The 141,689-nt window shown below is 35.9% G+C and overlaps 17 protein-coding genes, 4 non-coding genes and 2 pseudogenes across 22 annotated transcripts in view; 7 read left to right on the top strand and 16 right to left on the bottom strand.

Moving 5' to 3' along the window:
• LOC149381881 (ubiquitin fusion degradation protein 1 B-like) overlaps positions 1–326 on the bottom strand; it is a 2,426-nt gene extending 2,100 nt beyond the window's left edge. The window contains exon 1 of the mRNA XM_089630393.1: positions 158–326. The gene's annotated coding sequence lies outside the window, so the exon portion shown is untranslated. The remainder of the gene's footprint in view (positions 1–157) is intronic.
• Positions 327–4,564: 4,238 nt separating this feature from the next.
• On the top strand, positions 4,565–6,806 carry LOC149381882 (scarecrow-like transcription factor 11 (SCL11)). Its single transcript, XM_089630336.1, has 5 exons — positions 4,565–4,814; positions 5,015–5,115; positions 6,005–6,086; positions 6,181–6,245; positions 6,367–6,806. The coding sequence occupies exons 1-5, from the start codon at positions 4,773–4,775 to the stop codon at positions 6,605–6,607; spliced, it is 531 nt and encodes a 176-aa protein (XP_089486462.1). The 5' UTR covers positions 4,565–4,772; the 3' UTR covers positions 6,608–6,806.
• On the bottom strand, positions 6,757–8,765 carry LOC149381883 (scarecrow-like protein 11 pseudogene; annotated as a pseudogene).
• A 9,774-nt stretch (positions 8,766–18,539) lies between these two features.
• LOC149381884 (scarecrow-like protein 30) lies at positions 18,540–21,012 on the bottom strand. The gene has a single exon (XM_089600707.1). It carries the CDS (start codon positions 20,914–20,916, stop codon positions 19,021–19,023), a length of 1,896 nt encoding a protein of 631 aa, XP_089456833.1. The 5' UTR covers positions 20,917–21,012; the 3' UTR covers positions 18,540–19,020.
• A 2,927-nt stretch (positions 21,013–23,939) lies between these two features.
• On the bottom strand, positions 23,940–26,261 carry LOC149381885 (scarecrow-like protein 14). Its single transcript, XM_089630753.1, has one exon. The coding sequence runs from the start codon at positions 26,073–26,075 to the stop codon at positions 24,294–24,296; it is 1,782 nt and encodes a 593-aa protein (XP_089486879.1). The 5' UTR covers positions 26,076–26,261; the 3' UTR covers positions 23,940–24,293.
• A 5,533-nt stretch (positions 26,262–31,794) lies between these two features.
• LOC149381886 (scarecrow-like protein 31) lies at positions 31,795–34,761 on the bottom strand. Its single transcript, XM_089600820.1, has 2 exons — positions 33,090–34,761; positions 31,795–32,681 (listed from the first exon to the last, which is right to left on the bottom strand). The coding sequence occupies exons 1-2, from the start codon at positions 34,627–34,629 to the stop codon at positions 32,206–32,208; spliced, it is 2,016 nt and encodes a 671-aa protein (XP_089456946.1). The 5' UTR covers positions 34,630–34,761; the 3' UTR covers positions 31,795–32,205.
• Positions 34,762–36,033: 1,272 nt separating this feature from the next.
• Positions 36,034–37,639, bottom strand: LOC149381887 (uncharacterized). The gene is made up of 5 exons (XM_089601905.1): positions 37,535–37,639; positions 37,302–37,345; positions 37,080–37,202; positions 36,777–36,997; positions 36,034–36,140 (listed from the first exon to the last, which is right to left on the bottom strand). The coding sequence occupies exons 1-5, from the start codon at positions 37,617–37,619 to the stop codon at positions 36,098–36,100; spliced, it is 516 nt and encodes a 171-aa protein (XP_089458031.1). The 5' UTR covers positions 37,620–37,639; the 3' UTR covers positions 36,034–36,097.
• A 4,472-nt stretch (positions 37,640–42,111) lies between these two features.
• On the bottom strand, positions 42,112–45,139 carry LOC149381888 (scarecrow-like protein 31). Its single transcript, XM_089601583.1, has 2 exons — positions 43,389–45,139; positions 42,112–42,991 (listed from the first exon to the last, which is right to left on the bottom strand). Exons 1-2 carry the CDS (start codon positions 44,950–44,952, stop codon positions 42,516–42,518), a joined length of 2,040 nt encoding a protein of 679 aa, XP_089457709.1. The 5' UTR covers positions 44,953–45,139; the 3' UTR covers positions 42,112–42,515.
• A 4,885-nt stretch (positions 45,140–50,024) lies between these two features.
• Positions 50,025–52,665, bottom strand: LOC149381889 (scarecrow-like protein 14). Its single transcript, XM_089630600.1, has one exon. The coding sequence runs from the start codon at positions 52,414–52,416 to the stop codon at positions 50,257–50,259; it is 2,160 nt and encodes a 719-aa protein (XP_089486726.1). The 5' UTR covers positions 52,417–52,665; the 3' UTR covers positions 50,025–50,256.
• A 7,282-nt stretch (positions 52,666–59,947) lies between these two features.
• On the bottom strand, positions 59,948–64,838 carry LOC149381890 (telomeric repeat binding protein 1). The gene is made up of 10 exons (XM_089630608.1): positions 64,527–64,838; positions 63,340–63,520; positions 62,466–63,240; positions 62,237–62,362; positions 62,051–62,113; positions 61,882–61,961; positions 61,516–61,787; positions 61,115–61,432; positions 60,964–61,027; positions 59,948–60,523 (listed from the first exon to the last, which is right to left on the bottom strand). The coding sequence occupies exons 2-10, from the start codon at positions 63,418–63,420 to the stop codon at positions 60,353–60,355; spliced, it is 1,950 nt and encodes a 649-aa protein (XP_089486734.1). The 5' UTR covers positions 63,421–63,520; positions 64,527–64,838; the 3' UTR covers positions 59,948–60,352.
• A 10,441-nt stretch (positions 64,839–75,279) lies between these two features.
• ORP3C (OSBP(oxysterol binding protein)-related protein 3C) lies at positions 75,280–79,671 on the bottom strand. The gene is made up of 10 exons (XM_089630730.1): positions 79,385–79,671; positions 78,929–79,022; positions 78,667–78,783; positions 78,517–78,589; positions 78,317–78,435; positions 77,985–78,106; positions 77,193–77,369; positions 76,835–76,979; positions 76,134–76,312; positions 75,280–76,007 (listed from the first exon to the last, which is right to left on the bottom strand). Exons 1-10 carry the CDS (start codon positions 79,486–79,488, stop codon positions 75,761–75,763), a joined length of 1,377 nt encoding a protein of 458 aa, XP_089486856.1. The 5' UTR covers positions 79,489–79,671; the 3' UTR covers positions 75,280–75,760.
• Positions 79,672–82,440: 2,769 nt separating this feature from the next.
• LOC149381892 (uncharacterized) lies at positions 82,441–84,339 on the top strand. The gene is made up of 4 exons (XM_089601535.1): positions 82,441–82,762; positions 83,109–83,212; positions 83,927–84,056; positions 84,177–84,339. The coding sequence occupies exons 1-4, from the start codon at positions 82,652–82,654 to the stop codon at positions 84,213–84,215; spliced, it is 384 nt and encodes a 127-aa protein (XP_089457661.1). The 5' UTR covers positions 82,441–82,651; the 3' UTR covers positions 84,216–84,339.
• A 358-nt stretch (positions 84,340–84,697) lies between these two features.
• LOC149381893 (PGR5-like A protein) lies at positions 84,698–86,347 on the bottom strand. Of its 2 annotated transcripts, none has more exons than XM_089601534.1 (7): positions 86,034–86,347; positions 85,875–85,937; positions 85,711–85,797; positions 85,374–85,584; positions 85,224–85,297; positions 85,035–85,133; positions 84,698–84,912 (listed from the first exon to the last, which is right to left on the bottom strand). In XM_089601534.1, the coding sequence occupies exons 1-7, from the start codon at positions 86,247–86,249 to the stop codon at positions 84,826–84,828; spliced, it is 837 nt and encodes a 278-aa protein (XP_089457660.1). In that variant the 5' UTR covers positions 86,250–86,347; the 3' UTR covers positions 84,698–84,825. The 2 variants fall into 2 exon arrangements, with proteins under 2 accessions (XP_089457660.1, XP_089457659.1); XM_089601533.1 differs by having other exon boundaries at positions 85,020–85,133.
• A 147-nt stretch (positions 86,348–86,494) lies between these two features.
• TRNAG-UCC (transfer RNA glycine (anticodon UCC)) lies at positions 86,495–86,566 on the bottom strand. The gene has a single exon. It is a non-coding gene; the product is annotated as a tRNA-Gly (tRNA).
• A 1,335-nt stretch (positions 86,567–87,901) lies between these two features.
• On the top strand, positions 87,902–90,891 carry RBL1 (RHOMBOID-like 1). Its single transcript, XM_089601170.1, has 6 exons — positions 87,902–88,512; positions 89,207–89,370; positions 89,458–89,621; positions 89,714–89,967; positions 90,310–90,436; positions 90,518–90,891. Exons 1-6 carry the CDS (start codon positions 88,223–88,225, stop codon positions 90,653–90,655), a joined length of 1,137 nt encoding a protein of 378 aa, XP_089457296.1. The 5' UTR covers positions 87,902–88,222; the 3' UTR covers positions 90,656–90,891.
• Positions 90,892–106,250: 15,359 nt separating this feature from the next.
• Positions 106,251–108,004, top strand: EXPA6 (expansin A6). Its single transcript, XM_089630261.1, has 3 exons — positions 106,251–106,487; positions 106,587–106,905; positions 107,281–108,004. Exons 1-3 carry the CDS (start codon positions 106,337–106,339, stop codon positions 107,588–107,590), a joined length of 780 nt encoding a protein of 259 aa, XP_089486387.1. The 5' UTR covers positions 106,251–106,336; the 3' UTR covers positions 107,591–108,004.
• Positions 108,005–109,139: 1,135 nt separating this feature from the next.
• On the bottom strand, positions 109,140–109,212 carry TRNAK-UUU (transfer RNA lysine (anticodon UUU)). The gene has a single exon. It is a non-coding gene; the product is annotated as a tRNA-Lys (tRNA).
• A 97-nt stretch (positions 109,213–109,309) lies between these two features.
• TRNAK-UUU (transfer RNA lysine (anticodon UUU)) lies at positions 109,310–109,382 on the bottom strand. The gene has a single exon. It is a non-coding gene; the product is annotated as a tRNA-Lys (tRNA).
• Positions 109,383–112,554: 3,172 nt separating this feature from the next.
• LOC149381899 (UDP-glucose iridoid glucosyltransferase-like) lies at positions 112,555–114,302 on the top strand. The gene is made up of 2 exons (XM_089630259.1): positions 112,555–113,038; positions 113,259–114,302. The coding sequence occupies exons 1-2, from the start codon at positions 112,597–112,599 to the stop codon at positions 114,125–114,127; spliced, it is 1,311 nt and encodes a 436-aa protein (XP_089486385.1). The 5' UTR covers positions 112,555–112,596; the 3' UTR covers positions 114,128–114,302.
• A 3,563-nt stretch (positions 114,303–117,865) lies between these two features.
• On the top strand, positions 117,866–119,947 carry LOC149381900 (flowering-promoting factor 1-like protein 1 pseudogene; annotated as a pseudogene).
• A 10,381-nt stretch (positions 119,948–130,328) lies between these two features.
• On the top strand, positions 130,329–133,038 carry LOC149381901 (Protein kinase superfamily protein). The gene is made up of 4 exons (XM_089630132.1): positions 130,329–130,844; positions 131,293–131,553; positions 131,751–131,873; positions 132,006–133,038. Exons 1-4 carry the CDS (start codon positions 130,401–130,403, stop codon positions 132,576–132,578), a joined length of 1,401 nt encoding a protein of 466 aa, XP_089486258.1. The 5' UTR covers positions 130,329–130,400; the 3' UTR covers positions 132,579–133,038.
• A 542-nt stretch (positions 133,039–133,580) lies between these two features.
• On the bottom strand, positions 133,581–136,972 carry PK1B (protein kinase 1B). Its single transcript, XM_089630133.1, has 7 exons — positions 136,674–136,972; positions 136,290–136,386; positions 135,637–135,944; positions 135,419–135,554; positions 135,182–135,324; positions 134,952–135,075; positions 133,581–134,274 (listed from the first exon to the last, which is right to left on the bottom strand). Exons 2-7 carry the CDS (start codon positions 136,339–136,341, stop codon positions 133,817–133,819), a joined length of 1,221 nt encoding a protein of 406 aa, XP_089486259.1. The 5' UTR covers positions 136,342–136,386; positions 136,674–136,972; the 3' UTR covers positions 133,581–133,816.
• A 304-nt stretch (positions 136,973–137,276) lies between these two features.
• LOC149381903 (5S ribosomal RNA) lies at positions 137,277–137,395 on the bottom strand. The gene has a single exon (XR_016293980.1). It is a non-coding gene; the product is annotated as a 5S ribosomal RNA (ribosomal RNA).
• Positions 137,396–141,689: the final 4,294 nt, after the last annotated feature.

The following is a 141,689-nucleotide window of genomic DNA, read 5'->3' on the forward strand; positions in this document are numbered from 1 at the left end:
TATAAAATCGGAAAAGAACATCCCGCATCTAAATGAGAATACCCAAAAGGAGATTGAAAAATATTCAGGACAGAATTTTGGTTGTCTGTACTAATTTACACCCAAATAAATCAGACGATATATTCAGCTATACCGATCTGAAAAATAAAGCGATAACCTTTGGGTCTTTGATTATTGATCGTGTATTTGATTATGAGCTTTTAGACATTAGAGACTGCTGCGAAAGCGTATCGTTTGTGGACATGGATTCTTCTCTGATGCTTGCACACAAGCACAAAATAAAGATTCTTTACTAACAGATACCCCTTCCACAAGAAACTACATTTTAATATTAAACACTTCAAAAATAACAATTAAAAATTATGAAATATTTAGAATAGTATATGATATGTGCAAGCCGCCATAAACTATAACCATTCTCCATTAAAAATTTGTTATAATCAGCGATCCTATACTTAGAAAAATGTCCACCTTCTATATTGATTGTTGACACGCTTAATTTCGCAGCAAGACATTAACCTTTTACACACCAAAAATAAATATTAAACTTGGGTAAATTTATACTGCATATTCCTAAATCTGTGCCTTTGGAATTCCATGAAATTCCATTCCCAATTTCCGGTTTTAAATTGCTCAAAATATATCGGCTAGAATGGTATCTGTTTTCTGATTATTACTTGTTAGAGGTTCGAAAAGTACCATTTTCGTAACTACGAGATACTTTCCTTTATTTAAATAACAAATAAAAAGATCCTATAGGTGATTCTTTATCCGAAGTAATCTTACATTACACATTCGAAATCTCAAAGATCCGATCCGATATCACATAATCGTTAAAAACTTAACTCTTAACTTCATACAAGTGTATCATTTTACTCGAAAATTAGGTTATCTCTTTGAATCAATATCATGAGATCTCTTGTCAACGTGGTTGAGTTTCTTAGTGGAAATAGTCAGAAATTACCGTTTTTCATAACTTTTTCAATATTAATCACTAAACTTTCAAATTTTCATAAATAACCATCTTCAATAACAGTTAACCAGATTTCAATAGTTGTTTACCATATTTCAATAACAATTAATCATATTTCAATAGTTGTTGACCATCTTTCAATAACCTATCGACCAAATTTTAACAACTTTTAACTAGATATTTCAATAACAATTAACGAGATTTAAATAACAGTTAATCAGATTTCAATAGTTGTTGACCGGATTTCAATAATTGGTAATCAGATTTCAATAATTGTTGACTAACCTGAAACATGAAGGTCTTTTTGTCTAAAATAAATGGCTACTAATGAAATATTTTTAAAATATGAGTGAAATATAAAAAGTGACACATGTTTTACATTAGTCATAAAATTTTCCCAGTTTATTTTGTCTTGATTTTATTTGTCCATTGGTTCAAGCCCCGTTCCTTTACATGTCTTGTCTACTTGATCCTTATATAACCATTTGATTAGCTGATCTATATTATTCTGGTTGAACCTATATTGTCAATAATAATAAATCATAAGAGAGAAATTGATTAATGGTATTTATGTGGTCCACGTATATCACACTTTGTGCTCTATCAATAGTCAATTAGTTATAACAGTATGTGTGATGTAAAATAAAATATAAAATATAAAAAATAATATTTTATTTTTACCAAAAATATTGAATCTAAACTCCCCCCCTAGTCATAATAGTATGTGTGATGTAAAATAAAACACAATTCAATAATATTGTTTTACATTAGTCATTCATATATGGGATTTAGACGCAACTATTAGTAACTATGATAATTTATACAAAAACCAACCAAACCCATTTTCCAAAGAAACACAAAAACCATGGCCTTTGAACTTTGGAGAAGATGAAGTAGATCTATTTTCATCCATTAGTTACTTGTTCCATTTTAAATTTAATTCGATTAAAAATAAGTACCAAACATTTGAATAACTTTTCATTGTCATTCCATTGTCATTATTATTCTCATTCTGATTCTACTTTTCTTTTTCCATCAAATATGTCATAATATTCATGTCCAAATCCTTTCATATATGTCCTAAGGCTTAAATACTCTCAGGGTCGTTTTTGTACAAAAATAAGTGAAGAATACAATTTCAGATATTTTTGTTCAGTCTTGATATTTTGTTATATATTAGGTCTACAGTTCAACCTGGCTATTGGAAGGAAATGGAAATTCCATTTCCAATAAGCTACCTTCCATTGCTTATTGGAAATGGTATTTCCATTAGGCATTTTGGTGCCTTCCATTGTTTATTGGAAATGGAATTTCCGTTAAAGTGAATGGAAATCCATATTTCCATTAACTTCCAATAAAGAATTAAAAAAAATAAAAAAACGTAACTTTACCCACTCAAACTCACACACATGCACAGCAGCCCATTATGTACAACAATAGTCAAAGCATTCATCTCTCCAACGGCACAAATAGCCTGACACGCCAACCGCTTGCCTTGTCCCGTTTCCGCCACGTGTCGGAACAGAAATTTCCGCCCCATCATCACACGGTAATCGGCACACCCGTGAGGCACACGTAGGATACGGAAGTCGTTCCTTCCGTGTTTCTTCCAACCGAGAAGCCAGCATGAGGTCTACTACATCAAATTTCTCTAATATTTTTTTTATCCTTAATGGTATTTATGTGGTCCACGTATATCACACTTTGTGCTCTATCAGTAGTCAATTAGTTATAACAGTATGTGTGATGTAAAATAAAACATAAAAAATAATATTTTATTTTTACCAAAAATATTGAATCTAAACTCCCCCTAGTTATAATAGTATGTGTGATGTAAAATAAAACACAATTCAATGTCTATAATATTGTTTTACATTAGTCATTCATATATGGGATTTAGACGCAACTAGTAACTATGATAATTTATACAAAAACCAACCAAACCCATTTTCCAAAGAAACAAAAAAACCATGGCCTTTGAACTTTGGAGAAGACGAAGTAGAGCTATTTTCATTCATTAGTTACTTGTTCCATTTTAAATTTAATTCGATTAAAAATAAGTACCGAACATTTGAATAACTTTTCATTGTCATTCCATTGTCATTATTATTCTCATTCTGATTCTACTTTTCCTTTTCTATCAAATATGTCATAATATTCATGTCCAAATCCTTTCATATACGTCCTAAGGCTTAAATACTCTCAGGGGCGTTTTTGTACAAAAATAAGTGAAGAATACAATTTCAGATATTTTTCAAATAACAAGTTCAGTCTTGATATTTTGTTATATATTAGGTCTACTACATCAAATTTCTCTAATATTTTTTTTTATCCTTAATGGTTCCCCTATTTGCTTGTGAATAAAAGGAAAATCGGTTAGAACAAAAAATCATCCGCTGACTCCGGTCAATTCAAATATGTGGCAGATGGAATGGACGTCGCTTTCACCGATGATGGACACTGTTGTGGGTGTTGACGCTTTTGACGACGAATGTTAATTCAGATGAGCTTGGAAAACCCCAACCAATAATCAGACGTGTTTGTTATCTGCTTGATATTCTGACAGCTAAATTAATGACTATTTGGAAGTTCACGATTGTCGGCGACTCAAAAAGCGATGACGAGTTTAGCATCGTCTTCAAAATGCCCCGATTAGAGTTGCAAGATGCTTTACAAAAACATTTATTTTAATGTCAATTTGTTATATGTTGTGGAATTTAGATGGAGACCAATTGATTTGAATGTCGCCGTTCATGAAATGTGTCGACGGGCTGCGAAGTTTTGGGGCCCGTTTGGTAGTTAACTCAAAAAGTTTTTGTTTTCTATTTTCTAATTTTTGTAGTTGTACTGAAAAATTATTTTGCAATTGTTTTCAAAAAACTGTTTGGTACAGTTTTCATTTTTGTTTTTGAAAAATTGAAAAAACTGAAAAAACTGTTCGGTACAATTTTCATTTTTATTTTTGAAAAAATGAAAAAAATGAAAACTATTTGGTACACCTTTTGAAAAAATTTTAAAAATGAAAACTATTTGGCGCGATGGTGAGGCTCGGTGGTGATTGAACAAGATGGCCGGATTTTATTTTTATTTTTTCAAGTCTTGCGCGCGGGTGAGGAGAAGGAGGAGAGAAGAGAAGAAATTTTTTTCCTAAAACACATTTTATTTGTTTTCAGTTTTCTTTACTCTTTTACAAAACAACTTCATAATTTTTTAAAAAAATTTCCGGAAAATTTTACCAAACACAATTTTCACTTTTTGTTTCTAATTTTTTTATAGAAAAAACTCAAAAACAGTTTTGAGATGCGTACCAAACACACCTTGATGTTTTGGTTTTTTCGCAAGTTAAGGGAATTGTTGATCCTTATTCGGAACATCATTATGGTAGTTTCGGGAAATAATAATGAAGTTTCGGGTAGGTTTTAACCAGCCCCTTCAATATATTTTATTTTCATTTTTTAGGAAAGGGAATGGGATCCCAGTGTAGTCTTTGGGCCCCCAAAAGACTCTTGCTCACCACCAATTCCCGAATAAAAGCCCACGCTCAAGCCCAACAAAATAAATAAGGGATAAAAATGTCAATGTAATAGCGCGTTCCAAATAGAATGCGACAAAGGTACTTCGAGCGCAAACCCTTGGCTTTAACTCGGATTCGTCTCACAATCTCGAGCGGAAAAGAACGCCAAAATCCTTACTTGCGCCGTGAGAAACACCGAGACTCAATAAATAGAGATCTTTTGGTCCCAAATTTCCAAGCTTCAGATTCCTCTTTCCGATTCCTTCGATCGTTAAAAACGCCAACATGGCCAAACCAGTATTTTCAAGCACCCTGAAAAGCCTTAAGGTACTTTATTTTCTGAGGCATTCAATTTCAAAACACCCACTTGAAATTCCAACTGGGTTTTGTCAAAGTTTCACGCGGGAATTCTTTGATATTTTTGTTCGAACTTGTAGAATTGGGAAGTTTGTGAGCTTATGAACTTGGCAAAAATTTCCCCTCTTTGTCTGATAATTTATTTATTTTTTGGGTTAAAATCATTATAGTTCATGCAAAGAGCAGCGCAGAGAGAAGAGATGATGTCAAAAAAAGAAGAGATCATACCTGAAGCTAATGTTGGTTCTGTTGGTAGCGTTGCTAGGAAGTGGTAGCTTTCTTTATCCTCTAATTTTTTTTTACAATAAATAAACAAATGATTAGTTGACTATTTAGGGTTAGAGATAAGATATAGTGTTACTAAGAGTTCTTAGTCTATGATCCCAGCTTATAAATAATCATCCAGGAAAGGAATGAGAAGTACTTTATATGTGAGGCCTGGCTCTCTGGGAGCGTTTGGGTCTCTCGAATACCTGTGAATCCTATATTTCCTATTGTTCTGTGATTTATCAATGAGTTTCGAGATTATTTTTAATCAGAATTTCTTATGGAACCTCCCTCCGAATCAGTTAAGCGACTATGAAGAATTTGTACTTTTGGTCTTGCTAAAGCAAACCAATGTATGAAGCTATAGCTCAGAAACCTACCTTGTTTGATCAATTGATCTCAGTTGAAATTTTGATGCTTTGTAGTAGCAAAAGTTGTAAAGAGAAGAAGAAGAGATATGGGAAGCTGTACGGTCACATTTAATTACGGAACCTGAGCGCACACACACACACACATATATATATATATATATATAAATATGCAGATATATAAATACGTATATATGCATATGTGTATGTATACGTATATATGCATATGTATATGTATACGCGTATATGCATATGTATATGTATACGTGTATATGCATATGTATATGTATACGTATATATGCATATGTATATGTATATATGCATACATACAGACTCATTAAGCTGTGGCACAAGAACTGTTAGTAATGCAGGAGCATACTGATTTCTTTGTTAAGAATCTAGAAGACTTCGGTTTTTTCAAATGTGATTTAGAACTTAGGAATTCGGTCTAATGAAATCATGTACGCTTTTATAACTTTGTTTATGGGAATCGATTGATGAATTTCTGTGTTTGTGTGTGTGCAGTGTTGTGATAATGGATAACGATCCACACCCTGGAGCTGCAAAAGGCCGTATGTCGTTTCAGAATTTCAATCCATCTATTGATGTAAGTAAAGGGAAGTCATACCCATATATATGTGCTATGATATTTCCAAACATCTTCAAAATATATAGAATTGTGGAGTATCATTATTTTGCAGAAACTGAATGAAGAAGGATCGCAATCTCAACAGTCGTCGGTCCCAGACACTTCTGGGTCATCAAGGTGGGCAATCGATATTTTTTTTTTCTTTTTCGTTTCATGATCTGTTTATCTTGGGTCTTAAATTGCACGTAGACTTGTTTTAAAGGCTCTTTTCCTCGGACTCGATTTTCTTGTACTACAGAGAAAACGGGCATTCGTCTGATCAAGGACAATGCTCAAACGCGGACGAGCCCAAGCGCGAGACTAACGGAGACCACAAACGAAAGAACTCCGAGGCGGTACCCAAATCGCAATACCCGAGAAAGTCGCCCAAGGGCGATCTCGACAATCACCCGTCGCCGGCGAGCAGAAGAAAGGAGGGATTCAAGAAACCAGAGGCCAAAAACCTGGACTGGAATCTTCTCAGACGATCCAAGAACTGAACGAAAGAGATCATTCTTCAGCCGAAAAGCGAACTTCTCCACTGTTTCTTTGTTACAGAAATCTAGTCATGATATAATTCTTTTTTCACCCCAAGCCTTACGTAGAGATCAGTGTGTGTTTTTTTGTCCTTTATTTAGAGGAAGCATCCTATGTATTCACACAGCTTTATAATGAAGTCTTTTTTTATATGAAACAAAAGTTGGGTCCTTAAAAAACAAACTAGACAACAAATGAAATATTGCAAAAAAAAAAAAAAAAAAAAAAAAAGGGTTTGAATTCAACTTCAAGCAGCTCTCCAGCAAGAGATGGCATGGAAGATCCTTCCTTTCCATCCCTGAAGAAGCCAATCCCCGTCTCGGTCGACCACAAAGTCCCGATGGTAATGCCTTCTGACCAACCCTTTGACCCGTTTCGCGAGGTCCCCGTCGAGCCGGACCTGCCTGAGCCCGGCTCGGCCGTTGCGCGCCTGCCACTGGCGGTACGTCTCGGGGCGCTCCACCCTCTGCGGGCCCTCGCAGGCCACCACGTTCATCACGTCGCGCCCGAAGACCTCCCTCTCGAACATCGCCCGGTGCGGGTCCCCTCTCCCGAGGCTCGCCTCGAACATGTCGAACAGCGCCGAGAAGTGGAACATGGCCTCGCGGAACCGCGTCAGGAAGAACGGGGCGCTGTGGGTCCCGCTCGACACCCCCTGGATGAACAGGTCCGGGTTGATCCGCCGCACCAGCCTCAGCACCGCGTCCCTCGGGCAGTCCTCCTCCACCACCGTGTCGTCCAGCAGATTCTCCATCCGGTAGAGGCAGTTCACCACCGTGACCTCGCCGGGGCTCCGGTCGACCCTGAGCTCCTCCGCACGAACCTCCTCCCACTTCTTCGCGATCCCGCGGCACTCGAACTCCACGTTGAACCGCCGGCAGTAGTTCTCGAGCCTCCGGGCCGTCTGCTCGACCCGCTCGGCGGGCCTGAACCCCGGCTGGGGGAGCTCGATCCCGGTGATCCGGACCCGGGGCGGCCCGCCGGGCAGCTCCGACAGCTTCTGTATCAGGCACGGCCACTGGTAGCCGTAGAGGATCCCGAAGTCGATGATGTGGACCGTGGTTGCTTGCTCCGCAAGCTTCAGGATGGTTCGGTTCGCGTAGAAGTTGGACATCCTCTTGAAAGGGCAGGCCTTGATGAAGACCTGGTAGGCTTTGAGGATGTCGTAGGCGGACGCGCCGTTGCTCCCCAGGGGGCGGTACTGCGGGGTTCCCGCGGAGAATCGGGCCTCGAGCCCGTTGGCGAAATAGTGGGCCACCCTCTCGGTGCTGTCGCCGTCGGGCGAGGAGTGGCGGCGAATCTGGGCCAAGAGCTGGGCCGTGGAGGCTTGATCGTAGCCCGCCACGGCCTGAGCGCATTGGCTCAGTAGCGACCAGAGATCCACCACCTCTCGGCCTCTCTCTCCTCTGCCGGAACCGTTTCTCTTCTTGTTCCGGGTCTTCTTCTTCTGGGCCTTCCTCGGCTTCTCTCGGCCCAATAGCTTTTCCTCTTCTTCCTCTTCTTCTTCTTCTTCTTCTTTTCCCGGGTTCTGGCAGAGCAAGACCTCGTCGAAAATCTGGGTCAGCTCGGAGGAGTCCGATGAGAAAACCGCGGCTTGCTTGCTCGCCCTGCCTTCCTCGCCAAGGTACTCTCTCTGGTGAGCGCTCTTCTTCGCCGTCGAACAGGGGAGGGTAGTTTGGTCCGGGTAGTTTTGGCCGATGACGTCATAGAAGGACTTCTCTGCGGCTTGGAGAGCCAAACAGTCCGTCAACATACACGGCTGGGCCGTCAAATCCTCTCCCTCGTCCATCAACATCTCGGCGATGAACTTGAGCAACGGGGTGTTGGAGAAATCGCCGTTGTAGTCCTTCGGTGAGGACTCTCCGTCGGAGCTCGAGCCAGAAGCCGGCGATGGCTCGGATGTAATTAGGTCGGAGTCGGGGGTTGAGAAGTTACCGCCAGTGCTCTCAACGGCGTTGACATGGTCGAATCTGAAGCTTTGATAATCTTCGACCCAGGTTTCCATGTGCGAGAGATCTTTATGAAAAAGTGGGAAATTATTGGAAGAGAAACTAATGGTTCAGAAAGAGAAATGTAGTGTCAGTGATAATACTAATAGTAGAGACTTGGTCGTAGTATAGCTGGTTAGATAGATATATATTATGACTTTTGGGGGAACAAATACAAATATAAAGAAATTAAATTTTGAGTTGTTGAAGCTTCGGGGAACCTCCGTAGCCGCCACCTAATCTGCTGATTGTGTTGGCAGTCCCTTTGGACTTGTTAATTGGGGCCGTTTGGTTATGTTTTCTGTTCCCGTTTTTTGTTTTTTGATTTTAAATTCTAGAAAACAGTTTTAGAAAAACTATTTGGTTATGAATTTAGAAAACAGATTTAGAATCATGTTTCTGTTTTCTTTGAAATTTGTTTAGAAAACAGAAAACAATGAAAAATTGTTTTCTATTTTATCTCTATACAATTGAATGGAAAACATAACCAAACAACATTTAAAATATTCTGAAACGTAATTCTAAATCTGTTTTTTAAATTTAAAAATTAGAATCAGAAAACAGAGTTTAAAAACAGAAAACGAGTTTAAAAAACTAAATCAAACGGCCCCTTAGTTGTCTCAAGCTCAACTCCTCTATGTTCCCCTTTTGGGTCTATTTATATCTCTCTGATATTCTATTTTAGCAATTACTAATTCTTTCTTTTCATTTACAATGAATCAAGTCAAATGTTGAAATGGCCAGAGACAAAAAAACATATATAGAATATACATTAGTCAAATATTATGTAGTTAACTAGTGATTTGCACAACGCACTCATACATCAAAATATAAATATCATAAATTTTGTGATTGGAATTTGGAAGCTGTACCTGGATTTGTACAATAAAAAATATATATATATTAGGTGGAAATATGTATGGTCTGGGATATTTTTGTATAAATCATTATAATCATTCGTCGTATAAAGCTTCATTTTTTTTATACAAGAATGTCCATAAATTTCTATCCTCTAATTTCAATTGAAGATAATTATCAAGCTAATTCAAATAGTTTTTTATTTTTCACGTGTGACAAATTAAGTAGTTTTATGAAAATGCTAACCACGAGAAGAATTTAAAAAATTCATATTGACCACATTGTAGATAAAAATTTCCAGGGACAATAAGAATGTAGGATAACTAAGATTCTAAAAATTAAATCACTTAAAATTAATCATTTTATTAATTACAATATATAACTTTTTAATTTTCAATTATTTTCACATATAATTGAAACCTTCGTGTTTGTAGATCACGTTATTAATCACAAGTTCCGTCTCGTTATAGGTTTTTGATGTGTTAGACTTGAGAGCCAGTTAAACCCCGAATCATTTGGGCTAAGATTTAAGCGTGTTTCCATGTGATATATTTGAAATCATTCGTTCTAGGTCATTATAATATGTTGTAATTTTTATTTAATGGATATTTCAGTGGTCATTATCAATATATGTATTTTAAAAACAGTTATTTGTGCGTGGTTAATGGTTATAATTAGTTAATTTGGGTACAATTCATTCGTGTCTAAAAGTGAATATTATTATTGTTATGTAATTCATTTGAATTCCGGCTAATATTTTTTGTGCTCTTTCAAACGGCATTTAAAGAAAAGGAAAAAAAAAACAAAAAAACAAAAAAAACAAAAAAGAGGCAGAGAATACTAAATTTCATTTGGGAGTATTTCATGAAAAGTTAAAAACTTAAAAGTTATAATAATTTGATTTATTAATATATAATTTTCTTTTTTTATATAAAAAAATAGTGGGCCATGGCCCATGAACGATGCAATAAATAATTTTTGGACAACAAAGCTATAACTCTAGAATATTGAAATAAAGTGGAATCTTGGGCTTCAAGGCTTTGACGGTCAAAGACTTCAGAAGCAACCGAGAAGCTTGCATAATGCAGAGTAACTCGGATCGTATATTTGGATAAGGCAATATCTGACACCCGAATATGTTATTTTAATATCATCACATGCTAAAGTCATAACTGTAATATATCATTCTTACAAGGTTAATGGTGACATAAATACTTAATGTTTGAACAAAATCATACTCATGTACTTAATCTTTTTTTTCGACGGCAATAATACCGAACGTTAAGGTTTTGTGATTCCGTCACTACTTCCACCGTTAACTTTCAACATGAACGGCCACGATTTGATTTTTGATATATTAACGTGGATTGTTATTATTTTTGTTATTATTTGTTTGTATTATTAATTCCAAATAAAAGGAAATACAAAATGTATTAACAATAACCTTAAACCTCAAACAAAATACCCAAAAAAATCGTATATTCTCTCAAAACCAGGTTCGAAGAGAAATCTTCAATACCCAAAATGTATTCATCCAACCAACAGAATCCATAAACAAAAAATAAATCAACGAAATTACGAAACCCCGGTTGGTTAAACTAACTACCGAGTGGAATCCGCGGCAATCACAGGAGCTGGGTATAGCCCTTTAGCAGCGCCGAGTCGGCCATGATCGATCCCAGACTCTCTCTTCTTCGCTCCGGCGCCGCACAGCCTGTCGTCCTCTCTCGATCTCGAAGTCCAACAATTCGTGGAATCAGCGGAGTTGGGCTCCCACGAGGAAGGTGAGAGACCTTAGTTCCCGCCGCTGAGCTGTCCGTTGCTCCCGCCGGCGACAAAGCTGTTGCTGCCGGACGATTCTTGGTCCTCTCCGACGGCATCCACAGTCGTTCCTCCTCCCCTTCTGACGGTGACGTACTCGTGGAAGCTCGGCTTGGTTAGGTCATCGCAGCCGATCTCCGACACCAAGAACGGGTCTTTGGGTCCTCCCAAGTTGTTGTAGGTCTTGCTGTACTGTTCCTCCGAGAAAGTAAAGGAAGAACCGCTGTTGCTGTTGTTGTTAAGGTCTGCCACGGCCTCGAGGATCGAGCAGGCTTTCAGATGAAATTGGGCATTTTACTTCTTTTCTTTTGCTTTTACAAAATTATAACGTATTTTTTTTTCTAAAGTTTATACATTTTACTCTCTTTTTTAATGCAAAATATGCAAACTAAACATGATGATGCCACGTGGACATCATTTTGAAAGTTAACGGTGGAGGTAGTGACGGAATCACAAAACCTTAACGTTCGGTATTATTGCCGTCGAAAAAAAAGATTAGGTACATAAGTATGGTTATGTTCAAACATTAAGTATTTATGCCACCATTAACCCTTCTTACAACTATATTTTTATAGAGTAAATAACGGCATAAATATAAAATCTATTGTTATTGAATAATTTTGAGTATCCTGATAATTATTGTTTACGTTAAAAATTAGTGATTGTTTCTGTATTCTTTTATTTCACACTAGTAAACATATTATAACGATTAAGAGATTGGTTACCTAATAAGAAGTATTGAAACGATGGTTCATGTTTAATACATGAGAACCGAAACTAACCTTAAGAAAGTAATTTACCCATCAAATGAAAATTGAGTGGATACACTTAAATACTCAATTTTTTCGGCAACTTTCAGTTGTACCATTACTACTTGCGTTGTTATTGTCTGTTATTTTTGGACGAAATGCCAAATATTAAGATATGATGTTGAGAATGCAATTTATCTAAAAATAAAATTATTTATTATTTATTTCAAAATAAATCAAATAAATAAAGAGTAAATGAAACCTAATAAAGAAATTAAAATATTTGCTTCTTTTTCCTATAGTCCGGCAACGACAAAGGCTTTCCTCCTCCACCGATCTTCTCCGGCACCGGCGATTTCGGGATGTTTATCTCGGATGGAGATTCCTTTGCCATAGACTGGATTCAACGACAAGTCTAAATCCTCTCTATTGTTCTCAAGCTCAAACGGCGACGACCTCCACATCCCCCTCTGCTCCTTTCCTCCCCCTCCTCTGTTCACACTTCACACGCTATCCGAGAAATCCAATTTCGTTTTCGATAATCATATTCCAATCTCTTAGAATATCTCTCATTTTGCATTTTTTTTCACTTCCAAATGTCCAATAATCATATTCAAAATCTATATTTTTTTTACGTATGTTGGATATTATCCAAGAACACAGTGAAACTTAATATAATATATAAAAATTTAAATATGTGTGTGATTTCGTAGGATGAACGTCACAAAAGGAAAATATATTTAGTATGTTCTTCAATAATTCAATATACATCAAAGATTTTCAATTAAAAAAAAACCATAAATCACATTTTTATTTCGAATATAGAACTTAATGTGATTATATATTAAAATAAGATAAACAAAAGATGTAGAGAGTGAGAAAAAAAATATTAAAATTTAATGATAGTTTTTTTTCTAAACTAAAAAGATAGATAAAGTATATTTGATATTTTTATACATGATCTACAAACTGAGACTTCTCTTCCATGCAGGTGCTTCCATGTATAGTATACTCATTACAATTGATAAAATAGAAAACACATTTATCAAAAAAATAATGTGCATACTTGCATATATGCATGTATATTCTGATGCCTTATTATATTTCAGGTATTCAATAGCCCTTGTATTTTTCTCTGCTCACATTAGATGCTCTTGCCAATAAGAAGATATGTCAGTTGGAGAAAAGGGAATCTAAAACATCAACAAAATAGTTTGAAAGTCCACTATCGAGGAGGCTCTCTTTTTGTATTAGATTATAGATATGATTAACAACTTTTTTTTATACTTTATTTATCTTATTGGTAATGGTATACTTCTTTATTATTATCGCACAATTATTGATCATGTCATCAAGTTTTATATGTAATAAAAACAAAAGTTATTGCTCCATTGACCAAATCCACCAACAAAATTTTATGAAAGTATTTTATTGTATTGAATCTTGGACCAATTGACAGTTTTGGTGCATCTAAACGGTGCAAGACAAATAAATAGAAAATAACGATAAATAAATTAAAAAAATCCCACCAAAGGCCGCGGCGAATCGTGAACGATTAAGCTCAACAACTTGAGCAAGTTGTAATTAAGAACAAGAATAATCAGAATATTTTGAGAAGTAAACAGAATGCAACAAATCTGCTCCTTACGATGTTATTGATGAAGAGTACTGAAGAATATTATTTTGTATCTGCAATTACATGTATAAAATTAAATGCCTTTTCCCAATAAAAATGGATCTTTAAAGCTATATAACCATTTGACTTATAGTGTTTTATATAATAACTAACATTTTATTAATTTTGTGTAAATAGTCACTTCAGCTTATTTATTACTCAAAAAGACCAAAAAAAAGAAACTCAAACAAGCGAGAATATTTTTGAGTATTTTTGTCTTTTTTAGTGTCGTAAATAAATTGAGTTGGCTATTTACAAAAAAATTACAAATTGGTTGGCTATTTAGCAATTCTTAGACTTTCGGTGGCTTATTTGGCCTTTTTTTTTTTTTTTTTTTTTTTTTATAAAAGAATATGAATTAAGATTAGTTAATTAGTCTTTAATAAGAAATAACTCAAGTGGTGAATTTTTCGACAGCTAAAATATATTGCCAAAAACCTTTGTAGTCTTGAATTTGTCTCTCCTTCTCTCTAGGGACATGTGTGCGGCGGAGATGTCACGCCCATGACTCATTGGTCTAGCGAAGAGAAATGTGAGTTGAAATTAGCTTCTTTAAGGACGAATGAGATCAAGATATATATATATATATATATATAAAAAAAAAAAGCAGCATAGGCGGACGATTAATCCTTGCACGGTTGCACCGACACAATAACGACACTAGAGAAAGTGGCTTGGAGAGGCTCGCTTGTATGCGTTGTTAGATCAATAATGATTTTTTTTTCTTCTATGCAATAGATAATGTTATTGCCTACAGATTTTATTCTATGATGGTTCTCGAGTTGTGTTCAACACAAATTCCCCTTGGAACCCAATATTCAAAACATTAATGGGGATGGGGCTCACAACCTAGCCGTGTTCGTCGCGTGAATAGTAGGTTGGTTCAGAGAAGAGGTGTCTATTAAATTTTTTTTTTCTAGGTATAGTTAGATATTAGTCTCATTTCTATTTCTACGAGTGTCAATTAACAGCCTCTTCATTAGATACAATTTATGATATTAGTATGCATTTATATTCGTCATTATTAATGTGTTTTAAGAGTGGAGATTGATTTATTTTATGTAAGTCTCTTATCAAAATTAGTTGTCGTAATCACTGGTTACAGATGAATTTTCCATTTAAATAATATAAACATGGATGGAAATTAAATAGATAAAGGACGTAATAATTTTTTAATATACATGCGTATACAGTGATGTAACGTGTATGTTATACAAATCGTGTTGTAGTACAAAACAAACATAGTCGACAATCCACGGTGCTTCTAGAACATTCGATTTAATTAGCGAAACAGCGGAAAATGTCAGACAATCTGTATCTCTTTGGTAGATATAGCTGATTATTTATTTATTTATTTATATATACTGCTGATTTAAAATAAAAGATTGGGTATCAAAATTTCACAATTTTGATTTTAGATGAATTATACAAGAAATTATAGGAAATAGTCAAACGGCTACTTTCAGATAAAATTATAACCAAATTAATTATATAATTAAAAAATTATAATTAATACATTATTCTACTATATACATGCGTCATGTTTAACTTTAAGTTATTTTTTTAATTTTTTAAATAATTAGACTAAAATTTAACGTAATTAGTTTAAATAAACTAGTTTACTATAATTTTTTTTTACTACTTTATCTTACAATTTATCGGTAATTTTTTTTTTCTTCACATGTTGCATCAATTCGGCCAAGGGTCGCGTGTACTTAATTTTGTCAACTAGATGCTATAATAGCGATTGACAAACATGTCATAACCAAAACTGCTTTATTCTTGTTATTTTAATCAAGAATAATATAATAAACTAACTATGTTCAATGAATTTAGAAGAAAGCCGCGTAGTGATTTGAAAATGTTACAATCACCAGTTCAACTTTCAAAATAACTTTATAAACTTCGTTATGTATCTTTAATTTTTTTCTGATACAATATCTTTACTCTATCTCATTAAGAAATTTGTTTTAGCATTCAACGCCCAAATCCGATCTCAAATCAGAAAACGAAGTTCGCAAAGAACAAAAAATAGCACACACATAATTATCGTGATTCACTTTCTATGCGAAAACTACGTCTATTTTACAACTGCAAATTCTCACTAAAAGTCAAATCGGGAGAAAATGTGTTTACAACTCTATTGCGCTCTACAAAGAACACCAACGCAAGGGTTATCATCAGCGTAAGGTCTTCAGTCGTCAGCTTCGTCACCTCGGCGCCGATTAAGCTTCACACATTTAACAATTAGAACCAATCAATCTAAGGCCCCAATTTCATTTTTCTTCTTTTTTAAAATTGCACGCAGCTTTATTAAAATAAAGTTAAAATATATAGTGATGCAAGTGAATAGCATTTTAAACACAATATAGACCTAAGTCGAAATGAATCTAACACTAAGTACAAGTCTTCATCATGTGCAAAGCCTATAAAGAGAATGATATAAATCACAATAATATTCAAGCACTCTTTCGCCTCTTTCGAAAAACTTACAACGATTGATGGAAAGATCCAAACAATTGTTGTCCAATGAATGTGAAGTAGATGATTCTTCAGCTTGTATAGACAAAAATCTAATAAAAAACCTAAATTAAAAAAAATAGAAGGCGATTCCAATCCAAAATATAAGATGCACAACACACACAACATAAAGTACCAAAAACTAAAATCAGCTTTAAAACAAAAGAGATAACCATAACATCATTATTCGAAGACTGGGTTAGTCTCCTCGAGCACTTGAGGACTCGGATATGCACAGAGGAGGAGATCGCGGGCTCGCTAAAGCTATCAAAAGTTGGGAAATATATTGAATTTTGATAAAATTAAGTGTCACGATGTTTCATCTTAAAATCATTTCAATCCAGCACTTAGATGAAAAGTTAGTATATGAGATTTATTCTATCTTCATTAGACTTCAACACACATACCACAAAAAAGTAACAACGAAGAAAAATATAAATCCTTTTAAAAATTAGGCATCCAAAATATGAAAGTACTTAATTTTGTTAATTTATGAATTAAGAAATTTAAATGGTTTCCATACAAATCATTATTTATATGCAAAACACTATATAACTATATTTCATAAAAATTGATTTGTATGAAAACCATTGAAATTTCTTAATTCATAAATTAACAAAATTAAGTACTTTCATATTTTGGATGCCTAATTATTAATTGATAAATCTTATACATTTTTTTATTATATCTTCGCACGCACGCACTATCATGAAAGATTGTTCCCACGCACTATCTTTGACTTGGAATTATCTTCACTATCAACGCATTATCTTAAATTCTTAATGAGCTTTCACACCATGACCAAACCAAAGTACCTTGACCTTGACTTTATTTTTCTCAAATTTTGTATGCCTTTCTATGCAGGTAAAAGCTGGTATTGGCAACGTTTCTGGTTGTAAATTATCAGTTTGTTTGATTTTTTCAATGTCATTATTGTCAACGACCACCAAATAATAACGAAGCATCCAAAAGATCAATCTATTTTGTATCAGATAACTAGATGTGAAAAAGCAAAAGCCAAACAGAAGTAGTTGCAGTCCTTTTTTTCCTTCTATTTTAATGCACTATTCATGGTCGTTCTTTGACTGCTCTTAGGTCTTTTCTTTCACTTTATTTTTCCTGTTAGAGACTAGAGAGCATTGAAAACATTGTATTTGGCACAAAAGGACATAGAGCACACAAGAAAACAAGCATCTAAAGTAGACGTGATCTTCAAAAACCAGCACTTTAAAAAGAAAAGTGACAAAAATGCCTTCCACGTAGTGGTTACGAATAAACACAAACTGACTCTTTCAATCGTGCCTTCCCGTAAGAGACAACAATTATTTCTCTGAGCCCACAGATTAGACTAGAACCAAGTTGCCCAACTCCAATAATGTCCTCGATATCTCTCTTACCTCGTAAAACACAATAAAAATAAATATTACATTCATGTAAGTATTAAAGAAAGACTTAACAAATCACTCTAGTAATAGCAGATAGACAATCAATTAATCATTGTAGCTTAGACCACAAGTAATCGACATGAAATGTTATATCTTGGAAGTTTTTACAGTCTTTAATGGTTACAACGGTAAACCACCACTGGCTTCCTGGAACGGAAGTGGATCAACACTTTAATTGGCTATTAAACAAGATACGTAACTCTCCGAACAAGCCAACAACTTAATTGTTATATTACAGATGTCCATCACTACGGTTATCTCAGAGATTAAACTGCTGAATCTGTTTTAACAGATACCAATGAGCCTTTGCTCTATTTACAGACAACCGAAGTTCCAAACAGTTGTGACTGTTGATGACATAAACAAATGAGATTGCTGACGAAGCAGTATCTGGGTGCACGCTTCTAAATGGTGAATACAAACGTAAATAGAAACTAAAATGACAATGTGAACGAAGTTGATATATGAGATTACTTCTTATGAAGTTGTTTATATGGCTATCACGTGTTTAGTACACCAGTGAATATACCGATAGAGCAAAGCAGAGAAATGTATCAGTGGTCACATTTGACAGATATACTGCAAGTATACGGGCGATATATCACAGCATGCACGAAGCTAAGTATGAATGAGTTAGGGCTTAAGCTCTTTCTCAACTTGATTTTCAAAAAAGAATTTCATAGAATATGTGATATTTGTATATATCAACGTGTATCTTTAAAGGAGAAGACAAATTACCCTCGGTAAAAAAAATAATAGTTATTACAAAAATTAAGTAACTAGCCAATTAAGATATTTGGGATTGTTATATAACAAACGTTTCGTAAATTTTAGATAAATAACTATAAAGATATCGTGTCATTCCTGTTTTGCCCTTTCATTGAAATAAAAAGGGTGGTTTATTTATGTCAATTTACATGTGCAAATATATGGACGTGTTTATTTACGTCAATTTACATGTGCAAATAAAAAGGGTGGTTTATTTACGTCAATTTACATGTGAACTAAATTCGATATATAACACGAGTATTTTAATTTATATTAATTACCAACCCCATTTCTATCTTCTATCTTCGTCTCTGTACCACCAGAGTATCTCAAGCCCTGCCCAAAACGGCTCAAAACTAGGACATGCATTGTAAGTTTACAACTAATAACAAAAAAAAAAAAGTATATTCACAAAACAAGGTTTTTTTTATTTATTTATTTATTATGTAAGACCTATTAATATCAGAATAATAATAACTCTTTTTTTTACACTATACCCTAAAAGCTTTCACCTTGACCTTGATCTTGACCTATTAAAACCCCGTTAAAAGACTAAGCAGGTTTCCAACAGGAAATAGCATAAATACGCCTTCCTTTCCAACCCTGGACCAACCAATGACCGTGCTGCTCCACAACAAAGTCCTTGTGGTAACTCGACTTCACCGTTCGTCTCACCGACTCGAAGAGCTCGGGATCCAGCGGAGCCTGCCTGAACCCGGCCCTCTCGTTCCTAACCTGCCACTGCCTATACGTCTCGGGCCGCTCGACCCTCCCCGAGCCTTCGCACGCTATCACGTTCACTATGTCGCGGCCGTAGATCGCCTTCTCGAACTTCATCCGGTGAGGATTGTCCCGCGCCACCGTAGCGTCGAACATGTCGAAAAGCCCCGAGTAGTGGAAGAGCGCCTCTCTGAACCGGCTCCCGAAGAACGGGGCGTTGTAAGTCCCGTTGCAGACCCCGTGCACGAACAGGCTCGGGTTCATCGCCCTGATCAGCCCCAGCACCGTGTCCCTGGGGTTTCCCGCGACCACGGTCTCGTCGGGGATGTGCTTCATCCGGTGCATACAGTTGACCGCCAAGACCTCGCCGGGCCTCAACCCGAGCTCGTCGAGCCGGATCGTCTCCCACTTCTTGGAGATCACGTTGATCTCGCACGGGACGGAGAATCTCTCGCAGTAGCCGGCGAGGCGGCGCATCGTGTCCTCGACCCGGTCGCGGGGTCGGAAACCCGGCTGGGGAAACTCGATCCCGGTTATCCTCAGCCGCGGCGGACCGCCCGGCATCCTCGAGAGCCGTTGGATCAGGCCCGGCCACTGGAAGCCGTAGAGGATCCCGAAATCGACGACGTGGATCGATTCGGCCTCCGAGGCGAGCTTCGCGATCGCCCGGTTGGCGAAGCGGTACGACATCCGGAGGAAAGGGGAGGCGGTGAGGTAGACCTGGTGGCCGCGGAGGAGGTCTCCGGTGGAGTAAGACTCGCTGCCCACGACCGGCGTGTACGAGGCCGTTGCAGAGCCGGTGAGGCGAGCCTCGAGGCCGTTGGTGAAGTAATGGGCGAGCCTCTGAGTCGAATCCCCGGCCGGGGATGAGTGTTGCCTTATCTGCCTGATCAAGTCTGAGGCCGTCCTCTGCTCGTAGCCGGCCACGGCTTGTGCGCATTGGGTCATCAGAGTCCACAGATCGACCATCTTCTCGCCGTGGTTGTTGATCGCCGAAACGGCGTTGTTCTGTTTCTTGGCTCTTCTTCCACCGGGCTTCTTTTCGGGCTTTTCCCCGATCAGCAACCTCTGGGCGGATTTACGAATAGATTTCACCTCGTCGCCGTCGGTTTCGTCGAGCAAAACGTTGTCGAACATCTCGATCGGAGCCGAGTCGTCTGAGAATACCGCGGATTGCTTGCGGCTCTGATTCTCTTCGCGATCGTCGAAACCGTTCTCTCTGAGGTTGATTCTCTTTCCTCTAGCTTCGCCACCGAAACGAAACCCTAGTTTGTCTGAGTGAACCGTCGGTGGCTTGGCCTGCGAGAAGCTTGAACTCGATTCCTCTCCTGAACTAGCCCTAAACCGCGAAAGAGACTCTACTTCGGAAACAGAATCTCTAACAACGCTAACAGTACTGAGAGAAGAAGAGGATCGGAATTGACCTGTGGAGGAAGACGAGGACGACGAGGAAGGGCGATTATGACTAATCACTTCGAAGAACGATCTCTCGGCGGCCTGGAGAGCCAGAGAGTCCTTCAGACCCGAGGAAGCTCGCTCTAGGTCTTCCTCTTCCATCAACATCTCGCTGATGAACTTGAGCGTCACGCTGAACGAACCATTGTAGCTCCGTGAATCGCCGCCGGAGGGCGAACCGGACGAATGGCTCGAGTCGCTCGAGCTGACGGGGCTCTGGTTGAAGGTGAAGTTTTCCATGGAATCAGGGATTCCTCGGTACAGAGCTCCCATGGAGAGTAAATTACAGATTTTCACGACGAAATTGGAAAGGGGGAAAAATAGAAGCTTTGTGGAGAAGTAATAGTATGGTATAAGAAAAAAATAATATTAAACGTAATATATATATATGGAAATATTATGCACTTCTGTTAAATTACTTTTGTTTCATAGAATTTTCTAGGAAGTTCAGCTTCGGTTGGTGAAAAGGAAAATGTGGGTTTAAAATTTAAATAATAAATGACTACTAAGAAAGAAGGAGTGTGATAACTGAATAGTATCGTTGCCGGGTTGGAAGCCATTAAGCACAAATGGCAAATGAAAAATAAGCCAAAATCTTAAAATATATTTGTCCAGTTGCTTTTATAAATTGCATGTCTGTGAATTGTGGATTGGATGCTTAAGCAACGTCGTTTTAGTTGCGTGTGTGTGTGTGTTTTTTTTAACATTATCATGAGTTTTATAAGATTGTCATGTAATCGCACGTAAACTTGGGATTTTGAAACGAAAAACGTTTAAAAGTTTAAACAAATTAGAGTTTATATGTTTGGAACTAAATTTGAATTTTGTGTGTTTAAAAAGTTTATTAATTTTCTTAGACATCACAATTTTGATGAGGAAACGGCTAGAGAGAGAAAAAAGACATCACAATTATTACTCTGTTGTTTTGTGTTTTTTGTTATTGTGCATTTTGTTTCAAGGAGGATAAGAAATCTTATTTGGTATCTATGCATTATTGTAGATCATTACGGGAGCGTGGGGAAAAAAAATGAAAACAAGCTAAAGAGTTAATGGCTGCGTTTATTCGAAATAAAAAACTCTGTTTTTGTTTTTAGAAAAAATTAAATTATTTTTTTGGTGTTTGGCAAAACTGTTTTTACAAAAAAAACTTCAAAAACGATTTTAAATTTAGTACGAAAAGCTGGATTTTTAATAACAAATTACCAAACGGGACCATTATCTACATAATTAATTCACGGTTGTTGGATATTTTAAAAGAATACTATCTTTGCTCAAATTTTAATATGCTCCATGTCATTCATTCTAATGCCATCATTTGAACTTAGTATTATTCTCTTATATTTATGAGTGTTTTACCTGAATTCTAATTAAAAGCTCTGTACCATTTAAAAAAAAATCTCGTTAAACAAATCGATGGTCTTGTTTAAATGTTTTTTTTATGGTTTAATTTATAAATTGATTTTGAATGGTCTGATCCGATCTAATTTTAAATATTTAAACTGTGATTTAGAATTAATTAGATCAATTAATTTTATTGAATTTTTTACTGGAACTTTTATTACATTTAAACTTTATAGTTTGAGTTAAATATATTAATTGTTAATATGTTTGTATAAAGATTTGTGATATTTTTAGATATTTTTAATTCAAATTTGTTAAATAAAAAATCATTTTGAATGGTTAAAATCGGACCAAATTAGATTGGACGGTCAAGAACAGTTTGTTCCTATGTTTTTTCTTCTTTACTTGGTTTGAATCACCCCTAGATTTCGATCAAAAAAAAAAAAAAAATCACCCCTAGATTCTTGGATATATTATATTATAGCATTTCCAAAAGATATTTCTGTAAATCAGTGTATTGACAAAAATAGTATGTAACTCATGCATATTTGAAATTCAATGCACTAAAAAATTATTTAAAAAATCTAGAAACAATAAAGAGATTTATAAATAATTAGACTACTTTAAACATGTGATTTTGGATTTAGCATATGTTTGACAATTTTTAAGGATATAGCAAAATAACTTATGTGGCAATAATTAAGGTCTGATTTGCCCTTATTTATAACAAATTCGTCACTTTATCTCTCCTATTTTTTTCAAATAATTTTTTTTGCATTAAAACTTCAAAAATTCGTATCTTTCTCATACAAACTCGAAATTGACTGATTTCAGATCCTACAAATTCGTGGCGTCGAGATGTTAAAAAATAGACACTGTGTTTGATGAAAAAAAATATGTTTAATGCATCATATTTACGTTTCTATTCATTTTTTTGATAATTTCAAAAAAATTTAGTTATTTTCATATTTAAGGTATAAACGTGATTTTTCTACATCTATGGTATTAAACATGATTTTCATCAACAATGGATCTATTTTTGAAGATCTCGGCGTCACGAATCCGTAGGATTTGGAATCACTCAATTTCGAGTTCATATGAGATAGATATGATTTTTTGAAGTTTTTTATGTAAAAAAAGTGTATGAAAAAGTAGAGGAGAGATAAAATAACGAATTTGTTAATAAATAAAGATAAATCAGACTTTAATTATTGTCACATAAACCTATGGGTTATTTCTCTAAAAATTGTGAAACGTAGTTTAAAACAAATTTCATAGTTTCATTTTGGCTATTTTGTTACACTGCCCAACAATAAATCTAAACTATTTTATTTTATCAAACATTAAATTTTACTAATTATTAGTTTGAAAAATGTTTATAAAATGAATCACTAATCAAATTTACTGATAAGTAGGTCATAGGTGGTTGGCTTCTCTTCACGTGTCCAGCCCAAAATATATTTCGAGAATATTGACGTAAATGAAGAGCAAAATGAAATCAGTTCAATGAAACAAGCCATGAATATTTAGAAAACGACTCACATCAATCCTTAAGACATTGCCAAATCAACGACCATTTGAGATTGATCTCGATTTATCATTTACATCTCTTTCGATCCTTCTCGTGAATAGTTCTGTCTCACGCCCGCCAATTTTGAAACATTGCCACCACTGCCTTAGAACTTTCCACTCGTGACTCCAAAGTAAATTAAAGTTCAAAATATAGTCGAGTTAAAATCCATTTTTTGGTATAGTAAATAACTTTTTTAATTTCAATTTCTAGAAGTCATAAACATTTTTTCTAATTATATATTTAAACATAAGCTCCACAAATTTCTATTAACATCTTGTCAAAGATATATATGTATTATTTTATAGAATACTCTAACTTATGTTTTAATAAATTCTGATCCATGGACCATAGTTATACTAAAATCAAAATACATGCATCTCAATTATCCCCAAATATATTATATTTTAATCCAAACCAAACCTTCCAACCACAAGTATGATTAGATAATAGACCACACTTTATGACTTTATTACAACGCTATTGCGTGTCAGAGAAATTAACGAGACTACTCGTGGGCTATATAATAACATGGGAGATGCTTTAATTCGTCCACTTTACTTTCACAGCAGTAGCTTATCGAATATCTAAGGGCCTACCCAAATTACAAATCAATCAACCAATAATTAGTCCTACTTAGTAAAACGCGACTCGAAAGAAATACATGTACACTTGCGAAATGCAAATAAGTTATGGTCCAAGGTAAATAAAGAAACCAAGCAAAAAACTACAAACTTTGTTAATTATAAATAGGCTTCCAACAAGAGAGAGCATACAAACGCTTTCCTTTCCATCCCTGCACCAGCCATTTCCCGTCGCGCTCCACCGTGAATCCAGCGTTGTACGACGACCTCACCGTGTTCCTCACGGCCTCGAAAATGTGAGGGTCCAGCGGAAGCTGCGCGAACCCGGCGCGCACGATCCGCCCCTCCCACTGCCGGTACGTCTCGGGCCGCTCCACCCTCGCGGGGCCCTCGCAGGAAATCGCGTTCTCGATGTACCGTCCGTAGACGGCCCTCTCGAACATCTCGCGGTGGCGGTCCCCGCCGCACTCCTCCGTGGCCTCGAAGAGCGGCCCGAAGTGCCCCGCGGCCCCCGCGGCCCGCTCCGCCAGCCCCGGGGCGTTGTAGTCCCCGCTCACCACCCCGTGCACGAACACCGTCGGCCTCGCCCGCCGGATCATCCCCAGGACCGCGTCCCGGGGGCTCGGCCCGGGGGCGGGCCCGGGGGCGGCGTCGCTGACGTGGCGCAGTCGGTTCATGCAGTTGGCGACGACGAGGTCGCCCCCGCGCACGTCGAGGTCCTCGAACTTGATGTCCTCCCACCTCCGGGAGATGACGTGGAGCTCGGCGGGGACGTTGAACCTCGCGCAGTAGTCGAGGAGGCGGCGGCGGGTCTCCTCGGACTTTTCCGGCGGCTGGGGGAGCTCGATTCCGGTGATCCTCAGGGCGGGCGGGCCGCCGGGCCGCTGGGAGAGGCGCTGGATGAGCCCCGGCCATTGGAAGCCGAAGAGGATCCCGAAGTCGATGATGTGGATCCGCGGGGCGGCGGAGGCGAGGCGGCGGATCGTGCTGTTGGCGTAGCAGAAGGACATCCGGAAGAACGGGCAGGTGGTGACGTGGAGCTGGTAGGCTTTGAGGATGTCGGAGGGTGACATGTCGGCGGTGCCGATCGGGAGAAACTCGGCCGCGGTGGTGGGTCCGCCGGCGGCGAGGCGGGTTTCGAGGGCGTTGGCGAAGTAGTGGGCTAGTCGCTGCGTCGGGTCTCCGGTCGGGGAGGATCGCCGCCGGAGCTGCCCGAGGAGCCTGCCCGAGGCGGATCTGTCGTTGGATTCAACTGCCCCGGCGCACTTGGTCACGAGGGTCAGGAAGTCAACGGGGGTTTCTTCCTCTTCGTCGTCGCTGATGTTGATGTTGTTGTTTTGGTCTATGCTCTGCAGGGTTTGGACGAAGGAGGTGAGATCGTCGCTGTCGCTGTCCCAGTGGAGCTCTCTGTCGAAAAGCTCCACCGGAGCGCAATCGTCGGCGTAGAGAGCCATGTGTTTGTTTCCCCTCCTAAACCCTTCTCCTTCTTCTTCCTCCTCGTCTTCTCTGATTCCATAACCGAACTGCGAAATCCGATTTCTTTTTCCCCTTTTCTGTCCGACTGTGTACGCGTTCGATTTGTTTGCGCTAAATTGGAAAACAGGCTGTTTTTCTACTTCACGAATCGAATCTGACTCACCTGGATGGTGGTGGTGATAAAATGGGTTCTTCTGATCGGGTTTATCTTCTTCTTCCAGGAGAACCTCGCCGATGAACTTGAGGGTGGCGGAGAAAGAGTCGTTGATCCCCGGTGAATCGCCCTCGAATCCCAGGGTCGGAGATCCGCCCAAAAGGTGGTCGAAAGGGCTTTGACGACATTGATTCGGCGATCGTTCTTTGTACGAATCGAGGGAAATGGGAGAAGATGAAGAGGATGAAGGGTTGGGGATAGAGCTGTTCACGGTGAAGGAACAGAACTCTTTAGAAAAAGCATCCATGGATGAATGAAAGCAGGTTTTTTAGAGCACCCTGAATCGGAAACTAAATTCGGCGTTGCAAGAGGGGACTCAATTCATTGAGCATAGAATTTTTTTCAATTTTCTTTTTCGGGGATCAGAATAGAATAGTTGAAGATGAATGAAGTGGGTATATAGAAAAAGTCACGGGCTTTTGTCTTTACTTCGCTTTAATTTTTTTTCTATAAAAATATAACAGTCCATTTCCTTTTCCTTTTCCTTTTATATTTTATTTTTGACGTATGAACTATGAACCACTTGGTATGACATGAGTACATGACCTAGGAAGCCATCTCAGGAAGAACCTTATCAGGTCATTTGGCACGTATGGACACGTTAGCTTATTATTTTCTAATATTTTGATTATTTTTTATAATGAAATTGAATGTCAAAAAAATTTAAGACACATATTTATAAAGTTAGATATTGTTTTTGTCGTCGTAATTTTTAGATAATTACGTTAAAAATTGATTAATTTTTATATATTGTTTTAGGACAAATTTTTTATATGATTTTTTTCGTAAAATTAATGCATCATTTAAGTTGTTTTTTATATGACAACCTCATTAAAAGAAAGTTAGTACGGAGTACCTATGTAAAAGTAACTAGGTTGTTACAATATCAATCATTTTAAGATCTTTTTCCTGGAATGTTTAGCTCGATGCCAAAATGCCACTCCTATGATAATTTAGATTACGTTTTTGGGCTAGAAATAAATTGAAAAACTAGATAAAATAATTCTTCCCAGGTAATTAATTAATCAAATAACTACTGTAGAGAGGTTATTGGTTTTATTCGTCTACTAACGTCCTATAAACTATGGTATATTGTACTTCAAATAAACCATAGAATACTATTATAGATGGTCTCTAAATTCCAATACGTTACGTAAGTCAATAACTAATCTCATATTGAAAATAATTGTTGCGGTTCGATAATGGCCACTCTCATATATATAATGTCACTTTATTATATGTATTTTAAATCTTCCACACCTAGTTGAACTTGAATAAGTCTTTTTATTTCGTAGTATGGACAATTTAAGAAAAGTAAATGGGTTCATGTACATACGAAACATCATTGTCGTTAGATTATAATTCTACAAGAGCTGTACCCAATTTTTGAGTCAAACTAAATTGCATGTTTTCTTTTTTATCAATAATTTATAATTTCATCCAGATTCAAAGAAAGAAAGAAGTGATAAGGATCAATTTATAATATCTTAATAATTTTTACATAAGCAATACGTTTCTTTTTTCACGTATACTAATACTAGTACATTACATAACACAACTTTAAATCTAATTCTTGATCGACTGATCTTTTCAACTTATTTTGGACTCTTCGGCGGAATAACTATATGCAGGAGGATTGTCAAATTCTTGATAATTCAAGGGTTTATAACACAAACTATAGAAATGACGAGAGAATTTGAAATGAAAGAGAGTTACTTGTTTTTTGAATAATGATCCAGAATTTAGAGCTACAATTCGAACACGGAATGAAGTCATTTCTTAGGAGGTATGAGTTTTATTATTTAATTTCAATTTAAGGCTATTTTTATTTCAAAATTGAGAATTTGGAAGTTAGGGCACTGATTTAGATTTGATTTGGTTTTTCTTATATAAGAGTTAATATCAATGAAAGAGAGATTTGTGACGCTGTTATTAATTTCAGGGTATAATTTCGTCATTTTAGTTAAACAGAGGGTATGAACTCGACATTTTTGAAAACCGAGGGTTAAACTCATCATTTCACTAAAACACAGGGTATAAATGTGATATTTTCCCAAAAAAATTTCTATAACATAAAACATCATATAATAAAAAAAACACAGAAAATATTAAATTTCATACAATATTAAATAATGTCTAATAGTATATCATTTAATAGTGTTAACGTCGCTTTTGGATCAACACTTAGAACCGTCCGTGGTTCGGTCTAGGGTCGGACCCTGTGACCGCACGTAGGTTGGGTTGGTGAAATCTTCTCTTCTCGTCGTCTTTGCCTCGCCAGAAAGAGGTTTCCGGTTTCCCGTCACTCCGTGATTAGTTCACCTTCGTGTTCGTCGAGTTCTTCACGATCTTCAGATCCGTCGAGTCCTTCTAGTTAGTCGTGTTCTTCGGGTTCTTCATGATCTTCGGGTTCTTCGCGTTCTTCGTGTTCGTCGTGTTCTTCACCTGAAAAGACAAGAAACGTGAACTAGATGGACGTGGAGGGGTTTCCCCTAGCGCGCGCTCCGACGCTCAACATAAGTCGAGGTGGGGGGCTTATCTCTCGTCTCAAGTGTCGAGAGAGAAAAATATAATGAGTCGGGAGTGAAACATAGATTTTCTAAGTCGAGAAAGACTTACCTTGAGAGTGGATGGAGAGGCCTGTATTTATAGTTTTTCATCTTGGAGTTTGAGTGGGTTTTGGAGGCAATTGAGCCTTGGAGGTCGTTTTTCGTCGATGGTGTGCCTTGGATGCCGATAGTTCTATGCCGATAATTCCATGCCGATAGTCTCGGCCATGTAGCTCGCCGATAGTTTTATGCCGGTAGTCTCGGCCATGAAGTTCGCCGATGGTCTAACGCCGATTGTTTTGTGCCGATAGTCTTGTCCGCCGATAGTTCAAAGATTCTTGTCTTTGTCGATAGTCTTGCTTTGCCAAAGGCTTTAGGATGCTGATAGTTTGGTCTTGAACTTTGCCGATGGTTTGCATGACGATGGTTTAAACACGTCAATAGTTAGGTCTTGAACATTGCCAATTCTTGTCGTTTTTTGCTCTTGGAGTATCATTTTTATCTTGTGAAAATGACGGCATAACAAATAGGAACGTATTCCATATTACATAAATAATCTATAAATACGATTGTGCTAAATTAACCATGTTTCAATAGTTTCTTTCTCAAAATTCATGAACAAAGCAATCTAACAAGAAATAATATTTAATCCAATAACTAATTGATCCCAACACTAAAACAATTTCTTTTTTACTATTTCTGTTTTTTTAGTATATATATATATATATATATATATATATATATATATATATATATATATATATATATATAAAAGTCTATTATTTCATTTCAGGTATATATGGTACAAATGATTACCTTGAACATTTATATTCTTAATATATAATAATAATAAAAAATAGCGTAGATTATATTATGATAAATTTCCTAGTAAAAAAATAGCACTCACTATATACGTTGGAACAATATTGGAAATATTGTTGGTATAATATCTTGCAAAATTATAAAAACTCTACCGTTTAGGTAAGAGTTATCAAAAACTAATTTTATATGTTGTTTTTATATATATACAATCTCTAACGTAACAACTAGTAAAATGTGGTGACTAATAAAAAAAATTAAAAAATAAAATGTGAAGTGGAAAATTCTATTACTCGTGGTATATTACTTATATTAATGATCCCTGGTATAAGAATATATTAAAAAAATATATTTTAAAATTAGAAAAGGTGGGAGTGGCCTGGGCCACCCCAAGGTGCTAGTGGGTCCGTCCTTGCCCAACGCTAGTGGTGATTCCGAGGTTGCAGTAGTTTGGACTGACGAGCTGTGAAGACGAGCCGAAGAAGAATAGAGCTGGGAAGACGAGCTGAATCTCAACACTCCACCTCAAGGTTGATTGTAAATGTTGAGAAGATCAATCTTACTACATAACCCAGAAAAGCTAGCTTGATGAAGAGATTTAGTGAGAATGTCTGCCACTTGATGTCAGGATGGAGTGTACTCCATTTCGATAATCTTTGACTCTATCTTCTCACTGATGAAGTGACGATCAATGTCGATGTGTTTAGTTTGATCATGATGAATCGGATTCTTTGCAATATTTAGAGAAGCTTGGTTATCACATAGGAGCTTAACCGGTCATTCCAGCTTGACATTGAGGTCATCCATTAGCCGTTTCAATCACAAACCTTCTCACACTCCATTTGGAAACGATTTGATCTCGGCTTTGGCTCTACTTTGGGCAACCATGGTTTGTTTCTTTCTCTGTCAGGTACCGAGATTACCCCAAATATTCTATTACAGAGATAAAATAACATTGGAAGTGTTGATCATAGGTGAAAATTCTACGGTTTATTTTATTTTTATTTCTATGAGTCGGACTGTATCACTCTTCATCTTTTGGTTTTCATTAAATGATACTAAACGGAAATACAACAATCAGGATACAATGCTTCATAATATGATTTTTTTTTTTTTTTTTTTCCGTTTTCCGTATGACACCAAGCAGAAAATAGGGTACGGACAGTTTTCACACCGAGTATTATCTTTAAGCTGAAATTGTTCGTCAGGAGGGGTAAGAAGAAACGGGGTCTAACGCCTTTTAGGCACGTATGATGTATATTAATCCGAACTAGATCAAGAATATCAGTTCACCGACACATCGTCACTTTGCGAACCACATATCTTCTCAATAAAGAGCAGAGTTTATGTGGTATGGTTTCCCATATTTGAAGCCAGGCCATCAAACTTGAATTAAAATTCCAGCGCTATATCGCTAAGCTAAAAAAACACCCAATATTCAGTGGAGCGTTAAAATCCAAGGTGTTCGATTTACAAATCTTCATTATTTGGTACATGGGATGCTTTGTTAATTCCCAATGCCAAATTTGGATGATTATTTTGTCAATTCCCAAATTTTAGAGTCGCTTAAATTTGGGACACCACAAAATTAAGTTGTAATTTTTCTTTCTCTGCAAACATTCACTTACATCAAGAAGGATTTTTCTAGTCGATAAAGTTATAAGAAAAAGGTGGTTAGTGATCATTGATTACCACAAACTGGTATGGATAATATTTTTCACAATGTGTTGTCATTTTAGTACTGAATACTGATATTAACCGGTACTGATCACGTTTGAATTAGAATATAACGGCCAAAGGACGAGATTGATTTGTCATGAATGTCTTGTAGTAGTAAATTTTTACATGTTAGTGTAAAAGAGGTTTGATTCTACATTGTTATATCTTAGGAATCGTTTGTTAAACTACTTTGAGGGTAACATCGCTTTTTTTTTTCTTTTTTTTTTCAATCTTATTAAAAAAAATTATAAATAAAAAGCTTACCTAGATAATTTTCCTAAAAATTGTCGTGTTCGGTGAAAAGGGTGTTTATGGTCCAAATTCAGGATACTTGTAGCATTCACTTTTCATATGGAAGAAAGCTGAGATAGTGTTTTGTTATCACAGAAAATACGAAGAAAAGCCTGTCGTTTTCTCAGCTGGATATCGTAGAAAAAGGCTGACCTTTCTGTTCACATTTGTGACCAGTTTATTAAAGTGTTCGGTTCTAGAACATCAAAATGCTAGCACAAAAAAGGACATAATTAAACTCAAGAGATCCGAAAGCGAGAGAAAGCGCACACATAAGAATACCGAAGAAGCAGAGCCTAGCACGTGAGGTCTCATCTATCACGTGCAATATAATCCATACTCCATAGCAGATAGATAAATTTCTAGTCTCTAAACAGTCTTACCTCAACAAAACCTGCTTAAATTAGAAACACCTCATTGAATTTCACATTATTGGAATCTCAAATCCCAACTCCTCGTCTCGTTTTTTTTTTTTTTCCGTGGGGGTAAAATGTCAAGCCTGTTCGCATAATTGCATAGGCGGCTGTAACAGCCGTTGTTGCGTCCAAAAGTCTCATATGATTAGGAAAAGAATTATTCAGAATGAAATTGAACAATGAATGATCTTCTTTTGTCGTGTTTTTATTGCAATCTAATGCAACAAAATTCAAAGGGGAATAATTACATTCGAGAGTTTCAACACCGTACCATTGACCAGACAAGAAACTCGGAGCCCTGATTTCATCAAAACTAAATCAAATAGGGACATGGACACACTCTTTTGTCTTCCAACAACGTCATGACTCTATGAAAACAAAAAAGCATATGTCCACTCCAATGTTCGCACTACCGTTCATGTGAACGCAAAGAACTCTCATCTTCGATTAGACATTAACAGAAACAAAACAAAAGGAACACAATTAAATCATAGCTAGTGGAATCTCACCGCTTTACTACTACTAAAATAAAAAAATATCTACACTAGACTACACTACACTAAACTAAACTACAGTAGTAGTGTTAATTGGGAACCCAACATGAAGAGGCGTAAACGATCCTCCCTTTCCAGCCCTGAAGCATCCAATGATTGTCTTGGTCAATGACAAAGTCCTTGTGGTACCACGCCCTGAGTTTCTCCCTGAAGAGCTCCATAAGGTGGCGGTCGAGCGGGAGCGGCCTGAAGCCGGCTCGAGTGTTGCGAACGTGCCACTGCTTGTAGGTCTCGGGTCGCTCCACTCGCTCGGGTCCCTCGCAGGCCACCACGTTGATGGCCTCGCGGCCGTAGAACTCACTCTCGTACATCACCCGCTCTTGGTTCCCCCTCGGGATCGTGCACTCCAGCGCGTCGAACAGAGCCGAGTAATGGAACACTGCTTCTCTGAACCGCGTCACGAAGAACGGGGCGTTGTATCCCCCGCTCACTATCGACTGCACAAACAACGCCGGCCTCAGCTCCCGAATCAGCCCCAGCACCGTGTCACGGGGACACTTTTGTCCTGATGACAAGTCGACAAAAATCAGATCTTTAACTATTTCGAGCGGTTAATCGATTAATCTTTGCTTTCAATATCTTTTAGGTATGAAAAATTTCACGAACTAAATCACTTGAAACGTTAAATTTGTAATTTAAACAACGTCATAATTTTAACTACATTTGGTGACGTGAACTCATTAATCATATTGCACTTAGCATGATTATCTTTAGTATTTTTATTTGTTAATTTTGATGAACAGCTAATTTATTAAAATAAACAAAAAATTGACTAATTCGTTACAATTAAGTTTGAAATAGACTATGTAGCTACGGCGCCTACTACATTGATATTACATTAAATAAGAAGTTAAAAATAGATGTTCTAACTTCTGACAAAGTTAAAATGTAAGTTTTTGGTCAAAGTGCTGACCTTTATGTTCTGATGATGATGATGATGTGGCGGAGGAGGATTCGTCTGGGAGGTTCTTGAAGCGCATGAGAGTGTTGACAACGAGGACTTCCCCGGAGCGGACGGAGATGTCGGCGGCGCGGATGGTGTGCCAGTGGTCGGAGGAGATGGCAGAGTATTCGAAAGGGACGCCGAAGCGGCGGCAGTACTTTTCGAGGCGGCGGCCTGTCTCCTCGAGGCGGTCGGCGGGTCGGAACCCTTTCTGCCGATACTCGATGGCGGTGATCCGTAGGCGGGGCGGGCCGCCCTCGCGCCCCGCCAGGTGTTTGATCAGGATTGGCCACTGGAATCCGTAGAGAATTCCGAAGTCGACGATGTGGAGGGCCGGGGAGCCCTCGGCGGCTTTTATAATGGTCTTGTTGGCGAAGAACATCGACATTTTTTTGAACGGCGTGGTGGCGAGGCTGAGCTGGTACGCCTTGAGGATGTCCGAGGCGCGGGATTTCGAGAGCAGGTTCGCGTAGCTGGGCTTGGTTCCGGCGCCGGTGCCGGCGAGTCGAGCCTCGAGTGCGTTAGCGAAGTAGTGGGAGAGTCGTTGGGATGCGTCGCCGAGGTGGGACGAGTGTTGCCTGATTTGTTTCAGGAGCTCGGTGGCGGTTCTGGCGTCGCTGGCGGAGACGGCCTGAGCGCAGAGCATTAGGAGCGTTCGGAGATCGATCGTTTCTTTCTTCTTCCTCTGTTGCCGCCTTGTGATCTTGTTCTCCGGCGGATCTTTGCAGGAGCTGTGATCGGCGTTGAGGAGGACTCTGTCGAACATCTCGGCGATCTCTTCCTTTTCTTCTTCCTCTGCCTCGCCGGAGTACACGGCGGATTGCTTGTTGCTTCTTCCTTTGTTCTCTCCGTCGGAATCGTCGTCGTTTTCCTCCCTCTCGCGGTGGCTCTTCCTCGGCTTCGGATCGGTCTCGACGGAGAGTTGTGCGGTCTTCGGAAGGAACTTGCTGGCCTCTTCCACGCCTCGCCGGAACTGCGACACCGAGTCGGTGTCGCCGAAGATGTTGTGAGCGAGAAGCTCGTCGACGCTGGGCAGGCCGTCGCCGCCGCTGCCGAGGCGGTTCGTCCGGAAGGGAAGCGAATTGGAGTCGCCGGAATCGCTGGTGCTGGGACACGGTGACGAATTGCTGTCGGCGGCGGCGGAGGAGGAGGAGGAGGAGGAAGTGTGAGGGTAGGTTTCGCCGAGAGCGTCGTAGAAGGACTTCTCGGTGACTTGGAGGCCAAGAGGATCGTAGAACATGCTCGGCTTCTCTTCTATGGTCTCTTCCATCAAGATCTGGCTGATGTACTTCGCGGTCTCCGAGAACTCGCCGTCGGGGCTCAGATTCGCCGACGCCGGCGACTCCCAATCGGAGTTCAAAGGCGGGGAAGGGCTGAAGATGTTGTCGTCAATGGCGAGGCCGAAATCGGGAGAGAGTGGATAGACCTGAGTCGGAACCCAAAACGAATCATTATCGATCGTTGAGTAGCCATTTGTGTAGTCTGTGAAATCGCTGAAGCTTGGATCCATAAAGAGGATTGACAGTGAAGATATTTGTGAATGGGTTTAACCTGATTCATTCAGATTCTATAGGGCTCAAACTTTATATATATGTATATAGACAGAGATAAGATATGATAAAAAGTTGGGAAAATGCTTTTGCGTTGGCGGTGGTGAAAGTGAAACGCGAAGCTTCAACGAAAGGTGGTTTTACACTAAATGTTAGTGAAACATAAAGGTTGACTTTTTACTAGACCGGGAAATGGTTGAACCGGAAAGGTAGACCCCACGTTTCTCTTTTCATAGGTACAGAGGAACAGCTTACGTCTTTTTATTGGTTACTAATAAATAATGTAATATGTGTCATTTTCCTATTGTTGTATTATGGAAGAGAATATCATAAAAATAAGACGTAATTCAACCAACCAAACCAACAATTGTGTGGTCCTTTCTAAACAAATGAAAATCTGAACTTACATTTTTTTTTTCTTTCTAAAAATGGATGATATTTCACTTGATGGATCCCACATATTCCTCGTGTGTGTGGGGGAACAACGAGCGGAGAGAGAATACACCATGCCATTAACTTATTATATTTTCTGTTCCATTCAAATGGAATTGGTCAAACTTTCATGAGATTAAGACGGCGTTACTTGAGAAACAAGCCCTCTAGCCATACCATGGACTTTACTTGACGTACAAGCCTTGAGATCATTTCAAATGAAATTGCTCTTTTTTTTTATCGGACATTCCAAATGAAATAATACTTCACTGCACCGTTTTCTTCATTCGATATTAACCTTTCAGTAGATAAATATATGTTACTTTTTGAAATTTATGACGTTGTGAAAACAAATGTTACGAGAATTATCTGGTGACGAGAAATATGAATATTCAAGCGGGATTGACTCCTAATACAAGCTAATCTAATATAAAAAAAAAAATATATATATATATATATATATATATAAAAATGAAAGTGTTTGTTACAATATTCACTTAATAAGTTGGAATTTCATCGTTGTAAATTCCATAAATTTAAAGTTTGAAAGATTATATATATGATGTTCTTATTCGTATTGAGCAATTTATATAATTATATGGTGCTTAATATCTTGATTCATGTTAAATGGATAAATATTTTCAAATTTAAGTCACATAATTATGGCGATGCCAAAGCAATTGATATAGTTATTTGTGCTTTGTTCACCTATATATTTATGAATATATTTAATTTATCATTATAAAAAATGCATCAATCATCTCCGCGGCAACGCACAGATTGCTGGTATGAATATTCAAGCGGGATTGTCTCCTAATACAAGCTAGTTTAATAAATAAATCCCAGCATGATCGTGAACTCGCCGATTACTTAACTTCCAAGACATCGACATAATTATCCCAAGGTGACAAGCTCTTTGGTTTGCACTGCAACTCCTTTGGCTTTGTCAGCAGACCAAACCGTACCTTGACTGAGACCTTGAATTCCTTGGCCACTTCAAACGCAGCCCGGGCGAGGTGATAAGATTTCTCTGTGGGTGCTACAATGAGAAGAAACTTCACTATTTCTATGGATATAAGATCCAGCATTGAGATGGTCTGCTGTGAGATTATGTTGAATATAGTAACGACTACAAGGAATATACCAAAGACTAGATGAGATTTCAGGAAATATCATGGCTTAGTAATATGAATATATATATTTTTTTGAAATAAGTAATATGAATATTTAAGTTCTAAAAATTGGATAAAATGGCTGCAAGAAATATAGTAGTTATTTTCCCAAATACACTGAAGTATTCGGATATGGCAAGGAACGATCCCGAATATGTCACCCCGCGAGACAGTTTTATTTTAAGAAAATTCCCATGATCTCTTGCTTCTGCTTTTACCTTCCAAGGAGAGACACATCAGACTCGTGCTTTATTTTAATTTCTAGGATCTAACTTAGTGTTGACATGGTTATGACACTTCTATGATGCTGCTTTAGATTATGTTTTAAACCTCGTAATTGGAGGGTTTATTTTATGGTTGTATGCCACTTATATGCAAGAATCAGTGCTGCTGTAAATAGCAAAATGTTGATGTAACATGATATACACAGGAACGATATTTGATAGATAGTATTCAGCATAAGAAAAACTATATCATTCAAGAACATAACATGATCATATTACCACAACTGGGAAAGACAAGGAATACAAGTATTGGACGACTCGGAATAGTGTCGGGCGAGCCTGAATTCCTTGAGTTCTGTGGTGCCAGCTGGGCCGGCGCGCACCCAAACTTTCATTTCATAGAACTTCATGTCCGACGCTTGGAGAGTTATATAATACATAGATCCATTTACGGCTCCCCTATTGGCTCTCACGATTTGTTGAATCTCCAGATTAACACCCTGAAACAATAACACCACATTTATAACTATAACTATTACTATTACTATAACTATTATACCCGTTCAGATTAAGAAATCAGACCCGTTGTTCCAAAACATGGCCAAGTCCGGACTGAGCTGCTTTTAAAACTTTAGGCGAGTCAGGGGAAGTGGGACTAATTCCGCCACAAGTCGGAATAACATATTCGCTATCAATGCGATATCCCTGAGAGAGAAACACACACACACACACACAAAACAAATTCATCACTCTCACCATAACATTACAGCCAGATTAAACACAAACTAAACGAGGGATTAATACCTCATATCGATTGAGGGTACTAGTGTACCGTTTAATCGCGCCCGCTGAAAAATCAGTTCAGAATATTATTGATTATATACATACACATACATTTACATAGACATGTTGTTGTGTAATTCGGTAACCAACGGGAGGCCACAAATTGGATTAGAATAACCTCAATTCAGTCCCTGATACATAATTCTCAATTGTTCAAACCATAAAGAAAATATACAGTTTCCGAAAATACGTACATGTAGGGTAAGGGCCCAAGCCAGGGCCAGGAAGGAGACGTAAACGGCCATCTACATAGCAAGCGGCACGGCCTCTATTGCTCATCGTAGAGAGAGAGAGAGAGAGAGAGAAGGGTCTGAATCTTAATGTTATAGCTATTAAGATTTATAGAGAGAGAGAGAGAGAGAGTGAATTCAAATTCGTGATCAGGGGTTGCACGATTTATACACATGCAATGGGTAACACCGCCATGAAAATCTAACCCTAAACTAAAAAGACAAATTGAAAAAACAAAGATGAACCCAAACAAAGATGACGAACTGAAAAACGAAAATAGAGAGCGGAAGAGAGGTGAACCCAAAACGAAAAGAAAGTCAAATAATTAAATAAGAAAGAAAATCAAATATTATTAAAGTAAGGGTATTTTTGTATTTAGTGAAAATAGGTAGTCATAGTTTATGATTTATTTGGGTTTAGTAGATTTTGGTCCAAAATCTTGATACAAGTCATAGAATAGGAATAATCCCCTACCTTTAATCCTTTAAAATTTCCACAATGCTCTGTACCATTTATTTTTTTACAAAATGAAACACTACTTCTCCAATTATTTATTAAAAAAAAAAACACTAATTCTCCCATCTTTACTACTTCTCCCACCTTTATAATTGCTTTTATGATTTTCATCTATGATTTCTCTTGGTTGTCTTTCTTTTTTTTTTTCACTTTATTAGTTTACCCCTTACATGTCGTATTTGAATTAGTATTGTGTGTGTGTTAAATCGTTGTGCATTGCCAATTTTATTTATTTATTTGATTTGAATATAAGCAAGGGCTAATTATGTCAAGTAAAAAAAAATATAAAATGAGATAATAATACGATTAGAAGAAATAAAATGAAGATAATAAAATTTAATTCCCTCTCATAAGGAGATCTCCTAGCAGAAAGGCTGGTTCACAGTTAAGGTCCGCGAGTATTAACCTAAAAGTGTCAATTGACCTAATGAAACTCTAGAGGAGTTTTATGGGGGTCAATAAAAGAATCTTCACGAATTAGAACGATCTGAAAACCAAATCCAACTTTATTTCTATGATTTTCGGAACTAAAAACGTATTATTTTTAGTTCAATTCGCGTTGGAGAAAATTGACAAGTATCTCGGATCTTGAACTTGGTTGAACAACTTCTTATATCTTCAACTTGAACAAATGTTACCATTTGGTTTGCCAAACTAAAACCTATACTACAACAGAGGATCTAACATATTGTATAATACCAATGAAGGCACACGAGCTTTACTAAAGTTGTGCATTTATTAGGACAAAATTTCAGAGGGGAGTATATTTGAAAATTTGGGTTAAATATATATAAAAAAAAATACTAAACTTTTTAATGTAAAACTTGTAATTTCTAAAAATTCAAAGAGAGTATTTGCTCCATCTGGACGTAAGGTGGCTCCGCACTCCTGAGTGTGAACTATTATAATTCTTTTCTCTTCTTCCGGTTGTACAAAATCAACTTTCTCTTTTAAGTGTTCTTAGAGATTGTGATGTGATTATCTGAATCGTGCTTGAGAGATAAGTCTCTATCTAAAAAGTTCTCGCTTTTGAATCTTTAAAAGAAGTAACTTGGTTCGAAAGAAGAGATATGATGTTTGCATTGCTGTAATAGACTAAGGAATATGATCTTAAGAGTGTTATTGAACTTTGGATACCGTGTAGAGATTTTTTTTTTAATTTGGAAAATAATATTATTAACCTTTTGGAATGTTTAACATTTAGGAATGAACCTAAACGCCACTTCATTACCTTCAGTTGAAAAATCTAAAAAAAAAATCCCAATTAGAGAAAAAAAAAATAGTCATACAATAAGACTATTAATTCCAAAATACCAACAACAAAACCAAATAAATAATCTTCTTATTCACACACTTTTGTAATTCCATACACGAAAAAAAAAAAAAAAAAAAAAAAAACCCCTTGTTGAGGGCAACGGTGATGATCTTGGACCCGGACTGCATGGAAGGGTCAAGAGCCGAAATCTGGTTCAGATTTTAACATATTAGAATGATTTTTAACCTTTGTGGCGTGTACAAAAAAAATGAAACAATAAATTTGGGTTTTGGTTATGGTAATACTTACAAACATGTCAAAGATACAATAAAAATAGAAAACATTACACTACTGATTACACGAGAGGCTCTTTTCAACCAGTCCCTTTGTCTTTCTTTGGTATTATAAATTTTTTTAACTCTTGATTTATGGATGTCGAGATCTATCATTTGAATCTCAATTGAAGAACGAGATCTGTATATTACCACGTAGAGGGAGAGAGATCCAAGGAAATAAGTTACTTAGAGATATAAGCAAGGACATCGGAGCCAAATAAACGTAATTGCTATTTTAAAACTTATTTCCAATTTATTTTTAATTAAATACACATTCAAAGTTATAATAGGGATTATAATTTTAGTTGGATTGCCACAAAAACAAAATTGGCTATTTTATTATAAAAATTAACACGTTGACTGTTTTACAATCTCAACTTTTCATGTGATCTAGTTTGTATAATTTTTCTAAAACAAACTAGTCTATTACAGAGATAAAATAAAATTGGAGGTATTGATCATCGGTGTAAATTCTAAATAGTTTTGTAATTTTGGACACCACAAAATAATGCTTGTAATTTTTCCTTCTCTGCAAACAATCACTCTTACATGAAGATGGATATTTCTCTTTGCTAGAGCTATAAGAAACAGTTGGTTAATGATCATTAATTAACACAAACTAGTATGAATAATATTTTTCACAATCTGCTGCCATTTTAGTACTAGTATTAACTAATAAGTATTAACCGGTACTGATCAAGTTTGAATTAGAATAGAACGGCCAAAGGACGTGGTTGATATGTCATGAATGTCTTGTAGTAGCAATATTTTTTACATGTTAGGGCAAAAGGTTTGATTGTACGTGTTATATCTTAGGAGGTTTTTGTTCACAACTGTTTGAGGGTAATATCGCTTTAAAAAAAAAAAAAAAAAAAAAAAAAAGACCAAAAAATTGTCATGTTCTGGATAAAGAGGGTTCATGGTCCAAAAAGATTTCGGCATTAACTACTCGCGCGGATTTCGAGGGATATTCATTTAAACCAAATTAAAATCACCACAAGTAACCGAACGAAACACAATCCAAAAGGAAAAAAAAAAAGAAATAATTGGCTGCGATCACTCTCTCCACAACCCACCCTCCCCTCCGAAGCCACCAAACCACTCCATCAACACCCTCCTCCTTCTCTCTCCGCCTCCTCGCCGACGACGATGACGAAGACGACGGAGAAGAACAAATCTCTGGCGGAGGAGAGAGTTGCGCGTACTCGCAGCCGATCATGGTCCTGGACGTGATCTGGAACCTCGCTTTCGTCCTCGTCTCGTTCTTCGTGCTCTTCTCGACGTTCCACGAGAAGAATGGACGCCGGCTTGGAACTTCGCGCGGGCCCGCCCGTCGTCCACGCTGAGAGGCAGATCTACCACGAAGAAGAATCTCATCTTGTTATATAAAAGTAGCATTAACTTATCATATGGATGAAAGTTGAGACAATGTTTTGGTATCAAAGAAAAAACAAAAAGAAAGGCATGTCGTTTTCTCAGCTGGACCTGGTAGAAAAAGGCTGGTCTTACTGTTCACATTTGTTACCAGTTTATTAAAGTGTTCGGTTCTAGAACCCCGTCGTCGTCGCAATTCCAGTCGTATTAGGCGGCGCCGCGTAATTAAACGTCCTCGGTGGATTTCCAGGAAAATCATCGGTGAAAACCCCAGACATGTTAAAGAAATGAGCCTGAAGAAGCGCGGTGGTCGGCATAACAAACGTGACATTGTTGATGGATGCGACGACTCGACTCCCGTTGATGCAGCTCCGGCAAGGGTTAACACCGAGCCCGACTGTGAAGAGGATACTTCGGTCAGGCTTTCCGGTGGGAACCCTAGCTGGGTAGGTTTTTGAGTTGAGGCTGGGTAGGGAGGTGGAGAATGCAGCGGCGAGTGACGTGGCGTTTTGCGGCGGAGGGGTGACGAGGATCGTCCGGGAGGACAAAAAAGGACGTAATCAAACTAATGAGATCCGAAAGCGAGAGAAAGCGCACACGTAAGAACACCGAAGAAGTAGAGCTGAGCACGTGAGGTCTCATCTATCACGTGCTATATAATCCATAGCAGATAGATCAATTTGTAGTCTCTAAACAGTATACCTCAACAAAACCTGCTTAAATTATAAACATCTCATTGGATTTCACATTATTGGTGTCTCAAATTCCAACTCCTCGTGTCGCGTATGTATGGTTTCCACACTCACCCGTTAATTACTACTGCTTGAAGACTTTCTAAGAGAAATGTTCATAGAATAGAAGTATTAGTATACACGTACTTTTTTTTCATATGTACTTATTTTTTCATTTCCGTGGGGCTAAAATATCAAGGCTGTTTGCATAATTTGCATTATTAGAGGCGGCTGTAACAGTCGTTAATTGTAGAGTCCAAAAGTCTCAGACGATTAGGAAAAAAAAATTTCAGAATGAATTGAACAACGAATGATCTTCTTTTGTCGTGTTCCTATTGCAATCCAATGCAACAAAATTCAAAGGGGAATAATTACATTCGAGAGTTTCAATACCGTACCATTGACCAGACAAGAAATTCGTAGCCCTGATTTCATCAAAACTAAAACAAAAAGAGACACGGACTCACCCATTTGTCTTTACAACAACAACGTGTTGGATAGAAAGAAAATATATATAAATAAAAAATAAAAAATAAAAAAAGGTGGACTACATTACTCCCTCTATCGAACAAAAAGTATACGGTCCAATTAATCCAATGTTCTCAGTGCCGTTCACGTGATCGCAAAAATCTCACATCTTCCATTGGACATTAAAAGAAACACAATTAAACCATAGCTAGTGGTATCTCACTCACTTTACATATATACACTACACTAAACTATAATAATAGTGTTAATTGGGAACCCAACATGAAGAGGCGTAAACGATCCTGCCTTTCCAGCCCTGAAGCATCCAATGATTGTCTTGGTCCATGACAAAGTCCTTGTGGTACCACGCCTTGAGTTTCTCCCTGAAGAGCCCCATGAGGTGGCGGTCGAGTGGGAGCGGCCTGAAGCCGGCTCGCGTGTTGCGAACGTGCCACTGCTTGTACGTCTCGGGTCGCTCAACTCGCTCGGGTCCCTCGCAGGCCACCACGTTGATGGCCTCTCGGCCGTAGAACTCACTCTCGTACATCACCCGCTCTTGGTTCCCCCTCGGGATCGTGCACTCCAGCGCGTCGAACAGAGCCGAGAAGTGGAACACCGCCTCTCTGAACCGCGTCACGAAGAACGGGGCGTTGTATCCCCCGCTCACTATTGACTGCACAAACACCGCCGGCCTCAGCTCCCGAATCAGCCCCAGCACCGCGTCACGGGGACACTTTTGTTCTGATGACAAGTCGACAAAACGATTAATCATAATTCGTTAGTTTCAATATCTTTTATTTATGAAAAATTTCACGGACTAAATAATTTGAAACGTTAAATTTGCAATTTAAACTCAACGTCATAATTCTAGTTACATTTTGTGACGTGAACTCATTAATCATATTGCGATAAGCATATGATCATTTCTAGTATTTATATTCGTTAATTTTGATAAATAATTAATTTATCAAAATAAACCAAAAATAAGCACATTCGTTACAGTCAAGTTTGAAATTGACTATATAACTACGGCGTTGTTTCTATATAATTGATTAATCACGGTAAGCAGTTAAAATTAGATGTTCGAACAAAGTTAAAATGTAAATTAATCGATCAGTTATTTGGTCAAAGTGCTGACCTTTATGTTCCGATGATGATGACGACATGGCGGAGGAGGATTCGTCGGGGAGGTTCTTGAAGCGCATGAGAGTGTTGACAACGAGGACTTCCCCAGAGCGGACGGAGATGTCGGCGGCGCGGATGGTGTGCCAGTGGTCGGAGGAGATGGCGGAGTATTCGAAGGGGACGCCGAAGCGGCGGCAGTACTTTTCGAGGCGGCGGCCTGTCTCCTCGAGGCGGTCGGCAGGTCGGAACCCTTTCTGCGGATACTCGATGGCGGTGATTCGGAGGTGGGGCGGGCCGCCCTCGCGCCCCGCCAGGTGTTTGATCAGGATTGGCCACTGGAATCCGTAGAGAATTCCGAAGTCGACGATGTGGAGGGCCGGGGAGCCCTCGGCGGCTTTTATAATGGCCTTGTTGGCGAAGAACATCGACATTTTTTTGAACGGCGTGGTGGCGAAGCTGAGCTGGTACGCCTTGAGGATGTCAGAGGCGCGGGATTTGGAGAGCACGCTTGCGTAGCTGAGCTTCCTTCCGGCGCCGGTGCCGGCGAGCCGAGCCTCGAGGGCGTTCGCGAAGTAGTGGGAGAGTCGTTGGGATGCGTCGCCAAGGTGGGACGAGTGTTGCCGGATCTGGTTCAGGAGCTCGGTGGCGGTTCTGGCGTCGCTGGCAGAGACGGCCTGAGCGCAGAGCATTAGGAGCGTTCGGAGATCGATCGTTTCTTTCTTCTTCCTCTGCTGCCGCCTCGCGATCTTGCCTTCTCCGCCGCCGCTGTTGTTCTGCGGCGGATCTTTGCAGGAGCTGTGGTCGGCGTTGAGGAGGACCTTGTCGAACATCTCCGAGAGCTCTTCCTCCTCTTCCTCTTCCTCGCCGGCGTACACGGCGGACTGTTTGTTGCTTCTTCTTCCATTGTTCTCTCCGTCGGAATCCTCTTCGTTTTCCTCCCTCTCGCGGTGGTTCTTCCTCGGCTGCGGATCGGTCTCGACGGAGAGCTGTGCGGTCTTCGGAAGGAACTTGCTGGCCTCTTCCACGCCTCGCCGGAACTGCGACACCGAGTCGGTGTCGCCGAAGATGTTGTGAGCGAGAAGCTCGTCGACGCTGGGCAGGCCGTCGCCGCCGCTGCCGAGGCGGTTCGTCGGGAAGGGGAACGAATTGGAGTCGCCGGAATCGCTGGTGCTGGGACACGGTGACGAATTGCTGTCGGCGGCGGAGGAGGAGGAAGTGTGAGGGTAGGTTTCGCCGAGAGCGTCGTAGAAGGACTTCTCGGTGACTTGGAGGCCGAGAGGATCGTAGAACATGCTCGGCTTCTCTTCTATGGTCTCTTCCATCAAGATCTGGCTGATGTATTTTGCCGTCTCCGAGAACTCGCCGTCGGGACTCCGATTCACGGACGGCGGCGAATCCCAATCGGAGTTCAAAGGCGGGGAAGGGCTGAAGATGTTCTCGTCAACGGCGAAGCCGAAATCGGGAGAGAGAGGATCGTCCGGATTCGGAATCCGGTACGCGATATTATCGATGTAGTAGTCGTCGATCGTTGAGTAGCCATTTGTGTAGTCTGTGAAATCGCTGAAGCTTGGATCCATAAGGCGAGTCTCTCGCGTTCACACAGAAGAGGATTGGCAGTGAAGATATTTGTAAATGTGTTTATCTGATTCATTCAGGTTCTCTACGGCTCAAACTTTCTATATATAGACACCACTAGACTGGGAGTGGAACACAGAGGTTGACTTTTTACTAGACCGGGAAATGGTTGAACCGAAGAGGTGGACCCCACGTTGCTACTTTCATTGGGTACCAGGTCCAGCTTATGTCTTTTTATTGGCTACTAATACGCAATTAATGTAATAGCGATTGTTGCATTATGGGAGAGAATACCAAAACCGGCATAAAAATAACAAGTAATTCAACCAACCAACAGTGTGATCCTTTCTAAACAAATGAAAATGTGAACTTACATTTTTTTTTCTAAAAATGGATGATATTTCACTTGATGGGTCCCACAGATCCCTCGTGTCCGTGTGTGTGGGGGGACAACGAGCGGAGAGAGAATACACCATGCCATTAACTTATTATATTGAATGGTATCTGTTTCTGTTCCGTTGGAATGGAATTGGTCAAACTTTCATGAGATTTAAGGTTCCACGGCGTTACTTGAGAAACAAGCCCTTCTTTCTCTAGCCATACTGTGCACTTTACTTGACGTACAAGCCTTGAGATCGTTTCAAATGAAATTGTTTTTTTTATCGGACATTTCAGATGAAATAATACTTCACTGCACCGTTTTTCCTCATTCAATATTTATCTCTTCGTAGACGTTGTGAAAACAAATTTTACGAGAATTATCTCGCAACGAGAAATATGAATATTTAAGCCGGATTTTGGTCGAAACTCGAAACGTCCAGATTATTTTGCTGAGTAACATATTACATCAGCAGTTAAATTTTAGATTTCACAATTGTTTTCTTATATGATATATTTTTAATGGGGATGCAATTATTTTAAGTTTCAACCAACACTGGTATAAAACTTTTTTGATTTTTTATTGTGATTGCGCATATGCTCCTTATAATTTTCTCTCGCTTTTAAGCTGATAATTAAAAGCAAAATCAATTAAATTCAGCCATGTAACAAGGGATTCGACTGCTTGGGCGTTTATTACATATAAAGAATACAGCGAGATACATAATCATATGATTCATATCCAACATATTCCTGCTAGTAATAAATGTAAATAAATCTTTATCTTGATTTTTCTTTAATTTTCAAGTAGTCTACTTTCCATTGGTCAAAGGTCAAATGTATTCGGTTTTTGTATTACATTCCATTAACTTTAGACTTTTCAACTTTAAAGCAAATATATAATAGTGCTAAACACCATAAAACAATGAACCAAAACGTAATGAAAGCAAACCTCCTTAAGTTTATAGTTATTTCTTGTCATTCATCAATAATATAACTTACCAAATTATATTCCTTCAATGTCCTTTTAGATATATAATAAAATTATCTGTCTGCATAAACCAACCACACATGAATAATACAGAAAATTCGAAAAATAATCAATGTTTGGCATATAAATATGAATGTGATTATCTACTTAAAATTTAAGTTTAAAATTAGTTATTTATCTAAGATTTATCATATAGCAATGTCAAACGTTTAAATTGACTATTTTTTTTAATAAACCTTCAATAATATGATTTAGGAGACGACTAATCTGAACCTGTTTTAGTTGGTTGCATCAGATTTTAGTGTAATTAATTGGTGACAATCATCATTGCTTAAATTGGATCAGATGGTATCTACATGCACGAAAAGTTTACGATGTGAACTTCACAGGGGTAAGAGAAGATTCAACGAATCAAAAATCAATCAAGTCTCTCTCAATTGGTCTTAATTGAACTCCAGACTAAAGTTAGTAGAATTTAAGTTCTACAAATTTTTGGACCCAATTACTTGAGAAACTCAAATTTCATTTGATCTACAAAACCAAACTACCCTATATCTATATCTATATAATATCATAACTGAAAATGCAAAATTACTGTTCATAACTATTTATATTCAATCCTATTGCGACACGTCGCATTATTTTATGAAATCGATTTCGGAAGTAATAATCACGATCCTGAATAGCGCAGCGACACTGGGTTTTTTGGCTTTTTTTTTTTTGCTGAGGTCTGGGCAGTGAAATTGATTGGGCCCAAGAATTTGTCGCTTCCTCTATTTCGTTCCGAACGATCGTATGTAATCATAAATGGGAAATAAAAAAAACTCGGAGTAACTCTTCATCGGAAACATGAAAAAATTAGTAGATATTATTTCTCCAGATCAAAAGAAAGTCATATTCTCATATGTATGCGTGCCTGTGTCACTGTATGTAGTTTTGCAGTCGATCCTCTCTACCCGCCGCTCACCTCTCGTCGCCGGTCCCCTTTCATCACTGCTCACCTTTTTCGACGATTTCTGGACTCCGACGAACGAAGCACCGACGCAACTCTCATTTTGTTACTTCTTTTCTTCTTAACTATTTTTTTTATTTGAAATATTTGTTGTTAATTTAGAAATACTGATGCTATATGCCTCTGTCAATTATCGACCATATGTTTGTTGAATTAACTCTTAGAGTTTGGAATGTCATTAAGATAGTATTTGTTAACTTAGGTATAATAGTATGATATTGATTGATATCACAACCACCACTTGTCATCAATGGTGCAGGTGCGGAGCAATGGAGGGTATTCTCTCTTCCGCCGATCAGCAGACATTCACAACCACTTTCTTCTTGATTTCTTTTCACTCGCATCGCTTCCATTGTTGTTTCAGAGTTTAAATACTTCATCTGGGTTTGAACAAGCTAAGAAGTCAGCAAAATTATTTTCCGCATATATGTCATTCTCGATTTTTTTAAATTTATGACGTTGTAAAAAAATGTTACAAGAATTATCTCGTAATGAGCATTATGAATATTCAAGCGGCATTTTCTCTTAATACAAGCTAGTCTAATAAAAATATATAAAAATGATAAATTTATGAGGGTGATCTGCGATTTAAAAAAAGTATATAGATGATTTTATGTATGGAGTGCGAATGTCCCCCTTTCATTTGCGAGTTTGCCTTTTTTATAATCCTAGTTTTCCTTAGACTTACCAATTGGTGATTGTTCTACAGTTATCTCAGTTTAACCGCCATATTCGTAGCTTCATATGTCTATTAAGCACAATAACTCTTGAATGCGTATCTTTGGTCAGATCTTTATTGTCAAATCGCATGACTGACGGTTATTTTTATGAGTTGGTACTTGGTACCACGCTATTATTTTACTAGTCATTTTGACCTTCAATCTTCTCTTTCATAAGAAGTTATGCTAGTAAATCACGTCTTTACGTTCATCCCGGCTATTGGAAGGAAGTGTCACTTCCATTTCCAATAAAGTATCTTACAAATGTTTATTGGAAGTGACACTTCCGTTAGGAAAATTGGTGTCTTTCATTACTTAGCGGAAGTGTAATTTTCGTTTGGCTTAATGGAAATATGGATTTCCGTTAATTTCCATTAAGTAATTAAAAATAAATAAAAAAATCAAATTAAATGGTAAATAAAAAGGACTAAACTGTTAATTTTTTTAAAAAAATGTACTAATATGTAAACTGAATTTCATCTTGATCAATAACTTTTTTTAAAGTAATAACATTACAACAATATTATGAGTAAAACATTATAATAAGATTACATTTAATTAATAGTCATGTTATGAAATTTTATATCAAAGTTATCAACAAGATCAATGTTCATAAATATTTCTTGATAGCGTTGTTCGTGTGGTCAATCTTTGTAAATGATGAGTGTCTTGTTGTTCCTGCCGTTTCCGAGCTTCTCGGCAGCTGGCACTTCCGTGAGGCACGTGGAAGACATGGAAGGCCTTCCTTTCGAATTCCTACCGACCGTTAGCCCACCATGACTTTACCTAATGGATTGATCTTTCGTATGCTTACTTTGAGTTTTTAAGTCTAAATTAGCTCAGACTTTTTATAGTTATTTTGGTCGAACCGTTTAAGTTATTTGTTGAGTAACATATTACATTAGCAGTTACATTTAGATTTCATAAATGTTTTTTTATATAATATTTTTTAACGGGGATCCAATTATATTTAAGTTTCAACCAATAATAATATCAAACATTTCTTATGTTTTGATCGCGCATACGCCTCCTTTATAAATTTCTCTCGTTTTTAAGCAGATATATTGCAAAATCAATTAATTTCACCCATGCCAGAAGGAATTTAACTTAGGCGTACGTTAGTTACAAATAAAGCGAACAGAGGTACATAATCATATCCCACTTATTCCTACTAGTTTTAAATTAGGTAATCTTTATCTTATTTTTTCCTTAATTTTCAAACAGTGTACTTTCCATTAGGCAAAGGTCAAATGTATTAGGTTTTGTATTACATTCCATTAACTGTAGGCTTTTCAACTTTAAAGCAAATAAATAATAGTGTTAAACAACATAAACAAATAACCAAAACATAATGAAAGCAACCTCCTTGAATATATAGTTATTTCTTGTCATTCAACAAAATAACTTGCCAAATTATAATCCTTCAATGTCCTTTTTACATATATAATGAAACTATATGTCTACATAAACCAACCACACATTAATTATATGATTTAGGAGACGACTAATGTGAAGCTGTCTTATTTGGTCGCAGTAGATTTTAGTGCAATAAATTGGTGGCAATCATCATTGCTTAAATTGGATCAGATTTGGGTATCTATGTATCTTTCTATATGCATGAAAAGTACATGGTAAAATATATATATATATATATATATATATATATATATATATATATATATATATATATATTCAACGAAACAAAAATCAACCAAGTCTCTCTCAATTGGGCCTTAATTGAACTCTAGAGTCCAGAGTTATTAGAATTTAAGTTCTGCAAATATTAGGACCCCATAACTTGAGAAACTCAAATTTTATGTGATCTACAAACTACCCCTACAAATAATAAAGATATCAATTCAATTTGGCTACTAGTAGTACCTTATAATTCAAAAACTAAAAATAAAACAGCTGTTCCTCCTTTGACCAGTTTAAGATATATTTCGGAGGATTCATACATTTCCTTTAACCATCTAATACATAAATAAATAAGGCCCAAATTTGGGATTAAACATACATTATGGGCACAATTACAACCATCACTTGCAACAAAAGGCATGGTTTTTTGTTCGTGTTACAGATATAATAATAGACTAAGGTGTTCACTTCACATCACTGAACAGAGTCACATAATTCCAATATCACACAACGTGATGCATATTTGTAAAAGCAAAAAAAAAAAAAAAAGGTTTTCTGGCGTGTGATTTTAAGCCGGAACCCAACAGGAAGAACCGAAAAGAACCCTCCCTTTCCAACCCTGAAGCATCCAATTCGCGTCTTCTTCGAGAACGAACTCGCTATGATACCCTTTTTCCACCTTCCCTTTGAGCTTCTTTATGGCGTCCGAGGCCAAAGGAAGCGGCTTGAACCCGGCTCTCAACGTCCTCACTTGCCACTGCTTGTAAGTTTCGGGTCTCTCCACTCTCTCCGGCCCTTCACAGGCTACCACGTTTACGATCTCCCGGCCCAGAAACTCCTTCTCGAACATCAGCCTCATCGCGTCCTCGCGGCCGAACGTCACGTCCGCAAGATCGAAGAACGCCGAGAAGTTGAACAGAGCCTCTCGGAACCGCGGCACGAAGAACGGCGCGGTGTGGGACCCGTTGTTGATCCCGTGCACGAAGATGTCGGGTTTCAGGCTTCTGATCAGCCTCAGGACCGCGTCTCTCGGGCTGTTCGCGTCCACCGTCTCGTCGAGGAGGTTCTTGAAGCGGAGCATCGAGCTCACGGCGAGCACCTCGTTCTCTTCGATCCTGATGTCCTCGATTCGGACGTCTTCGAACTTCTTCGCTATGCCTTCGTACTCGAACTGGACTCCGAACCGCTCGCAGTACCTCGCAAGACGATGCCCCGTCTCTTGGACTCTCTCTTCCGGTCGGAAACCGCGCTGAGGAAGCTCGATTCCCGTCATGCGTAGCTTCGGTGGCCCGCCCTCTCTCTTCGAGAGGTAGTAGATGAAAGCGGGCCATTGGAATCCGTAAAGGATCCCGAAATCGACGATGTGCAATGTTTTTTCGGCTTTCTCGGCTGTTTTCAAGATCATGATGTTGGCGAAGATGATCGCCATCTTCTTGAAAGGGCAAGCCGAGATGTAAGCTTGGTAAGCTTTCAGCATATCGGTAGCTGACGTTTTCTTAGAAGCTAGAGCGGCGTATATCTCGCTTCCCGTGCCAGCCAACCGCGCTTCGAGCCCGTTGGCAAAATAATGAGCCAATCTCTGAGACCCGTCACCGAGCGGGGACGAGTATTCCCTAATCTTCTTCACCAGTTCATCAGCAGCCCTTAAATCACAAGAAGAGACTGCTTGAGCGCAGGATATCAAAAGAGCCCTCAAATCCACCACTTCCTCGGTGCTGTTCAGTGTCCTCGCACGACTCTTGTTACTAACAGTCCTGTTGGGCCGAGCGGACTTGTTAACTTCATTGTTCTCACTGAGTTCGGGTTTCTTACTATGACGCTCCTCTCTTCCTCTGTCACAGAGGAGAACCTTATCGAACAACTCCGATAACTCTGTCTCCTCGCTCTCCTCTATGCTAACCGCTAATTGCTTGTGACTCCTTTCGCCTTCATAATCATCGGATTCATCCCTCTCGTGATTCTTCATCTCTCTAGATTCCGCAGCAGAATTCTCTCTCTCGTCCTTGACGGGCCTGACAACATTTTTCTTCGCCTCTGGAATTCCGTCCTCGAGATTAATAAACAGCTGAGTGGGTTTAGGGAGGAAACTATTACCCTCCTCTATACCCCTCTTGAACTGCAACATGAAATCGTTCTGGCTAATCGAACTCGGAACCTGAGCCTCGCTAGCATTCGACCCAGTAGTCATCAAGCCATTCCGATTGCTACCGAAGCTATTGAAAACTTTGGTTGAGGACCATGAACTGGTTTGGACACCTAGTCCATCGAAAATCGAGGTCTTCGACATAGAAGTTTCAGAACACGCTCGATCACCAACATAGCTAGCATTCCCAGCCGAATCGGAGACACCGGAAATAAAACTATCATCGGGGCTCTCTGCACTATGATCGGTGTACCACAGAGGATGTTGATCCGGGGACCTCTGGGACTCCTCGGCTAGAACCTCGTACAGCGAGTTCTCGGCGGCTTGAAGAGCCAGAGGGTCGTGAAACATGCAAGGCTTGGCGTCCATATCCTCTTCCATGAGCATCTGGTTTATGTAATTAAGCACGGTCTCCGAAAAGTCACCGTCATCGGTTGGAGACTCGAGCTCAGGACTAACTTCCGAGCCAAAATTTACGTCCAGAGACCGATCGCTAGGACTCATTTCGCTGGAACCGTTTCCGTATTCATAGTCTAGAATGGGATTGAATCCGAAATTTGGCACTAAAGGAAAATCCTCATCCATGGCTTAAAACCCCCAATTTAAGAACGCAATAAAAAACTAAACACAGGCACGGTGAATTGATGAGGAACGAACAGAGAAGAATTCCGTACCCGTGGTGCGATATCACAGAGCTCGCGGGAGGTCAGAGAGCGTTTCCATTGGAGACGAATACATTTCAATTTTTAGGGTTGACGGATTTATGTCTGAACCGAATATAATTAGTAAAGACGAGAAAGAGAGAGAGAGAATTTGGAATATTATAATTAAGGCGTGATTTTGGCCTTGTCGAGGTTCTTACGAGCACTCGTTTCTGTATAGAGTTTAGACACGTGTGATCTTTAGTACACATTCACTTCGCCAATCCATATCCACTTGTGTTTTCTTCGATAAAAAAATAAAAAAAATAAAAATAAAAATAATAGATCCACTTATTTTATTTTTTGCTCCAAAAAAATCCACTTATGTAAATTATGCCTGTTTTCTGATGAAAAAAAAAAAACAAAAAATTATGCGTACCTGTGCCTGTCTTGCCAGTTGCCACCGTCAGCAGTGATTCCTGATTCCAAGTTTTTTTTTCTTTTCTTTTCTTTCTTTTATGTATATATTCAAATTTCACATTTTACATTAGTTTTTTAATAAATAAAAAAAATTAGAAATCAGGCAAAACACACTGGTGATATTTGTTCGAAACGGGTTGACGAATAAACGAATAATATATGTTGACTTATAAACTAGTGTGTGTATGGAAATAAGAAACGTTTATCTCATCTATAATAATTTTATTTTTTATAAATTAAATACCTTTCGATTTTTTAAATTATCTCTAAATTTGTAATTATTAATATATATTTAAACTTATTAAAAAGTTAAGTTAACATGGATTCAATTTTTACACCCATTATCCGATCCGTTACTCGACCCATTTAGGATAATCTTATTTTACAAAAGCCAAAATGCTCGTAAGTAGAATATCTTAGAAAAAATAACACTTTTGAGTTGCGAACTAAAACTTGCAATCACCTCCGTTAATATTTAGCCTATAAAAAATATCATATACTCAGTATCATTCTAACTTACTTGCTATTTATCATTAGGTGTTCCCAAGGTTCTAAATATCGGCGATATATAGGGATATATCGCCGATATATCCGTTTTTTTGAAGGCTCGGTAAAAAAACTGATATAACAGCCTAAATATCGTTTTCTTCCCGATATACAGTTTTTCTAAAAAAAATTCCTACAACAGCCAAAAACATAAAAGTTATTCCTGAAATACCTATTTTCATAGCTCTAAACAGGTCCAAAATTTAAACTTGAGTTCTTAGGAATATGAAGACTCATTATTGCTTATTAAAATTTATAGAACTACATATGAAGTGATTTTTTGTAAATGTAAAACAAATTCCTACAACAGCCAAAACAGAAAAGTTATTCCTGAAATACCTATTTACATAGCTCTAAACAGGCCCAAAATTTAAACTTGAGTTCTTGGGAAGATGAAGACTCATTATTGCTTATTAAAATTCATAGAACTACATATGTTTATATGGAGTGATTTTTTAAAATTTATTAATTTCATAATAAGGTGAACTTTATTGTTAGCTAAATAAATGTTATATATTCATTCATTACGTATATTTATAGATATAAATATACGTATATATCTATATAGATATGTTATATATATATATATATATATCTATTTAAAATATAATTGTTATATGTATCATTAAATTATATATACATTTTATATATTTTTATAGGATTTCTGTCGATATATCCGTCGGTATCCGATATATCATCGATATAATCGGTAGTCGGTATTTAAATTGTTATAGAATATCCGTCGATATATCCATCGATACTCGATATATCCGTAAAATCAGAACCTCGGTATGGGTATCGGTATCGATATTTTAAACCTTGGGTGTTCCCATCAAAAATATGTTTTTTTTATTGTATTTATCATTATTTATGTCATTTATGTTTAATATTACCAGCTCTAAATATTTGTATACAACACCACTTGAATTTCATCAAAGTGTTATAGTATTGAGTACTGACATTGTTTTTATTTTCTCATAGTTGTTAATATCATGATTCAAAAATTATAAATTATAAGTATAACATAATGAATTTTTTAAACAATTTATTTGTATCTAAAATACCAGACAATCGTAGATAAATATATAATCTATTGATAAACAATTTACCCGTAAATTGTAAGATGTAGTGGCAAATGAGAAACCCCTTTGAAAAAAAAGTAACCATAGAATATTATAAAGAAAGAATACAAGAGCTTCACAAATGGTCCAAATGAAACAAGTATATACACATATTTGTTATGGAGTCATATCATGTTCCTTTATTTTAGAGGAACATATCATGTTCCTTGGCCTACAAAGTTTGTCTTATCTTAAAGTGACTGCACTATCTTATCTTCTGATAATTTCAAATCGTTGAAAAAGAAACATGTTTGTGACTTGTGGTGAGTTACTATATAAAGTTTATCAAGATGCAAAATAAAAAATAAAAATGAAAAACTACTATATCAATTTCGAACTAATTTACAAGTCATCATCTGAAGATATAAATTGAGACAGAGTCGATAGTACTATAAGTCCAACACATATCAGGTGTTTCCATAAAAGGTTAAATGTCTTTAAAATCATTAGTTCTGAGTATGTATAAATCTGGGCATTTGGAATGAAAATGTGGTGAAATTTCATTCCTTCCGATCAATTTAAAAGAATCAAATTTGTTTTTCGCTGACAATGCATGGAATAAATTATTTTTTCCGTTGACCAGTGAAAATAGTATGAAACTGTTCCTTCCAGTAGCTTCCGTTGATTTCAACCTTTGTTTTATTCTTTTATTTTTTAATCCCTCATTTTTTTTCTTCTATAAATATCACTATCATTCACATTATTTCCTCACAACTTTCTCATATAATTTCTTCTCCCACTCTCTTCAACTACTCTAACTCTCATACAATATTAATATATAATTGTTTTATTATAAACTTTCTAATTTAATTTTCATATATAATTTTAGTATATATTTTTAATATATAAATTTAGTAAATTATCATTTTCTCCACTTTTTTTGTTCTTCTTCGTATATAGTTTGTAAGATAATTTTAATATGTAACTTTCATATATAAATTTAGTATATAGTTTGTAAGATTTTATGAGTTTAAAAAACTAAATTACTCTTCATTTTCTCACTTTATAATCTAGTACTTATTTTTTTAAAAAATACTACATTTTAATGTTTTAAAAATGTATTTATTTTAATTATTATTATGTATGAAAATGGACATTTCCATCAATGAAATGGAAATTTCTTTTCTATAGTGAGTGAAATTCCGATTAATACTGAAATGAATAATTCCTTCTAGTCAAACACGAAATTCCGCATCCTATGAAAATGGATTTCCAAGTACGTTATGGAGTGGTCCATATTATGGGCCTTTATCTACATCAAATGTAACCTAATTAATCAATATAATTGATGCTATTTTTACAATGTAGATTTACTCTAATACCCATATTATGATCTTTTCATTTTGAGATTCACTTTCAAGTTTCCTTCATTCGGAATAGGCTCTATACGACTAGTCTGGTGGCAGATAAATTGTTTAAAGTTCATTTGAGCTCGCCAATAGTTCTTAGGTCGAGAAACCATCACAGCTAAAGTTTTCTAAATTTTAATTAAAATCGATATTATATAAATTTTTAAAATTAGTCAATGTATTCGAAAGTTTAAAAATGATCTTTGTCACAATTTGTTGAAATTGGAGTTAAAAAACTCGAATGGTGATTTTTTAAAGAAGATAGTTTACATTTTCTCCCATATGTGAACGAATGTTATTTAAGTAATTTTGCGTCCATAATTATATAACGTGTGATTAAGAAATCTAAAAAGAAAAATTGTGATCTTTTTAAGGGGGAGTTGGGAAAATTATAGGGCTATTTTGCTAATTAGCCAAATCAACCTATTAATATTAATAGAATAGCCAAAGTTTCAATTAATTAAGAGAATAGCCCAACTAATCTAAACTACCTAAATTACCCTTTCACACAACTCTCTCTCTCTCTCTCTCTCTCTCTCTCTCTCTCTCTCTCTCTCTCTCTTTTCAGCATATTCTTCTGCGTCGCCGAGGCTCCGCTCGAACATGATCGCCGCCGAGAGCCCGAGGTAGCCGTCGAGCGCCGCGGCGGAGACGAGGTCGCTTGCGCTGCTGGTTTTCACGGTCAGGGTGCTTCGGGATCACCGCCACCGCGTCGCCGTCGCTCAGGCGGCGGCGGAGCGCGCGCACGGAGAGGCCGCGATCGGGGGAGTCGAGGATGGCTATGGCGTCGCTGTACCGTTTCGATGTCCGTACGCTTGTCCTCGCAGGTACGCTCGTCCTCGCAGGAGATTTCTCCGGCGACGGCCTCGAGTCGTCCGAGCTCTTTCGATCGTTCTCGGAGATGGCGCGGAGGGTTTGGCTCCTCCACTGCCTTGCTTTCACGATCGAACCTGAGGTCTCAGAAGTCGACAGCGAAGCAAAGCCCTAAACCTAACCCTAACCTCGGGTTCGCTGGAGGTGGAGAAGAAGAAACAATTCGCGAATCGGTTAATTTAATTAACCTACTGGAGTGAGTTACGTTAATTAATTAACTGATTCGTGAATAAGTTAATTAATTAACCTAACTCACTCCAGTAGGTTAATTAAGTTAACCTATTCATGAATTTACCAATGGCGTTATGGTCTGAGCCGAAAATATGGGCTATGTGCTTAATAAAATGAAACTTGGGCTATTCCCCCAATAAGAATAACAAACTTGGTTAGTTAGAACAAATTTCACAAAATTATAACTATCTTTTTTTTTTTTTTTTTTTTTTGTTGTCTCGCCTAACGATCTACAGTTAAGAAAATTTGGTCAAATTAAAACAAACGCATATAATATTGGAGATGTCGGACATGAATACAAGTATATATTTAGTATTTGAATAATTGAGTTACCTTTACAATAGAAGGATAACCACTAAACTATTCTAAATAGTTTCTTCTATCTTTAACTATTTATACTCATTTTCGATTCCTTGTGTTGCAATGGCTCAACGGGCTGGGGAGAAAATTAATTAAATGATTAAATCCTTTTCTTAGACAGGGACGAGGACAATGTTAAACACAATATTATCAATCCCGTAATCTCAAAGAGAGTAATTTGTGTGCCATTTTTACAAAGAACTCCTCTGATGAGTTCTGTCCCACCTTCTGAAGATAGCTTTACCCTCTCAATAAAAACAAGTCTCATCTTGTATGATGATTTGAATTCAATGTCTTTATTAATATAATGTCCACAATACTAAAGCTTAACATATTTTTATGTAATCTGTAGTTTAAAGGTTTAATGTAACATGTTGTCCCTATTATGAAGCCAGCTAAGCCATCACTTAAGGCTCACAAAATTTGAAAAAAAAAAGCCCTAGCTTATTTTTTGTCGCGGGGTCATTCTTAGGCCTCAAATTTTGTTCAATTAAGACCCAATTTACTCTTTGGTGTTTTCCAATTGTTGTTGATCAAATAAAATCAAATAATACCCATTTGTTATCATTATCAAGAACGTTAACGAGTTCCCTTGGACATTATTGCGACTAAAAGAATCAAACACTTGGACGTTATTACGATTTTTCATTCGGAGTTTGATAAGATACTTTATCTGTTGTAGTTTTTTTTTTTTTTTTGTTAGGAAATAGTATTTTCTAATTTTGAGGCTTTGAAATTTGAAAAAGTGTTCAAGGCTTAAGCTATGAAGTAAAATTTGATAAAGTGAGTTCTATTTAATTTTTATGTTATTTTTTATGATCCCCAAATTTTTTTTCTCTTCAGCATTAGTTATTGTTTACGTTAAATCACATTCACCAATATGAGAAAAATAAGAGAAAAAGACAACCCCATCAATTGAATTCCAAGAATTCTTCATTAAAATTTCAAGTTTTATCTTTCTAATTCGATTATTTGAAACTTTAATTTGCTGGGCTTTTGTACTTCTTTTATTCTTTTTGTGTGTTGTTTTGCGTTTTAGAACATAAAATAATCATGTATTGTCGAAAATATGTTTGGGGTTATGGAAAAAAAATAGTTTATACATCAGTGTTTTTTTTAAAAAAAAAATTAAAACCTAATTTTAATATTTTTTTTAAGTCACAATATATGTTGGGCCGGCCCTGGTTGTATGCTATATATTTATGATGTAAGACCGAAATCGTATATATATATATATATATATATATATATATATATATATATAATGTGATGAGAGGACTACTTCAATTCTATTTATAATGTGATGTGTGTGTGTTTTATATATATATATATATATATATATATATATTTTATATATATATATATATATATATATATAAAACACACACACATCACATTATAAATAGAATTGAAGTAGTCCTCTCATTTTCCTATCTTAAGTTCCAAGGATGGTTTTATCCTTATCACCAAAAAGTGGGGAAAGAAATTGAGAGAGAAGATATATCCAAAAACATTTCACTTATTAGGAGCCATAACCATCAATTATTCAATTTAAATCTTTTCACTCATTATCCATTTCATAACTCTATTTTTGAAGTTTTGTTTCACGAAGAAGAAAACGTTACAAAATTCGCTCATGCAAAAAAAGTATAATGATAGGGAAAGATGTGGATGCCCCCCAAAAAAAAAGAACTATATTGTTTTTTTATCATAACATTCACAATAAACCACATTTTAATAGTGGGCCTTCCATTGGCTCAATTATTCAAACGACATTGAATGGCATATCCCCCAGGACCCCCCATCAACCGAAGAATCCATTAAAAAGGTTCCATTTTGAAATTCTATTCCCACTATATTACTATCTTTGATGATCTACTCAAGTAATAATTTGTTCATAAACATGGTTACAAAAACAAGATAAATGTACTAAGCCAACACGTTGGACACCAAGCAAGGTGTTAAAATATTGAAGGAACATTGCTTTTAATAATATTATGCAAGAATATTGATTTGATCAACACAGGTAGATTCTATTTTAGTACCTCCTAGGAAATAGGAAACCATTATTTTTTCTTATATTGATTTTCTTATGTTTAAGCTCTGACACAAACACATGCAAACACGTGAATAACAACATTTTCAATCTCTTCCAGAGGCCTAACTAACATTTGGGTTACACCAAACAAATTCTGTTTGTTTGTCCCTTGTCCCAACTTGAAAAGTCCCACCCAAACCAGTTAGGTAATAAACTTAATCAATCAACTTTTTTTGCTCATCTATTGTATAAATATAATACATATTTACACTCTCTACAGTCTAATGCCAGCGCTTCCAACATATCCTCAGATCACTTGTCTTTCATTGTCCATTGATAGCTTAGCTCGTAGTCGTGCCTGGACTTGCATTTTTTTAACGAGTTTTAATTTTGACCAAAAAGGAAAAGAATATAATAAAAAAAAAAGAGAAAATATAAATGATGACGAGCACATGAATAACCAAATTACCAGACAGATTAGACGATGAATGAATGTGGGATATGAAGCAAAAGTACAAACCAAGGCAAATACAAATTTAAAAAAAAAAACCAAGAACTCCATTTTCTTGTTGACAAAGAATTCCGTTAAAACTAAACCCTAAAGCACTTATTCAGTCAAAGTGTCGAACCATTTACAATTTGCCTTGGCCTCCCCGTGCAAGGGAAGTCCACGGCGACGCAACTTTAAACAATAATAATACACAATTCATATTTTTTTTTATACCTCCTAAGATAATCAACAACTTTCTCTATCCCTCCTGTTTTGTCACGAAAAGCTCTTTACAGCATTAACAAAGTTTCATAAACGAAACAAAATAAAAAAAAATTAAAAATTAGAAACCTAGACATGTTTTTTCTTGGTGTTGTGTTGTCTTCAGAGTGTTAGATGAGAAGACAAGTCTGAGAGTGTTGTTTGAGCTGTTGTTTGGCTTGCTGTTGGGACCAATAAGAGTGGGCGTTCAAAACCCTATCCAACAGCTCTTGTGGGACTGGCTCTCCTCTCCTTTGTTGCGGTGCTATCCTTGCCGTGTGTACAAGTGTTTTCCACTTATCCTGAATATGCAATACATATATACAATTAGTTTCATCAAACCCAGTTCACAAACATCTTGTGTATTATTATTTGACACATATATATATCGGGGTGTGTTACGAAATGGAAAGAAGCCGTGTGTAACAGGATTTAATAGATTCCATGACAAGTTGGTATTAAAGAAAGAAAGCCAAGGCTATGTGGCTCAGATAAAGCTCTCTATCAAGACTGCCTAATTTGTTTACCTACAGTACAAGCAACGTTTTGCCAAAGTTTATTAAATATAATAACTAAAGTACCGTCCTTTGGCTGGCTCTAGAAAAGAAAGTGGACTTTTAATATTAAAATATCATCATTTCAAAGATGGCAAGCTTTTATTGTGGTTTATTAGTTGGTTAACGCGCTATTACTGCACAAAAATGTTGAAGATGAATCAAAGTTGGAAACTTGACTCTCTCACCTTCAAATCTACGTATGTTCGGTGCTTCGCATCATCGAAAGCCCGAATCTTGACGTCGCGCCACCTATGCATCATCAAAACCAAAATCAGCCACCAACTACTTATCGTTCATAGTCAAGCCAGTACTATTGTTATCAAACTGTTAAATTACCTGCCCGTCCCAAGTTTCTCGACGGCATGAACGAGGGCTTCAACTTCGGTGACAGAGAACGGGCGGCGGATCCTCCGCTGAGACATTTCGGGGTGCTTCTTTCGTATCGCCGGGACCACGGAAAGAGCTTTGGGGCTGATCTCCGGCACGGGAACTAAGGCTTTCGAATCCGGCGTTCTGTTCTCGATCGACATGTCGATCGGAGAAGGCGCCGAATCGTGGTCACTTTCGACTGAATTCCCCGAATCTGGATTCGCATCAGGCTCCGGTGAGATATCGGACACGCCCTCATTGTCGGTGCCAGGGATGGATAGAAAACTGGTAAAAAAAATAAATAAAAAGGAATTAATAAATGAAATTCAGATCAAGCTAGCTAAAATGTTTGACGTGGATATTATTACCTAACAAGGGGTAGGGTTTGAGGCACATCATTGCCGGGAAGGAAATGATGAGATTCACCGGTGCATAAAGGAGCGGGCTTCTGATTCTGATTTTGATTCTGTGAAGGCTTGTTAGGCTCCAAGGTAAAGCCCAAAGACTCGAGATGTTCATCGTGAGAAATTCCACTCTGGAGAAGAGTTACGTTGTCGTCTCTGACTTTCTGTCCTTGAAGAACTACGCCAATGCGTAACTCGCCCCCGAGTATAGCGGTCACTGCCTCCATAACTGTCCTCTGCAAAGAAGAAAAAAGATATCAAATGATGTCAGAGGCTAGGCATTGCATGTAACTCTTAATTAGTAAAAATGATATTGCTTTAATATATTACCTTGAGTGAACCGACCGTTGCAGTCTCAGGAATCTCGATGATAAGCTCGGGCACTCTAAAAGACTTGATTCTCAACTTCACTGAGTAAAACAAGAAGACACCAATGTTAACATTTATAGAGTCTAATTCTATTGATTTATATACAATCATTTCCTTAAAGATCTCGTACCCTGTGAATCCCTGCGCTGGAGGGAGGTGTGCTGACCTGTCATCGAGCGTGATGTTGCTTTCCCTGTACAACGATTCAATGTAAATTGAGGGAAAAAAAAAAACCTGACTAAGCGAAAACAGCATGCTTTTGGAAAATACCAGTGCCCTTCTCTGGTAAATTAAAATAACCCGAATTGCTATATACCTTCATCGGTCGCCCAAGCCGAGGTATGATCATATAGCTTCCTCTTCTTGATAGGTATCGCCACGTGCGACCTTTGGCGTTTGTAACACTCCTTCCTATTACGGTAGTTTGGTTTGAGAAGCCTATCTGAAAAGATATAGACAGACGAGCAAAATATTAGAGAAAAACTGTAGAAAAAATATACATATTTCGGAAGGAAAAAAAACTACTTAGGAACTCAACCACTCACCGGAATCATCCTTGTACCTCGGCGTCGGTCGCCAGTGCTTGGACGCGAGTATTTTCCTGATCCTTCTGTCTCCAATCCGCGGCGCTTGTCTAAAGCACTTGCTTCGGGTTCTGCTTCTAGGGCTCGGGTGAGTACACCCAGAGGAATTTTCGTCATCATCTCTATTAACTATTTTTACATTACTATCCCTACTATGCAAGGGAACTAAACTTTCCATCTTCATCTCCGGTGCTGCTGAGACCACCGGAGACTTCAAACTGCACGTCTCAGCCCTAGCGCCAAGTGCCGCACCGTTACTCGTCAATTCGTCTTTAACTAATACGTTACTAGTACCATTATTATTCGTTTCCCCGTCTAATTTACACCCACCGGACTTACTGTACACCATCGGTGGCTCGTCCTCCTCTACTTTGCTACACAAACTCACTACTTCGTTCTTGATTTCGCCATCATCGCTATTCTTAGTGACTACTAACCTCTCCGAGAAATTCGAAGCGGTCATGACCGAGCTAAACCCAGAATGATCGTCTCGTTGAGTCGATGGAAGCTCCTCGGAGACCGGGTTCGATGTAATTGTCGACTGATTACAAGGTTCGACCTTGAATTCCTTGTTATTATCATCTCCACCGTCTTCTTTCTCTTTCTCACTCGATGCCTTGCTCGAAGATGAAGAAGAACTCACTTTCTCTAGCAACAAGTTTCCAGCCACGGTCGCCAACAAGTCGATAGCGCACATTTTGTTTCCTTCGGCTCTCTTATTACTCGTAGCCCTCTTCTGAGAAAAAAAAAAGATACGATAACACGGCACAGATCAGCAAATACGAACGAGGGGTAAAGTTCACGTCTTTACGGCGAGTGGTGCAAAAAAACTTACCCTTGCTGATCTGGCGGCCCTCGGAATCGGGGGCGCTTGATAGCCATTGAATCCGTAGTCTAGTCTTTTCTGCAACACCATATCCGTGAATCATGCACAGCGATCAAATACAACGCGTAGAACCAGAACGCATCCAAACAACTTTTCATGAAACACTTGGATGGAATTAAGTCCACAAACTCTGTTCAATAGAAAGAAGGAAAATCAATCAGTTTCAAACACCCACACACACCAACTAATTATTAAGGAATGGAATATTATATAAAATTAATATTAGCATAAAACTCATGTAAAACCCCAAGCCCATACAGAAAGGCATTGCCTTTTCTATTCAAAACCATTTAAATTTATATTTCCATCAGATCTACATGATCGGACGATGAACATATATAATCGAAGAAAACGCACGTAAAAATGAAAAAAAAAATAATAATAATAATAATAATGGAATAAGGGAAAAAAAATCAGACGAAGAAGGAAAAAAAGTACCGAACATGATATTCCCATTTCACAATGGAATAACGATATTGAAACATAAAATTAAAAAATTAAAAAAAAATCCTTAAACCACCCAAAAACCCTGACTTATAGAGAACGCCCAAGCCAGATCTGTGTGACGATTGCGGACATAATCCGAGAAAAAGCGAGTACAATTGAATGACGATGGATTTAAGCGTACGAATTTTTCACAGGAAAAAATTATAATTCAGAGATCTAAAACCTTCAATTCATCGTTCATTTGAGGAATCCACAGAGAAAAATAAATAATTAAAAATTATTGTATAATAATTAGTACGATAAAACAGATCATCTTTTCAAAGAAAAATTAGTAACTTGTTTCAAAAATTTATTTATGTCATCTTTAGATGTTATGGAAGGAAAATCTGCAATCCATCGTCTGCGTAGAACAGATATCAACAACGAAAACCAAATCTCGATGAAACTATCGGAAAACTTAACCGGAATAAAAAAAACACGATGCAAAATTTGGGAATACTCGGGAAAAGCCCAGAATTTTGAGAGAGGTTAGATTTATAAGATCGAATTGGACTAAAAAATCAAATTGTTCCATCCCTTACTCACGATTTCCTAGAAAACAAAAAGTTTTTTTTGCAGAAAAAGAAGACACGCCAACAACAATTTTCGACAATTCGTGAAGCGAAATCGACGAAAACCAAAGTTCTCACCTTTAGCCCGAAGATTATCCCTCAAAGTTTATATCTTTACGGTAAAAACCCCAGAATTCTTGAGAGTTCCGGTAAGAAAAAATGTGCGAACGATCGCGTAACTTTTCGGACGATTTCGGAGAATAAGAATTAACTTTCCTATCCCATTATTGTCCCGGAGAACTCTTATAATTGATGAGAAAAACACAAGCTTTAGATTCAAACGCAACCCATTTCTCTGATCTTCTCTCTCTTAAAAGAAAATCTAAAATCGCAATATTTTTTTGGTAATTTGTATTCTCTCTCTTTCTGATCGCCAAAACCCTCTGAAAACCACCCAACCTTGGGCTTAAACCCCCAGTTCTTATACCATTGACCTCACTTACCGGGGTTACCGGTAATTTTCACTCGGGTTGACCGCCTATATCCGGTTACACATAAACCACCTAAAGACCGGTTCTTCGCTTATGGGTGACCCACCAATTTCTTTACCGTCTTCATGATCTTGCCACGTGGATTAATCCCCTAGATCATGCGGCTACTTGTGGTCTGCTATATCTAGAAAAACGTTCTATCACGAAAACAGGTTTAAATTTTCTCCTCAAAATTTTCGTTATTTTTTTAATATTTATTTTCATGGATATTGCATTTTTTGTAGCCTCGCATATATAAATAAATAGAGCAGGTCGTGTTTAGTTTGGTTATTGTGGAAATTAAACAAAAATTGAAAAATTTATTTATTTTTGTGTATAAAGAATCGTAAAATGTTTCGTTTTTTTCCTTTTAGTTTAACAACTTAATCCAACTCAACCTATACACAATCACTGAGGATGATAAAAGTCTTGGCTTTGGACATTTTTTGTAACATAACGTGACTGAGACGCTAATTAAGCTTATTTTAATGCTTATAGCTGGTTAAACAATAAAACTAAGCGTTCTACCCAAAAAAAAAAAAGTAAATAAATAAATAAAATAACCTAAGCGTTATTTGATGAATGGTCTAGAGGAAACTCCTGCTTTTAATGAAAAACTATATTGATCACACCGGAATTATGATAAACAGCTCGACCAAATGTTACTTTGCTGAAAACAAAAAAGAATAAACATAGGTTAAAACATAAGGAGAGAGTAAAGCTGAATAGCTGATGTAGTAATTCTCACGTGGATATAGATCCAATGAAGGACTAAAATATTCGTATGTATGCAATATATTATATTAGCCTATAAAAAGAAATACATAGTGTTAAAAAATAAAGGATTAGATATACTTTGCTTGTCAATGGATAGCAAAGATCCCCGTAGATCTAAAAGGACTTGGTTCTGGAAATAGGATCTACAAGGGTCCTTTTCGTCATTTTTTTCACAGACGTATTCAATTTCATAATCCAGCAGTTATCCGGATGAGCATAAAGCATTTTAAGGGTAAATTGTCCTTAATCCTTATATTCCTTTCTGTTGATATTTTGCTTAATATATAATTCCCTTCTATAAGGAAAATAATTATAGTTTTCTTTTATATATAAAAGGACCTCCTTAATGAGAATAAAACCATAAAAGCTAAAATATCTTATATCACAATGAAATTTAGTAGGAAAATTCAAAACTCATTAAAAAAATAAAATAAAATGTTCATTATATAAACACAGACAACAAAAATTGTATCATATTCAAGTAAAACTTATCCTTAACATTAATTTTTGTGTTCATATGTTGTTAATTTTTATTTTTTTGTTGCTTTTTTTCTGACCATAACTAACAATTTAGATATAAGAAAGGTGGTAAAATGATATCGTTAGCAGTTACATATCCAGGACCCATAATACAAATAGACGCATAACAAGTTTCATAAATGAAACTAAAACTATACCCTTCAGGTATTTAATGGTTCAAAGATAAAATCTCATATAAATGATTAAAATATAAAATAATTAGAAAAACTTAAAAAATGGAAACAATCATATACGGGAGAAGGAATACACGACATAGCCAGGCTCACATTGAGCAGTGGACAACGGTCGTAAAGAGTAAAAAAATTTATTTTTTACAAATAACTCGCAAGATATATATTGTTATAAATTAACAAATTTTTTAAATTGACAAATGTATTTTAATTTTTTTTTATTTTCATGGTATGACTTTCCGTAAAATTGATTATGCTTTATCAATATAACAAAATCATTATTTTAAATATTTTATCATTCATAAATTAATTTTGAGGTTAGATTTCCATTATGATAGTAATTTAATTATTATTTAAGTTAAAAAAAAATTATTATCTTATGTGCTCGAATGTACTATCCTTGTTCTTCATTATAAACAAAATAAAAAATAAACTTATCGATAATATTATATCCACATTGGTTGATTGCATTATTTTGGTCAACACTAAGTTGTCCTTTTCGAATTAAATTTTTTTTTTCGAATTAAATTAAACGACCAAGATTAAAATAACTCGTAAATGTGCTACTTTTTTCGCCATAATTCATTTATGACACTGCCCTCCATCAACTATTAAAATTATTATAATGCATCTTATTACGTGAGAATAGATGCCACGTAGGAAATACGACCTGAATCTGACGTGTAAAAGAAAAAGGCTCTCCTTGGTTACTTTTTGGTCGGTATTATCCCCGATTGAAAATGAGATAAATCCTCTAAAAATTATAAAATAAAATAAAGAGAAAACGGAAGATTTGAACAGGCTAAGAATATTCGTGAAAGATAACGTTGACGGAATTTAAGTGGGCTTTGAAACCAAAGGGACCGCAACATAACGTGGGTGGTGGAGAGAGGAGTTAGTCCAAACGGCGTTAAGTTTGGGGATAAGAGTCTGTGTGCTTGTGGTTAGTGGTGGGACCGACAGGTGTGGTGGGCCCCAGATATACTTGAATGAAATAACATTTAAATAATATCTATAACCAATGAAATGAATAGAAGGAATAGTGGGTTATTTAATTACGGTTAAAAAAAGAGTGGGTTTTGTTTGTGTGTCAAACTGGGCGTCTTGGCAATTGCCCTATTAGCAATGAAATTAAAAAAATAAATAAATAAAAAAATGTGTGGCACGTGGTAACGACGCGTGTCAAACTCTAAGAATATAGCGAGAGAACATTTTTTTTGCTCCTCTTACAATGCGAAAAACCGCGACACGTGGCGTACTGTATTGGATTAGCGACGAACCATCGTATTCATCGGTTTTTTGGTTCCGTCGCCGTTTGTTTAGCGAGTGGTCGTTTATTATAATTTATAAACACTATGGGCTTTGATAAAAGATTACATGAAATGTATTATGTATATTTGTTTATATTTAAAAAATGTTTGTTTAATTGTTAGTGTGGAAGGGGAGTTTTGGAAGAACTCTTTTTTTAAGTTGTTGGCATGAAAGGACTAGTCATTAAATACGATTTAATTATTCCTCTTATCTTATCTTAAACTATCCTTGTATTAATTTGATCTTTGAACTTTTTGATTGAGATGGAATTAGGATGATATCTCTACGCTTTGATTATGTATACCAGTTTTGTGATTCGACTAGTTTTGGATTGTTATTGCCTATTGGACTAGTAAAGCACCAAGTATATATGTTTAGAACTGTAATGTAATGTGCATAGAAAAGAAAGAAGTGTTTTTAAATATTTTTTGTCATATAAACAAATTGCCGTGATTGAGTATGTTATAGAATATGTACATGCAAGTGCAAGGACCATCTAACGTGCTACAAATTGGTAAAATTGTAATTTATTTTTGTAATAACAATAATTGACAAACATATCTTCTTAATTAAGATGAAGTTAAAGGATATTAATTATCTTGATAATGTTTTCCATTGGCTTCTTTGTTTTGACATGTTTGATTTTAAGATACTGAGATGCCTTAGCAAAATAGGATGAACAAGAATATTCTCTTATATAAAGTTAGAGGTGATCCTCGACATAGAGATGAAACAAGTTTTGCACAAGAACGAATAGGACTTTTGGATGCAACTTTTGTCCATCTAAAAGCTCAAAAGTCTCATCCAAAAGTCATTTGTATGCGACAAAAGTCGCATTCTTTGGTTCGTAGTTGTTGCTACTAGAAGCGATTAGTCACATCCAAAAATTGTCCGAAGCTAATGACCCAATATGTTCTAGTATTGGTCCGTTCTTTTGAGAATTCTAGGTGTAATCGGAACAGAGTGTTACACTTTAAAAGTAGCTAGAGTTTCAGCCAAACAACAAGATTTTTTGTTCCATTAAATTTAATATTGAAAAAAGGTTGGAGATTAAAATATAGTCTAGTTTTCGAAGGGAAAAAAAGCCATAACAGTAGCAACATAGCAAATATTTTGTTTTTGCACTGTTTACGAAACCGGATGTCTTCATCCTGATTGAAACTAAAACTAATTTATGGTTCTATTTTATATGAATAATAGAATACCAGCCATCACCAAATTGATCGATGAACAGATTACTCTTTTATAGTAATTAATAGTCTCTCTTATTTGGTGGAAATGATGAAAAAATTAGATCAAGTGATGAAGGAATAATATGTTATTTTTTGGGCCTCGAAAAATAATAATTTCCAATTTGAAAGAATTAAGAAGGGTGATAATAAATTTTTGTTTTGTTTAAATTGCGATAATTATAACTTTATCCATTTATTTATTATATAAAGACAAGATAAATAAAGTAGTTTTATCATTATAACAATTACTTTAAAAAAAAGTTATATAGGTATATAGCCACATGCCTATAGGGATTTTCATTTTAGCCAACTTTCTGTTAATTTCCTGTTAATAGCCACAGCAATCTATTTACAGCATATTAAAAGACGTGAATGACCTTAAATAACTCTCGTCCATTTTCACCCCAGATATTAAAAAATCAAAAAACAAATATTCGGTTAATAACTACTCTCGCTATTCGAGGAACATCATTAATGTCATTAATTAATACCACCAAATCACGCAACCTCAACAATTCACTCGACATAATTTCAAACCCGAAAAACCCAAAACATTTCAGAGGCAACAAAATAAAAAATCTCGGACCGAAACTCAGGCGATCGAAGAAATTCTGGAATTTTTCGGCGATTGAAGAGTTTTCGGAAGCTATTATGCGATTGAAGATCATAAACACTCGAACCCGACGCCGAAGAAAAGGTAATATCCCGAGTTTTTTTTTTCAAAAATAGTTGTTCTAAATTTTTTTGACGGTTTTAAAATTTTACTAACAAAATAACTGGTATATGGAATGGGTTTCAAAAATAATTGTTAATTAGTTCAATTGATAGTGTTTTTTAGAGTATTTTTATGAGTGAAAATATGTAAAATAGTCGATTGGATTTAAAATCGAAACATAAATCAATTTTTTCCTTACTGTGGTGATTTGTGTTTGCATGTTAATTAGTCTTAGATGATTAGAGTGTTAATTAGGATTTGCATGTTAATTTTTTTCTTACTTTACCGAGAAATTGTATTTGCATGCTAATGTTTTTGTTCAAGACTGTTAATTAAGGGTTTGTAATATGAGAATGACGTTGGTTTGAAATCAATAATATTGTTTGAGTGAATGGCCAAGAGTTAAGTCCGAGAGTTAATGGATGAGTGTTTTTATGTATTTGATGTTATGATGTTTTGTACTTGTCTTATTAACAGGTATAATTGCAATGATGAAGAAATCTCCATCGAAGAAAAAGGTGAACACCGAGGATAGACAAGAAAAAGAGATCAAGTCGTCTATTTTACATGCATATTAGTTAATTAACTACCAATTCATATCAGTATAAGTGTGATTGCGATCAAATTTAATTAATTAACTACCAACTTTTATCTTTTTTTTTTGTCTTTAACTACCAACTTTTATCTTTTATCTTTTTTTTTTGTCTATTTACATGCATATTAGTTAATCAACTACCAATTTACATCAGTATGAGGGTGATTGCGACCAAATTTATTGTCTATTAACATGTAATCAGTAAGTTAATGTAAGCAGTATTTTGGCTGCTAATTAACAAAGATTCCCAATCTAAAAACATTCACTATCAACTAAATTGAATATGCATTAGAGTTAAAATTCAACAAAAAATAATCATAATAATAAGACATGTCTTGAAAAACTTAAAACAATAGTCACATAGAAACTGAAGCCCAAAAAATGAAGAACCATCATCCATGGTGTAGCGTCGGGTTATGAACAATGAGAAAAAAATGGACATTCAAATTTCTAAAATCATGAAACGCCAAAGAATTGTAAAATTTGAATTACAATTGGCGGGCGAACAAGGATCAGAATTATCGCCAAAATGAAAACAAAATAATATCAATAAATGAAGAATATATTTACAGATTGTATATTAGTGTTTTGCCACGAAAATATAAACTAATTAGCTAAAGTCAACCGCTGAAAATTTTCAAATCCACACGTCCAAAAAATTCAAAAAAATCACGTTAACTACTTTCCTAATCAGTTTGATTCAAAATTTAAAAAAATAACTGCCTAAATTATAATCAGCGGCCGAATTAATAAGGATAAATGTGTAAAACAAAGTCAGTTAATGAGATGCCACGTAAACAACTTGGTTATTTACATATTATTAACGAAAAATTGGCTAAAATACAATTATTAGCGTTTATGTGGCTTACATAGCCAATTTTTTGTTAAAAAAATGATAACAATTATTCATTCATTTTTTGTTTCATTTACACAAAACAAGAAATAGATTAATTATAATATTTTCTCATATTATATCAATTCTTTAAAAAAAAAAATATTACAATTTCGTTTCTTGTCTATTTCATCTTCCTCGATCCGTCCAACAAAATTTTCATCACATAGTCTTAAAAGTTTCAACACAAAATATTATTTAAAACATTTTGAGGGGTTTAAAGTTTGAACCATGCCATCTCGACGATATTACTTTGCAAACATGAAGTATTGCCATCCAAGTTGTACGGCCATTACGAGTTCAGTGATGGAATGGGGTGGTGTTCTAAAACAACTGAATTGTTTAAACAAGTACATAATCAATGGTCGGTATTTAATTAAATCGTTCACAACAGGTGAGCTAAGATTGCTCGAAGTTATAGGAAAACGAAAAGTAAGTGATCTTTATACAAGTATGAGCTAGCTCAACTAAACAAAACCGTACAATGCCAACATAAACTTTTACAGCATGGTAGCTCTCTCTCTCTCTCTCTCTCTCTCTCTCGTGATGAACCAAAGTAAAATTTTAAAGCGCGAAAATATATATCATTCCACTTAAAATACATTTTTTTTTTCTCTCTAATAATTGCCTATTCACATGATATAGGATAATTCCATTTTATTGTGAATAATTAGTAAAATAATAAGAGTTGTCACATGATTCGTAGTAAAGAGCACATGAACAAAAGTGATATAATACGCCGCTACTGCTAGGCTGGCCCATGGCCATGACGTGAGAAAGACACACTCTTAACTATAAGCTCTGTATTTTTTTATTATTAAATTGTATCCTTCCATTAATTTATTTCATTCATTAAATTATTTTTGGTTATGTAATGAAATGAACGTTCATTCCATGAAACCATCACCCCCAAGAAAGCAGGAAAAAGTGCAAACGTTTTTGTTGTGTATTATATATATATATATATATATATATATAGAGAGAGAGAGAGAGAGAGAGAGAGAGAGAGAGAGAGTTCTCATATCATCTCTCATCTCATGAGTAAAAATGCCACGAAATTGTTCTTGTTTACCTTGTTCGTTCGTTCAGTTGACAGCTGAAACCGATTGGAATTGTCAATAAGTGGGGACCACAACCCTCTATGTTTGAATTGATTTCAATATTATTTAATAAAATAAAATTATCGTGTAACAATGCTTTGTGTGGAATTGCTTCGATCTAAAGGGCTAAGGCCAATCTGCTCTTTTGTCCGTCTTTATCTCCCTCTCTCTTCTCTCTCTTGGTGGGTCTCTTCATTTTGATGGAATATGACGGAATTCGGAGTCACGTTATGTAAATAAAGCCAAATTTGATATGGGTTTTGAGGTTCTTTTATTATTATTCGTAAATAACTAATTCGAGTACGAATGTGAAAGGGGACTTTTGTTATTATTTTTATCTGTTTATTATTTGTCCATGATTATTTCTTATTTAAAAGAGATAGTTTGAGAGCAATTGAAATTGCTCACGTAATAAGTAATAATGGATATATCTTGACGTAAAAGCGACTTCCAAATAGTTGTTTATTTTTCTCAAGCTAAACTCTGAAAAAGTTTTGTTACAAATGACAACGCAATGAAAAATAAATTAAAAAAAACAATACGATTAATTCCATTAAGCATATATATGCATTACAATTTCTTGAATTAATCAAAGACTCCGGTTGCCTTCGTGGAATCGTGGGGTTGAATATTTAAACATTAATGGGACTTTCCGAGTAGGATTAGAATTATTCAAAATATCGTCTGAATTTCGTAGGTGTTTCATTGTTGTTTTGTTACGTTCATGGGATGTTGATTGTAATAATAATAATAATAATAAAAGAGACAATAAAAAGAGGACCAAATAAATTGTACACCGCCGTTCTGTATAATTAGGTCATGGCTCAGCATTTTCGTCTTTGAAGACTTTGACCAAGCTAGAGAGGTGGCAAATCTGAGTAGGCAAATAATAGACGATTAAATGGGTTTATATATATATGGATTTAATTCATTTAACATTCGGGTCTTATTTTGTTATGTAATGTATTAATAATTGTATACTGAGTATGTAGTTATTCTGGAGTGTAATTTGAGTCTCAACGTGATCGATTTTGCAGTCCAAGCACATCGAACCGAGCTAGACCTACCTAGGTCTAAACTCCGGTGACCCAATTTTAATCGCACTAATTGCAAGATTCTTATGAAATTATAAGTATTCCATGTATAGATACGTGAGTCTCGGTCGTTTATTATTTTTTTTCATTTTTCTAAGAAACAATTTCACAAACAAGTGCTATCTTCTTAGCAAAATTACAGCAACAAAATTACATTATATTAGGAAATTTTTATATACATATATATATATATATATATATATATATATATATATATATATTTAAACATTGTAATATTGGCTCTGTTGTGGGGAGTTGGCAGTCACGTTCAATATGATTAGGACACATGGAATAGTGTTCTTAAAGGAGAAGAACTATGAAAACATCACAAAAAGAGTTTGGCCACTTGGGACTTGAATTGTGACAGCTATTGCTTCTAAGCTGTCTAAGTTCTTTCCCAATTTCACGTTTCTCATCAGGAATATCGCTTAGGTATATTCCTGCTCTTGTAGTTTCTGAATTCAGTTTTTTTTTTTTTTTAAACACCATTTTTTTAATCAAAATAGCGCTATGTGCTTGCAAAAGTTGTTAATAATGAATGAAACCATGCCATTCATATCTACTTGCCAAAATGGTGCCTCTTAAAATGGAGAGACCAATACTACCTGCACTGCACTTCATCCTATTTCATTGCCAATATTTTCTCACTCTCCAAAAACTCTACATCAAAACCAAAAATTAACCGACAATTATGGCATTGACAACCAATGATGGCGAAAATGCCCCAACTAATTAACAATTATGAACCCAAATTTCAATTTTATGGAAAAAGTGCGTGGATCTTATTTAGCGATTATTACCTATGTAGAGGTCTTAACCAATTTAAAAAACGTAACTAAAAAATACAAGGAAAATAAAGAGAAAAAAAATAGGATGCAAACATTTTCAAAATTATAGATTATTAAATCGGAAGAACAAGTTTGACGCAATGTGTGTTTTGCTTTGGCCGTTAGGTCGGTTGTGGTGAGGGACAGCTGACCCGCCTCTTTATTTGTTGCTCTTGCTCAATAATAACGAAATGATGATATAATTATTTCCATAAAAAAAAAACAGCATTAAAAGAAATCATTGTGATCATTCAAATAAGATTAGAAAGGACTATAGATGTTTAAATATATACCGTAAGAATATAAAAAAGAAATGTCAATCAGTATACAATATGCTCTATTTATTCTGAGTTAGAGGGGAATTGGAAACCCAAGTACAACATGCTAATTATCACATATAAATAAAACTTACAAAAAGTTAGGCAAAGAACCTGGCATCAGAATAAATAAATTACGGAATTTTTAAATTTATTCTACGTGTCGACCAAAAAAATTTAATTCTATAAAATTTAATTATGCTACAGTTTGTAAATTGTAGACCCCTTTTTTGTTAGTGTTTGCAACACATTATTATTATTATTTATAATTTAATTTAGTTTTTTGTTTACTCTCTACAATTTCATTTAGAATAAGAATTGTTTATAATTTACATTAAAAAACCGATATTTGTAAAAATATTGAATGTTATTTTTAGAATGATCATTAAAAAAATGGTTGTCATATCATGCGATATTATTATTAATTTTAAAGGTGGCTAGATTTTCCCAACACCATATATGATCTTCCACCAAGGACATTAAAATTTGTCCTCTTTCTAAGTTCTAACTGCATGCAAATCGTAAAGTGACAATGATGACGAAGTCTCAGGAGAAAACTGTACATGTGTATCAGTGGTGTGTGATCTGGTACAACAATATCAACTTTCACTTTCCTGTTCGCTTCTGTTCTGTAGTGACTAAGTTCTCTTTTGCTCTGACGATGCTTCAAGATACGTGTGCAAATCATATGGAACGCCCTGGACAAGCGTCAACGGTCAATCAAGACTCAAACTTTTTTTTTTTTTTTACAATTTCCCAGACCATGTATTTGTTATCAAGATAAAACCTCCTCCAGAATAAACCTGTAACATTTTTTTATTACAACGCACGATAATTGCTACACCTCTCGCAACAAGTCTTTTTCAGCCGATTCTTTTACAGTTTTGCATAGGATACTCTCAGTCTCAGATAGACTGACATATAAGGGAGATTTTTGGCGTTGACATGAACGAGGTATCTTAGAACAAACATCATAAATGATATGAAGCCAAGAGAAGAGAAAATCCCAGTAGCACACTCTTTTGACATAACAAGAACGATGAAACGATATATATTTACACACACACACACACACACACACTTAATATGTGAGGAACCACCATTCCGTTTATTCACCCACGGAAATAAACCCGTAAACAACTGACAAAGTAATACTATTTTTTGGGACTAGTTTAATCTGTACATACCAAGAAACGGATACTATGCTTTCCTTATCAATCTGGTAAGAATTTGACGAGCTTCCGATAGGCAAGAGGGAAATCTGGAGCCAACTCATTCTGTGGACAGGTTGTCATATTGCCAGGGGTTGTATTCGGTGCTTTTTACATCGGCCAAATTGATGGAATCTGAAACATTTATACGAGCTCGATGCTCGGAGTATTTACCGTTGTACCGGTACACTTCCAACTCACCCCAAGGGGTAGGAGCGAGTTCTTCGGTCAAATCAAACCACTTCGGTACAAAGTGGTCACCCTTGGTCTCTCTCTCTTTCTTTTCAGCTCTCTGCTTCTCCTCCAAACTGAACCAGGGAAAAAATAAATAGGATAACAAAAAAGTTTGGAATTTAACTGAATTGCCAACGTAGTAGTGTATGAGGATATAAAAATGCAAATTTCGAGGAAAAGCTGGAAATAAAAGGTTAAACCTGCTCTTTTCTGCACCAGCTTTAGAGAGATCACCATGCTCGAGAGCGTATCTGTCGGGACGCAGACGAGAATCCGATGCTAACAACTTTTTCGGAGCGGTGTCGAAGCTGTTTATTTTATGAGCAAAATGGGTGAACTGAAATTTGTCATTCTTAGGCACATCGGCAACATGCCAGACCTGCAGATTTATACCACTTCAGCAACAGATTAAGATTATGTACTTTATAAAACAAACACGCAAAAGGATGAGCTAAAAAGGAAGTTATTCCCCCCCAGGAAAAAAAAAAAAACATGCGAGTTAAAGGTATAAGAAGACAATTAAAGTATTCACTCATTCGAAAGATCTTTCCAGAATAAAAGACAATTCTTAGTCTCTTCTAGTAGTGGAGGTTGAAAAATCCTGGAATCTGATCCTTATAGCAACTTGAGGTACACATTGCCCTTTTATTTAGCAAAACTGACCAACTTGAGGTACAACTTGATGGAACGAATTTGTATGTGGTTCGCAAACAATGTCTGTCTAATATTAATATAAAGATAAAAAAAAGTAAACTGATCGTGAAAAAGGATAAATAAGTTGTCGAGTATCTTCGACATGATTTCAGTTTTGCTCTATGATTTATCTCACACAAACAGTGTATGCAAAACTAAGATACAGATAACATTGGACAAATTTAATGAAGGTAGTCCAAACAATAACCTCTTCTAATTCAGTGCCTTTGATAGGTTCTCCTTCCGAATCACATGGTTGGTAACTCATTGACTCATTCCACTTCCCAGTCATTAATATCTTAGGCTCTTCTTCAGCATTGTAGATATACCCATCCACTTCATAGCGACCAGCTCTGTGACCATACCAGGCACAAATTTTCAGATGACATTACAACGCTGATGTGTACTGTTTGACATCGAGCTTGAAATAAAGATAGACAAATTTAGTAATTGCAGGGATGATATCCATCACCTCACAGCTATAGAAGATAGATATAGATACAGCACAGGAAAAAACTTTATATTATTCATGAATTAAGATAGCATACTGAGGATCTGATACGTACCCGAACCAGCCACATGGTTGAAAAGATAGAACAGCTTTGTCTCCTGTGGTCAAATTGGTCATGATCATTTCACCAGGAGAGTCAATCCAAGTCCGTCCGAATATCAGGTTGTTAACCTTAGTTGGAGGGGGTACTAATTCTAAAACCACCCCATCTCGTTTAAGAGTCACACGAGTTCTGTAATTATTATAAATACAATGTACATTAATCTACAAGGTTTGACGTTAAGTCCATACTTGAATATAGCAGAGCAAAGCAGACATGAGTATAATTGAAAATGATCAAAACAATTTTTTATTTATTATCCCAAATATCACATAGAGCGTCAACTTCGGACACGTATAATACATCAACAAATATAATTCCATAGTTTGTGTCTATTATTCAAGAATAAATAAATCATTATTTAATAGCAGCTTTGTTGATCGAAAATGGGCGACAACTAATTTTTTTATTTTATTTTGTTGCCAGTAAATGACAGCTTTTGGATTTTGTTAGAAGCAAATATTTACAAAAGGGAAGAACATTTATGGATCATTTCTTTAACTATAGGTTCAAAAAAGATAGTCATTATCCAATTACATCTTTAAACGCAGCAGCCTATAAATACAATGAAGTGGTCACGACAAATCTCTTGTGATTTCTCAAGAAAATAATCGAGCCTAAATTCCCGAGAGACGAGAATTAAAACCAGAAACCACAATAAGATAACAAAGCAAAGAAAATAAAAATTTCAAAAGAAAGCTTTAATATGAGGTATCATTTCAAATCGTGTACTAAATACTAAATTACCTTCCAAGAGGGTAAACATCCACAGAGTTCCCTAAGAACTTAGTTTTCAGCTTAGACGTCACGTCATAAGTGAAATGATCATTCTCAGCATGCCCTGCACTCATTGGTGGATGATGACATACCTGAAGTGTGGAAAATATGGTGAGACATTTCAGCTATTTTACAAAACCAAGGAAAGAGAAGAATCACGATGCTAATAGTTTGATCTAAGTAGCCCCTTAAAATCCAAACCTCATGATTAGGTGTCTAAAACTAAGAGAAGCATAGCAATTCAAAGGTCACCGTATGTGATCAAACGGAGAAAATAGGTATAAGGAAACAACAAAGATCACCTGCTCTGCAATGAATGTAATTCCTCCATGATTGACCATTTCAAACGTCTCTCCAAGAATGGGATTAAATGGCTTCCATGTTCGCTGGTAAGCATAGTAGACAGAAATAGCCCACGACGCTGCAACATATAACCAATTCCACAGTGATAAGCAAGTCTCGTATGTGCAGGTTTAAAGATGAGATCAAGGACAGCACTCACTGGTGTAAACTAATCGCATGTGCGGATCCTCGCATTCATCGGCGCGATCCAATAAGTAAGAATATTCCATTAACTGATACAAAACAGCTCGTGAAACATCGTGTACGTGAAAAAGCATGTAAACAAGCATAGAAGAAGTACAACACAAACCTCGGCCATTTTCTGAAGCATAGTCATTGGCTCAAATATAAGGACCGGAAGCGTCACAAGTGATGTGACATCTGCACCGATGTATTGCTGCATCATCTTCCAGTAACTGTCTCGTTCCTTCACATCAGGGAAAAACAAAAAGAAAAAAATAAACCCTTAATAGACAAGACTAAAAAACAGACTAACATTCATATTAGGCAATTGACAGTTAAAAAAAAACAGTAACCAAGAAATCAAATGTCACCAAATACAAATAGCACACCTCGTTTTTCCACCTTCCTTTCTGAGCCTCTTCTTCAGCGTCTTCTTTACCTCCATCTGGGTTTATAACTTCTACACCCTCGTAACCAAGCAGTCTATACAAAAACGAACTCATTCGTGAATCTCTATATCAAGAGACTCCTAGAATTCATATTCACCGATCTTAAGGCTTGACAATCCGGACAGTCTTGCACCGAATCACAATTCAGAACCAAAACATACATACATAAAAGACTAGAAAGCTCAGAGCTTGAGCCAAGTCAAATTAAGAACAGACTTTAAACAGTAGTCATATAACGGAGAGGACCAATACTCTTGGACCATCATCTAGGGCATAATCGATCAAGGTTAGCTTAACAAATTGCGTGAAGAACAAGTATGATCGAAAAAACAAGGTGGTGACAACCCAGTCTCGAAATTTCGAAAAGCAATTCGATTGAGTTCCGTCGAAGCATACCCGTTAACGGATCGGTGCATGGCGTTACTGAACATGGAGAGACCAGAGCTCATGGCGGCGAAAAAGCCTCCTTTAGCTTCGTTCTTAGACGAACCATCGCTCATCTTCACTCTCTCTTTTTCTTCTCTCCGATGTATTGACTCTGTAAACCCCAACCTTACGAAATTCGGAGAAAATAAAGGAACTTTTGGGTTAGGAGAAGTGAAGAAGACGAAAAGTAAGAGAATGTGACGTCATATGATATCGGAATATAAGAGTTGGCCGTGGCAGGGCCCAAAGGCGGCTTTCTTTTTTCTTTAATATAACTTTTTTCCTTTTCGAAAATTCTTTTTGTTTCTGTTTTTTTTTTCTCTGGAAAATTATTTTTTGTTGTGGAGAAACTTTCTTTTTGTTTTGTTTATGACTGATTTTTTTTAATTATTATTATAAAGGATTTTTAAGAAAATATCGACAACATACTCCGTGTTTTAATCAAAATGCATGATTTATCCTCAAAACTTTCAAAAATAAGACATTTCCCTTTAATTTAATATAAATGACACATATATTCCTTACAAATATGTTGTATAAAAAATATCACCTTTTTAATTTATTTTTTACAAAAAAAAAAAAAAATGAACTCCATAAAATACTCTTAATAAAACAAATATTTATTTATTATTTTATTAAACAAAACTTCTCTTTATTAAAAAAAGGTTAATTAAGGCACACGGTTATAGTGAATTGGGATATAACCCACATTTCGTTAATTTCTTGTAAATAACCAAATTAACTGATTAACAGATTAATAAAATACTTATTTAATCCAGCCAAACATGTAAAAAAAGGTAGTTAATAGGCTGTCACGTATGCAAGTTGGCTATTTACAAATTATTTACCAAAGGTTGGCTAATTTACAATTCCTATAGTTTATGTGGCTTACATAGCCAATTTTTTGTAAAACAATCCTTAATTTTTTATAAAGAAATATTTTGATTTAATTTTTGTATATATAAAATAGAAAATAAAAAGTAATTTCATTAAGAATATTTTGGGAAGTTCAATTTAAAAAAAAAGATGGTATTTGCGATATAACATATTTTTAGGAGACGTATGTATCATTTATATTAAACTGAATGGAGATATCTAATATTTTATGAAAACTGAAGAGAAAAATCGTGCATTTCGATTAAACACAAAAAATATTGTTGATATTTTTAAAACAAAAAAAATTCAAGCAAATGGTTAATAGGACAACTAAACCTAAACAAGGGTCGGGATTTTTCTCAGAAGAACAAAATAAAAAATTTGTCATTGTAGCCTCATTTATGCCTTCGGCCAAATTCAAACTCCTTTCAATCGAGGTAAAAGTAACAATGGTTTTGGCATTGCCTATCATGTATGTTTTTATCTTTTATTAAAAATTAAACCGTTTTGAATTGTTTGGTAAAAAACTTTTAATGAACGTTGTAAAAGCGTTTATAATAAAGTAAAAGTAATTTTTAAAAGTTAGAATTCGTAGTTTTGAGAAACAATTTTTTAAAAGCACTTTACCAAACATTTGTTCTTATCTAAAAGGATCGCTTAAAAAAAAAATACAGCAATTTCAAACATAATCATATTGAACTATTATGTAGATCTAAAACTGCAAAAATAAAAATGCCAATAAGGGTAGCACGATTTTTTTCTTCAAACACTACAGTTTAGAATGAAATCTCATTTTATGATCATATCTCTAATGTTACGAACCTTACCTATAAACACTCATGTATTCTCCCAATAATTGTATCACTATTGTGGAGTCTCCAACCATTGTGTCATACTAGATTCATGAGACAAGTCTATAATCTCGAGCCACCATGTATACAGGCACGCCAGTCCGTCCAAAAGTGCCATCAACAATAATTATCATAATTCCTCGTGGATGAGGCTTCCATGACTGAATTATATCGAGTGACTTCATCAATCAAATTGCCTTCTACTTATACTTTACGCTCTTTCTCGTTCGCGTCTTCAAACGCTCTTGAAAAGATTCGAGATCCATAAATTAAAACACAACTATATCTATCAGTGGCTCACTCCTAAACACTAAGAAATTTATTAAAGCCCATATTCAATCCAACATCATGAAACCCGTGATGATGAAATGATCCGAGTCCATATCACTTGGACCCCAGTCAAAATTAATCTGGATGATGGCATGCAAAGCCGTTGAAACCATATGCATTTTCCTAATCACATAGGTCGTCCCAATATTTCCCTTAAGCCCCTGCAATCATAATCGTTATGTCACCTCGCAAAGAAAAAATAGATGAATATTTAATTTCTCTTCATTCCGGCAAAGTTTGTAGTCTCTAGTTTTGGAGAAGCATCATCACTAAAGAATCTGACCTACTACATGATGAATTGACTGGTGGCGCACATCTTGAATCCCCTAATTCGCTCTTCTCATATCTTACTTATGATCGAAGGTAGATTGCAATACCAAACAAGAAGTATATTTTATGGATAATGCTCGATTCAATATCGTCTTCCACATAATTTTGTGATCTTGAGTTATTCAGAATTTTAGTATAAAACCTCATCCTATATTATTGTTGGTCACGTCTATCTTGATCTCTAAAGAGCCTTTTGACCCCATGCTGCCCTCGATTTTCCTAGGTCCCAAAAATACTTGTTGGATCTTGGATCTAAGACTCAACCTCTATTTAAGCTGGGCTTTCTAATATATATTTTGAACCCCTGCATAAATTCAATTATTCAAATATAATTAACATATAAAAAAAAGGTACTATATTTCGAAAAAAGAGAGAAAAACATAGATATCAGATCTAATTTCTTAAAAGAAAAAACATCATATGATGCTTTGTGATTGGGGAAGTTATATGTTTTTTAAAATACTGAAAATAGTCTAAACGGTGGCGTTTCAGGCCAATCACGTGCTAGCCCCACCAGAGCTGGAATAGACTCGTATCAGTCTAAAATCTACGATACAACGAACGTAGCATAAATCTCGATTCCTTTTCATTTTTTTTTTCTTCGTGCAACTCCAATAATCTTAACTTCTTTTTTTTTTCTCTCTCTCTCTCTCTCTCTCTTACATATGCTAAATTCTAAAACCCTAGAATTTTCCGATCCTCAATTACGATACCTAAACTGATCCGGTACAGTAATCTCAATCAAAGAATTTTCGCCGAACACGAATCTCAGCTCCGGGTAAAATTCCAGTTTCGGATATAATTAAAAATTTCTGAAATTTTATCGTTAGAGATATCTTCCTGTCGAAGCATGAAAGAAGGGAAATCCGTTAAGTTGAATGGTCAATCACAGCACCAGAACGGTCATTTGTCTCCGTTCAAATTCGCCAAGCTGTTCGATCCAGAAGCTTCATGGGACAAGGTATTTATTTGATTTGGGCCTTGTATTGCTTGTATCTATAACTGCCTTCCCGTTTGACTTTGTTTTCTTGTGAACCTATTCGGATCAGAAGTTTTAATGGTCTCTACATCATTCTACAAATTAGATTTGATATTTTACAGCTTGGTAGTGAAGTGATGAAACAGTGGTCGTGTGAAACTAATGGAAGTCAACTAATTTTCATGCTGTTCATGGCTTAAGTTAATTTGTTGACTAAGTCTGTGGCTACTTAAATCAAAGTGAAAAGCTTGTTATCGAACTATCTGCTATGTGGATCGGGTTTAAATGTTGTTCTTTTTGTTGATCGAATTGGCTTTCTCTCATACAGGATCAACTCGGCGATGTTTTGCATTGGATTCGACAAGCCATGGGATTAGTATGCGGTTTGTTGTGGGGATCGATTCCATTGGTCGGTGGTATCTGGTTTCTTCTGTAAGTTGTTGCTTTGTCGATTCGTACTATTCTATGGTGGTTAGAAGGCTCAAATGAATTTCAGAAATCATTTTTCACATCTCAGATCTAAAGCAACGATTGATTCAGATGTATAGTGCAAGTGAAGATTTTAGTTTAGCCGCAAACTTCTGTGTGTAGGATTTTCGGTTAGGTTACTTGAAGTTTTGCTGGTGGGTTTGGATTAGAATTTAGAGGAAATTGTCATGGCGTGGGATTTCCATGTCCACAGGCCGAAGCTATGTTTTCCATCCTGGAAAGGGGATATACTTGGTTTCAATGTGATGATCATTGTTAAGGTGTTTTATCTGTTGTGCAGTTTGGTTCATCGAGTTGGTCTTAAGGTTGGTTATATGGCTTAGACCTTAGAGTTGGTTATATGGCTTAAAGAGTGGAGTTCATCAAGTTGGAAAGGTTTTGATACTGTAAAAGTATTGGGTTGATTCTGTTTGGTCTACCATAGTAGATTACCAGTGCTAGGCTTTACCTTTAGAAAGTAGTATTCTCTAATAGCATGATTCATATGATTGGTTAATGTAGAAGGTTAACTTTATACTGTTTCACAGTTTGTAGATAGTACACTTACTAGATGCCTCAATTTGAAAGGCTAAATCAGATTGGATCTGTGAATTTGAATGTTCTACAAAGCAATGCTTTGTTAATTTGCTTACTTGTGATGCGGATTTGCAATTACAGTTTTCTTGCAATCTCATCTGGGATTGTATATGGTTATTATGCGATGATCCTAAAGGTCGATGAAGAAGAGTATGGCGGCCATGGAACCCTCCTTCAAGAAGGGCTTTTCGCTTCTACAACTCTTTTTCTGGTAGCCTAACTTCTTTCGTCTTATTCTTTTTCTTTTTCTTTCTTCCTTGTCAAAGAAACATGAACTTCTTTCCCAAAATCAACGGGATACTTTTTGAACTTAGTTCTCTGTGTTCCTCAGCTTGCATGGGTTCTAGTATACAGCTTGGGACACTTCTGATTGGCCTTGTATTGCAAATCATGCCGGCTCTCTATCCTCGAGGCGACAATGAAAACATTGAGCTGGCTGCTTCAAGGCGACCTAGTGCGTAGCTTGACAGATAATGACAAAGTTTATTTGAGTTTGTTGCTCTTTGATTTATGCTTTTGCGTTTCGGATTTGCAGACCGTGCATTTGTGGTTTGTGGTAAATAGCCGTTAAACAAAATCTCTTTTTTAGCAATATGATTTGTACTAAATATTGAGTTCTTAGGCCTGAATAAATGTACCAACGAGCAAATTTCTCGTTGACCACAAATTACTAGGACCGAAACCGCCACTAGGTTTTTCCCACCTCTCCAAACGCTCATCTTGTAGAAGCGCGCTCATGAGTCATGTCTTGTATTCCATGTCTGCGACTTTGACATTTTTCTTTCTTTCTTATTTTTATCAGTAGAATATAATGCAAATAATCACCAATACAAGCCATGAAAAAAGGTCGACTTGAAAGAAGAAAAACGAGTTATTTTTGCAACTTGTATTGTATTATCACTACTGCAGTTTGAGGTCTGGCGAAAAAGAATGAGGTTGCACTGTACATTTGGCTCGGATTTTGAGCATAGAAGCAGTTTTTAGAGCCATCTTTGATGTCTAGTTCTTCTTGTGACGAGAAAAATGCGTCCGTGCACCCATCTTCTCCCCAATTTCGAAATCGAATTCTGCACATCGACATCACCAAAATTTGAATTTCTTAAAGAAGATCTCTACCAAAAGCACTGCAAGAGAATATATATGTAAAGACACATAAGAACTCTAAATACCGTACCCCAAGTGAATCTACCTCGGCCTTGGTGCGGAACTCCAATAAGCTTTCGCAGACATGACAGTCCGCTCTATGAGGGGATTGCCCGGATTGCTCAGATTTCACGAACGCAAATACCTGCACATTTCACTGAGAACTTAAAGAGGCAAGTTTCGTAAGAAAAAAAAAAGCCATGTAAAGAAAACATCAGGTTGCCGGATTTCGTACCTCCTCTCCACAATTCGGGCACGCCCCTCTCAGCGCTGCCAAGTCATTTCTCCACAAGCCTTGGAGCACTTTAACTGCAAAACATTCCAAGCGACGTTAATAACACGTCTTCAAATGGAATCACCCAAAAACCGATGGAATAATAGTCACCGGAAGCCGACGCGATCGGGTAGCCAATCACGGAACCGAACACCATGAACAGAGCACCATTGACCGTATTGAGAAACTCCATGGCCGGCACGTGGTTGTCTTGGTGAGTGAGGCCGATCGTGTAGAGAACAGGCACAGCACAGGCCGACGAGGCCACGGCCAGAAAGACGGCCCAAATGCTTGCCAACGCCAAAACCTGAGATAAGTCTTCCTGCCCTACACATCCATGTCACTCAATATGAACATTCAATCCAATACAACGCACCACACCATAATTCTCCTGTTCCCCACCAATCTACAAGCATCTATTTCTTGTCCAAAAACAAAAGTAAATCACCTCGGCGTCGGAGTAAGCCGAATGTCTCCGGAGACTGCACCGAGGATACTTCACCACGCATTTCGAGCCGTACCACCGTAACTTCAACTGAATTTCATTGAAATGAAATGAGAAAGAAAAAAGCTTAACCGTAAACAAACGTGAGTCCGTAACACGACACGAACCTCGACTCTGTCGAACATGTCGTCGACTATCAAAGGCTGCCCACTGTAATACGCATCGCGTGCCTGCCAACCAAAAAAAAAAAAAAAAAATCGCTTGTAAGAATCGGTTTGATTTTGATTGAAATTCGGACACAGAGAGAAGAGAGAGAATTAGGTTACTTGACGATAGAGAGCTTCAAGGGTTTCTTGACTCGCGGTTTCGATAGGTCCGACGTAGATGCAAGACGGGCCTTGGGCGGAGAGCTGGTCGCGGCTCGCGGCGGAAATCCGAACGGTAAACGGATTCCCGGTTCGGGATGAGAAGGATGTGCCGATCACGTGCCGGGGGAGGGACGGGCACGTGCCGCTGGGGATACACCGCGAAGAAGGAGACATGGGCGCGAGGTTTGAGTGTGCTGATTTGCTGTTTGGGATTTTTATTTGTTGTATATTTTTTGAGAGAGAGAAAGCGAGAGGGAACTATTTTCGGCCACGCGTTTAGTTTGGGAGCAAAAAATAATTAGAGCCACCAATGGAAGATTTTTTGGTTGGACGATCTTGCCCTATAGTGCTGTTGTTTTCGCGTTAAAAAAAAGAACTATACTTCGATCAAAAAAAAAAAAGAACTATATAAAAGTTCTTGCGTCTGCCGGGAGTCGAACCCGGGTCTATTGCTTGGAAGGCAATTATCCTAACCGTTGGACTACAGACGCTTGCTGTGTCTGACCTCAAATTTATTATGTTGATACTCAATAATCACGACCATCAGAAAATCAATATTGTAGATGTTCACTATTTTTTGAGAGGGTTGATTATCTTTCAAAACATTGTGGACACAAGGTACAGATCCATAGAGAAGCTCATGAGGGGGCTAATTTGAAAAAAAATCAAGAGAGTTAATGTGTAAATTTTCAAGGTAAAAAAATAGAAACTTTTTTTTAAAAATGGGATAGTATTGTAAAAAAAATATTTTGAGGGGAGGCACTCGACCTAGGTGGACGATAGTTAACACTCAATTCAATGTTTTGTTTTAAATTCTTTTTGGTGTGTTTTAAATATAAAACTTTCATTCTGTAATGGGTGGTAGTTAATTGTATTGAATTGTATAACTTTAAATATGGAAGTATTACTATTTACTTGTGTTTTCAAGATGTTAACGTTATTTAAGTGTTAGTAGTTGTAAGGTCTTTCTAGCTGTATAATAATGTGTTTTGGTGAATATTTTCGGATTTAATCTTAGATTCAAAATTTTGTCTCTTGTTTGTCTTGTTCTCTTTTATTATTGATAAAACTTTGAAATTATGGTATTCATTGTGTCGTTTAACAATATGATTTATCATCTTAATCCTCTATTACAGTTCTTGAGTTTCGTGACGAGGAGTCTTTAAATTTTATTATTTTTTATTCTCATTTATATAAATCAAGAAAACAATTCTCATTATAAATACAGAAGGAATTACAATAATAGAGCAAAAGAAAACTGAACGGTGAACAACATTTAGTTCAATATTTTTGGATCAGATATCTTTATGGAAAGTATCAAGCATTGTATTTGTTGGGGATTTCATTTTATAGTAAGTACTACGTAGGCTATTCAGATTTCCATTATAGTATATCCTTAACGTGAATAAGAAGAAATGAAAGAAGATGGTTCAGATTTGAACGGATCGTTTATTTTCATTTTTTTTTTAAATGGAATGGATCACATCCTATCATCTCTCAAGTCTCATAATAAGAAAAGTATAAGTTTTCTAAAAATGATTCATTACCGTATAAAGAAATCAACTTTATGCTAACTGCTGAAAGTGTGATAAATTTTATTTAAGTTGAGTTATCATAGTTTTGGATTTGATAAAATATATATATATATATATATATATATATATATATATATCTCATTTCTTAATTATTTTTTTAAACAAAAATAATACTGAAAAAAAGGAAAAATCACAAACAACAACAAAATGAGGATCTATAAATTACAAAATTAGAAATCACAGCCAAAATAGTAGAATGCTACACTTAAGGGGGAGGAAAAAAGGCATAAAAGGAAACTTATAAACTCTGCCTCGTTAATTTGGCACAACAGAACAAAACTTAAACCAAATTGATCATCCAACCCAACCACAAAAACAACGACAACAACAACAATTATCAAAAAAGAAAAGAAAATATTTTTTCTCAAAAAAAAAAAAAAAAAAAAATAGCACTGGCCGCTTCCAAAACCTAAAAAGAAAATTTTTACCTTTGATTAATCCGCGAAATGATTAACCCAGGGAAAAAAATGGAAGCCCGAAAAATGGTATAAGAGAAGGAGAAGAGATTACCAAAAAAAAAAAAAAAAATCATCGTACGAATCAACGGGCAGGATGGAGAGAAACCGAACGCCGGCATCGGCCAACATTGAGGTAAAGGTGCGTCAGGAGGCCCCACGCGCAGCGGCGGCGGCGTCTGGGAACACGCGCGATTTCAGGCCGTTCAGGAGATGGGTGTCGTGGATGGTTCCGTCGTTTGTGGCGGTGAACCTTGTCGTTTTCGCGGTGACAATGTCCGCCAATAATTGCCCTGAGAACTCCACATCTTGCGTCGCTCGCTTCTTGGGTCGATTCTCCTTCCAGCCCCTCAAAGAGAACCCTCTTCTCGGTCCTTCCTCTTCCACGTAACTCTCTCTCTCTCTCTCTCTCTGCATACATTTCCGGATTAGTATAATGCAAAATGAAGGGATATTTGATTATATTATAATGTCGTTTAACGATTTGCCCAGCATGGGATATATGGTGTTTGATTGATTGTTTGTATGGAATCACGTTACAATTTGTTTCTTTGTTTAGGAATGATCTACTTTCAGATGCTTGTTTGTTAATGTTTATATTTTTTTTGGAGAACATGTGGTCTGTTCAGTGTTTTTTTATTTATTTATTTTTTATTTTAATATTTATTAGGTTGACCTATATTGGATAAGTCATAAGATTCATATGATCATTTGATTGTGGACCAAAAAGTAAATTGTGGGTTTGTTTGTACTTTGGCCTTTTTGGTTTGTGTTGTTTGTTTCTGTAAAACACACGAGTGAAGGTTCTTTCTTGCCAAAAAAAAAAAAAAAAGCCTTCCATGTTTTTGGATGTTGAAGAAGTGCTGGTTTTACACGGCCATTAAACTCTGTTAATTGCTGTGCCTCAAAATTTCAAGCTTGATTGGAAACAAAATGAATATGAGATCGGAATTGAAATTCGAGCTTTCTTCGATGTGATTAGTCTCTTCGATACGTGCTGATTCGAATGCATTCGCTTTGAGATAGCTAGATAGATATATAGATAGATATACACTGGTGTGAGTTTTCTTTTTGTTTTCAGACTAGAGAACATGGGTGGTTTAGAAGTGTCGAAGATAGTTGAAGAACACCAATGGTGGCGCTTGATCACTTGCATTTGGCTACACGCCGGAGTTTTCCATTTGCTCGCCAACATGTTAAGCCTCCTTTTCATCGGCATTCGACTCGAACAAGAGTTTGGCTTCAGTAAGACTCGTTAACACAGAATTATTCCCATTCACTCGCAACATAAAAATACCAAATCTTCTTCTCTCTCTCTCTCTCTCTGTGCAGTCAGAATCGGATTTCTATACGTCTTATCGGGTTTTGGCGGGAGTTTGCTATCGGCTCTCTTCATTCAAAACGGAATCTCCGTTGGGGCCTCGGGAGCGCTCTTCGGTCTTTTGGGGAGTATGCTTTCCGAGCTCCTCACAAATTGGACAATTTACGAAAATAAGGTAAAAAAAAAAAAAAATCTACCACTCATTGTTTACGTTTTCGATAACTTATTCAGGCCTTGAATTGAACGAGTTCGGATTCTGCGGTGCAGATCGCAGCGCTGGCCACGCTGATAATCATCATCGCGATAAATCTGGCTGTGGGAGTTCTCCCACATGTCGACAATTTCGCTCACATCGGGGGATTCGTCTCGGGCTTCCTTCTCGGCTTCATATTCCTGATACGCCCTCAGTTCCGATGGGTCAGCCAGAAATATTCCTCGAGCCGCTCAGCGGACTCGGTTACCAAGCACAAGAAGTATCAGCTCGCCCTGTGGATCGTCTCCCTGATTCTTCTGCTGCTCGGGTATGTCTGTTTATTTTATGGCTGTTTTAGCTAAATAGCCAAATAAAATTAATAGATTTGCAAAATAGCCAAAGATTTGTCGAAAACTAGTGAAATAGCCAAAATGTGAGAGAACCAAGTTTCAATAATATTTTTTGACACTATGTTAAGTTTTTTAAAATTGATAAATTGCTGTCCAAAAAAAATATATATATATATTGACCGCGTAATTTCAACTATGTTGAAAACTTGAAACTTTGGCTATTCTGCTGATCAATTAGTTTCAATCGACTATGTTGTATTATTATTTTTTTTAATTGTTATCCACATTATTCATTTGGAGTGTGTTCGAACGCTTTTCAGGTACGTTCTGGGGTTGGTTATGCTTTTCCGAGGAGTGAAGTTGAACGAGCGATGCTCGTGGTGTCACTATGTGAGCTGTGTCCCGACCTCGCATTGGAGTTGCGATTCGCATCGCGTGCTCTGTGAGGTAGTGTAACCGACGGCCCTGATGCCACAATGCTGATTAGGAGTGTTTTTATATAATTTAATTTTATAATTGATTACGCAGATGATCCAAACGGGGAAGCAGATGAACATGACATGCCAAAGCAATGGCAGGAACAGCGTATTCGAGTTGCAAAACATTGATCCTTCGCAAGCTCAGTTTCAGGACTATTGCCGCCAGGTTTGTGCAGTCAACAGGTGATAGAGAGATCATTAGGTTTGTTTGACTTTGACCAAATCTCAATCTCGGTTGTTTAATAGAATACAAATTGGATGTATAAATCTGCCTGATTTTCACCTCTTTTAAATTAAATTTATTCTTTTTTTTTTTTTTCTTTTCTTCCTACGCTTAACAATGCTATTGCGCCATTGCTCTATCTCAATCTTGCGACCAAAACTATTACCAAATTATTTAATAACATAGTTGTTTATCGAAAAGTTTGTCAATAAATAGTTATAGTTTTCGAATTTGAAGCAATTAATTACTTTTGGTTAAAAAAATATTGTAAATAGTCATAATTTTGGTAACGAAAAATCACAATAAGTTGTTGTGGGCCGAATTATATTGTTGATCTCGTTGGAGTTGGGTTGCAATTTAAGGCCCATTATTGATGGACGGAATACAGGCCCTCCTATGATATGTGTCCAAATCCAAACCCTTCAATTATAGTGAATAGCTTTATGATAGGATTATTTATTCCAAAACTACTACTATATAAATATCATACCCGGAAAAAAAATTATTATTTTTATTTTACAAGGGCAACTACTACATAGAACTGGCAGCATTTTTTTTTTGAGAAAAACTGGGAATTTATAAGCTCTCATTGGAGCAGCAAAGAAGTATCGGCCAAAACAAGGTCCGAAATACAATCAGGAACAGTAAACCACGTCGAAGGACGGGTAGTAACAGCCAAAGAAGCCAAACCAGCATTTTGTGAACTCAATATCTTGGATTTTAGTTGAGTCATTGAAATGAGCATTACCTACTACCTAATCAAAGTCGTTTTATGCAGTCTGATCGGATGATTTTTTTTTTTTTTTTAAACACCTATTCATCTATAAGAGCAATTATTTGCTAAACAAGAAAAACAGACAATGTAAACCAGTTTGTCTTCCTTTCTATACAACTCGTCCTTTTATTGACGACAAAAATAAAGAGAGTTCAGTTTTGGGCAGGGTTTTCTGACCAGAGAGTAAATGTTAATAAATTCCAGCTTCGCTTTGTAAATATATTCAACCACTGTTTTTTTTTTTTTTTTTTTTTAATGACAGAACGAATTTTCGCCTTTATTATTATTTTGAGTTCTATTATCAGGGCGGCTCTTTGAAGGGCATGCCTCAAACGAACAAAAACTGGTTTTACTTGCTTTGGTCCAGCCTTTGTCTCTCAAATGCACGCCTATACGTTACTTCTAGACTTCCATTTTTATTTTCTTTCCATTCCCTAATAATAATAAATCATTATTTTTAGCTTTAGATTCTTCTAGGACTTCTATCGCTCACCGAGGAAGTTAAGTTGGTTTGGTTGTTACTTGTTATGGCAGTTGCTCTTTCACGCCAGCTTTAAAGCGAAGGAATATTTATTTCATTCAAAAAATAACAAAAAGATGAATAATAATAAATCATGCAATATATATTGATTTGGCCTTTTGCGTACTAAAGTGAACAAAGTAGTGGCCGGTTTGGGACACAGAAAAGGAAGTTGCGTAAGATGTGATGATAATGCCCAACTTTGATTGCTTTTGATGAGAGATTTGAAGCTTCTCGTTATATTCCATGGAGATTCACCTCAATATTTCAATCATAGGGTTTGATTTATGGGATATGAGTAATATGGTCCATAATTCTCCATACATACCGACATTGAATATTGTTATCACAATGACCCGACAAGAGCTTTGATTATGTTAAGCGTGCGAGTTTATCTATGTGGTTCTTTACTTTTTAGTCTCCCTCCTGAATTAAGTTTTTTACATTAGAAAATAAGTTTTTAGACGACGTCTAAGTGATCTAACCATGATATGATATGTACAAGCGTATAAGAGCTCCAACCCACTCTAATATAGAGTGAAATTTGATCAAATAAAATTGTATTTGCTCTAATGCAACTTCATTTACCACTTTATTATGGAATGAGAATAGAGAAACTCCAAATTCATTGCACTCTATTTTTTAGTGAAATTTTAAATATATAATAATAATTTATTTATTTACAAATCAACCGCAATAATAATTATAATTATATATTTTGTGTGTAATTGTATTAATTTATCACAAAATTACATATATAATTATTTAAATTTATTCTAATTTGATATAAATAATTAATCTTGATATGTGATAAAAAAAAATAATTACATTCATTGCAAACAAACTAGATAATAAATAACATGACATCACATATAGATAAGAAAAAAATTAGTATTTGTTGTCGTTGAAAATCGGACAAAGTCGAAGACTTCGGGCAGTTCGACCCATGGCCGGACGAAGTGGCCGCGCTCGAGCCGGGTTTGTAGAAACTTGAAAGTCACGAGTTCCTTCCCCTAGTTTAAGAACGTTTTTCATTCGTTGCGGAGACCCGAGAGTAAGAAGAAGAAGAAAATAATAAGCTTAGAGGGACGCAAAGGCGACGGTGCCTCTGACGCGCGCTCCGACGCTCAACATTAGTCTGATTGCTATGTGTGTGAGGTGGGGTGCCGTTATTCTTTGAGAATATTTGAGAGAATCGGGTTTGATCAGAGTGAAAGTATGTGTGGATGACTCGGCAGCGTTTAACGATTCTGAAATTGAGTGATTGTATTGAGAGATAATTGTGCACTTTTTTCCTCTGAGGATAAGGTATTTATAGTAGTTGAAAGGCTGAAAAGAGTCTTAAAAGTCAGATTGGACGAAGGCAAAGCGCGCACATGAAAATATAAGCGCACATGCGCCTTGATTTCACACGGCGCCGTGACGCGGCGCGCCATAGAGTTTTTTACTCTTTTCTTCGTTTTTTTTTTGTTGCTTTATTTGCTTTTTTTGTTGGCTCGTTTCGAATGGATTTTTTTTAGTCTTTGTGGTCTTGTTTGGACTTTTGACATGAAATTATTTGTAAGTTGCATAAGTACAATACAATTTTTTACACAAATAGCATGAATGACTAATTTAAACTATTTAACGTAACGTAAATTATCACCTCACCATTGAAGTACAAAACATGAAAAATTATAAGACTAATAGTACTAGTAGGTGCTTTAAATTCTTTATGATCGTTAATATTATTGTAGTCAGTGGTTGAGATGCTTAGAACTTGGAACTACTACAAATTAATAGCTTATAGTAGTTGGAATTATACAAATACGAAAAAAAAATAGATTAAAAAAAAAACAATTCGTCGGTTTGAATGTGAAGTTAATGTTTGAATATCGTGTGATCTCTCTCAGTCTCTCAGTCAAACATTATTCATTCTTGAAACTTCATATTCCTAATGATATATATAATATACCTTCAACTGTCAACTGTCTCTTTCTATTTACTTATTCGAGCACTAATTGATATCCACGTTGAAGTTCAAGCGGCAGACAAAAAACGAACATATTTATTTATGTTGGGCCTTAAAGCAAATTAAAGTCTTGCAGCTAAGGGTACAAAGAAATCAAAAATTCACTCCTATTTTATTTAAAACGTATATTAATTTAATACAACGTTGACACTTTTCTTTAACTACCTATCGTATGAATGTTGCAACTGCTTATGAGTAGAAAATAGCAAATATAATCGGACCGGGGACTTGTCAACTTAATGCCTTTTAATCATTTAATTTATACCTCTACGCATAATAATGATTAATGAGAGAAGGAAAAGAATTAAATAAATGAACATTAAAGCCCAATATTTGGGCAACAATTGCCTTGCATGTGGGTAGCTTCAAAGTAGTTGCACCCAGCCACCCACTTTACAAATTAGCCTAAAAAACTTTATTTTTAAAGTTCTTCTAATAGCGTGTTTCCACATTCAAAAATCTATACAATAAAGTTGAGTTGTGAAAAAACTCCATTTAAAAAAAAAAGAACTATGCGATAAAGTTGTATAATTGTTTGTTGCTATTCATTTACTACCTTTAAAATTGCCCACCCATTTGAAAAACCGGGGATGGAGGGAAATTGAGATCTTTCTTATTCACATTTCACACACATAACACAGCCTTGTGTATATTTCGTGGCATTATCTTTTGTTTCATTGGCTGACAATGTTGTCTTCGATTCTTTTTTATTTCTCCTTCGTAGTCAAAATAAGCCCTCAAAGTCCGATAATTTCCTCGTCCATTTGCAATAAAGTGTACCACTTTAATCGAGAAAATCAGTGATTGGGAATAAGCTTTTTGCACACAACTGCATGAATACTGGTGTTGTGATGTATTGGTCAAGCTAAAGTCCAATCTACCTTTTTTTTTTCTATAAATATTTTTAATTTCGGGTTCACTACCACGAGAGTTGATCATAAGACTCCGTGGACCTGATCCCGGATATATGTGAACGAAAAAAAGACAGCATTTATTTTTTTTCGGACACTACTTACGAAACAAAAAAAAAATTATATTTCGGTGATTAATGAAACTGAAATTTTCAATACCTTTTAATACTGTTCATCTTTTTTTCTTTTTTTTTTTTAAATATAAAAGGAAATATTTATTGTTCAACTCAACATTTGTTTTATTATTACTATTATTATATAATTTCATAAATAATACCAAAAATCACCGAAAATAAGATTTCATCTTCAATAAGTTGGAATTCCGGTCCTTAATGATCGGTGGTCTTTCTTTCATTAAGGACCGGAACTTCCTGTCATTGGAAGTGGAACTTTTACTTCATGACTGATTATATGTAACATGAATAACATGTTTAAAATTTTTGTCTCAAAAATATTTTTTTATCACTTTAATATTTATATAATTGTTTATTATTTTAACTTGTATTTAGTTTTATTTTATGTTTACAGCTTCATTAATAAGAAAAAAAATTTATAAAAAAAATACTATTTTCAAAAGATTTAAAATAAACACTATTTTAAAAACGTTGCATTTTTAAATCACTATTCTTACGATTTTTCATTCCATAAAATAACAAAAGTAATAGTAGAACATTTTTCAAAAAACTGTTTTGGGTCATTTACATATTACACTAAAATGATATCTTTTTGGTCTCGTTTCATACCATTTTAGTTTTTCTTCAGAAATGTTTTTACATTTTTTACTTGTTGAGTTAGTTTCTTAGAAAAAAATGAAATATTACATCCGGACAGTTCAAAATGACATAAAATGGAAATGATATTATGAATAAATAATATGTAAGAAATTTAAATAAAAATTTATAACTTAACAAATAAAAAATAAAGGAAATTTAACTAGAATTTAATTTCGCTTTTTTATATTTTTTCCAAATAAAGAAATGTTACATACAAATACAACGTTTAGTGCAATAATCCCGACTATTCCACAAATATTTTACGAAAAAAAAAAAGATTCACAAACATGACCTTTGAGTCTTTGATATATAATACAAAAAGGTAACAATTAAAATTATATATAAGGGGAAAAAAAGGTACAATGTTAATCGTAGTGTAATTTTTTGTCGTAGTTGCACAACTACTTTAAATACCACTACATTTTAAACAATATTAAGTCCATCCATTTTTTCGATGCGTAATTTTTAGCATGTGTATTTAAGATGGTGACTCTTCTTTGCGTTTAATATATCTTAGATCAGATCTCAATATTTTAGAGGTACTCATTTGAGTTTTTTAGACTCCAAAATTATATCAAACAATAAACATCATGAAATTTGATCTCAAAATCAACTAACAACAAAAAACAAAAATAATAATCCACAACAAAAGAATATTATCGACAAGGATTGTAGTGGAAGCATACAATAACCAAATATTTGGTGGGTCAAATTGACTTCGTCCACTTTGCCAATTTTAATATTCCCAAATTCGCATGAGACATCCTTCTTGATTTATGCTTATCCTCACTCTATCAGTTACCTCTCATACACAATCCAAGCCTCTCTCTCTCTCTCTCTCTCTCTCTCTCTCTCATACACAATCCAACTTTGTCAATTATATACATGTCCACGTTATCCAATTGGGATGTTTATATCCAAGTCCATGTGGCAAATACCGTTTTGTGACTTCAAAAGAACACTTTCGATTTGGCTCTATTCATGTTCATTTATTGCTCAACATATAAAAAATATGGAAATTTTTTTATAAAACAGATCAAAACTGATTTTCGGTTACCTTTTTTGAAGATACATGCTCGTCATGGATGAATCTAAACTTAGTATATAGTCTATTCCATTTGATGTAATGTAGGCATAAATCGGTGGAAATTGGCATTATTATCAATATCTATGATTTGCATTACTCATCGATTTCGTATTTTACTTTAAAACAAATATATGATTCATGAAGTCGTAATAGCTGTTAGCCTGTTAGAATATATGGTCAACAATGTTTAATTTTTTGGAAGAAATCGATGTCATGACTCATGGGCTACAATGGCAGTATATTAACGGCGTATACTAATACACACATATGCCAACCTAATAAACTGTCACGTTAGTTATACATTAATACAAAAATGACCAACAACCCCTTTTTTTTCTTTTTTTTTTTTTGTACTTATTTTACGTTTACACAAATGATATATTGTAGTTATTTATGTAAGTTGCTGATGAAAGCTAATATTGTCTTCGTGCTCCAATACTTATAGTTACTAAATAAATTTATCATAATGGCCATTGGTCACCGATTCATACTTACGGCTTTATGAAAATAAACAAAAAATTACTTAAATGGATAAACGAATCGATCTACATTTGAAATGTAGTGCCACGTCAGAATATACAACAAATTTATGTTTGAATAGTTGAACCAAATTTTTAAACCAATTCAAATTATTATATATTTAAGTCAGTATTTGGATAATAATATATCATCAGTGTTAAGGTTATTTATTACTTAGTGTTAAGGTTATTTTGCCACTCCTTACTGTAAAGGTGACCATATGGGATCCTGTTTCCCGTATTATTAGTACCATATGAGAAATGAGAAAAAACCATATTAAGAAATGTGGTATCAGGACTTTTGTCTCGGAATCATCCGGGAAATGGGACAGAATTAGGATCCCCGTTTAGTACCATTTAGTACCATATTTTTTAAATTGTATTTTTTTAATTGAAAATATATGAATTTTTTTTATTTATTTTTAAATGCATTCATGATTAAAATAAAATGAAAAAAATAAATATGGAAAATATGGGAATCTCGGAACCGCGAAATATGGTACCGGGAATTCCCGGTACCGTGGAAAATGGTTACGCGATTTCCCGGTACCATTTTTTACGGTTCCGGGAGTCCCATTTCCCGCAAAATATGGGACGGGACCAGGAGATCCCATTTTCCGGGTTCCATATGGCCAACTTTACTCTTTAGGCGTTTCTAGTTAGAATCGAGCGTTATCCCATTTATTTTTAACTAATCATAAATGTCCAAACGAGTATCATTTTGTTGCTCAATTGTTTACGGGTCGTTGCTGGTGTTAATTCAATACATTTCCTTTTTTTCTTTTTCTTTTTTTTTTAGGAAACGTGGGCGGCACCTAATTCAATACATTTCCATTGGCTTGATAAATCGTTTTGAAAAACTGGATATTAGTTGTAATAAATCGGATAAGTAAATTTTTTCTTTAGAGTCTGGTTATTCACCCAATATTTTAAAATTAAAAAATTCAGTTTCACTTATAAACTGCCAAAATTGAATTGAATCGATCAAATTTCACCCTTAGTCCTTACTAGTGTTACTTACCTTTCCGATATTAATGGATTGGAGGACGGCGTGAGGAAAAAAATATATATATAGAAAAACATGACGTGACGTGAATATCTAAGGAAGTTATGGTTAAAGCTGACTATATAGGATATCACATGGAACCCGATTTCTCGTATTATTGATATCGTCCTTAAAATAGAAAACAATTATATTATAAAAATGGTACATGGATTTTGGTCCTTGTACCATCAGGGAAGTATGACGGAATTGAGATCCTCATTTAGCTCCATTTAGTATTGTTTTAGTATTTTTTTTAAGTCGTAATTATTTGTTACTCATGTAATAAGTTACTTTAAAATATAAGTAAAAAAAATTAAAAGAAAATAAAAATATGAAATTTTCCTTTAAAATGTTTCAGGATTTTTCGTTACCATTTTTTAAGGTTTTTTTAGTCATGTTTCTCGCAAAATACGGAACGGAATCCAAAAAATTAATTTTCGTGTTTTACAATTTTAGTTACGATGGTACTTTGAAAAAAAGAACCTATAATTAAATCAAATATTATCTGTCGCAAGCAACCCAGTACCAACTAATTAATTTTAATCTGTTCAAATAAGGAAAAAGAAAATACTAAATAATTATGATGACTGTTTAAATGTGAGCTTTATATATAGGTACTGCAAATTAAATTGCAGCAGGGTCCAAATAAAAGCCGTTTGGTACTATTTCTTGTTATTGTTAATCTCCTCAAATAAATGTGTCACCTATATGGTCATGTAGTTAGTTTAATCCTTATCAATAGTGTGTGACACCGCGTATGAATGATTACCCACGAAACTTGATGGAAGAAATACTATATCATAACACTTATAGCCATTTATTGCTATAAGTACTAACTAGCTAGCTTTTAATAACAGTTTGGTAAAACAGGTTTCTTTCCACTTTGGTTTAGTTATAGTAGCATTGCTATACCTATTATTAGTTAAATAATACCAAAAAATTATTATTTGGTTTTTTAAGCTTTGTCACGCATCATTTGAAAAAAAATGATCTGTGTCCATTCATCCTAAGCATTTGGACATCTAATTTGTCAATATTTTATAAAAAGAATTCCCCAATTTTTATGGAGTGGAACATTTTATAGGTACTATAATTTATTTTCTATAAAAAAAGTTGGGATGAAATCTTTTTCCATATTTTTTTAAAGCAATTACTTTTTAATGTTATATCAATGAATTTATTTGAAATGTTTTTGTAGTTATGCAAAAATTTGAAAATAGTTGACAAAAGTTGAAAATTAGAGTAAATAAAATATGAGTAAGTGTTTAGATATATATAAGTATGAATAAATAATTAAAAATAATATGAATAACATCGTAAATTTTATTAAATAAAAATATAAAAGATATAAATGAGAAATACAAAGTGTCACGTAAAAAATATAAAATACAAAATTTAAATTTAAAATGCAAATTTTCAAATGAAGGAGAGGATGTGTTGTGTGAGGATGATATTTTGTTTTTTAAACTTTGTAGATGTGCATTTGAGAGGGAAATGAGTGAATTTGAGAGAGAGATGAGAGATGTATGAATAAATAAGTGCTGATGGGATGTATGTATAATGCAAAAAAAAAATTGGATTAAAATTTATTGTTTTTTAATTTTTTACGAAAGGTAATAAAATGAACAAATAATTTTGTCCATTGGATCTCCGACATTTATAAATTTAATGGTTAATAATATTAGAGAAAAATTAATATGAAAAGTTAGACATTCAAATTGATATGAAATCCATCCAAATTTTATAATTGATATGTGATCCAATAAACTTTTTCAATAAATTATTTTGGAATCTAGAATGTCCAAATTTCAAGGGTAAAAATTTGGACGTTGTTTTTCTTTCTGAATGCACATAACTGATGTCGGTACACTTAGATCGAGTGAACACTATTTTATGTGAGGGCTCTTAAGGTTATGTGAGCATACGACTTCAATCATTAACTTTATAGAAGATGTCTTTATTACTGAATTTTTAGCGATTTCCTCGCAATTTGTTGTTTAACTGATTCATGTCATCATTTGCACAACATAAGAATGAAAGAGTAAAAAATAATATTACAATCCTCTTCTATGTTAAGAATGACGATTGTGATGCTTGGAAAATGTCTTGAGCTCCGACGACGAAAAAGTGAATAATAGTATTATGTTTGAAATCGTAGCAAAAGTATTCATTCATAAACCTTAAAAGAAATAGACTTAAAAAGTGTGAATAACGGGGAGGTGACGGATCTCAAGTCGCCTTGAGTAACTTGGTTGTGAGTTAAATATTCATAAATCCTTTGAGTATCGCCTTAATAAGTAACTTGGTTATGAGGTAACTATTCATAAGCTCTTTGAGCGTCGCCTTAATAAGTAACTTGGTTGTCAAATAACTATTCCAAAACACTCTGAGTGCGAGGAATTCAACCCTTGGAGTTGTTACGCATGAGATCATCAAGCGTACAGTTTGATGACTTGTGGATAAGTAGTTTTCTTAGATTATCGGCCCCTCCCAATCGTGACTCAATGAAGGGAATTCAATCCATTGGAAAACTGCTTAAGAACAGCCTGGTCTCCGAATATTATTTAAATTATATATAATCTTATATTTTTAAATAAAAAATATAGCCTAAGTTTATGCTTAACTCTTACATATATCATATACGCTTTATCTTAGTTTGAGCTATTTTATTAATTTTTAGATAATTGATCTCAAATTTTAATATAGACGATCTAAATTAGTCATATATCTAGCACTTCAAGGAAAAAACGCCTTTATGCTATAGAGATTGTTGCTAATATTTTTTTCCCCTGTCTTCTCATGTATAATATGCAAATAGATAGTCAATTGTGCAACGGTTTCCACACGGGTGCGCTTCATTAGAAAATTTATAAATATTTAACTTATGAAAATATGACGGTGTTATACAACGATGTTTGTTACGTAAGTCTAAATAATCAGGTGCAAACTCATCCATGTATTTTCTTGCCGGTAAAAAAACCTACATTTTTTTTTCTCTTTACAATTTTAATTGGATTTTTACATGGCTTTATGATGTCAGATTAATTAATGTTTCTAATTTTTATAGAGATATATGAGCCGTTGGATTTGAATCCGCGACCTCACTTTAAAAGGAATGTGTAATAACTACTAGATTGAGCTAGGAATACTTTTTGTCTGATGAATTCAAAATATTAATATCATTTAATTCAATTTAGCTTTGACAATTTAAAAAAAAAAAAAATAGTTGTAATCTTATATTTATCACTACCACATAATCAATCATATTGAATTTTTAACTACAACTTAAAATTAATAGATTTGAAATTTAATATAAAAGACCTTTTATATTTAGTAGTTATTCATAAACTCTCGTGCATGAGAGTATGAGAGTTCTCTTCACAGACACATGATGTTAACTAGGTACTTAAGGGTAGCTTTGACCATGTGTAGCTTATTTGCCAGATATGTGAATCAATATATTAGTTTTACTTAAAAGACTATAAATTAGTACCCCTTAATTTCATTGGTATGTTAATATTAGTCCCCTTAATTTGATTTCTATGAATTTATTGCCAAACTGATAATATAGTTGTTTTGTGCGCACGTACAGCCATATAAATGCATTTCCACCGCACTCATTGAACCGCACCCAGTTTGTTAGGCGGCTACTGATCGTTAGTATGTTGTCACTACTATACATTAGTTTTTGTATTTCTATACTTTATAGGATAAATAGCTAGTCAATATCAAGAATGTTGAAAATTGCATTATGTTCAAAGCAAAACGTCAAATACACATGGTATGTTGGAAGAAAAGACAATAATGTACGTTTCGGCCTATATGTATAAATTTTAATTTCTTCAGTTATATGTTATATAGAGTAATTAGTAATAAGACGGGCTTTAGGCGGAGCTAATTAACATAAAGCTAATGTTAACCCCCTAATTCTATTTTGATTTTTCATTACAATTTTTTTCGCTACGTATAAGCATGAAGCACGCAAAACTATATAACAAAAGTTTATTAATCTTGTTCATCCGTAAAGTATAAAAAAGGGAATATTTTAACTTTTCATCATAATAATAATTATTATATATATATATATATATATATATATATATATATGCATTGATATTATAGTATGTATGCAAGATCTGAAACTAAATCTTATGAAATGACCGGATATTCACAATTATATTTTTCAAGTGAATAAAAATGGTGGTCAATAACTTTCCGGGACATATATGGTGGTAATTATTAAGTTTTTTTTTTTTTTTTTGAATCACGTAATTATTAAGCTGGTGCATCGAGCTCTTCTTTTATTTAAGTTGGCGATTCCTCGAGACAAAGAGCTAGAAAACATCCGGACATTGAGGCCCATGTGGACTATGATTTTATTTTTATTTTTCTTTCGATTATTCATCAAAATTTGACTTTGCAGATGCAGCAAGGCAACAATAAAAGAAAATTAGAATTAAATATTTATAAAATAATACAGGTAATAATAATGAAGGGTCACATGGGTGGAGTGAGACGCACGCCCTAATGATCAGATATAATGATGGAAACGCTAATCAGAGGCTGGTCCGTCGTAATCGCCCCACCGCCGGCATGCAACTACTATACGTAATTACGTATACTTTATTATTATTATCATCATCAAATAACATATGGCCTATTGGACTCTTTGACACATATTTAAGATTGCTCATTGGATCGCATTCATTCAAAATATTGGTTTCTTGATGGAAGTATTTTATATATAAAAAAAAGCGGTATATACTATATATACGATTATAATTAATTAATTTGAAGAATAATTCAGGTTTCTCTAAAATTTACAAAACAAACGAAAGTTTCATAAAATTTTGAATTTCAAGTTTCAATTATTTTCCCTACATATATAAATTTATATACATGGTAAGTATTTTATATAAATGTGTAAATTAAGTTTTTTTAAATAATATAATTTTTTTTTACTATTTTCTATTAAAAAAAAACTTAAATTTAAGTTATTTTAAAAACATTTAAAATCATAGTTATTTTTTATCAATTAATTTTTCATTGGAATTTTGTATAATTTCTTTCTATAAAAATTAATAATTATTAAAACGGATTCGATAAAATCTGAGCAACACGCCGTGATTGCATAAACTGTTTATTTTCCTAATGATATACACCATATTTAATCTAATGGATTTATTATCTTAAATGTAAATGTATTTATGTATAGATATGCTGAGTTAGTTTGTTGTGCCATAGACTACGAATTAGGCTATTTTATCTTTCTCCGGCGAAATTTAGGTAACTGATATCAATAAATATTATTTGACAAGTCATGTATATCTTGGAGATTTGAAAGATTAGTGAAGAGGATCTCTGGAGGTGGCACAGTGGCACTAAATTAATACAAATTTTTTACACCATCCTATATGCTATGTTTTTACACCATTTGAGATATACATAACTTTTTCATGGGCACCTTTTCCATTTTTAATATGGTTTGCAAAGCTTACCAGATCACTTTTATTTTACGGCTATCTTGTTGTGACGAATAATCCGGAGTCCAATCATGCAACTTAAAGCACCCAGAGATATCTGATGTAAGGAAATTAGGTGTGTGGACAAAGTTAATCAAATTATATAAAGAAAGCGGTGAACAATGGTGATCATTGAGCTCCCTGGTCATTCATTTGTCCCGAAGAACTTTTCAAGTATGGGAAACATAGCGAGTGTGAACGTTTTAAATTAATGTCAAACTCAAAGCTACTCATTAATGAAGTTTTTTTTTTTTTTTTTTTTTTTTTTTTTTTTAAATAAAAGAAATTTGCATTGGTACAGAAATAGAAAGTTGATCGTTCAGACATAGCTCGTTATTATCTTGACATTTTAAAACTTATAGAAAGTTAGAAACTAGTTAAGGTGTTCAAAATGAGAAGGAAAAAAAAATGAAAAAGAAAAAAAGAAAAGAAGGAGTCACATATTTTTCTTTGGTATTAGGCCACATTTAAGCAAGAAGCAACCAAATATGGAAAGAGGAAAACCCCCAATATCATATTTTCTAGACTTATATTTACATGAGTGCGCATTACTAATTAAACGCGTTTATTATTTATTTTTTTCTATTTTTATTCATCTGAAATATAGCAATATCCCCCTACCAAAATCTGGATTTTGTCTAGTTTTCCCATTGAGTATTGAGTATGAGTTTTTATTTGTATTTATTTATTATCTGTTTGGGTGAGCAATGCCCGAAAAATTGCAGAAGCTGCCAATCTTGCACTACTTTTGATATGAATAGTTTGGTATGTCCATCACAAAGTACAAAGCTTCCACTTGTAACTAGAGAGAAATAATACGGAGCTATTATGTAATATGTAGTACAAAATTATGCAAAACAAGAAGTAAAATCTACCCCAAGAAATAATATCAAGAAAGTTTGAAATTTGAGTGGTCATAATCATCATTATCGATCTTTCTCACATTTTTTTTCTTCCCAAGATAAAATTGGTATCCAATGCGACTATAGGTTTACAACATCTCATTCTAAGTAAATAATTAAAAATAAAAAGACTGCGAGACAGCTATACGCTTTTTAACTAAACGCAGAAAGTGAATTACAGCAGGTAAGTAAGTAATATTCCATGCATGCATGAGAGAAATCCGACTGGATTAGAAAAATTGTTTAGTAAAAGTGTAAAACAAAACAAAACAAAAAATTATGATTATTAATATAAAAATGATCATATCTCATAAGTTTAGCCATATGTTATTTTCATATACTGAATTTCTAAATGCATAACTATCATATTTGATAAATGTGTTTATTATTAGATTATCCGGCCGTTATGTTTTTTATTGATGCTAAAAACTTATCATTTAATTAAAATTTTAGTCGACTACTTCCATGTAATAGAGTAACAATAAAAAGGTAATTAAAAAAATATGATATATTTGAAAACATTAACTACAGCTCAAGACATAAGAATGATAATTTTCCAATAATAAAAAAAAAAAAAAAAAAACTTGGCTCTTCTTTAGGGCTCACAGACTGTAGCTGTGGTAATGTGTAGTGGTGTTTATGTACGCGCGCGTGGCTCGAGAGCGCATGGCTAGTGGGCCCACTTGTAGGCCGCTATAAGGCCCACCGAGTTATATGGGCCGATAATCGCGGGCATCAGATGGGTCCCACCTAGCCCCACGAAATCTAACGCAAACCCTACTTGATAATCTCCGATCTCAGCCGTTTATCTCGTCTCACCTTACGTCTGCCAGATCGATTTGTTATTTTATTACGTTTTTACCCCCTGGTATTTCTTTTATGATGTCACCTAACCTCAGCATGTGGCTTCAAAGGGGCGTTTACGTCCAATTACTCCCACCACTGAAGCGAAACCGCGTTACGGATATTCCCTCTTTAATTGTCTTTACCTCTGAATCTCATTTTCTTTCCTTTTCTTATTTACCGTTTTATTTTATCTTTTTTCGGTTTCAGTAGGGCGAATCATGTGCGTTTTTAAAGGCCTTTTCCAAAATGACAACCCAAAAACGAGTATTGGGTTGTGTTATGCAACGAAACAAACAAATGAAAGAAAAGAAAACGACAAAATTTTCCTAAGGCCATTAATACATTGTACCAAATTTAGTATATATTAATAAAAAAGAAAGGTAAGCAGAAAAATTGGGTCCTCTCCTCTCTAATCCAACCCAGAAATGAATCAGATCCCTTCCGGCCCATTAATCTGGGAGATTAACGGCAAGCGGGTCCCACATAAAATACCTTATCCGTACAAACACCAAGACAAATTGGAGGGTAAATTAAACGCGCGAAAGCTAAACGAAATAAAGTGAGGGGAGAGAGAGAGAGAGAAAACGAAACTTTACAAAGTCCCGAAACTACCCCTGGATCTTAGGTGACGCTCCACAATAAGTAGAGGCAACAACAATCAGCAAAGTCTCCAAAACCCTTCATTCATCTCAGCACTCACTCACTCTCACTCAACTGAAAAAAATACTCTCAACAATGTCGGTCCTGAAATCGGCACTGGTGTGCTCTCTCCTCTCAGCAATGGTCCTTCTAACCGAGGCCAGAATCCCCGGAGTGTACGGCGGCGGGACCTGGCAGACGGCCCACGCCACCTTCTACGGCGGCTCCGACGCCTCGGGCACAATGGGTAAGCAAAACGCAAAAAAAAAATAAATAAAAAAATAAAATAAAAACGACACTAAAAAGTAACGAATGTCGTTTATTGATCATTGATTAATTCACACAGGTGGTGCTTGTGGGTACGGGAACCTGTACAGCCAGGGGTACGGAGTGAACACGGCGGCGCTGAGCACGGCGCTGTTCAACAGCGGGCTGAGCTGCGGGGCGTGCTTCGAGCTGAAGTGCGCCGACGATCCACGGTGGTGCCACCCTGGCAGCCCTTCGATCCTTATCACGGCGACCAACTTCTGTCCCCCAAACTTCGCTCTCCCCAGCGACAATGGCGGCTGGTGCAACCCTCCCCGGCCCCACTTTGATCTCGCCATGCCCATGTTCCTCAAGCTCGCCCAGTACCGCGCCGGCATTGTCCCCGTCTCCTTCCGCCGGTAAAATTACCAAACTACCCTTCTCTAGGTTAAATCTTAAATCTTGGAATTCTAGGTATTTCTCTTCCAATCGTGATGCTAGCTTTATGTTTTATAGATTATTAGTTTTAAAAACATCTTTTTATTTTATATATGTATTCCAAGAATTTACTAGTATAATGACAGTTGAAAATGTGTTTAGTTGGACATTTTATCCCTATATGTGGTATTCGGGTTAGCCAGTGAGACACGGTACCTTTAGCTTTAGTTTTAGGCCAAGTTCATTTCTAGAGCGGCATAGGGGAACCAGAGAATTAATACTGTTTGACTTGTTGACTGTGGGTGTCCAATGAGACGCTGACGCGTGTCGTTGCGGTGATGAATAATTTATGGCAGGGTTGCGTGCCGGAAGCGGGGGGGAGTGCGGTTCACGATAAACGGGTTCCGGTACTTCAACCTGGTGCTGATCACCAACGTGGCGGGTGCAGGGGATATCGTGAGGGCGAGCGTGAAGGGCACGAAGACTGGGTGGATGAGCCTGAGCCGCAACTGGGGCCAGAACTGGCAGTCCAACGCCGTCCTCTCCGGCCAGTCTCTCTCCTTCCGAGTCACCGGCAGCGACCGACGCACCTCCACTTCCTGGAACATCGTCCCTTCCAACTGGCAGTTCGGTCAGACCTTCACCGGAAAGAACTTCAGGGTCTGACCTTCTTTCACTCACATTCCACACAAGACACCCCGCTTTCCCGCCATCTTTCTTTTTTTTTTATTAATTGTAACCTTGTTGGTTCGGTGGAGGTGAAACTGGGTTTTGTTTTGACGTTTTTATTGGTGGGTTTGTTTTACCTTTTTTTATTTTTATTTTTAATGTTGGGTTTGTGAAGTGGTGAGTGAGTGTAATTGTACTAAAAAAGTGAGAGTGAGAGATGTTGTTTTAGTAGAGGGTGGTGGTGGTAGTGTTGCTGTAGGCTGAAGCGGCTGCACAAAAAGTGTTGTAAGCCCGCAGCCTAAGATATTATATTTATATATATATATGGTATACTTTTAGTAGTTAAATTTTAGTGTATGATCTTTTACATTACTATGATATATGATGACTTTTGCGGAAACCGCTTTCCTAGTTTTGGTGTGGATGCTATTTTTTTTTTTATTTTTTTTTTATGTATTAGTCGTAGAAGTTTTGAAAAAATGTGATCTGGTCAAAGGCTGTCTTTGAATTTACGTATGGATCCGTGTCATCACAAGAAGAACTCATTGGAAATATCAGCCCAGCCCAAGAGAGGAGACTTTTACCGCCAGGTTTTTCTCCCATTTCTTGGATAAACCTCCAAGATAATCTCGGGTGTTTCATTTTGCTTCTTCCATTTCGTCGATAATCTCGAATTAGGAATAGATTTGTACTACTGATCTATTTATAGTTATAGAACTGTATGTTTCGAGCGTAATAGAAAGATTTGTACTGCGGATTTGTTTGTAGAACTGTATGTGTTGAGCGTAATTTCACAAGCCTTTTAGAAGCTCATATTGCATACTTGCCGTAGTCATATACGCATAGTAGTAGTTAAGCCACTTTGGGTTTTTTTTTTTTTTTTTTTTTTTTTTTTTTTATAGCCTATATTTAGAATTTTTCTTTTTGGGTATTTCAAATTAGAACCCGGGAATTTCTTTTCAATTTTGTCTTAGCTGCTAGATTTTGTCGACTCGGATCATGCTCGTTTCCGTTCGTTGGAGCTCTTTTGACACGGCCTCGTAATCGTAAACTTCACTCTTCGTCTTCGTTAAAGTGTTTTGCGCAGAATCAAATCAGGGTAAATCAACAGTGTCGATTAAATGTTTAAAATAAAAATTCACATGTGTAGCGAAAACTAATCAGGACTGTGAGTTGATTTGAAAAACCGTAGTGTCCACAAAGGAACAAAGGTTCATTGGTATTATTGTCAATTTGTTCCTGTACTAATCTTGGAAGTATGCCAGGCTGGATCTTTGACCGAGGAACATATCTCCAACTTATTTCAAGCTTCCCCCATTTTCTTCAGTTCACACCGATAGAATACTAAGCAACTATAACATGGTTCAAAATTTAAACAGAAAACCTGATAAAAAAAATTTAAAAAAAAATGTAAAATTGCTGTACATGGTTTTTGTAAAGAACTTTTCTTGGCTTCCAAATGGCATTAAACCCAAATTTTCTCTGCCTTCCTAACTTGTCGCTTGATTTCTGTTTTGCTGACCTTCTAAAAATAGAAGACTATGATCGCCGTCTGTGGGAATCGAACCCACGACCACGTGGTTAAAAGCCACGCGCTCTACCGGCTGAGCTAAGACGGCTTTTAATAGACAGTTTCATTTATGAGTTTAACATACACGGGAACTGTAGAAGGTCAAAAATGTAGCTAAGCAGTATATTAGTAAAAATAAATTCAGACGCCGTCTGTGGGAATCGAACCCACGACCACGTGGTTAAAAGCCACGCGCTCTACCGGCTGAGCTAAGACGGCTACGTGACAAACTATTGCTATTTTCCTATTTTTACATTTGTAGAATTGGAGGTAGCAAACGCTAATCAAATAACTTGAAAATTGCACGTAATATCAAATATCAATAGAAATATTTATACTTCACATATATATATATATATATACACACACATATATATATAAATTATTTATACTTATAATGCGAAAACGAAGTGGCGATATACTTATAGGTAGTTGAGGGAAGTATCTATACGAGGTGCTTGGGCGTGGACACGAAATGTGGCAAGGCAATTAGGCGGCGTCCGAAATTCTGTCGGGTGTCGACGGTGTGGTGATTCCTATCCGAACGGGCTTCTGGGACATCGATGATGAGACTTTAGCGGAGTGGCAAAGCTTCGTCCGAGGGGATTTTTTGGCCATATTCTTGTATCATTTTTTTTGTTTTGTTTAAGTTGTCGTTACGACAATATAACAATTATTATAAATCTTAGAAAATAAATAATAGTTTTTGGTAACATTAATTTGTGTTTTTATTTTTTTTATTATAAAAGAATATAAATGGGCGAGACTCGTCTTACTTTGTTTTAGATATTTATAAGTAACTAAGTCACAATAAACTTATTATGTGTTAACTTATAAATGTTTAGCTAATTATAACCAAATAGCTACTGATTCTGTTAAAAATAACTAAATGACGATTTTAAATAATTTCCGCCAATGAATTATCAATCGGCGATAATTATTTGAGAAAATTTATTTATTAGTTTTTTTTTAATAAAATCAATTCCTAATTCAACATAATCAATTAAATGTTAGTTATTATGCAAATTTAAGATGGAAAATTAGTATGAAATGGCTAATTCAAACTAATTCTTTAGTAAAATAGCCAAAGTTTCATTTGTTTGGTAAAATAGCCATCTCTCAAAAACTTTAATCAGAGAAAGAGGATTGAATCGGCTTCACTCTCACCGCCGGTGGAATCGGCTTCGTCCTCCTCGACCACCATTCCCTCCGCGATCTCGCCGCCCTCACCGTCTCCGTCATCGCCGCCTCGGGCGACGACGCTGCTCGGAGAATCGTTTTCGAAGAAGGCGCCCTAAGACCGTCGAGTCTTCTCCCGCAGCAATCCGGTTCCACCGCCGCCGTTGGAGCGATCGGGAACGTCGCGAGCGTCAAGGACGCAAGAATCGCGTCGCGGAACAAGGAGCTATTCCGGTTCTGCTTTAGATCCTCGTCTCCGGTGGCGGATCTGATGCACATGAAAAGACGGCTGGATCCGTTGGATTTCCAGATTGTCATTAAATTTAATCATGCCTTCATTAATTTTAATCTTGCATTCATTAAATTTAATCACGCCTTCATTAATTTTAATCCTGTCTTTATTGGCCATTTTGCATGTACTTGATAAACTTTGGCTATTTGCAAAAGCTTAAGTTCTATTGAGCTATATAACCGCTGAACACATTTAAGATTTCCTGTATAGAAGTATAATTACAGCTTTGTTTTATGCGAGCTCTCTTTGATTCTAAACCGCTGTCACAAACTCGGTGCATGTATTCGCAGGCCCGACGCAACCAGAAGGGAGCTAAAGCAATGGATTTAGGCCCCCATTTTTGAAAAAAGGCCCAATATTTTTCAAAATTGATTATTCATAAACTACGACTTCCTCAATACTTTTGAACCAAAATTCAATATGTCAAAATTAATACAAAAGTATGGCTTCCTTATATTTGTTTGTACAAAACTACACTGCATGAAATATTTTTTATTTTTCTTTTATATTTCGTCTATTTAGTTTATTTACATGGTCGTCAATAATTTATTTGATTTCTTGACATTGTCACGTTACGATTTTTTTGGGAAACCTAGAAAAAATTCCAAGCAAACCAAATGACAATCAACAACTACACATTCGAAATCAATCTCGTTTCTTTGTCATTTTTTATGGAGAAGAACAGAAGAAGAAGAAGAAGAAGAAGAAGAAGAATAAGAAGAACAGAAATCCTGACGGAGAAGAAGAGGAATCGACGTGGAGGCCAAGAGAAAGAGAGAGAGTATCTATATCATCATGCTTCACAATTTCACTCCTTCCAAAGCCTCTTATATACATAATTTTTAGGAAATCTGAAGAAAAAAAATTGGTTTGAAGAATTTGGAAATTCGTTTGAAGATTTGTCGACATTTTGTATTTTTATTGACATGAATGTCAATAAATCTTCAAACGACTCTCTAAATTTTTTTGAACATTTATTGACATCGTTGTCAAAAGATTTTCTGGATGTCAATAAATTTTAAACATATCAAATTCTTTGAAGATTTTTGTGTGTATTTTAAGTTTATTTATGAATGTCAATAAATTTTTTTTTTAAACATTTTTAAGTTTATTTCTGTATTTAAATTAGATTTGTGTGGATGTGTTTGTCTTTTATCATTATTATAATTTCAATTACTATTGGTTTGGTAAAAAAAAAAAATTAACTCCACTAAATTTTTATTGTTTAATTTTATCCTCATTAGATTATAGTTATTAATATTAATATTTTAATTTAAAAATTGGGAAATCAGGTTAATAATTCAATAGTTCACCTTTTAAAAAAAAAATAACTCAAGTTTCCTTTTATTTAGAAAATAACCCATCAGGTCGTAGCTAATTAATTAACTGTACAGTTAATTTATCAATTGAACAATAAATTTAATTAATTTCGGTCTGATGAGCTAATTTCCTAATAAAATAAAACTTAGATATTATTAAAATGAGAATATTAATTAATTTCGACCTAATGAACTATTTATTTAATAAAATAAAACTTGAACATCGTTAAAAAGGAGATAGAAAATTGAGTAATTAAAAAAAAAATACTTGTTTAAAAATTTCGTTTAAATAAAAGCCGTTTTATTTAATTTTTGCTTTAAATCTCAAAATGCGTTGATCTGGCCCTATGTATTCGTCGTTTTGTAGGAGGGCTTGACGTTACATCCACGCGGCACTTATTGATAAATTTGATTCTACGTATATAAATATGAATCTATCCCCTCAGGTAAAAAAAAAAAAAAAAAAAAAATAGCCTCGCTAATTCCTGATTTGACTCCACGTCCGTACAATTAGATTGTTAATTTTTTTTTTTTTGGGCTAGGAATTCACTTTTACAACTGTGCTAACTAGTGAGTGATGGGTATTGAAAAGCCTACAAATATACAGACTCGTCACTTGTGCATTGAACATAGAGAGAGAAAGATGATGAGAAAGGAAGAGAGAGAGGGTGGGATTGTTCTGGTGCCGTGTCCATTACAAGGCCACATAAACCCGATGCTCCAACTCGGCAAAGCTCTTCACTCCAAAGGCTTTTCCATAACCATCGCTCACCCTTCTTTCAACTCGCCCAGCCCACACCACAACCCCGACTTCGCCTTCGTCTCGCTGGACCACACGCTCGTGCCCGGCGACGTGATCGCCACTCTCCTGAAAGTCAACGACGACTGCACAGAGCCACTGGAGGCGTGTTTGGAGCGAGTAGGACCCACGTGCGTGATCTCCGACGAGCTCATGTTCTTCGCCGGAGACGTGGCGGTTCGTCTCCACGTTCCCTGCATGATCCTGCGCACCGCCAGCGCCGCCACTTTCTTTGCCCGCTCTACCATTTTCGAATCCGATCGACAAGGTGTCCTTTTGTCCCACGGTACGTTAAAATACTTCTTGACGTTTCACCGTTTTGTAATTTTAAATCATTTAGAAAGGACTGTTTGGTATACTTAGTTTTGAATTGAAATTTCTGTTAAATCTTTGATTATGCATTTAAGTATTGTTCCTATGTGACCGTTCTTGTTCGATATGTAATTAAATTAATAGCTTCTATGGGAAAGGAAAGGAAGTCTCTAATGCAATTACTCCGATTGTAGATCCTCTCTCAAAGGACATAGTTCCGGGGCTACATCCATTGAGGTTCAAGGATCTTCCTGAGATTCCCGAGAGATTCTCGGTGTTACTACGCACGGCGTACAGCAAGAGAGCTTCCTCAGCCGTTATATGGAACACTTCGAAGTGCCTTGAACAATCGGTTCTCGACAAACTCGAACAAGAAAGAGTAATCCCGATCCTCGCGGTGGGTCCTATACACAAGATAAGCCCGCCGGTCTCGAGTAGCTTAATCGAAGAGGACAGGAGTTGCCTCTCGTGGCTCGATAGCCATCCGAAAGGCTCGGTCCTTTACGTAAGCTGCTCGGGAAGCTTATGGGCGATGAGCGAGAAAGAAGCTTGCGAAGTGGCTTGGGGACTAGCCAATGCCAAGGTGCCGTTTGTGTGGGTGGTCAGGCCGGGTTCGATTCACGGTTCGGATTGGGTCGAGCTTTTGCCCCAAGGCTTTTTCGAAGACGTCGTTGGAGACAGAGGGCTCGTCTTGAAATGGGCGCCTCAAAAGGAGGTTTTGGCTCACGGGTCGGTCGGGGGGTTTTGGAGCCACTGCGGGTGGAATTCGACCCTCGAGAGCCTCTCGGAGGGCGTGCCCATGATTTGTAAGCCGTGTTTCGGGGACCAGAGAGTGAACGCGAGGTACGTGACCCACGTTTGGAGGGTCGGGTTCGAGTTGGAGGGTTTAGAGCGGGGAGAGATAGAGAGGGTGGTGAGAGCTTTGGTGTTGGAGAGTGAAGGCAATGAGATGAGGAAGAGAGCCAAAGAGTTTAAGGAAAGACTTGAAGCTAGTACGACAGAACAAGGTTCATGTTCATCCATTGATGCCTTGAATGAGCTTGTGGAATTAATCATGTCATAAAATCTGGTGTTGAATTCTGTCTCTCTCTCTCTCTCTCTCACAAAGCTCGCTACCAATGTATATCAATAATCCAAAACTATTGAGGTCAAACTCTCGCTCAAATAGGAGTGACAAGAAAGCTCCAAGTTGTCATTTGTACTAGAAATGAGTAGAAGAAAGAAAGTATCTCATTTAAGTTAGTTTTTACAGTCTCGAATTTTGCTTCGTTTAAGTAATAGGCTTTGCAAAATATAACGTCTTTTCTTAATTCTAAAGGAGAATATAAAGATCATGTCTTTATACGCGATTTGTTCAAACAACATTAATATTAAATAGCAAATCGTACATGTAAATATATGGCTACATATTTACGACTTTTTAAAAAAAAAATTGTAGATTCCGGCCCATTTACTTGAAATATATTTAATTTAATTTTATTTCATTTTTTTTTATAAATATTTTAATTTAACGACATCAATATAAATAGGATAGAATTGGTTGAGGAAGTCACTAACTATATTGCAACAACTTTTGTGAAGTAAAATGGATACAACATCAGTTCACAACTTCACATAAATCCCAATAATCAATGACGAACATTAGTCTGATCACATACATGCGGGGGTTTATATATCATTTATGCTCAGTGTTATCAAATTTTATCAATTTTTTTTTTCTTCCCATTTTACTCGTTAAAAAACACTGACTATTAGTTTCGATATTTTGCAACAGCGTTGTTTTTTTAAGGGTCAACAAGGTTGTTCTTAAAACAGCCTTGTTGCACTTATCAACAACTTGCCTGATTTCTCCGTCACCCTAAACCCTCTTTCACGCTATTTGGGGATGCTTCGCGACTTGGAAAATCTGAAGAAAAAAAAACTCGGCCCCCCTCATTTATGCTTAGTGTTATCATATTTCTGCAATAAGGCCTAGTGTTATTGTAAAAAAAATGTGCGACAAGTTTATTAAAAATCAAGTTTAATCTCATAAAAGAATACGCTATAACAAGACTATTATAATTATTAGAAAAAAAAGGGTGTGTAGAACAAACAAAAACTTTAATTTCAAAACCATGTTTTAGAAAAGTCCCACATGGATAAAGACATGCACTTTGAAAGCAAAAAATAGTTATATATTGACAAGAAATGAGATTGTTGATTAAGCCTATATTCACACAAATAATAATAATAAAAGCTATTCTGGTCACCAGCGTACAGAGAACTTAGTGACTTGACTAGATTAAGTAGAGCATTAGAGAGAAATTATAAATACAAATTATGAATAAGAGCACAAAACGAATTACGAATTGCGATACGCGAAAGAGTCATGTTTTCTATGCTTTTCCATGAATCAATGGAAAAGATTCTTTATCATTTTCTGAGTGGAAATGGAAAAGATCTTTTATCATTTTTTGAGAATAATAATATAGTGTGCAAGTCTCTTTTTTGAGAGTATTCACTTATATAGTGTGCAAGTCTCTTTTCCTCTTTCGTGTTTCTAACTACTCTCTTTTCACTCTCTCTCTACATGCGGTCCCATTTATCTCATTACCTCTCTCACAGTAGGCCTCATGTTCCAAAAACGTTACTATGACCATTTATTGACAAACTTGTCAATAAGTATTTGTGTTTATTGCTAAACATGTCAATAAATTATATAATTATGTTTTCTAAAGGAAAAGAATAATCCATGTTCTTGCAATGTTTCATCTTATTAACTAGAAGAAAACAGACTCTAACTAAACATTTTAAAGTAATTAAATAATAAAGTAGTCAAATTTTTAATCTCACAACCAAACTAGTCGCCAATTGAGCAAGTATACTGAAGTACATGTTATACCGATATTTTCACAAAGTATAAAAAAATGACTAATCCAACACATAAACAAGGTCCAAGCCCACAAGCAAACTCATGCGCCAAACTCCGAATTAACAATCATAAGATGTCTCTCAAACGTGCTTTCAAAAGAGACTATCAAAGCACGTTTTCAAGCAACACTCCTTGACAAATTTTCAAGACAAAGCAATAAGCATGACCATCCGGTCGGCCAAAGAAAATGATCACCCAGTCGACCAAAATAGAAGACCACCCAGATGGCCAAAGAAAATGACCATCCAGCAGGCAAAAAATGAAGACAACCCGGCTGACCAAAGAAAATGACCACCCGGTCGGCCAAAAAAGAAGATCATCCGACAGTCTTCACTCGGCCAAGACCACCCGATCGTCTTCACTCAGTCAAGATCACTCGACCGTATTCACTCGACTAAGACCACCCGGCCGTCTTCACTCGGTCAAGACCACCCGGTCGTCTTCACTCGGCCAAGACCACCCGGCCGTTAAATACCATATCCATTCACAACACAATGTAAGTTTTTCTCAACTTTTCAAAACTCTACAAAAATCACACTACAACTCTCTCTCTCTCTCTCTCTAGAAAACATAAAAATGAGTACAAATCGTTCACCAAGAACACAATACAACATGATTAATGTTGAATGTCGGACCGCACGCCGAGGGAAAACCCTCTATGTCCCTCTAGATTCACGTTTTCTTTTGTTTAGGTGAAGGTGTAAGGATTCGAAGACCCGGCGAATAACACGAAGAACGTAGAAGATCCAAAGACCCGGAGACTCGAAGATCTGAAGTCCAGGACACTCGAAGATCCGAAGAACACGATGAACGTGAAGAACACGAACACGTGAAAAATACGGAGAACGTGGAAGATTCAAAGGGTAGAAGACTCAAAGAAGTAAAGACTCAAGAACTTGACGAAGAACGCGAAGAACGCGGAAAATCCCAAGATCCGAAAACTCAAGGACCTGGAGACCCGAAGATTCGAATAACACAAACACGACGAGAAAAAAAAAACTTCACTAAACTCAACCTACGTGCGTTTATAAGGTCCTGCCCTAAATCGAACCGCGGACAATTATTAGTGTTAATCCAAAAACATGATTATCAGTACACATACTATTTAGTTTTATAATATTTTCCTTCCCGTAAGAACTCAACTTAATTTTCTTGCGTCCAACAATTCTCACGCCCTTTTTCATTTCATTTCTCAAAATTCGAGAGCTGATTCTTCTTCAATTTTTCATTCCAAATTTCTTCTTTGCTTTGATTTTTTTTCCCTCATTCATGTCTGACTATTAAATGAAAAGCTAGCTTTTCATTGTGGTACATTTTTTTTTTTGAGTAGAGGCACTGTCGGCCAGGATTACATGATATATTAGCAGTGCAAAGCGCAGATGACACTATCGGCCAAGATTACATAGTAGGTGGCACTACTGGCCAAGATTACATACTTATTAGAATAAATCCTAGGGGGCATGCATTTCTGCATCCCATGGGGGCTTGAACCCATGACCTCTCCGTCGAGGTGTGTGTGAGATTACCGCTAGACCAAGCTAGCTACCACCATTGTGGTACATTTTTAATCGCTCGTGATTCTATTACTATATATCATATATATATATATATATATATATATATATATATATATATATATATATATATATAATTCTTATATCTCTTCCATTCATACAATTAAATTTTACTGCAATATATATACATTTTTTTTAATCTCTTATATCTATACATTTATGGAAATCTATGGGTATATACTGATAATAATTAAGTATAATAGTAGTAGTACACTAGAAATCAGACAATAAGCAGATATATATGTACATATATATATATATGTATTATATAATCACCGCATTCACTGCTCTTCCTATACTCTATTGACCGCCCTAAGACCACACACACCAACACTAATATAAATGTCAGGAGTGTGGATATTCGGCAAAAACGGGGTGACGAGGCTGATAAGCTACCCAACCAGAGAGTCCTTCGAGCAGAGAGACGCCAATACGACGCCGTTCACCGGCACCGCCACCGCCACCGCGCCGGGAGCGAGGCCCAAGGTTCTCGTCTACGTTCCGGCGGAGCAAGTCATCCGCTCCCACGCCGATCTCGAGCTCCGACTCGCTGAGCTCGGCTGGACTCGGTTTCTGAACCCGGACAGACCCGACCTGGTCCAGTTCCACCGCTCCGACTCCTCGTGCCACCTCATCTCTCTCCCCCTCAGATTCTCATCCCTCAAGCCGTTTCATATGTACGACATCGTTGTCAAGAACCGGTCTTTCTTTCAGGTCCGAGACTCGCACGATTACACCAACAATATCGACGACGTATGTGTCTAGCTAGTTTTTTTTTTTTTTTTTTTTTTTGGCAAAGAGTTTAGACATTTGTGATTTTTAGGCTACTAGTTTGGTCTTAACTTTTATTTCCAAACTCTAATCTGTAGAATTATATATTATATATAATATATGGCGAATCTTCTGTTTCTTCGTATAATGCATATATCTTCTCACGTGCTTCTAGGCTAGCTGGGTTCAGTTCATTTACCAGCCTGGTCAAGCTCATAGTTTGACTTTACTTGTGTCCTTCAGCGCTCAAAATTATATGCAATCGTATTTGTACGTGATATTTTTTTTTCTTCAAATTTCAACAACTAGCACGTGAACTATTTATAAACGTGACTAACCCACCAAAGAAGTTTTGTTTTTAGTTTAAAATGACCAATACGTAGAATCAGATCAACTCGCTCAAAATTATACGCAATCGTATTCAGACCTAATATATATATATATATATTTTTTTTTTTCTTCACATTTCTCGACTAGCACGTGAACTACTATATCCATATGTACGTCGACGTATTTTACAGTGTACACTAACCACAAATAATTACAGGCGTTATTTTTATTTTTATTTTTTAGAGAGGTAGGGTCAAGCTAAAGAATAGTTTTTCCCTTTATGTTGGGTTTTGTCCTTAGCTTTTTGTCAGCTAGTGAAAACGTATGTTCAGTTGCTCAAAGCTGGATTCATGCAAAAAGCTGTGCACCTCATGCAGACTATTGTACACTCACGAATCATATATGCCTATAAATCTAAAAGCATAACAGAGATTTTGTATATGCACCGACCGATCAAGAAAAGTGAAATCTGATTGTGTAGATGCCTACTAATGCGGTCCCACCAGTACGATAATATTCGGATTATGATGATCACGAGGAATAAGATCTTGGTCTTCCCTGAGAAGATGGATCGTGATATTTTGAAGCAACGACGATAAAAAAAGAAGAGTTGCAAGAAACTAAAAGATTTGAATGTTTAGGGTTTAGGCGATAGAGTATAGCTCATTGATCAGACACGTCAATCAAGCATGAACTTTTGGTCAAACTTGTTGACCTAAGTCTATATATAGCAGGCCAGGGCTACTCGTTCACGTGTCGCACCCTCACATGATCACATCCATATATAAAACTATTTCAATATAAGTACTTTTTTTTTTAATAGATCAATATAAGTACTTTCTCCATAATATTTATCAGATATGCTCAAAGCTGATGCTTAAAAACAAAAACATGCATAGAGTTAGAAAAATTCTTAAATTATACTTGTTTAGATATCATCACTGATGAGTGTGTTTCTTACGTACGAATCCAACTTCATTTAGCTTGAATTTAGCATATTGTTAAGTGAGTTTGGCGGTTATTATGAGTGTTCAAGTGATTTTCAGGTCTTAGTTGTATGATCGAGAGCTAGGATGACTTTGGACCTATTTTGGAGCTTCCAGGAGTCCAAACGGAGAAAAATGAAAATATTATGAAGAAAGTCAACGCTAGAAGACTGGATTCAGCATTGAACGCGCCGCACAGGATCTACGCCGCGGTGAAGACTGGACGCGCCATGATATTTTTCTTGAAACAGATCACGCTGAAACATGGCTATGAACCCGGCGCGTTGGAGAAGGAGGGCGGCGCGATGTAGTCTGACGCGGCGCACCGACGACGATTTTTAAAAGATTTTCTCCGAATCTTAAGCGAATTTGGACCATTAGATTTCATCTAAAGGCCCAGATTTACTCCGAAAAATATACTCCCAACCTTTTTAAACACCTCTTGTAGCTAAAAACACATCCTTCATTCATTCTAGTTTGTATTTTTTTTTCTACTTTGCACCTTTTGAGAGCTTTGGAGAGGAGAGATAGCGTTCTTCGTTGGAATCGACAACTCCTGCGATGTGCACTTGAACTCCATTAATAGTTTTTCTTCTTTCCTTCTCTTTACTTTTATTTTGCAAACTCTGAATTATTGTGAATCTCTGGTTTCAGTTATTATGAATTCTCTTTTGCTCTCCATATTCATTCTTGTGCTTTCTATACTTATTTTATGCTTGTCTACGATCATGAATTTCATTCGAGGCTAGTTCTTTAATGGGGTTGCGATGTAGCTGGTTTAGTTTAGTTAGTGGGTTTCATACGGTTAGATAATACTTTGATTGCTTTGGAATTTGTAATCTTGACTGAAATAGTTCTTCATCATGTTCTTATGCTTGATCAACTTTAGAATAATCTTTTAAGAGTGTTTAATTACTTGAGATAGAATAGAGACTCTTGTTTTTGATTTAGTCAACATATTGTTTCTAGGTTGCTAAACGGCTTAGATCAATTGTGTAGGGTGCGTTTGTTTATCAACTCAAAAACTGTTTTTGAGTTTTCAAGAAGTGAAAATAGGAAACAAAACTGGAAAATGTGTTTGGTAAGGTGTTTTCGGAAAAAAATTTCAAAATTTTTTGAAGTTGTTTTGGAAAAAAGTAACGAAAACTAAAAACAAATAAAAGGTGTTTTTGAAAAAAAAATTCTTCTCTTCTCTCCTCTTTCTCCTCATCTTCTCTTTTCATTCTTTCAAAAACAAAAATGAAAATTATACCAAACACTTTTTCAGTTTTTTCACTTTCTCAAAAACAAAAATGAAAACTGTACCAAACAGCTTTTTGAAAACAACTGCAAAATAATTTTTCAGTACAACTACAAAAATTAGAAAATAGAAAACAAAACCTTTTTGAGTTAACTACCAAACACAACCGTAATTGCTTGAATTCTTGTGCTTATTGCGTGTGATTGCTTTAAGAGGATTTGAGGCCGAGAGGATATAATCCGACATTTGCATAGGTTTGCTAGATTACTCGAGAGAGACTAGTGAATAAAATAGAGAGAGTGAAATTAGTTTACATAGAAGTAGTCGTATTTGTTCAAACCCGAAACCCCCGATTCTTTGTTGCCCGTTGAAATCGTGACCCCTATTTCTCGCGTTTGGAATCCGTGTTCATTTTCTGTTTTGTTTAATTGTCAATTTAATTTTGCATTATTCACATCACGCTCCTCGAATCATCTTGAAATCAATTCGCCATGGGTTAATTACGGTCGCTTGAGTAACTAGTCTTTGTGGGTTCGACATCCGTTACTTCCGTAACTATATTACTTGTTCAATAAGTACACTTGCGTGCTTGATCATAAAATATCGCAACAATCACCAATGCGGGTATTATTGTTTTTTCCACTATATACAATGTAGATTTTATATCAAATTTTATGTTTTGGTCTAATAATGCTACACTGAATATTAAGCTAAAAAATAACTAATAATATTATTTTCAACATTACAAAAAAAAAAAAAACTCTACACGCTATCCAAAGTTCAAATACGCCCTTAAAATCGAATTCCTTTGAGCATCTCCAACCTAATACTTAATTTTTTTTAATTATATTTTACAATAAATGTCATATCAAATTGATCCTCATCTTCAATTGAACTCTATTTTCATTTTCATATGAAATATTCTTTTAATATTCCATTTATGTTTATTTATACCCTTAATTTATTTGCTGCTTTTCAACTAGATCATTTGAATTTGAAATTGTTCTAGTGCTAAATACTTGCATTAGTCCATAAATAATTTAAATATAAATACACGTTTACTTAAATAAATATTTATTAAGTAAAAAAAAAAAGTACAACAAAACACATGCATTTCAAAGTGTAACAAAACACATCCACAAAAAAGTACAACAATACACATAAATAATCGTAACTATATATCGGAATTAGAATACACCTCCCACAAATGATCAACCAACACATTTCGAAGTGCAATGTGTGCGTCTTTATCTCTTACTTGATTATAACGATTAATAAACTATTAAAATCATGTATCTTCATCCACCACCGTCTTTAAATTCAATAAAACATCTCAATATTCGTGCATATGTCGAGGGTGAACAAACACGAACTCTGCAAAATAGAGCCGAAAAACAACAATCTCAAAACACACCTCATACTTCTGACTCATTGTCCCAATACTTTACTATATTGGAGGATCCGGTACTAACCTTCCAGCCTACTAGATTTACGTTTTGTTAATGTATTATGTACCCATTGTGTTATTTTCTATTATTCTCTATCTATTGAATTTATTTTTTCCATTGTGTTATTTTAATGTTTCAATTTTTAGTGTAATATATGGTTAATCTATTTTAATATCATTTTATTTTATTTTTTTCCAGCCCATGTTTTTAAGACTTATTTTTTTATATCTCTCTTTTTTTTTTTAATTGGGGGCAAAAATAAAATAATTTTTCATTTCATGCCCATTTGTATAAATAATTAAAAATTGGGTCTAAAACGTAATTAATTAAACATTTTTGCAGTAATGACTACTGCAACGCTATATATAGTGTTGTACTATTCATTTTTCCTTAAAAAGTACATTTTGCAGTGGGTTTTGAACTTCGGTTGGAGCTCCACCATACTACGTGTGTGAGAAATGCAGTACGGTTGGAGATGACATCAGTCTATTACCGCAATAGAAACATCAAATCTATTTTCTCGAACAAAGTCAATTCTTGTAAAGATTCAAACGCGAAAACCTCTTAAAGATTTATCTTTCAAGCACGATTCAAGTAATCACATCACACTCTCTAAGAACACTTAAGAGAGTTTTCTTCGTAAAACCTGGAGAAGAGATAAGAATTATAATAGCTCACATTTAAGGGCGGAGTCACCTAAGGTCCAGGAGGGCAAATACCCTCCCTGAACTTTTAGAAATTATAATATTTACTCTAAATTTTTTAATATATATAGATATATATATATATATATATATTTTTTATTTTTAGCCCAAATTTATATAATATTTTTAAATTTTTCCCGACGAATTTTTAACTTAAAAAATGCACAACTTTAGTAAACATCATGTGCTTTCATCTGTATTCTACCATAGCTCTACGATGATCTACTAGGTCTTGCTTACTCGTCGTGTTTTACTCTACAATTTTCATGATTTATACAGAGTTTACACTTGATGGTCGTCATGGTATTGATACATAAACCTTACTTATAAGAAAAATCTTAATAAATTTTAATCATATAAATTGCTAACATATCAAGCACATATCAACAAGTTTCTTTGACTAAAAACAAAACATAATAGGTAATTAAACATGATTCTATAAATCCTTTGCTTTCTGTAAGAGCATCTATAACTAAACCCCAAAAATATGTTTTCAAAATTGCAAAGAAGAATGAAAAATGACCAAGCAACAAAAAACACATTTATGTAACTAGAAAATAAAATGTGTAAAATAAAGAACGAATACATTAGGATTACAATGTCTCACACAAAAATAGCTTAATCAACTCAAGCTCTAATGCGATTAGCTCTATGCAGTATGCACTATATCGAGTTCGATAATTCCCTGAAGACTGATTCTTCACTCTATCGATCTCATCTCTCGATCTTACCAAGTAAGTTCTTACTAAGATTCTTCACTTTATCAACCACTGCTAAAATTTGAAATTTATTTTCAGAAAACTCTTATGTTTCCTAGGCATAAGCACATAAATTTAAGGTAGCGTTGGGCTTTGAAGAACCTAAGATAAGCCATGGTGGGGCACCATAAGCCATTGGGTAATTGACCAGATAAATAATGAGAAATTTCATTTTATAGACCTACAAGTTAACAAAATATCGGGATTAGACCTCACACTTTAAAATATCTAAAATGGACTTTTGTCCCAATTTCGGACATAAATACCATTTTCAACAAATACACTCATTAAATTTGAGATATCTTCTCAATCTTTCATTCGATCTTTCACACTCGATTCCGACGAGATATAACTAAATTCAATGAGATATGAAGGAATCCGACGAGCTATGATAACATAGAATGACAAAATTTCACGTCAATTTGACTTTTTCCGCTTAAAATGTCCAAAAAATATGGATTTTATCGTATAGCATCGTACATTATCGATGTCGTACGATGCCGTACGATGTCGTACGATGAGATACGATACATTATTATTCTAATGTACGATAAAATTCATATAAATTATAATGTACATTATAATTATAACGTACGATTTCATACGATGAGATACGATACATTATAATTATAATGTACGATAACATTCATATAAATTATAATGTACATTATAATTATAACATACGATGTCGTACGATGCGGTACGATGAGATAAGATATATTATAATTATAATGTACGATAAAATTCATATTATAATGTACATTATAATTATAACGTACGATGCCGTACGATGAGATACGATACATTATTATCATATAATGTACGATAAAATTCATACAAATTATATGTACATTATAATTATAACGTACGATGCCGTACGATGTCGTACGATGCCGTACGATGGTATACAATAAAATTCATACTTTTTGGACATTTTACGCGGAAAAAGTCAAATTCACGTAAATTTTTATCATTTTATGTTATCATAGCTCGTCGGATTCCCTCGTATGTCATTGAATTTAATTATATCTCGTCGGAATCGAGCATGAAAGACCAAAATAGGGATTGAAAAGATAGAAAGTGAAAGTGAAATAAATGTATTTATTCAAAAGGATATTTGTGTCCGAAATTGGGACAAAAGTCCATTTTTAGATATTTTTAAAGTGTGAGGTTTAATCCCGATATTTTGTTAACTTGCAGGTCTATAAAATAAAATGAAATTTCTCTAAATAATTTAGCTTAATAATATTTATGTTGTATATATTGTACATAATCTATTCTCATAAGACATCTTGATCAAATGATAGGAAAAAAGATAATATGTTCAACGCTTTTACAAATAAATCGATAATTTTTTTTTATAAAATAATGTGAAGTTAATGGTTTGAAAATATATACCTAAACCATTACCTTACAATTTTAACAAATTATTTTAAGACAAACACACAGATGAGGCGTTCACTTTAATAATAAACCATTTGGATAGCTTTGGATTTTCTTATTAATAATACACCAAATCCTTGTATCAATTTCCAAAGTATTATATATATATATATATATATATATATATATATATGTATGTATATATATGCATATTCTTACTTTTTCGATGTTTGCAATTTTATAATTTCCACCATTATATTAAATAATGATTCTCATAAATACTCACATTGGTTTGATATTGAAGCGATGTGCCTTTTTTTTTTTTTTTTTTTTTTTTTTTTGAGAGAAAGTCCTAGGGACTAATTCATAAAAGGCATAGGGAAATGGTCAGATCTACTACTCAATTCAATGATTTGGACCAAAATATAGAGTTTCTTGTTTTAGACACTTTTAGTAGTTGCTTAAGTGAGCAAGTACATATTTGTCATTCTTCTTCATTCTTCACGTTATCTTCTTCTTCTTCTCTCCTCACCCGCGCGACATTGGAGAGCAAATAGAGCAAGGAAAAAAAAAATTCCAGACCACATCATCCAAGCTCTCTTTCCGGCCGGCCACCCAAAATCATCACCGCCACCTTTCCTCGCCTTTCTTCTTCCTTTCCTATTCCCGCGCGCCACCACCGAGTCTCCTCCATCGCGCGACTCACAGCCACCGATCCTCCACCGCGCGCGCGCCGGCCGAGAGAAAGGAGAACGCCGCTGCTGCCGAGGCCCAGCTTGGACGCGCACCTCGACCACTCCGATCATCTTCTCCTTGCTTAGCTCTCTTGCGTGGATCGCTGCCAAGGAACGAGCCCAGGCGCGCGACCACCGAGTCTCCTCGAGCGCTCGACCGCCGTGAAGTGTGCGCCGCCGCGAGCTAGGAGAAACGTCGGGAGGGAGAGAGAGCTTGTGGAGGAGGCCGGATTTCAGGAACATAGAGAGGTGAGGAGATTTCTTCATATTGGAATCCATGTTGATTAGGGTTAGGTTTTGATTTGGGGGTTTTGGTTGTGAACGTGTTTTGATGATTTTAGTTGAAGATTTGAATTGCTTTCGGTGATGATTCTTTTGGTTATGGGTTTGTTCTTGGTTTTGGACGAGTGTTGTTTTGGATTGGGTCTTGGCCGTGAGCTTGGTTTGCTTGTGTGTTTTTGGCCGTGAGCTAAGGTTGGCCGTGAGCTTGGTTTGCTTGTTTTTTGCCGTGTTTTACGTTTTGGCCGTGTGGTTCTTTTGGCTGAGAATTCTTAAATGTGTTGTTGTTGTTGTTGTTTAGTGTCTTGTGATAGAAAATATGAGCCTCGGAAATTCTGAAATTTGAGATTTGATATTTCGTTCGGGCTCGGCTTTCTGTTAGTTAATTCTGAGATTGAAATGTGGTTTTTATGACGAGTTAAGTAATTTAGAAATTGACTCGATGTTCATTTCTGAATTTCACAGCTCAGTCGCAGATCAAGTCAAAGCGAGCAAAAATCGGCGGAAACTGAGCGCGTCAAAGCCGAAGAGTAGTAAATTCAGAAAAAGATTTTAAAGCTCGATCTCACTCGTGAGTCGTTTATCGCTTTATAGCGTTAGACTCGAGTTTTAATTTTTGGATTTGAGATTGTATTAAGGGATTATCAATTATTTATTTAAGAATGTTCGAGAATTTAAATTCTGGTTAATTAATTCAGAATTCTCGGTTTGTATGATTTTTCGGATTATTCATTTAATTTATTTAAAACTCGTTAAATTCTCGAACCCCTGAACCGACTCGCAGTGAATCCCGATAACGAACCTTAAGCATATTTAGTCATTAATGTTTAGGAATTTGAACAACTATTGTCATTTATGTGTATGAATTAAAGACGTAAAAAAGACAATACGTTACTGAAATTGTAACATATAATTAGTCATCATCCATTATTGAAATACACTCCAAGTTTCAAAAAGACATATAATTAGTCATTAAACTATAATAACTGAAATTAGTTCCAAAAACACATACAACTATAATAATTCATCCATTCCTCTCGGACAAAGGAACTGGACTGTTGCATGTAGTCCGGTTGTGACCTACTTCTCCACATCGCGAACACTTACTAAGAATAGGCTCTTCCCCTTGAGAATGTATCCGTCTCTTCTTCGGTCTACCGACGGAACGTGATATGTATGTCGGAGGCTTGTCTCTCATTTATACAACAAATATGTTCACTCTCATACCTGAATAAGAAAATTCAAAAATAAGAATAACTTTAGATTGGTATGTATAATTGTAATAAAAACTGTCATAAATTGTAGACTTATAAGTCTACAGTTAACAACAATTGTAGATATCGACGTCTAGAGTTGTAGTAACTGTAGACTTATAATATCTACAATGAGACTATTTATATATATGTATATCTACAATTACACCAATTGTAGATATACATGTCTACAATTCTTGTAATTGTAGACATATAGGTCTACACTTTCAGAAGTTGTAGACTAATAAGTCTACAACAGCTGAAGGTGTAGACCTATATGTCTACAATTACAAGAATTGTAGACATGTATATCTACAATTACAATAACAACGTATGACGGGGACAATCTACAATTTCAGAGATTGTAGACATGTATATCTACAATTCAAGAACGCGAAAAAAACTCAAATGTCCAAAAACACGAAGAACAACACACAAACAAACCCAGCAACAAACAACACAGAGACGGCGGGTAATGGCACCAACAAACCCAGAAGGACACATACCTGAACTAGATCTCCGGCCATGATTTTTTTGCCTCACCACCGGATCGCGGCCATGAACAACGTCGTGATTTAGAAACAAAGCCCTGTGCTGAATCTCAACAAGGTTCATCCTCATGTGCTCACGCACTCGAGCTCGTCGGTGGTGAGCGAGGACGACCAACATAAAAAGGTAAACTTTTTTTGTATGTCAAAATGAACGAGAGAGAGAGAGAGAGAGAGAGAGAGAGAGAGAGAGAGAGAGAGAGAGAGAGAGAGCTCTGAGAGGTGAGAGCTTTTTTTGGTTTTATGAGCAAGTTTTGGATTAAAGTGAACAAAATTAAAAATTAAAGGGCAAAGAGGGTAACAAAGATTTATCTCTCCTCATATTGGTAGTAAATTGTCCAAAAATATGGACCACAACATTTTGGTCCAAACTTTCCAAATCACTAGCCATTTCCCAAAGGCATATCAGCCAAAATAACATCCACATTTGATATTGAAGCGATGTGCTTATTTCAAGTATTTGACAATCTTCCACTTTTGAGCTTGTTTTTGGTTTAAGTTAAACCCTGACTTTTAACACGGCATTAGAGTACATGTATCGATTTCGATGTCAGGTCACTTCTAGAGTTCGTCGTAGAAACTTCTCGCTCCTTCACAATTGTTGAATCACATATATGAAGGTTAGACATTAAGAACATTCAAGCCTGACTTCATCAAGGAGTACACTCCTTTTGAATAATAGAAAAAAAATGTATACTTGGTCCGTTTATGGCAATGACATTTTTTACGTGTGGTCTCAACCAATAATGCTATATATAAATCAGTTACACAAGCTTTCTCTCGACTTATGTATGAGAATATATATATAGATCTTTCTTTGCTACGGATTCAAACGCAAAAATATTTATTGTGTATAAAAAAATTCTCACATCAGTCCGGTCTCTAAAACTTATGCTCTCTAAAAATATTTGACAATCATCTATGCCTAAGCTAATTATAACGATAATGGAATCACACTAAAATCAAATTAAGTATATATCTAATAAACTTTATTATTAGTTTCAATCGACTGTGTGGTTGCTTCAAAAGCAGGAAGAGTAGACGACACAGTTGTCGTACAGTTCTTTATCTTGTTGAATACTTAAACCAGCAGTAAAAAACCATCACACTTTGTTCGTTTGGATGGTAAATTGTGATACGATCAAGCCATGAGTGCTATTATTGTTTGTTGCTTATTAGTCGAAGCAAATGATTCGCAACAAATCCCTATGTTTTGAAAATTGCCTTTGCTCACAATCCAACCGGCTCTCATGGCCGTTTAAACACTAAATGTGCAAGTATTTTCTTTTGGTCGTGTGGATGTGAATCAGAAGCCTCTTTCCGGAATTTAGTATATGCTAAACAGTGGGGCAATAAATCGCATGTCATTTTTCTTTTTTCTTTTTGTTTTACTGCGTTAACCTTAAGTCATTAATGGTTCCGTCAATCTAAGCATTTGTTCCCATTGTTTACGGACAACCAATTTATTTAGGCTTTATTAAAAATATAATTTAAGCAACTTTCAATTCAAACGTCTAGAGGTTTGTTTCTTTGAATCTAGAAACCCCAAAATACATTTTCAGGATAATGATTACAGTTAGTAATATACTAAGTTTCTAAATCAGAAAACTGTCCTTTGAAAATTTAGTGACCACTATTATTACATTGGAAGCCAGTTGCCTCGTAAAGACTAAAGATTTACTTACGAGTCATAGATAATAATGAATTGCAAGAATTTACATATAAGATATTAAATAAGCTAGGTAGTTTTGTAATTTTTTTTTTTAAATTATAAGGGGAGTTTTTATATATCATTTAGATAGGTAGCTTATAATTTTTTTATTTGACCCATTCGAGTCAATTAGATCAACGATCTAGTCTAATTCCGTGTCTCTGACCAGACAGTGGACACATTTCTATTAAAAAATATTGACATTGAAACGGCTTAATAGCATACTATCTAACTAAACTCCATTCTAAACAGTTAAATATAATTTGAATAAATCGGATAGGACTAAACAAGTTAAGTCTTAAAACGAAATGACAATCTTTGCTCCGACGGCAAATCAAGTAAATACGTAAACAAAAATTTACTCAAAAAATATATTACATTAACTTGTTAAGGTAAAGTTCTAGAAAAATTATAATTTATTAATAGACTCAAATCCACAAAAGCCTCCCCCTACCCTCGTGAATGATATTTCACAAAACTGTCTATTTCCTCTGTCTGCCAAAACGACAATCAGCAGTCCGCGGACCCACTATCTGCAAAACGACAAAATAAACGACTGAATTAGAGCTTTTAATAAATCCAAAAGCAAAAACTATTTAGATATAAATAATTTCGAGTTGGTTGATCCAAACCAAACCGTTGTCTTAGTCACCGGCCTAGCATTTCTTGTTTGACTAACATCGATTCTGTTCTATTCCATTGCTCAATGAAGTGCTTTCATTTCGCCATCGCCGGAGACAAGCGCGACGACGGTGGAGACGGCGGCGAAGACCGCGGCGGAGTCTCCAGAGCGTCGAGCTCCAAGGTGTCGTGGGCGCGATCGCTGAGCGTGGCCTCGAGCGGCGTCGAGAGCACTCGGCGCTCCGAGTTCGACTCGGACTCTCGTGAGCTCTCCGACTCGCTCGCCTTCTACGACTTCCTCGTTCACCGCCGTGCCAACGATCTCCGAGTGTTCTCGTTTTCCGACCTCAAGTCCGCCACTAGAGGCTTCAGCCGAGGGCAACTCATCGGCGAGGGAGGCTTCGGCTGCGTTTATCGCGGCGTCGTTTCCGATCACGACAGCGGAGATGGCGACGGAGACGGAGACGGAGATGATTTCTCTTCCGAGATCCACGTCGCAGTTAAGCAGTTGAATCGGAATGGTTTCCAGGCATGGATGCTTTGTTCATTATCTTCATTTTTGTGTGCTCGATTATTAGCTGAATGTCAGATTGAATTCCAACGACCGTGCATTTCGGATTTTCATCTATTGATTGAATCTGAAAATAAATTAGTGCATTTTAGGTAATTTTAGAGTTTCATAATCCGGATTGTTTAGTAAAGAAATTTTCTGATTTCAAAAAACTACGTTGAAGTAATAAAACGATATGCAAATAGACGTGTTTTCTCTTTTGTTTATTGCTTTTGTTCCCTAGCATTGTGATGTGAAGCTCAAATTAGATTACTAGGAAAATCTCGATTGTCTAGCTTAAGTGCTTAACGGTGCTAGATGGATTTAGCTTGGATTTTTATTTTCTCAAGACATACTTTTTTCAGCTTGAGCGTTCATGGAAACTGGTAGGTGATGAAATTGTGTGTATTTGCATTTTAGTATCCAGGGGCATAAGGAGTGGATAAATGAAGTAAACTTTTTGGGCGTTGTCAAGCATCAGAATCTGGTCAAGTTAATAGGATATTGCGCGGAAGATGATGAGAGAGGAATTCAGAGACTTTTGGTGTACGAGCTAATGTGCAACAAAAGCTTAGAAGATCATCTGTTGGCTCGAATGCCATCAACTCTTACATGGCTCACGAGATTGAAAATTGCTCAGGATGCGGCGCGTGGATTGGCATATCTCCACGAAGAAATGGATTTTCAGGCATTTGTCTATCTTTTGATCCTATTATTATATTAATAGTTAACATCAATTGTTTTTACAATGGAGATATGAACTTAGAGTCCCTAAGATTTTTCCTGTAATTTTGGCTGCTTAAAACAGTAGATGTTGTATAACAAAGAATACTCTTTAATCTCATGACAGTTAACGTGATTTGGAACTTTATTGGCTTGTTGCAGCTAATATTTCGGGATTTCAAAACTTCGAATATCTTGCTAGATGAGGATTTCAACGCCAAGCTTTCAGACTTTGGACTAGCTAGGCAAGGACCTTCTGAAGGATCAAGTCATGTATCAACAGCAGTAAGTTTAGGTCAATTGGATTCAGAACATATGATATTGAGCTGTCTCACGAAGCTTTTTGGGAATTTCCATGTGTAGTTTATAATGTTGGAGAGTACATCGCTCACAAGTAGATCACTTTATTTTTTCAAGGTCGTTGGCACGGTCGGTTATGCAGCTCCAGAGTATGTTCAGACAGGAAGGTTGACGGCAAAGAGCGATGTTTGGAGCTTCGGAGTGGTTCTTTACGAGCTAATCACTGGAAGACGAGCTGTGGAGAGAAACCTGCCTCGGGGTGAACAGAAGCTATTGGATTGGGTAAAGCCATATACCTCGGATCCCAAGAAGTTCCACATTATACTAGACCCACGGCTAGAAGGAGAGTGTTGCTCCAGATCAGCCCAAAGACTTGCGTCTTTGGCAAACAGGTGTTTGCTAAAGCAGCCAAAGTCTCGCCCTAAGATGAGCGAGGTTGTCGAGATGCTCGGAAACATCATCAGCGAGGTGTCACCCCAAGAAGAAGTCCCGGCCCCTCAAACCGTGGTTGATCAAAATGAAGAAGTAGAGGAAGAATCAGTGGGTGAAACTGAACCTGTGTCTATTAAGCAGAGAAACAGTTATCTGAAGCGGGTATTTGACCTTAAAGAAATGGTCAATTTAAGAAACAAATCCATTAGGAAGATGGACTGGAGAAATTGGACTCCTGGGCTGGTAAGAACTACGTAAGTGGTTACGGGTTTACAATTAAAGGAGCAACAGTTACACTTTTCTTCTTCGGTAGAAGAACACACAACCATATTATGTAGATTCTAGCTATTCCTCATTAGCTAATTTGGGTATATGTCTCCTCTCTTTTCCTCAACTACTGGCTAAATGATTGTTTATATACATATACATCTATGAGGGAATTTGCAGGCCTTCCTATTGCAATTACCCTTCCGTTATATACAGAACAAGCGAATGTTCAGAGTCAGTTTCCGTGGTTGAGGCTTAACATGGGATTCTACAAGGGGCGATTGTAAATACTAAATATATAATGAGTGAGTACTTATGTTTAATAGTGTTATATCCAAGTACGTAGTAATTTTGCCTGCTTTGTATACACATGCTAATCTTCCGACTTGGCTCTAGCCTTGTTTTTGACTCGCGAGTAGCGAGTATAGTCGAAGCTTGCATCTTTTTTGGACGTTCTTTGAGGGTGGTTTTCTGTACATGCAATTTTAATGAATATCTTAATGAGTTTCTTTTGTTACTTTCTTCCCTGCATTTGCACTGTAGCACATCAGCACTTTTCTTGGCCAAATAATCAAATATTAGGGTGTTTTTTTCGCTCCTGAAACACTTGCAATTGCTAGTCCCGTTTTTGGGCTGGAGATACAGTTTTGCTGAAAATACGTTATTTAAAATTCTTTTTCTTTTTCTTTCTAAATCTTGTTCAACTTCAATTCATAGGATGAGAAAAAACAACAAACGTCAAATAAGAGACTTTTATATGAAGATTGAAAACTAGGTTTTTTTTTTTCTACAAATGAAATAATGGTCCAAATTTAAATGAAATAATTGGTCTTCTCTTATTTATTTCATTACGGCAAGTACTACAAAGAATAATTAATCAAGCAGGATCGTTCACTTGTGCCGGTGGTACAATTAAAAACAACATAGATATTTAAACAAAAACAAATAGGGCGAGGACAATCCCCTACTCTATGCACAAAATTAATAAATAAATTAATAAAATACAAAAACAATGCACGTTGTATGTATTAAGCTGCTTAACTACAAATAATTCGGTTAAAAACCCCAGTAGTAGAGAAAGTGAACTCTTTTTCTGGGCGTTGCTTGGGCTTACAAAGTTCACCGTACATTTGTTTCGACCATATCATTATGATAAAAGAAAAAAAACAAAGCTGTACATTCACATAAATACAGAGCAGAGACGTGAGAAGTGTCCTTTTCCCTTGCCCCTAGACGTAAAGCGGTGAAGCCGAGGGGCGAGGGTAAGAAGAAGAGGCGGCGGCGGCGGGGCTGGTGGTGGTGCGAGCGGCAAGGGCGGCGGCGTCGTCGGCGCTGCGGCGGCGGGCCCGGCGGCGGGCGGCGAGGTTGGAGTGGGGCTTGGAGTGGTCTTGGAGGTGGTCGAGGGTGGAGACGACCTCGGCCATGGTGGGGCGGAACTTGGGCTCGGGGGAGAGGCAGCGCAGGGAGAGGGTGGCGGCCTTGTAGGCGGCGTCCATCGAGTACTGCCCCTCCAGGCGGCTGTCGAGGATGCGGAATATCTTGCGCTTGTTCGCCAGGCACGGCTTCGCCCACTCCACCAAGTTGTGCTCCCCCGACGGCCGGTTCTTGTCCACCGCCCTCCGCCCCGACAGCATCTCCAGCAGCACCACTCCGAAGCTGAACACGTCGCTCTTCGACGTCAGGTGACCTGTCATTCAAACCCGATGTTCCGTTCAGAAAGGCGATTCTTGTGGCCTCGTCACACTCCCCGGGGACCGAAAAAAATTGGGACCGCTGGGATAGTCTCTCCCGATAAAATAATGCAACGTGGGGGTTTAGTCGGGTCAACTTGGACGCCAGAAGAAAACATAACTAATGCTTTTTAGTTTTAGAAAATTTTGTCACCTTGCCCAATTACTGGAAGTACGTAAAATATATAGCCTTATTTACGTATCTGGTTTGCTATTTAGCCAATCTCTTTGGTAAGTTTTTGGTAAATAGCCATAAGCCATTGTTTGCAATTTCAAAAAGTTCAACTGCAATTAAAAAAAAAATGTGCAAATACGTCGAGACCGTGGCTATTTACCTAATATTTAGTGAAGGTTGACTAAACAGCAATTCCGAAAGTCTAAGTGGGTTAGTTTCCTAATTTTTTGTAAAATTTATGGATATACAACGAAAGGGTAATTTTGTAATTGGAGAATCGAGATTTTAATAAAAGAGTGATAAGCCTGACAACAATGAAAATCAGTCTTATATCAGTTTTAGTCATGTCAATTTCCTTTTTCTTATTTTATATGATGTACTTTGTATCTTGTACAAATGGGGCCTTGAAAAAAAAAAATTATTGGGCCAACGTAATTGGGAGGGGAAGTATATTCTTACCGGTTGCGAGATACTCGGGCGCGGTGTATCCGTAAGTCCCCATGATCCTGGTGGAGACGTGGCTCTTGTCGCCGGTCGGGCCGTCCTTGGCCAACCCAAAATCTGAGAGCTTTGCGTTATAGCTCTGCGATTTTCACATCACAAAAAAGAAGAAAATAAGTTGCTTTAACATATAATCCAGCCATGACTTGCTTGTTGATGAGCCACATTATTGATTTCGAGAAACATACGGTGTCCAAAAGTATGTTGGATGTCTTGAAATCTCGGTATATCACTCTGGTCTCAGCACTGTGGAGGAAAGCAAGTCCCTTTGCGGCACCGAGAGCGACCTTTAACCGGAGACTCCACGAAAGAGGCTGAAAGTAAGACCCTCCTGAATCACGAAACACGATTTAGTTCAGTATTAAAACATTTAATTTACCGAACCAGACACCTATTAGTTGAGGCCCAAAAAAAAAAAAACTTACTCCTAAACAGATGATTCTCCAAGCTCCCACGGGGCATGAACTCGTACACCAAAAGCCGGTGCTCGTCTTCCAAGCAATACCCGATCAGTTTCACAAGATTGGGATGATAGAGTTGACCCAAGTAGTTGACTTCCGCCTGATGTATAACAGATCATAGGTTAGCGACTAACACGTCGAAAAGGATCATGATAGTTCAGGGACTATGGCTCGAGACTCACCAGCCACTCTTTGTGGCCTTGGAAGCCATCTTGGTTGAGCCTCTTCACGGCGATGACGATTCCGGTGCCGGGCTTTGCGGCGGCGAAGGTTTGCTCGTCGATCCAGCCTTTGAAGACGGAGCCGAAGCCGCCTTCTCCGAGCACGCTGTCGGGCCTGAAATTCCTGGTGGCCATTTTGAGGTCCACGAAATTGAAGCTCTTCACATTCGAAGACTGCAATATCTCGCCCTCGCTCCTCGGAGTCGGAGGCACCGACGACACTTTGCTGCTCTGATTCCCCTCATTGCTCACGTAATTTTCACTCACCCCTGAGAAACCAATATCCAAGAACAAATCAAGCTTAAAATGGAATTGGGAATGAAACGATAATTTCCTTTTCTGGGAAATTATAAACCCATATTATTGAAGTCCCATTTATGGTATTGAATATAATAAGTTTGTCGTGAGTTTTTTAAAATGAACCCACTGACTCACTCACACAACGACAAAGACAAAACAATATGTGGGTCGATTAGATATTAATGAGTAAAGAAGAACAAAAACCGCAAACAGAGATAACACATGAACATGCAAAAATCAGATATGTTTAACAAGCGCTTTTCTTTTTTAATAAGAAAGTATTGTGGGCTTGAGATGAGTGAATGATGTAATACCTGAATTACAATGGCCATTGGTTTTGATGTGGGCGCTTAGACAAACCCCCATGGAAACAAACAAGCAAACAAAACCGCTCTCAGAAAAATCTATATCCTAGAGAAAAACAGAGCAAAAGTCAAATAAAGTGTAAACCAGAGTAAAGGCCGAGAGAGAGAGAGAGAGAGGCTGAGAGCTAGCTTGAGAAGTAGATCTATAAATGAATAGCAAAAAGATCTTCTCTTTTCTCTCTCTTTTTCAAGGAAAATATAAAGTTGGCTTTTTTTCTTTTTTGAATATAGCGAAACCTCTCAGAGATTATGATTGCTATCTTTTGGGCAAGCCAACTTGGGCTTCCGAAAATATCACGAAAGAGAAGATAATAAAGAACACGAAAGACAAACCTTGTTGAATTTCCTGTGAATAAACCGAGCGAGAGAGAGAGAGAGAGAGAGAGAGAGATGGGGTTTGGGAATGGTGTGGTTTGTCTGGTGGGAAAGAAGCTGGGAAAGAGCTTTCCCGAATAGCAAGTTGACAAGAAAGAAAAGGGCAAAAAGCAGTTTCTGGTTTGAAAGCGAAGCACAAACGCAACGAACCACGAAGTGGGCAAGAACCGCAATAAAGCTCACTGGTCCTGTCTTCTCTCTCTATTCTCAGCCGTTGGATTTAGTTCTCTGAAAGATGGCTCACTCAGCTCAGCTCCCACTCCCGAGATTCCGAACCTTCTAAACGCTGTCGCTTCTTATCATTATCTTCTTTAATTGTTTGTTAATATTTTTTAGTTGGGAAATTGAATACTCCTGCTTTATTGTTATTTTTTTTAGTTGGGACACTATCGGCCATGATTACATAGTAGGTGGCACTATTGGCCAAGATTACATACTTATTAGAATAAATCCTAGGAGGGCATGCATTTCTGCATCCCATGCGGGCTTGAACCCATGACCTCTCCGTCGAAGTGAGTGTGGGATTACCGCTAGACCAAGCTAGTTACCACTTTTAAAAGAGGGATGCAACACGAGGACTTCCCAGGAGGTCACCCATCCTAGTACTACTCTCGCTCAAGCACGCTTAACTTCAGAGTTCTGATGGGATCCGCTGCATTAGTGCTGGTATGATCGCATCCTTGCATTCCTTAGATAATTTATTTTTTTAGCTGTGATTGAAATTTATGAAGGAAATAACGATATAGTACTAGAACTCTCTTGCGTCTCGGAGTTGATGAACGTAATTAGGACGTAATGTAATGTTAACGAATTATTTCTCAATAATTAAATACAGAAAACCTATATTATTAAAATAATCAATTTTGTATTGTAAATTTTTAACGAGAAACAAATTCAGTTTTTAATTAAGTACCCGTTTATATTATGAAAATAAAATTGTTGTTCGTGAGAATTTTGAATCATTGATGATTATTGAATATGAAAACTAAGATAATCTAACGAGTAGTAATAATCAAGGATTTGTGTTACTTGCTACTGCTATCGCGTCACAATTTTTATTTTAGCGGTGAGTCGTGTACTCTAGAGATTATTTATCCTCAGCTGGCTCTGCCAAAGGCAGATATATTCAGAAGAAGAAGAAAAAAAATTCTCATGTTAAAATATTGCTAAAATTTAATTCTTCACAACTCATCTCATGTTATGATAAAATTATTTAGAACTAACACTCTAGAAACTCAATGCAATATTTTTCTCCGCATGGCTAATTATTCGTTGAAATTAGAGACATTTAGATTTACGCCGGTGGGAGATGGGTTGTGAAGAATTAAATTGTAGCATGCATAGAAGCATGTAGTTATTAAAATATGAATAACAACATAAATGTTTACAGCTCAAAATACTGGCCAGCCAACGTGCAATTAGTGGGATTATTGAATATGGACGTTAGGTCCAACAAATGCCAAAATAGTTGGGTAAGCTACTTATTGCTTTCCTTATCTTAATTAATCCTCAACTCTCATGCACTTGTCACGCTTCTATTGTACCTTCTCACATTTTGCCACATACAATCATTTCCTCTTAATCTAAGAATAAAAAAAAATTAATAATATAATAAACGTGTCTTGTTTAATTCACTTGGGTTTGTACCCAAAGTCTTAAACGTGTGGATAAACAATTAAAGTCAGTCAAACCAATTAGAACTATGCGGTCAGGTAGTGCTTAAGTTAAGTAATATCAAACTTATATGGTTGTTGTTTGAGCTTTGAAGGACTTTGAATAAAATGACCGCTTGTTAAATTCGTGACTCTAATTTTTGTAGGGTCATCCCTCTAGTTTAGGCTTTTCGCCACATCATACGGTTTGTGTCTCTGATTGTTTGCTTTCCAATCCTAGCTCTCTGAAGTCTGAAGCGTCATTTACCGTACAATTAGTAAAATAATATCTGCATGCAAATATCTCTTTCAAATTTACATCATAATATCTCCTCAAAGTTGAATTTTGATGTAAATTCAATTCAAGATAAACATCACTAACGTCGTGAGTGAACTGTGAGTCTGTGACTCTGTGAGCTGTATTTATTATTTAAAAATGCATGTACGTACAAAACTCTTTAAAAAGTAGGAAGTGTGAACTGTGTCATGCAAAAAGATTAGCGTGCTTACGCCACAAGATTACGTATTTAATACGTCAATAAAGAAAAATAATAAACCTATAACATAGCATGGAATTTTTGTTCTGTCTATTTTTGTTCATTTAACAATGAAACTTTTTCCATAAACATTATTACTTTGTTTTCTATGGCTAGAAAATGAAAAAGAAAAAAAAAAGAACGTTCACATAAATTCTTTGGAGTTGGACCACACACCCTAGCTTCCAACAAATTCAAAATGTAAGCCTTCTCTTCACTTGTTCTCGTGAGTGTTGTGTACATTGTTCTAGGCTACCAGAGAGTCACACTCATCACAAAGTCTCATAAAAGCAGATCAAATTGTACGTCAAAGCACATACACATAGTTATTACATATACACACACAACGTGAAAAGTTCCTCAAAAGATCATGAATTAATTATAATACTGCAAATCCTAGATAACCTACATGCGCATACACGTGATGTTTTATATTACTCTTTCACTTTCCTGCTCCCAATTACCCCATCCACATACTATTTACAAGGGATATGGCTGACTAATACAAAATAGTCAACGAAATGATAGAGTTCAGAGAAATCTAGTTTAATTAGGCATATGTGGAGATTTAGAATTTCAGAATTTACAAAAAAAATAAAAATAAATAATAATAGAACCTCATTGGGCTATTTGTGAGGTTTTGTCATTTATTTATTATTTGTTTATTATTAGTAACTATTTATTTAATGAATGATGTTTTGGTCTTTCATTGCTGATTTAGAAAAGAGATAGGTATTTAAACAGCCTTTGTGCTATTTAAAGTTTGATAATTATACCACTATAAACTAATTTATTTGTAATATTCAGATTTAAATTTTAAACCACTATACGCTCCTTTTGTTATTATTATGACAGAAATAAAGTACGTACGATTTTTTTTTTTTTTTTTTTTTGAGATACCACAAAATTTCAAGAAACTTTTATTTCATAATATAAAGATATACTTATTAGACCTACCTTGTGCTATTTTAGGGGTTTCGCTATTTATTTTAATTTTTTTGTTTATTCTCAACAACTATTCATTTACTAAAGGATATTTTTGTTTCTCAAGACTAATTAATTGTTAAATTAAAAAAAAAATTATAATCGTAGTGTCCGGACATATCCGAGTTAAATCCACAGAGGCCTGACATTATCGATCAGGAAACTACTCTAGTAGTCCCAATTGTTAGGTTAATGAGAATCAAATTAGAGATGTGCAAGATCTCAAGAATCACCTTTAACACTAGACCAACTCTTTGGAGTTATTGTTATATTAACTTTATGCTATATTAAATTGTAATTTCAAGATATTTGGATACATGTAATTAATCTACTTCAAAATCTTCTATAAAATAAATAACTGTCCTATTTCACTTTTCACTAAATCTACAAAGTATACACCTCTAGATCTAGATCGTCGTTTTTTTATTTATAAATTTGATAATAGTGTGAAAATTTCAACTAGACAATTATTTAGTTTTTAATAAGAACTTATTTCTTCAAGTTGACTATAAATGGCTTAGCCCTTTTAAATTCTATATCTTAGTTGGTATTTTAGTTTTATTTTTCCTTTTTAATTTAGCTCTAGATCATTTGCAGTAAAAAAAAAACCCTCTCGATCATTAGTAAATTTCCTAACATATAAAATATTTTGATAATTGAACACATTAGGACAAATATTGCTTTTGGATGCGACTTTTGTCAATCGAGAGATATTTTAATATTAATGAATAAAATATAAACTTAATTTTACAAGAAACAAAATGTGATAAAAGACATAACGATCGAATTTATACAAAATATGATCGAAGATTTCAATAAAACAAAAAAGATGAAACAAACTTTTATAATAAAAAACGATGAACTTTAAAGTACAAAATAGGATTGAAGAATCCAATAAAAAAAAAGGAATCATATATCTTTCTCAATTCAAAAACTTCAATTTATGATTGAGCATTTCGATAAAAATGCATATATGATCAATATTTCAAAAATTTAGAAAGACCTTTCATTTTGTCAAATTCCAGTAAGTGACATACTGTAATAGGTATTTTTATGGGTTCATTAGATATATAGCCATATTTACAGTTTCACATTGCTATATAGGCAATGTTTCATAAATCTTAGGTAAATAGCCACATCTATGTATTTACATTTGTAAATTGAAGTAAATATCTCCACCATTTTACTTCAATGGAAGGACAAACTAAGAATATTACGTCATCTTTATGGTTATTTACCTAAGATTTACGAAATGTTGGCTATATAGCAATTTCAAACGTTTTAATTGGCTATTTACTTTTTTTTTATTCTCATAAATAAGTTTGAGAGTCGTCAACTGCTCAAAGCTTGATATGTGTATTAAGTTATGAACTACTGCGTGTCAAAAACATAATGCAAGAACGTCGTTGCTCCAAATCCCATGGACATACATATATATATATATATATATATATATATATATATATATATATACTTTATGTTTCAAAAATCTTACCAATTATATATATAAGCAAAAGACGGAATTTTCGAAATTACATTTTTTTCACGGAGTCTGAAAATCTCTTAAAATGTCAATAATTATAAAAATACCGCTCAAGTAACAAATAAGAAAAAAAAAATCCAGATAAATCAAGATACATGACTCTTAGGTTGCCTCAACGCTTAAAAAAAAAATCGGATCTCAACACTCATACAATTGTTCATGCTACAGTGATATTTTTTAATTAATAAGAAAAAAATGTATCAAGAAAAGTTTAAATTTATTTTTTCAAATTAAAATATATTAATTATTTCGAAATTCG

The sequence above is a fragment of the Urtica dioica genome, chromosome 11 (assembly GCF_054948205.1).
Source record: "Urtica dioica subsp. dioica isolate 48M chromosome 11, U.dioica_male_clone48M_v1_H2, whole genome shotgun sequence".
Classification (NCBI taxonomy): domain Eukaryota; kingdom Viridiplantae; phylum Streptophyta; class Magnoliopsida; order Rosales; family Urticaceae; genus Urtica; species Urtica dioica.

Bases quoted from the DNA above. Each gene is read 5' to 3' on its own strand.
- LOC149381882 (XM_089630336.1), top strand. From the start codon at position 4,773: ATGGCCAAACCAGTATTTTCAAGCACCCTGAAAAGCCTTAAG. The intron at 4,815-5,014 runs GTACTTTATTTT...AAATCATTATAG, and splicing joins GCACCCTGAAAAGCCTTAAG to TTCATGCAAAGAGCAGCGCA. The intron at 6,246-6,366 runs GTGGGCAATCGA...CTTGTACTACAG, and splicing joins GACACTTCTGGGTCATCAAG to AGAAAACGGGCATTCGTCTG.
- LOC149381884 (XM_089600707.1), bottom strand. From the start codon at position 20,916: ATGGGAGCTCTGTACCGAGGAATCCCTGATTCCATGGAAAACTTCACC.
- LOC149381885 (XM_089630753.1), bottom strand. From the start codon at position 26,075: ATGGATGCTTTTTCTAAAGAGTTCTGTTCCTTCACCGTGAACAGCTCT.
- LOC149381886 (XM_089600820.1), bottom strand. From the start codon at position 34,629: ATGGATCCAAGCTTCAGCGATTTCACAGACTACACAAATGGCTACTCA. The intron at 32,682-33,089 runs GTCAGCACTTTG...ACTTGTCATCAG, and splicing joins ATCATCATCAGAACATAAAG to GACAAAAGTGTCCCCGTGAC.
- LOC149381887 (XM_089601905.1), bottom strand. From the start codon at position 37,619: ATGAGCAATAGAGGCCGTGCCGCTTGCTATGTAGATGGCCGTTTACGT. The intron at 36,998-37,079 runs GTCTGATTTCTT...TTATTGTTTCAG, and splicing joins GCCATGTTTTGGAACAACGG to GGTGTTAATCTGGAGATTCA. The intron at 36,141-36,776 runs GTAATATGATCA...TTCTCATTGTAG, and splicing joins CCTTGTCTTTCCCAGTTGTG to CACCCACAGAGAAATCTTAT.
- LOC149381888 (XM_089601583.1), bottom strand. From the start codon at position 44,952: ATGGATCCAAGCTTCAGCGATTTCACAGACTACACAAATGGCTACTCA. The intron at 42,992-43,388 runs GTCAGCACTTTG...ACTTGTCATCAG, and splicing joins ATCATCATCGGAACATAAAG to AACAAAAGTGTCCCCGTGAC.
- LOC149381889 (XM_089630600.1), bottom strand. From the start codon at position 52,416: ATGGATGAGGATTTTCCTTTAGTGCCAAATTTCGGATTCAATCCCATT.
- LOC149381890 (XM_089630608.1), bottom strand. From the start codon at position 63,420: ATGGTGTTGCAGAAAAGACTAGACTACGGATTCAATGGCTATCAAGCG. The intron at 61,788-61,881 runs GTAATATATTAA...TCTTCTTTGCAG, and splicing joins CAACGGTCGGTTCACTCAAG to AGGACAGTTATGGAGGCAGT. The intron at 61,433-61,515 runs GTAATAATATCC...TTTTTTTACCAG, and splicing joins CAAACCCTACCCCTTGTTAG to TTTTCTATCCATCCCTGGCA.
- ORP3C (XM_089630730.1), bottom strand. From the start codon at position 79,488: ATGAGCGATGGTTCGTCTAAGAACGAAGCTAAAGGAGGCTTTTTCGCC. The intron at 76,980-77,192 runs GTACGTATCAGA...GTATGGTCACAG, and splicing joins CAACCATGTGGCTGGTTCGG to AGCTGGTCGCTATGAAGTGG. The intron at 76,008-76,133 runs GTTTAACCTTTT...TCCCTGGTTCAG, and splicing joins GCTGGTGCAGAAAAGAGCAG to TTTGGAGGAGAAGCAGAGAG.
- LOC149381892 (XM_089601535.1), top strand. From the start codon at position 82,652: ATGAAAGAAGGGAAATCCGTTAAGTTGAATGGTCAATCACAGCACCAG. The intron at 82,763-83,108 runs GTATTTATTTGA...TCTCTCATACAG, and splicing joins CAGAAGCTTCATGGGACAAG to GATCAACTCGGCGATGTTTT. The intron at 83,213-83,926 runs GTAAGTTGTTGC...TTGCAATTACAG, and splicing joins GGTGGTATCTGGTTTCTTCT to TTTTCTTGCAATCTCATCTG.
- LOC149381893 (XM_089601533.1), bottom strand. From the start codon at position 86,249: ATGTCTCCTTCTTCGCGGTGTATCCCCAGCGGCACGTGCCCGTCCCTC. The intron at 85,298-85,373 runs GTGACTATTATT...AATGTTTTGCAG, and splicing joins CCCGATCGCGTCGGCTTCCG to TTAAAGTGCTCCAAGGCTTG. The intron at 84,913-85,019 runs GTACGGTATTTA...GTCGATGTGCAG, and splicing joins CCGAGGTAGATTCACTTGGG to AATTCGATTTCGAAATTGGG.
- RBL1 (XM_089601170.1), top strand. From the start codon at position 88,223: ATGGAGAGAAACCGAACGCCGGCATCGGCCAACATTGAGGTAAAGGTG. The intron at 88,513-89,206 runs GTAACTCTCTCT...TTTTGTTTTCAG, and splicing joins CTCGGTCCTTCCTCTTCCAC to ACTAGAGAACATGGGTGGTT. The intron at 89,622-89,713 runs GTAAAAAAAAAA...TCTGCGGTGCAG, and splicing joins GGACAATTTACGAAAATAAG to ATCGCAGCGCTGGCCACGCT.
- EXPA6 (XM_089630261.1), top strand. From the start codon at position 106,337: ATGTCGGTCCTGAAATCGGCACTGGTGTGCTCTCTCCTCTCAGCAATG. The intron at 106,488-106,586 runs GTAAGCAAAACG...TAATTCACACAG, and splicing joins CGACGCCTCGGGCACAATGG to GTGGTGCTTGTGGGTACGGG. The intron at 106,906-107,280 runs GTAAAATTACCA...AATTTATGGCAG, and splicing joins GTCCCCGTCTCCTTCCGCCG to GGTTGCGTGCCGGAAGCGGG.
- LOC149381899 (XM_089630259.1), top strand. From the start codon at position 112,597: ATGATGAGAAAGGAAGAGAGAGAGGGTGGGATTGTTCTGGTGCCGTGT. The intron at 113,039-113,258 runs GTACGTTAAAAT...CTCCGATTGTAG, and splicing joins AGGTGTCCTTTTGTCCCACG to ATCCTCTCTCAAAGGACATA.
- LOC149381901 (XM_089630132.1), top strand. From the start codon at position 130,401: ATGAAGTGCTTTCATTTCGCCATCGCCGGAGACAAGCGCGACGACGGT. The intron at 130,845-131,292 runs GCATGGATGCTT...TTTAGTATCCAG, and splicing joins TGAATCGGAATGGTTTCCAG to GGGCATAAGGAGTGGATAAA. The intron at 131,554-131,750 runs GCATTTGTCTAT...GGCTTGTTGCAG, and splicing joins ACGAAGAAATGGATTTTCAG to CTAATATTTCGGGATTTCAA.
- PK1B (XM_089630133.1), bottom strand. From the start codon at position 136,341: ATGGGGGTTTGTCTAAGCGCCCACATCAAAACCAATGGCCATTGTAAT. The intron at 135,076-135,181 runs GTATGTTTCTCG...TGAAAATCGCAG, and splicing joins CCAACATACTTTTGGACACC to AGCTATAACGCAAAGCTCTC. The intron at 134,275-134,951 runs GTAAGAATATAC...TTTGAATGACAG, and splicing joins GCCCGAGTATCTCGCAACCG to GTCACCTGACGTCGAAGAGC.